At 43.4% G+C, this 123,955-nt stretch overlaps 3 protein-coding genes across 8 annotated transcripts; 2 read left to right on the top strand and 1 right to left on the bottom strand.

Annotated features, from left to right (window-relative positions):
- The first annotated feature begins 3,845 nt into the window (after window positions 1-3,845).
- CERS1 (ceramide synthase 1) lies at window positions 3,846-69,740 on the top strand. 2 transcript variants are annotated; one of them, XM_081959965.1, is made up of 7 exons: window positions 3,851-4,138; window positions 44,338-44,497; window positions 47,044-47,224; window positions 50,322-50,483; window positions 53,226-53,373; window positions 65,142-65,275; window positions 68,911-69,740. In XM_081959965.1, exons 1-7 carry the CDS (start codon window positions 3,917-3,919, stop codon window positions 68,951-68,953), a joined length of 1,050 nt encoding a protein of 349 aa, XP_081816091.1. In that variant the 5' UTR covers window positions 3,851-3,916; the 3' UTR covers window positions 68,954-69,740. The 2 variants fall into 2 exon arrangements, with proteins under 2 accessions (XP_081816092.1, XP_081816091.1); XM_081959966.1 differs by lacking the exon at window positions 65,142-65,275 and having other exon boundaries at window positions 3,846-4,138.
- A 10,294-nt stretch (window positions 69,741-80,034) lies between these two features.
- GDF1 (growth differentiation factor 1) lies at window positions 80,035-86,155 on the top strand. Its single transcript, XM_081955859.1, has 2 exons — window positions 80,035-80,486; window positions 82,827-86,155. The coding sequence occupies exons 1-2, from the start codon at window positions 80,213-80,215 to the stop codon at window positions 83,633-83,635; spliced, it is 1,083 nt and encodes a 360-aa protein (XP_081811985.1). The 5' UTR covers window positions 80,035-80,212; the 3' UTR covers window positions 83,636-86,155.
- Window positions 84,833-123,706, bottom strand: UPF1 (UPF1 RNA helicase and ATPase). Of its 5 annotated transcripts, none has more exons than XM_081955815.1 (24): window positions 123,005-123,706; window positions 115,954-116,096; window positions 113,521-113,610; window positions 111,283-111,450; window positions 110,958-111,138; window positions 110,243-110,404; window positions 108,286-108,370; window positions 108,058-108,156; window positions 107,545-107,662; window positions 107,290-107,449; window positions 107,068-107,186; window positions 106,203-106,367; window positions 105,678-105,792; window positions 104,833-104,976; window positions 103,434-103,647; window positions 102,906-103,023; window positions 101,292-101,448; window positions 100,475-100,617; window positions 99,089-99,263; window positions 94,081-94,162; window positions 93,550-93,726; window positions 91,875-92,092; window positions 90,588-90,712; window positions 84,833-87,363 (listed from the first exon to the last, which is right to left on the bottom strand). In XM_081955815.1, the coding sequence occupies exons 1-23, from the start codon at window positions 123,272-123,274 to the stop codon at window positions 90,596-90,598; spliced, it is 3,420 nt and encodes a 1,139-aa protein (XP_081811941.1). In that variant the 5' UTR covers window positions 123,275-123,706; the 3' UTR covers window positions 84,833-87,363; window positions 90,588-90,595. The 5 variants fall into 5 exon arrangements, with proteins under 5 accessions (XP_081811941.1, XP_081811940.1, XP_081811943.1 ...); XM_081955814.1 differs by having other exon boundaries at window positions 90,593-90,712; XM_081955817.1 differs by having other exon boundaries at window positions 90,593-90,712; window positions 93,565-93,726.
- Between the last annotated feature and the right edge of the window lie 249 nt (window positions 123,707-123,955).

Below are 123,955 nucleotides of genomic sequence, written 5' to 3'. Positions count from 1 at the left end.
AGTACCTGTATACTGATCCATGCATTCCTCCCCTCCATCGGGGCTAACCTTGAAAATGGCTTTGAGGTGCAGAACAACACATAAAGTGCACCGTTAAGCCAGAAAGTCTCAGGGAGACAAGCTGAGCGAGGGCTTTCTCTCTGCCCCACCTCCCTTGCCTGCAAAGCTGCCACCTCATTCTGCAAAGTGCAAATTGAGAAATAGGGCAAGCCAGATAGCCAAGCCAAACCAAAGTCCTTCTGTTGCACAGAATGGAATAGAATAGAATAGAATTCTTTATTGGCCAAGTGTGATTGGACACACAAGGAATTTGTTTTTGGCGCATCTGCTCTCAGTGTACATAAAGAAAAATAGAATATATTCATCAAGAATCATAAGATACAAGACTTAGTGATAGTCATAGGTTATTAGTAAGCAATCAAATTATATTAAGAAACAAAACAATATAAATTGTAAAGAACAAGCAACATGGTTATAGTCATAGGTGGGAAGAGATAGGTATCAGGAAGGATGAGAAGAAGAATAGTGATACAGTCTAAGTAAATAATTTGACAGTTGTGGGAATTAGTTGTTTAGCAGAGTGATGGCATTCGGGGGAGAAAAACTGTCCTTGTTTCTTATTGTTCTGGTGTGCAGAGCCCTATAGCGTCGTTTTGAGAGTAGAAGTTGAAACAACTTATGTCCAGGATGCGAAGGGTCTGTAAATATTTTCACGACCCTCTTTTTGACTCGTACAGTGTACAGGTCCTCAATGGAAGGCAGGTTGGTAGCAATTGTTTTTTTCTGCAGTTCTAATTATCCATTGAAGTCTGTCTCTGTCTTGTTTGGTTGCAGAGCCAAACCAGGCAGTTATGGAGGTGCAGATGACAGACTCAACAATTCCCCTGTAGAACAGAATCAGCAGCTCTTTGGGCAATTTGAGCTCTCTTGAGTTGGCGCAGGAAGAACATTCTTTGCATCATGGCTCTCTTCTCCTTTGTTGGCATTTAGTTAAAAAGGGGTGGGTGGACAAAAGATGGCATGGGAACTTAGTAGCCTGCCCCCCCCTCTCTTCCCCTGGCCTCTAAAGCAGGACTGGGGAGCAGGAGGAGGGGAACGTGAAGGGAGGGAGATATTTAAAACTTCCCCCACGCTTTTGTACCTGACTCACTTGCAGCATTTCTGAATGGCTCCATTGTCATGTTCTCTGGGTTGGTTTTGGGGGTGGGAGAGAGAGCCATGCTGTTCTGGGCGAGAATTGGCTGGTTGGTCCGAGGGTGAGGAATGAATGTTTCCTTTGTCTGCCCAGCCTCGGGCCCTTCGTTAAGGGCCTGCGAGCAATGAATGAAGTTTTAAAACCAGGGAAACAATGGGGACTTGGGCTGTCTTCTCTTCCTGCTGGGGTGATGGTGCAGGAGGCCAAAATTCCGCCTTGTTCGGGAAGGAGAGGTCTCCCGAAGCCGCAGGAAACAACCCAAAAGCGTTGGGTAGTTTTCCTCTGGATGAACAAGATGAAGAGAAGTGAAGGACCAGGGGAGACATGATAGCAGTCTTCCAATATTTGAGGGGCTGCCACAGAGAGGGGGGGACATCAAGCTATTTTCCAAAGCACCCAAAGGCCAGACAAGGAATAATGGATGGAAACTGACCAAGGAGAGATTCAACCTAGACATAAGGAGGAACTTTCTGACAGTGAGAACAATCAACCCATGGAAAAGAAGTTGCCTTCGGAAGTTGTAGGAGCTTCATCACTTTAGGCTTTCAAGAAGAGACTGGACTGCCATTTGTCAGGGATGGTGTAGGGTTCCCTGCTTGGGCGGAGGGTTGGACTAGATGACCTATAAGGTCCCTTGCAACTCTGTTAATCTGTTAAAATGACTTCATGCCCACAGCAACAAGTCACCAGTTTTACAGTTCATTCAAACAAATCAACTTGCGAATAACAACTTAAAGGATTGGTTTTGAGGATTCCGTTACAGCAGTGTTCTTCAAATGTGGCCACTTCTAAGATGTGTGGACTTCAATTCCCAGAATTCCCCATACTGTATGGCTGGTGGAATTCTGGGAGTTGAAATCCACATATGTTAAAACTGGAAAAACACTGCAATTAGACCTAAATGTGAATGGAATGTATAAAATGGCAAAGGTGTTGTTGTTGTTTTTGCTGCCTCCAACATAATTTACATGGAAGTTCATTAAATCAAGAGTTTACTGTAAAAAACGTTTGACAAAATAGGATAAAAACATACTGTTCTACCTTCCTGCCTTTTTGGTGGATTTCTTAAGCAATTTAAATCCTTCCAGGTGGGTTGTAAATTGCTGAACAGTATTGATGATGATGAATAGGATAACAAAGTAAAAGCTTTCCAAGTCTCCATATTAGGAACAGCCCACCTCATGCTATTCTGAAATATCTGGAAATTAAAACACACTTTTTGTGTTTTGTGAGGATTTATTCATCTAATCTACCATGAGAGTACAGGTAATCCTCAATTTACAACAGTTCATTTAGTGACTGTTTGAAGTTACAACGGCACTGAAAAAGTGACATGACCATTTTTCACACTTACGACCATGGCAGTATCCCTATGGTCACATGATTTATATTTGGATGCTTAACAGCTGGTTCACATTTATGACGGTTGCAGTGTCACAACAAGCAACGTCAATGGGGAAGCCAGATTCACTTAACAACCATGTTACTAAGTTAACAATTGCAGTGATTTACTTAATAACTGTGGCAAGAAAGGTGTAAAATGGGGCAAAAATGGGGCAAAACTTACTTAACAAATTTCTCACTTAAAGACTTCCAGTGTTGGGGCATTCACAACTTCTGGAGGCAAGCTGTTCCACTGATTAATTGTTCTCACTGTCAGGAAATTTCTCCTCAGTTCTAAGTTGCTTCTCTCCTTGATTAGTTTCCACCCATTGCTGCTTCTACCCAAACTATTGGAGAATAGTTTGACTCCCTCTTCTTTGTGGCAAGCCCTGAGATATTGGAACGCTGCTATCATGTCTCCCCTAGTCCTTCTTTCTATTAAACTAGACATACCCAGTTTCTGCAACCGTTCTTCATATGTTTTAGCCTCCAGTCCCCTAATCATCTTTGTTGCTCTTCTCTGAACTCTTTCTAGAGTCTCCACATCTTTTTTTTTTTACATCGTGGCGACCAAAATTGGATGCAGTATTCCAAGTGTGGCCTTACCAAGGCATTCTATTTTTCCCGAAGCTTAGTCGGACTCTTAAACTGAAGAGGGCAGTTAGCCAAACCCGAAGCGTCCTTCTTCCCCTCCCAGTTCACACGTCGCTCTACAATCAAAGTCTCCGGTAGGCAGGTTGGCTCGTACCTGAACCCCTCCGCAGGTTTCGCATCTCTCGGGAGGATTTCGGGGCCGGAGAGCGTCTTCCCACGAGAACGGAGTGGATTCCCCTGCAGCCGCTGGGCAATTGTGGGAGACCCAGGCAGAGCAGATCATCTAAATCCGATTTAATCGCGGATTTTCCTCTTGCGTTGGAGTTGAATTAGCAGCAGTCCGACGAAGGCATAAACGCGCATAAGGCAAGGCCGCCTTAAATCCAGGAGGATCTTGAGAAGGAACCGCGATCAGCCTCGCCGCTTGCAGGGGGCTGCGATCCACCCGCGCCTTTAACTCGCGAGTCTGCCCCGCCGGGGCTCTTTCGACAAGCGTGTTCCTCCAAAACGCAGGTGTTGCCGGGCGCCCTCTAGCGGTCGCACCCCTCGGGCGGCCAGGCGGGCTTCGCTTTTTTTCCGCTGGTTCAGGACCTGCGCTTGCGCAGAGCGGCCCCGCCGCTGTTTCCAGCTGCCAACAGCTGCTGCGGGACCGGCGCGCGCGCTGATGGGCGGCTGCAGCAGGAGGCAGCCTTGCACTTGCCGCTGGTGCTTGCGCGACGAAGCCGCGAGCGGCCGGGGAAAAGGATGCAGGCGGCCGAGCCTATGCCGAGCTACGAGCAGCTGGTGCGGCGGAGTTACCGGAGCCTAGTCGGGGCGCTGCGGAGCTGCACAGATTGCGGCTGGGAACTGTCCCTCCGGACGTGGGCCGAGAATGCCCAGTTGGCCTGGACGGAGGCGCTGCTTTTTCTTCTTTGCGCCGTCGGTTGGACTCTAGCGCGCAGCGCAGCCTCTCGCTACCTCTTTCGGGTTAGTGGAATCCAGATCGAGGAAGGCAGGCAGGAGGGGGGATTTTCTTTCTTGGGGGATGTTATCCGAAAAGCTCGCTGCATTACACTGCAATTTGCCTCGTTGTGTGTTTGTGTTGGGGCGGGTGGGGGGAAGGACACTGCAAGGGAGCCAAGTTGGTCCATGCTTGCAATAGCCCGGGGAATCATTTTATTGAATTGCCTTTTGGGGGGAGAAAAGGCTGCCTTGCCATTTTTTGGTTGTGTGTGTGTGTGTGTTGAAATCCGTCCCTGCACCATGTAAAGAGATCTCTTATTTTGGTTGCGAACGAAGCTGGGTTATTCACTGGGAGCCTAGGAATTGGGGGGTGGGTGGGTTGCGTATGTAGTGTGCGTATCTGTGTAATGCGTGCAGAGAACCGGGTAGCAAGGATATTGTGGGTCCTTGCGTTGTTTTTGCTCGGAGGGGGAGGAAATCGGCCTTTGCCGGCCGTGCACGCCCGCCTGTGAAGACGGGGCGAAATGAGGTTGGGGGGGGGGGAGGACAATCAAAATCGGCCGTGTCATTGCATTTCAAGATGGGGCGCGGGGGGGTGTATGTGGAGAGAGAAACCGAAAACTGCGGAGTGCGTGCGAGGCTGCGCAACGAGCCACCGGCTCGGCTTTGGCGAGAAAGAAATGGGCCGTTGGATTGCATTGGTGGTTTTTTCCCCCTCTCAGAATTGTGGGAAGGGGAGGCGGTGGGCCGAAATCCCAATTTTGCGCGGCCTGAGAAAGAAAGAAATGAACGTTAAGCGACCTGTCACTTTGTGCGTGTAAGCAAGAGAATGCCTTTTTGCGCATATATGGAATGGGCCCAACTGGTCACCGTGTTGTGTTGCTTTGGTAAAGTGGGAGAGGGCAGAGAAAGAATCAGAGGCCTTTTTGGGGGGGGGGGCAAGGTCTTGGATGCTGGTAGGTATGAAGTGCTGTATACCCTTCACTCAAAAGCCCTTAGCTTTCGGTCCAGATTTTAACAGATTAACAGTTGGAAGGGACCTTGTAGGTCATCTAGTCTAACCCTCTCCAAGCAAGAGACCCTACACCATTTCTGACAAATGGCAGTCCAGTCTCTTCCTTGAAAGCCTCCAGTGATGAAGCTCCCACAGCTTTCCAAAGGCAAACATTGGTTGCTTGTTCTCACTGTCAAAAAACTTCTCCATATTTCTATATTGAATCTCTCCTTGATCAGTTTCCATCCGTTAGTCCTTGTCTGCCCTTGGAAAATAGCGTGTCTCATTTGGTCAATTTAGCAATTAGGATTGAAATAAGCCATTTTTCTCCCAACCTCAATAAGTTCAAATTAAAGGTTAGGGTTCCCCTCGCACGTATGTGCTAGTAGTTCCTGACTCTAGGGGGCGGTGCTCATCTCTGTTTCAAAGCTGAAGAGCCAGCACTGTCCTCCGTGATGTCTCCGTGGTCATGTGGCTGGCATGACTAAGCGCCAAAGGAGCATGAAACACTTACCTTCCCACCAAAGGCGGTTCCTATTTTTCTACTTGCATTTTTACATGCTTTCGAACTGCTAGGTTGACAGAAGCTGGGACAAGTAATGGGGGCTTACTCTGTTAGGCGGTGCTAGGGATTCGAACCGCCGAACTGCCGACCTTTCTGATTGACAAGCTCAGCGTCTTAGCCACTGAGTCACCGTGTCCCTGTTCAAATTAATTGGGGTTTAATCTGTCGGGTGGGATTATTTAGAGCAGTGTTTTCAACCTTGGCAACTTTCAGGATGTGCAGACTTTAATTCCCAGAATCCCCCATCCAGCGTGAGGAAACCACTACTGTAGTCCAAACATTTTCCTTGGTCAATTTTAATCCAGATTTCCCTCTATACTTTAGAGGGGGAAAAAACATAAATCAGGAAATAGCAATACTGATTTAAAACGTCCTTGTAAAACTCCTAGTGTACAGAACTGGGACCTAAAAATGGTGACTGACAGGAATCAGAGAGTTTTGCTCAGGCCTGTTACAGTTTTTAGCAAGGCCAGCAGTAGTTTTAAGGTACCAGGCTAGAAACTGGGAGACATTTTTTGGGAAGGTGATCTGATCCAGGTGTCTCCAACCTTGGCAACTTTAAAACTTGTGGACTTCAACTCCCAGAATTCCTCAGCCTTTGCTGGCTGAGGAATTCTGGGAGTTGAAGTCCACAAGTCTTAAAAAGTTGCCAAGGTTGGAGACCCCTGATCTGATTCTTCATTGCAGAAGGCCTACCTCCTGAATGAGATGTGCTAGATCAGACAACCTTGATATTCAGGTAGTCCTCACTTAGTGACTGTTCAATGGTGACAAAAAAGAAACTTTGTAACAACCATCCTTGCGTTTACAACCTTCACAGGTCTGTAAAGCAAAGAGAAGCTGAAGCAAGATTGTAAACAGTTGTGGCTTCACTTTCAGACTGCTTTGTTTAAGGACCAAGTTGAGGGTCCTAGTTGTGGTCACTAAACAAGGCCAGCCTGTATCCCAGTTCAAATTTACTTGATCGTGAAAGCCACGGTTTCATGCTTGATTTTCTAGGTGGACATATAGAAAATAGATATATAAATTCATTTATTTGCTGCCTTTATTATTTCTACAAGTAAGGCAACAAATACATCCAATACACTTTTCTCCCCCTATTTTCCCAACGACATCCCTGTCAGGTGAGTTGGGCTGAGAAAGAGGGACTGGCTCAAGGACACCCAGCTGGTTTTCATGGCCAAGGTGGGACTTGAGCTTATGGCAGGGGTGTCCAAACTTGGGAACTTTAAGACTTGTGGACTTCAACTCCCAGAATTCCCCAGCCACCCATGCTGGCTGGGGAATTCTGGGAGCTGAAGTCCACAAGTCTTAAAGTTCCCAAGTTTGGACATCCCTGGCTTATGGTCTCTTGCTTTCTAGCCTGGTGCCTTAACCACTAGACCTTTAGCCTACAATCCCATTTTCGTACTCCCCACTATTCTAAATGGACTAATTAAACTAGTAATTAAAAGCAGCTATCCCAGCGGATGGAGGCAGCTAGTTGACCTTGGTTGAATTTAAAAGATTCATCAGGATTGGATTTCAGAGGACAGGAGACCACTAAGGAAACCCCAAGAGTATATTGTGTACATTGGTGGTAATGGTGGCCCCCATTGTTGCCAATTCCTCTCTCTCTTCCACACAAAACACACAAATACAATTATAGAATAGAATAACAGAGTAGGAAGGGGCCTTGGAGGTCTTTTAGTCCAACCCCCTCCTTAGGCAGGAAACCCTACACCACTTCAGACAAATGGTTATCCAACGTCTTCTTTAAAATTTCCACAGAAGTTGTGAGCACTCACAACTTCTGGAGGCAACTTCTGTTCCACTGATTAATTGTTCTAACTGTCAGGAAATTTCTCCTTAGTTCTAGGTTGCTTCTTTCCTTGATTAGTTTCTACCCATTGCTTCTTGTCCTGCCTTCAGGTGCTTTGGAGAATTATGGTTGATTCATCTTTTCTGATTCCCTTTAATAATAATTTCTTCATTGGAAAAGGTGGCAAAAGTCCAGAAGTGGGCTAATACCGATTCAGGCTGGTACCAATAGTTCTGACCAGTGACAGGAATCTGCCCCAGAGCTATAATTGCCGTGTGTTTGACGCCGCCCACATGCTCGCATTTTCAGTCTTGGGCAAACCGATTGTTACAGTATGTGATCTCTGCACAAGGCCGTGATTCTTTGCCTTCCCGAAACATAACAAAGTATGTGATGTATTCCTGCTGAGCATAAAGGCTGCTCTGAAGAAGAGCAGATGTGGAGAATTGGAGAAGAAGGTTGAGGGAAGCGAACGATTCTGGAGGATGACAAAGAGAAAATGCAGAGGAAACACCTAGTCAAATTCCCCCATCTTTCTATGGCGCCTGGCTGGGACTCGGCTCTTGGCCCAGGCAGAGAAGAGAACTGGTTCCTTAAGGTAGAAAACCTTGCTTAGTGGAAAGGAGGGAGCAGAGACTATAGAAGTATGGCATTTCTTACATGCCCACAACTAAGCCTGGAACATTTGTGTAGGAACGAGCCTCTAATTGCTGCTGTCGGATGTTGACCTTGGATAAACCCCTCCAGTCTGAACCTACAAGGAAGTTCTTGGGTTGGACCGCTGGAGCTCCTGGCCTCTGTTTTGGTTTTAGCCTCTGTCTCTAAATGGTTCAAGGCACTAGGGAGAATGAACGTCTCTGCATCTTAAAAACAAACAAACAGTGTTTGCTTTCTGTTCCTCAAAAGTCATCTATCCACAGAGGTGGCTGGTTCAGACCAGTTCAAGCAAACCGCTAGAAGAGATCGTGGGTAGGCTCCCCCACCTGCCCTGGCTGTATTTTTTGGAGTATAAGACTCACCTTTCTCCCCTCCCCCCCAAAAAAGGGTGAAGATGTGGGTGCGTCTTATACACTGAATACAGCATTTTTTGGCCTCCGGAAACCCCATCCCCTTCGCAAAATTGGATGTGCAGAGGGTTTGGGAGGCCTGCAAAGTGCTCCTGGGGGCTGGGGAGGGTAAAAATGAGCAAGTAACGCCCTCCCAGCCCCCAAGAGTACTCTAAAAGCCTCCTAAAGGCTATGCATGCCCTTTTTTGTCAAAAAATGGGGCCATTTTTGTGAAGAAATGGGAAATCCTTCAGGTAAATAGGAGGAAACTCTCCTGTTATCAGTGAAGAGACTTAGCTCCTCGCTGGATTATGGGTTAAAAAGAAAATTAGAAAAACTCTGCCCTAAAATACATGGACTATATGGTTCTTAAATTCAAACCAGTAGTTTGAATTCTAACTCGGTTCTCCCCCCCCCCCCAATGCATCTTGTGCAAGAAAACTGAGATTTTGGGGGAAAAAACAGTTTCACTTTTAAATGTCTGCAAAAGAGCCTGACACTAATTATTAGTGAGAGAACACAGGTAGCTTTTTCTTAACCTAGTTAAGGGAGAAAAACTGGAGACATAGCTTTCACTATTTGACACTGCGGACCCAGAGTAGAGGAAGTCTTATTAAGTGACTTATTCTTCACTTCCCTGAATTCGGTAGCCAGCATGGGGAATTCTGGGAGTCGAAGTCCATATATCTGAAAGTTCACATAGTTGAGAAACACTGGTCTATCGTTACTGCATGTTGCTGCCTTTCAGGTATGTTGAGCTACCAATCCCATTATTGTCAAGCACTATAGAGCAGGGGTGTTAAACTCAAGGCCTGGGAGCTGGAGCCGGCCTGTGGGGTGCTTAGATCTGACCTGCGATGCTGCCCTGGAAAGAGCAAGGAACCAGCCCGCGATAGCTCTGCCTTTGAAAATGGCTGCCCTCCCGAACTTCATTTTCACAAGCAGAGGATTGCCAGAAGCCGTTGCAGCAGGGGGTTTTCTGGATAACTTCAAATCAGAAAGGTTTCTTTGCAAATATTATTCTATTAGCCTATTCAACTTATTATTGGGCTCAAGAATTTAGGTGATATTATTGGAAGCAGAACCCAAATTCAGTGTCACCTAGCAGAGAAGCCTTTGCTGTGAGTGATTGGTTAAAATTTCTCTGATGTAATGGAAGAATAGACTTTTGAAAGCTTCTCCATGATCTTGGAAGGAATAAAGCAGATGAGAGTACTGTATTATATTGGTTTTTAAAAATAAAATATACATTTTTTTAAAAAAAGCCACCTCATTATTTGTTTCCCCATGCTGGCTGGTGAATGCTGGGAACAGAAGTGCACATATGCAAGAAAACCACCAAGCTTAAAGAGCGTCAAGGACCCCTCATTTCATCCCAAATATTCTCCATTAATTATACCTGTACATCTTGAGAAAATAATATGGGAGAACAGCTGTTGGAATGGTTCAAAAGACTTTACTTGGTCGATTTGAATCTAATTTCCCTAAATATACATTTAAAAAATAAAAATGGATAAGCAAATAGCAATCTATATACATAAAAATGGATGTGAGTGTTCCAGCATAAATCTGGGACGCCTCCAGCAATTCCAGTCAAACTTGGTATACAGATTACTTAGACAAATACTGTGGGAGTAAGACACCCCTAACATCCCTGAGGGTGTGTGTTCTGTTAAGATGCAGCCTGTTGTGCCTTTAATAGGCTGCATCTTCTACTGTACTGCCGTAAAATGGCTTCTTCTGTACACTGCAGTGGCGTTGCCATGGTAACGGCTTCACAGTACTCCACAAGAGGGCTCCCTCTGGTAAGGGGGAAAATCCAACATTATAAATTATGTTTGGTCTGGCCATTTCCCCCCCTATAAATAAATACCCGGGCAACACCGAATTATCGGCTAGTGTTTATTAAAAATAAACAAAACAGATTAAGCCACCAGGCTAGGAATCAGGAGGCAGTGTTTTAGTTCTGCCTTAGCTACAAAGCCAGCTGAGTGATTTTTGAGCCAGTCACTCTCACTCAACCCTAAGAAGGAGGCAATGGCAAAACGCTTCCAAAAAAAAAAAAAGAGAAAGAAACCCTTTCCCTAAAATATCACAGAGACTTCTTCAGGCAGTCTCCTAGAATCAGGAAACGGATTTGAAGACATGCACACACAAATCTAATGTCATGTATTTTTGGCAGTTGCTGGAAAGCAAACCCAGACACTCACAGGAAGGTGATCTGGGAATCTGATCCAACCCTACAGAATACCCAATTCAGAATAACAAAATAGCAGAGTTGGAAGGGACCTTGGAAGTCCCCTAGTCCAACTTCCTGCTCAAGCAGGCAACCCTATGCCATTTCATTTTTAAAAATATTTTTTATTTTAAATACAAATAATACAAACAGTACATATACATCTAAATACAAAAAATAAAAGGAAAAAATGCAAATATTACAGTGCATCCCCCAGAGACCATTCCCCACCTTATATTTTTTCTTCTATAATCTATAACAATTAAAATATATACAATATATTCCACTTGTGCCCTTATCCCCTCCAAAAGAACATATATTCTTGAGTAGATTTATTCCCTTTGCCCTCCGCCAACACTGTTTTTATAAAATCCCCCCATATTTCATATATGATAGCAGTGTTCCAATATCTCAGAGGTTGCCACAAAGAAGAGGGAGTCAAACTATTTTCCAAGGCACCTGAGGGTAGAACAAGAAGCAATGGGTGGAAACTAATCAAGGAGATAAGCAACTTAGAACTGAGGAGAAACTTCCTGACAGAACAATTAATCAGTGGAACAGCTTGCCTCCAGAAGTTGTGAATGCCCCTTTAAGAAGATGTTGGATAGCCATTTGACTGAAACGGTATAGGGTTTCCTGCCTAGGCAGGGGGTTGGACTAGAAGACCTCCAAGGTCCCTTCCAACTCTACTATTGTATTATTGTATTGTATTATTTCATTATAATTGTTTGCTTTAATCATCCTTTTTAAAAATTGAATTACTGTTGTTAATTTATCATTTGTTGCCATACTCTAAATTTCATTATACCACCCTATGCCATTTCCAATCTCTTCTTAAAAACTTCCAGTATTGGAGCATTCTCAACCTCTGGTGGCAAGTCGTTCCACTGATTAATTCTTCTAACTATCAGGACATTTCTCCTTAGTTCTAGGTTGCTTCTCTCCTTGATTAGCTTCCATCCATTGCTTCTTGTCCTGCCCTCAGGTGCTTTGGAGAATAACGTGACTCCCTCTTCTTTCTGGCAGTCGCTTAGATATTGGAAGATTGCTATTGTATCATAAATTCAGATACATTTGATCACCAAGCCTGAGTTTCCCAAATTGATTTGCAAAAGGAAAAATCCAGATTTATCTTTTTTTACTTTGCAGAGAAATATCGTTCCTGTTAGCCTATTCAATTTATTATCAGGCACAAGGACGTGGGCTGCATTATTGGAACCAGAACCCAAATTCCATCCAGCCTAGTTCGTGAGATTTGAAGCTTTTAAATAAATTATTTATGTGGTGGGAACGTTGAAAACTTTGGCTAACAGACAGAATAAAATATCACATTCAAAGAAACCACCCAAGTCGATGGAAATGGAAAGCTTTCTGTGGAGAATTTGGACCTGCAAAATTTCCAAGGTCACAGCTCTGCTTATATGGCCTTGAGAGAAAGCCGAAATCCTCATAGGTCACTTTCAGTATAATAAGATTACTGATGCTTGAAATAAAAGCTTTGGTATCATAGAGAAGAGCTGGCACTGAAGCTTCTGCCTCTGAATTATCACTTAAGCTCCTTTGATATCATGGAACAGTGGTCACTCACCGGTGATCCGCGAGAAAATGTTGGTAGTCTGCAGAAAAATCTTTGCATTTTTGCATTTTTTTATATTGCACTAAATCAGGGATGCTCAAGCTACAGCCCATGGGCCAAATACGTCCCACCAAAGCAATTACTCCCGCTTGCTGACGGGATAGGGTCCTTCAGGCACTTAGCTTGGCTGCCTTAGCTCCAGCCCTTCCCTCCCTCCCTCCCTTCCTGGGAGTCCAGGCGCTTCAGTAAGAAACTTCAGCCGGCCTCCTCAAAAGAGTTTGCAGGGGGGCAATCTAGCACCTGGACTGGCTACAAGACAAGCATTCATTTTTGGCCATATTTGGGATTCCTGGCTGCAATGGACAGCAAACCTAAGGATGACCCTGGGCGCTTCTCTCCGCTAACAAGCGGCCAAGCTAAGTGCCTGAAGGACCCCATTGCATCACTAATTCATATTAGTGGTCCACGGGATTTAAAATTACGAATTTAGTGGGCCCTGAGGTCCAAAAAGTTGGTGACCCCTGTCATAGAAGATATTTCATCAACCTCTTCAAAACCTCTGCCCTGCTTTTGGAAGAAAGGAAGCCTACATGTAGCCCTCGACTTATGATCACAATTGAGCCCAACATTATTATTTTTTAAATAATTTTTATTTTTATTTTTTATTTTCAAAACAGACACAACACATCCTTCGTTACATACTGTAGAAAGTGTATCGGTTACAAAAAGGCTTACGTGCATCTCTTCCACAGTCAACAAACATAATTCATATTAACTCAAGTATTTTAACTCAGATATTTATACATGTTACCATCATCATACCTCCATTTTCATTTGACTATAATTGTTTAAACATCCTTCATCATAAAATATACCAAGATTTAATACATAACCACATACTGGCATTTCATTTACTATTTTTAAAATCCTCCAATAACACTGAATCCTTATGTCCTATTCTAGCTAAACATCCATAATATTTAGTAACAAAATTTTTTCTAATCCTCCTTTACAAATCACTGTTTACAATTTACATCCAGTTTCCTTATGATGTACCCATACATATATATACTGTATATACGTTGTTATCATTATCCCTCCTTTATTTGACTATATCCCGTATCATAACATTTCCCCCCCAATAATCAAGACTTAATTGTATCTAATTTAGTTTTTTTTATTAACCTTTATATATAATCCAAAAGGATTTCTAATCTTCCTTTCATGGGTACCATTCAATAGTCATATCCCATTATTACTTATCATAACACTACACATTGTATACATTATTATCATTATCAATTATTTATTTAACTATATCTATTGTCACTAAATTTCACTAAGTTTAACTAGTTTTAAACTATACGCTTCCATCTATCAACCTGTATCTTTCCAGTAGCAAAACAATCTCATATCTTCTGCCATTTGTGGTGTCAGTCCTCTAATCATCTCCTTAATCAACTTTGTATGGACTCCTCTTAGCAACTCCTTGCTTATAAAATCTCTCATGTAATTTCGATGCCCTTCTTCTGTTTCCTTAATCAGCTTATCTTTGATTGTCAGTAGTGTTATCAATGATATTGCTAATAAAATTTCTCTCTTTAAAGCCATAAATTCTTTTGTTTTTTCTTCTTCTGTATCTTGCCATCTGGGGTAGATTTCCCCTCCATTTAATTCCTCTTTCAATATTCTACTCTTTCCATTTTCAGAGACAAGCCAATCACCATAAATATCAGCAATTTTAATTTCTTTATATTCATTTTCCTCTTTGATTTTTAGGATTTTAACCACCACTTTTTCCACTTGATAAACATCTTCAACTTCATCATCATATTTTGCTGTTAGATGCACTAAGTCTTCCAACTTCTCTATCCTCTCGTGTGTGTTTGATAATTTCTGTATTTCTGAGAATAACTTTTGCAGACTTAAAACTTCTTTCTTCTGTTGAAATTGTGCCATTATCTCCAGCTAACAAACACTGCTGCTCTAGCTTAGAAGGTTTTAACAAGATTAAGCATAGATTCACAATAACATTTCATTTTCACCTTTCTCTGGTTAAAGATATACTTCAAAGGGACACCTGTATGCTTTTCTTCTTATCACTCTCTATAAACAAGCAGTGAGACACTGAAGTGCCAAGCCAGGATAATCAGTGAGAAAAATAAAAGTGTTTCGTTTCCAATACACAAATATCCAGCCTCCGAGTAGCAGTGTTATTGTTGCAATGTTGCAATTTTCTTTGTTTCCTTTTGTATCTTTTTTGTATTTCAAGTTTAAAAAAAATCTGATTGAATGAGTTAGAAGAACACCCACAGTAATGAAAGAGGAGAATTTTAGTCCATAGGTTACAAAGAATACTAAAAGAAAAAAAATAGAAGAAAAAGTGATCCATTCGTTTTAAAAGGCTTGCATAAATTCCATTCGTGAAGATAGCATTTAAAAAGTAAGATAACCCACTGTCCAAAACCATTCCAAATTTAATTCCTCTGCTTATTTCTTCTGTTCTCCAATTTAAATTAATTTTAAGTTTTTTATAGGCAGTCTCTCTTAAAATGGTAAAAATTCTTCACCAGCTGGAAACACTTTCTCTTTCCGTATCCTTCCATTTTGGAGCCCTCCCGACTTCATCAGCCTAATGGCTGGATTTTTTGTCGCCGTCTTGAAGAACTTCTCTTGGATCGATCAGGGACTTTGCGATGTCCCTGAGATCAGCAAGACTTATTCTTCCTGTTCACCGTCTCTGTGGGACAGTTTAGGTCTGTTTGGACCATCCAGCGGCAAAAGTATCAACTGCGATCTCAGAGCATTGAGATCGCATGTCGTCTCGTCGCAACACTGGCTCCTCCTCTTCAGAGCCCAACATTTCTGTTGCTAAGTGAGGCATTGGTTAATTGAATTTTGCCCCATTTTACGATCTTCCTTTTCACCATTGTTAAGCGAATCACTGCCGTTTGATAAGTTAGTAACCTGTTTGTTAAGTGAATCTGGTTTCCCCATTGACTTCGCTTGTTAGACGGTCGCAAAAGTGGATCACATGATCCTGGGACACTGCAACCATCATAAATATGAACTGATTGCCAAGCATCTGAATTTTGATCACACGATTATGGAGATGCTGCAAAGGTCATAATTCTGAAAAATGGACGTAAGTCACATTTTCCAGTGATGTTGTAAATTTGAAAGGTCACTAAATGAACTGATGTAAGTCAAGGACTATCTGTATTCCACAATCTGTATGTGAGGACTATAACTATATTGGTGGGAAAGTGCAGGTAGCCCTCAATTTATGTTCACATCTGGGACCAGAATTTTAGTTGCTAAGAGAGACGGTTGCCAAATGAGTCATGTCTGATTTTACAATCTTTTAGCCCTGCTTGTTAATTGAATTACGGCAGTTGTTAAGTGAATCCTGCAGTCATTAAGAAAATCCAGCTTCCCTCATTGCATTTGCTTCTGAGAAGGTCGCGAATGGCTATCACATGACCCTAGGACACGGCAACATATGCTGGTCGCCAAGCATGCCAGTTTTAATCATGTAATTGTGAGGATGCTGTGATGGTTGTGAGTCATTTTTTTTCAGTGCCTTGAAACTTTAAAAGCTATCTAAATGAATGGTTGCAAGTCAAGGATCACCGTATTTTTAGAGTATAAGACGCACCGGAGTATAAGACGCACCAAGGTTTTGAAGAGGCAAATTAAAAAAAACAGGTTTTTGCACTCTGCAAACTTCCCAAAAACAGCTCATTTTTTTGCAAAAGCGGGCCTGTTTTTCCCCCCAAAAAAGGCCTGAATAGCCTTTAGGGGGCTTGCAGAGTGCTCCTGGGGGTTGCCCCCCAAAAAAACTAGCAAAAGACGGTCCGCTTTTTGCAAAAACGGGTCTGTTTTTGTCAAAAGAAATTGCATGCATAGCCTTTAGGAGGTTTATACAGTACTCCTGGGAGCTGGGGGGGCAAAATTGAGCAAAAAACGACCAGTTTTTCACTCATTTTTGCCCTCCACAGCCCCCAGGAGCTCTGAAATTCAGTGTATAAGACGCACCCTGATTTTCAGCCTCTTTTTTGAGGGAAAAAGGTGCATCTTATACTCAGAAAAATACGGTACATGTTGGTCAGAGATAGGTAAATGGCTATAAAATCAAATTCATGTGAAGGATGCCAATATTTTCCTAGATGCCCGGCTGTCAATGGATGACCATGTGACGGCCGTGGCAAGGGGGGCGTTTCACCAGGTTCGCCTGGTGCGCCAATTGCGTCCCCTATTGGACCGGAACGCCCTCCGCACAGTCACCCATGCACTTGTGACGTCCTGGCTGGACTACTGTAATGCTCTCTACATGGGGCTCCCCTTGAGATGCGCCCAAAGGCTGCAGTTGGTTCAGAATGCGGCCACGCGGGCAATTGTGGGAGTCTCTAGGTACTCCCACGTAACACCTCTCCTGCGTGGGCTGCACTGGCTACCTGTGGCTTTTCGGGTGCGTTTCAAGGTGTTGATTATCATCTTTAAAGCGCTCCATGGCACAGGACCTAGGTACTTGCGGGATCGTATCCTGCCCCATACATCCCTTCGGCCGATCCGCTCTCACAGAGAGGGACTCCTCTGGGTGCTGTCCACAAGGCAGTGCCAGCGGGTGGCACCCAGGAGTAGGGCCTTCTCTGTGATGGGCCCGACCCTCTGGAATGACCTCCCCCCGGACATCAGAACAACTACCGATCTCCGCTCCTTCCGTAAGAAGCTTAAAACCCACCTGTTTAGTTTAGCTGGCCTGGCCTAATCCCAGTTTAGTCCCTCAATTCTGCACTTTTAAATTTTTAGGGGTTGGTTTTAAGTTGGTTTTAATTTTTACCATCCTGTACAGCTTTAAGGTTTAATTTGATTTTAAGTGTATTTATTCTTTGTATATGATTTTTAATGTGGTGCCTGTACACTGCCCCGAGTCCCTTCAGGGAGAGGGGGCGGTCTATAAATCAAATAAAATTGAAAAATTGAAATTTGTTTGATGTATTTAACACTTTATTACAAATATCTGTGCAGTCCACATGTGGTTTTATACCACATCCCCTCTAGTTTTCTTACAGGTGGGATGAGTGTTTAGAGGACTAATTTTCTATGTTTTCCTGTCGTACCTTTTTTTCATTTTAAAAACCAAATCAAGTTTATCGCAACCATGATGGAGCTGGATTTGAAACCAGTCTAAGGCCTTAAAATGATGATTTTAAATAGATGTATAGAAGAGGAACTTTAAGAGAAGTAATTCCATATTGCATCCCGATAAACAAGAAGAGTAGCAATCCGTATCTTGTCGCTTATTTTAATTTATAAATATGGCAAGCAATACATTTTTTAAAATAAAAATCTATTTTGTTGTTGTTAGTTGCAAAGTTGTGTCTGACCCATCGCGACTCCATGGACAACATTCCTCCAGGCCTTCCTGTCCACTACCATTCCCCAAAGTCCATTTAAGCTCACACTGACTGCTTCGGTGACTCCATCCAGCCACCTCATTCTCTGTCGTCCCCTTCTTCTTTTGCCCTCAATTGTTCCCAGCATTCAGCTCTTCTCCAGTGAGTCCTTCCTTCTCATACTAGTGTTAAAAGATAGTACGCTTCTGACCTCATGTTTTAAGCGCAGCTGTGCCTAAGCACTAGAAACTTATCTCCCTTTGTAAAAACAAGTGTACTTTTTTCTAATTCCAAAAATATCCCTTTTTTGAGAACTGCAGATTTCTGACTTTATTTTTTTGTTTTTGTGGCTGGTTTGGTGAAGGTCGCCTTCCAGTTTTTGTGCAAAGGGATAAAGGATGCTGAGATGTCACCCTTTGCTTCCTTGCACTTTGTTTCCCTCCATCCTCTTAGTAATGAAAAAACAAGCATGCAGGTGTAGGAGGAGAGCTGGGTTAGTCTATGGGAGCAAAACGCCAGGAGTCTAGGAACATACCTTTTCCAAGGCGCCAATACCCAGAAGGACCGTTCTCAGTAATTTGCTAATTGCTGTTTTCGTTTTGCTCTCGCCTTTCTAGTAACTAATAGATCTTAGGCACTGAGTAAGCTAGACATGGATTTTTCTCTCTAACTCAGAGAAAGGAGCTGATGTCTCACTTGTAACAAGGGAGAGTTTGCAACAACAGCGTGAGCCCGTGGTTAACCCTTTTCCTGTAGCCATTTCAATTTGCTTTCTGCCTGTACCGCTTGCCAGAAATGGTAGCATTAAGAAAAGCCAAACTGTGTTTCAGAAACGACTTTGCAAGAACTAAGCAAGGCTAAAGCTCTGAGAAGCTTATGAGTCAGTAGGAAGAGAAATCACTTGACCTACCATTGGCCTCGCTCTGACCAGCTGGCCCTTGAGAATGACTGCTGTGGAGAATGGAGACTTTAAGGGCCCCAGATCGCTAAGGACGGGTTGCATACAAACATTTACGTTATCTCTGCAAAGGATCACCCAATCCTGAATGTATGTTCCATTCATTGGCACAGAAGGGAAATGCATCCGTTTGGAAGAAAATAAAATGTGCCCTCTGAAGAAAACATATTCCGTAAAAAATGGGCCATTCCAGTACGGGGCAAAGGATGCAAACACGTGCCCGTTTGCGTTCCAGCGTGTGTATTTTAAAGACGTCGTCATCGTAGGGAAGAGTTCTTCCTCTTTAAGAGTATCGGATGTCGATGCCCTGACTCTCCAGGGTTGAGGGTGTCAGGTATCAACCGTACTTGTGAAAGTCTAGGTTAAATAAGTTGTGGTGTGTCTTAAAGGGGATATCAAAGAAGGAAAAGTCCACATTTGGAGATTATCGTGTTTCTTTTTTTGAGGAACGGTCTGTCTCCCATAACATTTCTCCGTCTTCATTCAGTTCTGCAGGGTTGGCTGGTGTTCTGGATTCCTTCACCTAAACAATGTCGTTTTATTGGGGCTCTGGAAGCACACTTTCTCCTTGGCAGTGTTTGCCCTCTGCAATGAGGACCCTTCGGGGAGAGGGGGCGGTCTATAAATCTAATAAAACTTAAACTTCTCCAAACCTCCTGGGCAAGATCTAGATGGCCCCCTACTCTATTATTTATTTATTTATTATTTTATTTAGTTTTCAAATATGTAAAAGATAACAGGTATAAGTATAAACATCACCCAGGCCTTTGCCCCCGGCAGAATGATCCCCGTTGCTTCGTTCCACCTTGTCTGTCACCCCTTGCCCTCTTTCATTTGTTTTATTGCAATATTTCTTTATTCGTAGTCACTCGGAGTCAAACGGATCAAGATTATTAAATTATCATCATCGTCTTCTCTTTCTGATCAAATTCATGCCTACATCTGCTTTCCTGTTGTTGGTTTTTTTATGGACTTTGAGCCAAGAGCATGCCTGTGTGCTTTTTTTTTCTTTGGGGGGGGGTTCCGTTTCCATCCTGCAACGCTGTCTGCTTTTGGATCTTCCTTATTTTTAAAGTACAGAATTACTGACCTTTTGTCAGCTGAGCTCAAAGAAGGCTGCCCAGGATAGACAGAATCAGAGGTGGCCAAACCAAACCCTTATCAAAAGGAGTGTGATCAGAAAAGCCACAGCCAATAATATCAAAAAGCTGACAAGCTCAGAACTGTAACGATAAGCTGTACAGATTTTATTTGTTTTGTTTTGATTATTATTATATTATATCATATCATAACATATCGGTAAATTTGTATAGCCCTCCCATCTCACATCTAGCATAGCAGTAGCACATATAGCACTCCAGGGTGTTTTACAGCACTCTCTCTGGGCAATTTGCAATGTCAGCCTATTGTCCCCCAATAATCTGGCTTCTCATTTTACGGACCTCAGAAGGATAAAAGGCTGAGACAACCTTGAACCAGTCAGGATCGAACTCCTGGCTGTGGGGAGAGTTATCCTGCAATATTGTTGCTCAGAGCACCAACAATCCCTTATTTCAACCCTGAGACAAAAATATTCTCCTTTGTTGGTTTCATATGCTGAGTCAAATCATTCATTCATTCATTCATTCATTCATTCATTCATTCATTCATTCATTCTCTTGGAGACATTTTGTTATCCAACCTTTTCTTCCCTCTGGTTCCACACAAGAACCTTGTGTGGCCCAAAAATCTAAGAGGATAGTTGCTGGATCAGGTCCCACTTCCTATACTGGGTACCTAAAATGCTGTAGCTTTTTCCAGATGTGAATCTCCAGGCAAGCACTGAGCACTAACAGCCCTGGATAGAGTTTCTCCTCCATAATTTTGAATTGAGGCCATCTAAAGTAGTGACGGTTGCCATATCGTGACGCATAGAGCTTTCTCTTTACGAAGCTGTGTAGTCCCTTGTTGCTCCCAAATTGCCATCTCATACCAGAAGGGGTGAAAGGTTTTCAATCTGCACAGTACAAAATTCTTAGATTTTCCTGTACACCGCTTGGAGAGTCCAAGCAATGGGTTAATTCAGTCTGCTTGCCCTTAGGACTGAGGAACTATTTTTCCTTAAGCCACACCTCCTCCTGGTGTGCTCAATCCCCCAGAATTCTTCCTCAGTCAGCCCGTTTGGACGTATTTAGTTAGAGCTCTGAGCTAAATTGATCCTTTTTTTGGCTTGGACTCTCAAATTACGTTTAAAGTTTTTCTCTACTATTCCTCCAACATCGTGAGACGTTTCTCTCTTAAATTCTGCGACTTTCTTCAGTACAATCTGCACTTGAAGGCCAGGAGGTAAGCTGGAAGGTGGTGGGGGGTGCCCCTCAGCCGATCCTCTTGGGACGGCTTCGGAGGCCTGCCGCTTGTCGTTAAAACGGCGCGGCTGCAGCGGCGAGGTTCCTAACTCCCCAGGCCCCTCGTTTGTTATTTTCGTCGAAGTTTTTTCGCTCCCCGGCCTGCTAGAGGACCTCTGCCGCAGGGAGGAGTGGGCGATCGTCGCCATTGCGAGGCGCGTTCGCCCCTCGCTCTCCCTTAGCCCCACGCTGTTGCGGCGGCCATTTTTAGGCGCGAAAATAGCGCGCCCAGCCATGGCCGCCATTTTGCATCAGCCTCGTTGTTCAGGAGGCCGCTGGAGGTGGCAGGGCCTAGCAAGGGTTTCTCGGGCTAGGATCGCCACCTTCGCCTTTTGTCTATTTTTGCGAGCGGCGCTGGTTCCTGTGCCATTCCAACGGTCATCATACCGGCTCAGGGAGGAGGCCTTAAGTAAGCGCAGGCCTAAAGAATTTTTTCTATAGTCATTCTCCTCCCTGCTTCTCCTGCGGAGCCTTGCACCCCGGTGCAGGCCCCAATCCTACCCCTGGGCCTCCGACTGGTGTGAAACATGGGATGATTTTATAGTATTGATTCGATTAATTGTATATATGGCAATTTTAACGATCATTTCGTTTTGTTTCCCATTACAGCACCCAGTCTATATCTATCCTTCTGCCTTATCATAGCCTTGCTCCATCTCGTGTGGTCATTGACTATGGACCTGCCCAGTCCTCCCGATTCCCAAGACGCTAGGCCGAGCCTCTCGCAGGCCCCTAGCAAGGGTTCCTCCTCTTCGGGGAGTGGGGGTGCGGGCAAGAGTGGTGGGGGTAGCTCTGGGAAACAGCGTTCCAGAACCCCTTCGGTAGCTGAGGCCAAGGATGCTGAAAGGCGCCAGCGGGCCCTTGACAAGCAATTCGAGAAGGCCAGACGCCAGGCAGACAGGGTGCAGTCCCTTTCAGGAGCCCCTCTCTCCCGGGAAGATCTCCAGTCGGTCCTCGCCGAGGAGGTGGAATCCCAGGACCTATCCCCTAATAGGTCATTTGCAGAGCCGGCTTCCCCGGTCCCTTCCTGGGCCTGTGAACAGGTTCCTCCCCCTGGGGATGCTAGCATAGACGATATGCAGGGTGAGGCTTCACCCCCCCTAGTAGAGGGCTTGGATCCCGATTCTGACTCTGAGGAGTTATCGCCCCGCATGCAGGAGCTAATGGCCCGTGCCATTGCCAAGGGCATCACGGAGGCCATGAAATTTAAAAGTCCTACCGCAGCGGCCCCTAGGGGTCCCAAACCCGATCAGGCAGCTCCGCCCCCAAGCAAGCGTGCTCGCCATCCTTCCCTGGAATCCTCGGTGGTCAGCGAGGCCTCTGCCATTGAGGACCCTGACCCGGAGGTGCTAGGCCTCTCGGACGACGAGGACCTTCCCCCCGAAGCGCCCGCCTTTGCGGGTCTCTTCAAGCCCAGCCTTTTTAAATCGGTCCTTCACAAGGTCAAGGCTGCCACCAGGGTGGGGATCAAGCCCAAGCCGACCGCGCCGGCGGATGATGCCCCTCCGGCTAATCCCAATGCGGTCATGTTTGATGTGCCAGCGCCCCAGCAAGAGCTGGTTCCGGTCCCGGGGCTGTTCCTCGACTTAATCCAGCGCCAGTGGGCTCAGCCAGCCACGCAATCCTCTCCCAGTGGGGTAGATAGGAAGCTTTATACTATGGAGCCAGTGTTGGAGGACCTTCTGGCCCTTCCCACTGTCGACCCGCCCATCGCTGCGCTCACTTCCAACTCCTCGCTACCGGCCGACCTCCTGGAAGGCCTTAAGGCGGAGGACAAGAAGGCGGAAAAGGCGTGCCACAAGACCCATCTGGCGGCTGCCTGGGCCATCAGGGCCTCTTCTTCCGCCTCCTTTTTTAATAGGGCCTCTGTGATCTGGCTGCGCGAGCTCCTAAACAAGCTCCCGGCGGGAGACATCCGTCTCCACCAGGACGTGTCAAAAATAATCGCGGCCTCCCAGTATGCCGCTGACGCGTCCCTCAATGCCACCAAATTTGCCTCCAGGGCCCTCGGTTCTAACATAACTTCCCGTCGACTGATCTGGCTCCGACATTGGCAAGCGGACCAGAAAAACAAATGGAAACTGGCTTCCGCCCCTTTTAAGGGGTCCAAATTGTTTGGCGAGTCCCTGGATCCTCTCCTCATTGAGTCCAAGGACAAGAGGAAGATCCTACCCTCTTTAAATAAAAAGCAGGAACGTAAGGCCGCTCCCTACTCTAGGAGGCAGTCCTTTCGTGCCTCCGAGCCTTCCACCTCTGCCTCTTCCTTCTCTCCCTCTAATAGGTCCTTCGGCCAGCAGGGCGACAGGTCCCAAGACAGAGCGCCTTTTCGGGACAGAGGCAGGCAGCAGTTCGGCTTCCGCAAGTATAACCGCGGTGGGGCCTCCAACAGGCCGTTCCGTAAGTCAAAGTGACTGCCAGGGCTTGGCGCCCATCGGGGGTCGCCTCCAGCTGTTCGCCTCTCATTGGGCCCAGAACACCGAGGATGCTTGGGTTCTGCAGACAATCAGGGAAGGCCTCTCCCTAGAATTCCTGTCCCTTCCCCCTCGGACCTTCATCCGGTGCCCTGTCCCGTCCTGCCCCAGAAGAGGCAGCGTATGGACCAGGAAGTCCGTCATCTCCTGGACATCAGGGCCGTGGAACCAGTTCCCCAAGGCGAAGAGGGGAGGGGGTTTTACTCCATCCTCTTCCTGGTACCAAAGAACTCGGGGGGGTGGAGAGCCATCTTGGACCTCAAGAACCTCAACAGGCATATCGCCTACCGGAGGTTCAAGATGCAGTCTCTGCAGTCCATTCTGGCGGGGATTCGACAGGGAGATCTTCTCACATCTATAGATCTCAAAGAGGCATATCTCCACATCCCCATCCGTCCTCAGCACAGGAAGTTCCTGCGCTTCTTTTATGCGGGTCGCCACTTCCAGTACAAAGCTCTTCCATTCGGCCTCTCGTCCGCTCCTCGGACGTTTACCAAAGTGCTGGCGGTAGTGGCGGCTCAGCTAAGACGCAGGCCCATAAGGCTCCAGTGCTACCTGGACGACATCCTGATCCAGTCGTCGTCCAGGCAGCAGGCCCTTCGGGATCTCCAAACCACTATGAGATCCCTCAGAAACCACGGCTTCTCTCTAAATATAGAGAAGAGCCATCTCACCCCAACCAACAGACTTGTACACCTGGGGGCGGTGATAGATACCAACTTGTGCAGGGTTTTCCTTTCCCGAGACAGGTTGACCGGTCTAAGGTCCTTGACCCACAAGGTGTTGAGCTTGAGGCAGGCTCCAGTGGTCCTTCTGTCGCAGCTGCTGGGAAAAATGATCTCCTGCATTTCCATCGTGCCGTGGGCCCGCCTGCATTCCAGGGCTCTCCAGTGGCTGCTGCTGCCGCACCAGAGGGCATCCAGGAGCAACTCTACCAGGCCGATTCGAGTTCCCCCGGACGTGAAGAGGTCTCTCCGCTGGTGGGTGTCTCCGGCCATCCTCAAGGGCCACCTATTCAAGGAACCCGAGAGGTTGATCATCACCACAGACGCCAGCCTCTCCGGCTGGGGAGCTCACATGGGGTCCCTGGTTGTTCAGGGCAAGTGGTCCCAAGTGGAATCCAGCTACAGCATCAACCTGCTGGAACTGAGAGCTGCTCGCCTGGCCCTGCGCCATTTCAGCCGGCCCATCCATCGCCAACATGTGCTTCTGATGACGGACAATGTGGCCACCAAGGCCCACATCAACCGCCAGGGCGACACCAGATCCAGAGCACTGATGAGAGAGGCGGAGTCCCTGGGACGCTGGGCGGAGCGCCATCTGGAATCCCTTCGCTCCGACCATATCTCCGGAGTGGACAACACACAGGCCGACTGGCTGAGCAGGACGACCATAGATCCTGCGGAGTGGAAACTGGACCCTCGCCTGTTCCACCAGATGTCCGACAGATTCGGGACTCCGGCCGTAGACCTGTTTGCGTCAAGGGACAACAAGCAGCTCGACCGCTTCTACTCCCGGTTCTTCACCCCGGGGGCGGAGGGGACAGACGCACTGCGTTGCAAGTGGCCCCGCGAGCTACTGTATGCCTTCCCTCCCCTGCCTCTCCTTCCTCAATTCATCTCCAAAGTCATCGCAGAGGGAGCAGAGGTCCTTCTCGTGGCCCCGCATTGGCCCCGCAGGTTGTGGTTTGCCGACCTTGTCCACCTGTCGGTGTCTCCTCCGTGGCGCATTCCTCCGGACCAGATCTCCCTCAGCCAGGGGGCCGTGATTCACCCAGAGCCCCAGTGGCTCCAGTTGGCCGTCTGGCACTTGAGGGGGACCAACTGAAAGGCCAAGGCCTGTCGGAGGAGGTAGTGAACACCATTCAGGCGGCTAGACGCCCTTCAACCACTAGGATTTATGATGCGTCCTGGGCCGCCTTCGCCAAGTGGTGTGAGGAGCTGCTCATCGAGCCGACGACCGCGCCTGTTCCCAGAGTGCTTGACTTCCTTCAAGCGGGACTCAACAGGGGCCTGGCCCCGAACACCCTTCGACGCCAAGTGGCGGCTTTGTCTACTGTCTGGTCGGGCGACCACCTTTTGCCTCTCAGCAAAATCCCGAAGGTGCGTCTTTTCCTCAAGGGCGCTTCTAACCTTCGCCCTCCCACCGTTCATCGCTATCCTACTTGGCAGCTGTCCGTGGTCCTGCGGGCCCTCTCTGGCCCTCCATTCGAGCCTTTACGCACTACTTCTCTTCGATTCCTGACGCTGAAGACGGCCTTCTTGATTGCCATCACGTCAGCTCGCCGGATTTCGGAGCTGGCGGCTCTCTCTGTTCGCCAGGATCTGTGCGTCATCCACCCTGACAGGGTCATTTTGAGGCTGGACCCGACCTTTACCCCCAAAGTAAACTCATGGTTCCATAGAGCGCAAGACATTGTGTTGCCAAATTTTTGTCCTCATCCGTCGCATCCCAGAGAGCGATCCTGGCACAATCTTGATGTCAGGAGGGCCCTGAAGGTCTACATCGCTCGTACTGCGGAATTCAGGAAGTCAGAGGCTCTTTTCCTCTCCTTCCAGCCCGGTTCCCTAGGGAAGAAGGTCACTTCCTCCACAATTGGCAGGTGGCTTCGCGCTTGCATTGCGACTGCCTATAAAAGTCAATCCAAGGCCGTTCCGCGCGGCATCACTGCACACTCCACACGAAGTGCTGCTACCTCAGCGGCCTGGGCCACCCAGGCCTCGATCCTGGACATCTGCAGGGCCGCTACGTGGTCCTCTCCTTCTCCATTTGTGCGACACTATAAACTGGACATTTTCGCCTCGGCTGAGGCGTCTTTCGGCAGGCGTGTGCTCCAGGCGGTTGTGTCAGAGACCGAATCCCGGGAGCCTTCTTCTGCCCGCCCAGATGGACAATAACTTTGGTATGTCCCATTGCTTGGACTCTCCAAGCGGTGTACAGGAAAATGACCATTGGCTTACCTGAAGGGTCCTTTTCTGTACACCGCGGGAGAGTCCAACCCACCCTGGCTCTCAAGGCCGGGATTCGGGTTCCTCGTGTCAACAGTACATCATCTTGGACGCTTCGCTCCGTCCGCACGAACTGACTCCTTCAAAGAATTCTGGGGGATTGAGCACACCAGGAGGAGGTGTGGCTTAAGGAAAAATAGTTCCTCAGTCCTAAGGGCAAGCAGACTGAATTAACCCATTGCTTGGACTCTCCCGCGGTGTACAGAAAAGGACCCTTCAGGTAAGCCAATGGTCATTTTCCACTTCAAGGGTAGAAAACTTACTCAACTTCATGGATGTAACTAATAAACAGTGAGAAGACTCCCCCCCCCCAGATATGTCCTTAAAGCTCATATTTTGCCCAAGCTAAAAGTTGCAATCTCCTTGTACTAGAGCAGGGGTATCAAACTCAAGGCCTAGGGGCTGGATTCGGCTCTCAGGGTGCTTAAATCTGGCCTGTGGGGTCACCCTGGAACAGCGAAGGACCGGCCCGTGGTGACTGCCAGTGAAAATGAAGCTTGGGAGGGCTGTGCGTGACTCTCCCAAACTCTGTTTTCAGCTGTGACGGCCCTCTGCCACCAAAAATGGAGCTTGGAAAGGCCATAGGCCAGTGATGGCGAACCTATGTCACGCATGCCACAGGTGGCACACAGAGCCATTTGTCAGGGCACGCGAGGCGCTGCCCTGTCAGCTGGCCAGCGCACATGTACCCCCTGGCCAGCTGAGTTCACCCTTTTTTAAAGCCATTTTTCGCTCTCCCCAGGCTCCAGAGGCTTTATAGGAGACTGGGGAGGGCGAAAAGAGCCTCCCCCCCCTGGGGGGGCCCTCCGGAGGCTTCATGAGCTACCCTGAAGCCTCCGGAGTGCAAAAAAACAGCCCTATGGGCAAACTGGAAGTTTGGGAACGGACTTCCTGTTTGCTCGGAGGGTCATTTTGATTGCTCCCGAGGCTTCAGGAACGCCTCCTGAAGGTCCCTGAAGTCTTCAGAGCGCTTAAAACGACCCTGCTCAGAGGGCCGTTTTGACTGCTTCGGGAAGGTCCTTGAAGCCTCCGGGGGATGAGGGAGAGGCTGTTTTCGCCCTCCTAATGCTCTTATAAAGCCTCTGGAGCCTGGGGAGGGTGAAAAAAGCATGCAAAATGTGGGGGTCCCACCTGTAGTGCGTGCATGTGCACTGGGGGGGGGGTTTCGCGCATTGCATTATGGGTGCGGCACGCCTCCCCACGACCCCCCTGCGCTCCCCCCACTTATGGCACACGAGCCAAAAAAGGTTCGCCATCACTGCCATAGGCCCTCCCGAGCACCGTTTTCACTGGCACAGTGCTCGGGCCACCACAGGCGCCCCTGACACGAGTGACGTCAAGCTGGCCGTGCCTCCCCCCCGGCTACGCCCCCTGAGGTGAAACACAAACCTGATGCGGCCCTCAGTGAAATTGAGCTTGACACCCCTGTACTAAAGATTAGTTCTTAGTGACTGCCGGAATGGGGCCCTATAGGTTGCTCAGGTAATCCTTGTCTTACAACCATTCATTTGGCAATTGCTCAAAATTACAATAGCACTGAAAAAAGTGACTTGCAACCGCTCCTCACACTTGCAATTATTGTCGCATCCCCATGATTGCACTGTCCCGGTGCCACATAATCTGCCATCTGCCATCTTCCCAACTGGCTTCTGACAAGCATAGACAATTCACTTTAACAACCACATGATTCACTTACCAACTGGAGTGATTTGGTGAACAACCTTGGCACAAAAGCTCATAAAAACCAGGCATGACTCACTTACCAGCCGCTTTGATTAGCAATGGAAATTCTGATCCTAGTTGGGATCCTAAATCGAGGACTACCTGTATAGAAAGGATTTCCAGTGCCATCTGAGAAATGTTTCCCAAATCCCAGACTAACCTCCAATCCTGGGATCTCCTGGTGGTCTTTAAGTATTAAACAAATCTAACTTTGCTTTAAATCAACCTGGGGCTGCCACCTGATAAAACACTGGACTCCAAGAATGTCAATGTCAATGTGTCTTTCCTTCTCGAAGTGACAACTTGCAACATCTTGGATAAGTTTTGTACCTTCTCTTTTCTTTTTTTTTAAAACAAAGTTTTATTGGGTTTTTTTGATGTTTTACATAGGGAAAAGGTAAGGGAAAGGTTACAAATCTTGGCAGCTGCGAAATGCGGTAGGTGCACCCCCCCTCCAAACTCATAGTATACATTTGCATAAGATTCAATATTAAGTAGTAACATATAGTCAGTGTGGTAAATTCAATTGGTAATTTCGACCAGTTTATATCAGGTGAATTGTCTTACTCATTTGTGTGATCTGAGCTTTCTTGATGTCGCCCCATCTCCCCCTGCTGGCAGAGCTCCGGCCCCTCCCGTATCTTGTATGTCTGTTGAGGATTCTTCTGGTTTTTCTAGGAGTAGTTTGTTTTTCTCCATAAAGCCCTGTGCCTCTATGGGTGTATTTATTCTAACTCTTGTCTCCTCCCAGAATATTAACATACCTTCAGGCATCAACCATCTAAACCACACCCCCTTCTGGTATAATTTATTCACCAATTGCGAATAATGTTTTCTTTTTTCCCTTACTTTCTTGGGGATCTGTTTCAGAATGGTTATCTCCTTATTTTTGTATGTCAAGGCTTGCCCCCTTTCTGCATTCAGAATTTCATCTCTTGTGCTTTTCCTAAGAAATTTAATGTGTACCTCCCTGGGAACATTGTGTGTTCTAGCGTAAGCTGAGTTCACTCTATAGGCCAGGTCTATTTCCCACCCCATCTGTTGTTTCTCCTTCTGAATATACTCAGCCAAAATGTTTGTCATGATGTCCCTTATATTTTCATCATCTGTCTCCATCACATTTTGAAATCTAAGATAAAAAGACATTCTCTCAAACTCTATTTTCATTTGTTGGGTGTGTACCTTCTCTTTTCCAATGTCTCTAAGTGAGACATAAAATGGCTTGCAGGACATTTTGGGAAGTTGTTCAAGTGGGCAAGACTCTGAAAATGGGCAAGGAAGTTGAGAGATGTAGGCTGCACATGTTTTACATGTCAAATTAGTAATGAATCTGCAGAGGTTTCTAGTCCACAAGATTGTTTGCTAAGCTAAAAAGTGAATCTCCAAATTGAGTTTGATTCCTGGGGATTTGTTGAGTGTGTCCTGTTTTGTTTCCTCTGCAGTAATACAGAAATGTTTTCCCTTGGCCATCTCCTAAGATATTTCCTATTTTAGCCCAGAACTCTTAATCTCTTGGTGGTGTCCCATCCAAATATCGACCAAAGTTAGCACTCCATCTGCTGGTGAAGGGGTGGTACTCTCCATTCTCTGACCAGTCATACAGAAATGTTTCTGAGAAGGAGAAAAGAGTGAGTGTTCTGACCGAGGCTTCCCAATAGCATGAAGCAAACTCCTTGTCCCGGCAAAAAACCCTTTTATTAATTTACTGTAAATTCTGATCATTCACGGCCAGCAAAGTCTTTCAAGGGAAGATTTACAGTCACTGACCTTATCTGGCTTGGAGAGCTGCAGAACTTGGTAAGGAGCCTCGGAGAGTCACAGGCCAATTAAGCGAACTAATTTTCTCCTGCAAACTCCACTCCCCTTTCGATCCTGGGAGGAGCCATTCATCGTCCACCTGTGGCCTTACTACCAAGTCGACTCTTGTTCTTTAGCTGTTCCCTTCGTCTGGCAACTCTGTGCATGCACACACTGGGAACAGGCTCCAGCTGTTCTTCTGCCTCACTGATGTCCGAATCTGAAGGCAGCTGATAACTGTCAGATGGCCCTGGCCCCCTCTCTTCCTCCGACACAGAGCCCTCATCAGAGTCTTCCCCAGACTCCAGGACTGGCCCATATTCCTCCCCAACCTCTTCACTGTCCGAATCTGCTGCCAGCTCTGCTGGCCGCTAGCAGACCGCAACATGAGCAAAGACAAAAGACTTGGGTGCAGTTAGGTGTGAGATCCAACACTTCCTTGATTTGCCTCTGAAATGCAGAAAGAAGGTCTCTTAGCATGGGAGTGGGAAGCCATCTTGCTGCAATGGATGTCATTATTTCTCTCCACACACATTCTCCTACATGGTGCAGCTTCTTCAGAAATCTCACTCCCTTTAAATATAGGGTAGGGTTTCTCAAACTGGAATGACAGCAGTGGGTCTCCTTGGATGCCAGCCCACACCCGTTGCCATAGCAGCAGCACAGGAAGACCTCTGTTGCCATGGCAACCCGGACTGCAGTGGGAGAGGCAAGTTCCGATGCCTTCTTCCTTTGCAAGCAAGTGCAGAAATTTAAGGGGTGATAAGATTCTTGTGAATTGGAAACACCCTTTCTCTGCCATTTGAAGAATGCCAACTTTACAAATTTAACCCTTCTATACTCAATCTATCAGTTATGTTGAAAGGAAGGATAAGAAATACAAAAAATAACAAAATTTCAATAGAATTCAACATAAATTCAAAATAATTCAACAAAAGTTCCTTTCTTCCTTCCTCCCTCCCTCCCTCCCTCCCTCTCCCCCTCCCTCCCTCTCTCTCAAAACTGAAGAGACTTCTTGCCAAAATAAGCAAGATAGTTTAGCATTGGAAATGCAGTGAACAATTCGTTTGTTAGATTTATAGTAAGGTGACCAACTTTTTTACAATGAAAAGGAGGACAAAACAAGTTCTATTGTCCAAATACAGCCCTTCTTTTTTCAGCAGCTCAGGGTGTCAATTTACTTGCTCAAAATTGCCAAACTCACCCAGCGGTAGATGAATTTGCTTATCCGAGTAGAAAATTTTCTAAAGTTGGGGAAAAAAGGATGGAGACATTTGGGGGGAGGGAGGGAGTGCAAATATTGGTAGAAAAGTAATGAGTTCTTAAGCAAAGTCAATGTTTTGTTCAAAGAGCAAATGTCACAAAAGAGTGCATTTTTGCTTGCGTCATTATATAGACGTGAAAATTGTGTGTTGAGATTTTAGTACATGTAGCCCTGATTTATGAACATACTTGAGCCTGGAATTAAAGTTGTAGGTTATGGTGGTTGACAAGCATCAAGTGACGGTGCCTGATTTTACAACCTTCTTTGTGTTAAGTGAATGCCAGGGTCGTTATGCAAATGCATTGTCCACAATGGGCAAGTGGGGCTGGGGGTGGGAAAAAAAACACTTAAAACCAATCGTGATGTGACAGTGAGACCCTGCAAACAGCTGTAAATGCAAGCTGGTTGCCCAGCGCTGAAAATGCAATAACGTGACCGGAAGTGATGGGGATATTGACAGCTGTCAGAGCTTCAAAATTGAGTCATTTATTCCCTTTATCGGGGTCCATTGCAGCTGCCAAGGGTCACTAAGTGACTGGTCATTAAGCAGAAACTGCCTGAGTTGTAAAACTCAGTGGAACGCTTTTGGTTAAACAGGAAGTGAAGAGGATGATGAAGAATGAATGGACATTAAATGAATGTGGATGATGCAAGAGGGAGGAGAGAGGTGGTTTACCTCATAAAGCGAGAATGAATAAGGAATAGACGGACGAAGGGCATACATGTGCAGTAGCCCTCGTTCTATGACCACAATTGAGCCCAAAATTTCTTTTGCTAAGCAAAACAGTTGCTAAGTGAGTTGTGCCTCCTTTTACACAGTTGTTAAGTGAATTGTGCAGTCATTAAGCGAATGAGCAATTTCAACCATACTTGGTACACAGATGATTTACTTTCTGGAAACAAATACTGTGGAGGTAAGACATCCCGAGAAACTCTCGGGGGTGGTGCTGTTCTGTTAAGATACAGCCTGTTGTGTCTTAAAATGGCATCATCTGCATTGCCATAAAATGGCTTCTACTGTACAGCACAGTGGAGTTGCCATGATAACTTCACAATACTGCACAAGGGGGCTCCCTCTGCTAAAGGGAAAATCCAATATTAGAAATTATGTTTGGTCCGGACATTTTTCCCCTATAAAAAAATACCCGGGCAACGCCAGTGTGTGTGTGTGTGTGTGTGTGTGTGTGTATATAAAATATATCTTAATCGAGGGTTTGGGACACGCTGTTGCTTAGGACAAACTTTTGATAGAACTTTTTTAGACAATAGAAAAGAAGCTCTCAATTACATGTAGTTTCCTAATTAAAATCAGGCAGTAATTTTTGTGTGTCATTGAAGGGGAACATGAGGCAGAACCAGACATCTGGGCAATGCGCAAATATTTTTTTTTTAATTGTAAATGCCAACCATTGAGATCGTAACCGAATCCCGTTCACCTCCCTGCCCTAATTCCTGTCCTCTGATGGGGAGGGAATTTTGAAGGAGAAGTTCAGAGGATCCCATTTTAAATTTTATATCGTTCCAGCCTCTTTATGCAACGGATGAAGTGAGCTCCTGCTCATGAAGGCCGATGCCTTTATTTTAGTACATTTTATTAAACATTTTACAAAAAGTATAAAAAACTAACAGCTCAAACTAATAATAGCAGTTAGAGTTGTATATCACTCCATATTGCTTTAGAGCAGGGGTCTCCAACCTTGACCACTTTAAGACTTGTGGACTTCAACTCCCAGAGTTCCTCAGCCAGCAAATCAAAGCTGGCTGAGGAATTCTGGGAGTTGAAGTCCACAAATCTTAAAGTGGCCAAGGTTGGAGACCCCTGCTTTAGAGCACTCTCTAAGCCAGGGATATCAAACTCGTTACAGTCATGTGTGAAAACCATCAAGTCACTTTTTTCACTGCCATTGTAACTTCAAATGGTTGTAAGTTGAGGACTACCTTTACAAAAAAGAGGAGGGGGGTGAGAGACCCAGCATTTTCCATTTTTTTCCCTAATCATCAAAACCACAGCTCACAAGTGCATTTTTCCCCATTTCATGCAACAAGTCTGTAAGTCAACCATAAACATAGATATTTCACTCATCAAATTTGCAGATGACACCAAGCTGGCAGGAATAGCCAACACTCCAGAAGATAGGCTTAAGATACAGAAGGATCTTGACAAACTTGAACATTGGGCACTATCTAATAAAATGAAATTCAATGGCGAAAAGAGTAAGGTTCTACATTTAGGCAACAAAAATGGAATGCACAGGTACAGGTTAGGTGGTACCTTACTCAGTAGTAGTAACTGTGAAAGGGATCTTGGAGTCCTAGTGGACAGCCATTATTATTATTATTATTGTTATTGTTATTGTTATTGTTATTATTTATTAAATTTATAGACCGCCCCCTCTCCCCGAAGGGACTCGGGGCGGTGTACAGACAATACAATAAAAACAGTATACAAAATTAAATATTCTTAGATACCCCTAAAATCAAATTAAATACTAGGCTGTACAGTATGCTAAAAATTAAAACAACCTAAAAACCTACCCCTAAAAATTTAAAATACAGGCTAGAGGGACTAAAACTACAGTTAGGCCAGGCCAGCTAAGTTGAACAGGTGGGTCTTAAGCTTCTTACGGAAGGAGCGGAGATCGGTGGTTATTCTAATATCGGGGGGTAGGTCATTCCAGAGGGTCGGGCCCATCACAGAGAAGGCCCTACTCCTGGGCGTCGCCCGCTGGCACTGCCTAGTGGACGGCACCCGGAGGAGTCCCTCCCTGTGAGAGCGAATCGGCCAGCAGTGTGCAGCAGCTGCCAAAAAAGCCAACACAGTTCTAGGCTGCATCAACAGAGGGATAGAATCAAGATCACGTGAAGTGTTAATACCACTTTATAATGCCTTGGTAAGGCCACACTTGGAATATTGCATTCAGTTCTGGTCGCCACGATGTAAAAAAGATGTGTAGACTCTAGAAAGAGTGCAGAGAAGAGCAACAAAGATGATTAGGGGACTGGAGACTAAAACATATGAAGAACGGTTGCAGGAACTGGGTATGTTTAGCTTAAGACAAAGAAGGACTAGGGGAGACATGACAGCCTTGTTCCAATATCTCAGAGGTTGCCACAAAGAAGAGGGAATCAAACTATTCTCCAAGGCACCTGAGGGTAAAACAAGAAGCAATGGGTGGAAACTAATCAAGGAGAGAAGCAACTTAGAACTGAGGAGAAGCTTTCTGACAGTTAGAACAATTAATCAGTGGAACAGCTTGCCTCCAGAAGTTGTGAATGCCCCAACACTGGAAGTCTTTAAGAAGATGTTGGATAGCCATTTGCCTGAAATGGTATAGGGTTTCCTGCCTAGGCAGGGGGTTGGACTAGAAGACCTCCAAGGTCCCTTCCAACTCTGCTATTGTATTGTATTGTATATCATTTCCCCCCTCCAATCAGAGAAGTTAGGAAAAGGGGAAGAGAAGCATTGGCTTCCGACTACTTTTGGTGCAGTAGAATAATATAAAGCTTCAACTTTGTCCTTTTCTACGATAATATATACGACGCATTTGTCAAATCAGCAAAACCCAAAATCAAAGTTTCATATTTTTTTCCCACCTCAAGTATAAAGTCCTAAAGCGGTTTCCAGTTAGCAACAACAGTAATCGTGTTTTTTTTCTTTAATAAAAGCACTCGAATTAGCACTGTTTAGCTACGTTCTTGTAGCAGGGGACAGGGTCAATTTTATTTAAATCACTAGTAAAAAGGCTTGTTTTAAAGCAACTTGATTTAAATCCTAATGTTTAAAGAGCAACTGTCATCTCTGTCCCGCAACAGCTCCTCTCCTATGACCCGCTGGTTGAATCACCGACAGTCCCATTCACTTTATTTTTTTTTACAAGTAATTTTTTATTAAACTTTTTACAAAACAAAACATTAAAAAACCAAATTCAACATCCGTTCTTCCCATTCGTAAGACATCGGTATATCGCATTTTGTTTATCATCTTACATACTTTCAATTTGTTTTACATTTACAATTTGCTCTTTACATTTATAATTCCTACGACCTAATAGTTACATGTATAAATATTCTACTTTCATTCGTTATTCCTATTCTGTAACCACTGATACCACTTATCCCATACTGTATAATATTCTTTATCTTCTTTATGTTGCAGTTTAAAAGTTAATTTGATCATTTCCGCGCAGTCCATTATATTTTTAATTTATCATGTTTTCGGAGGGTATGCTGCCTAATCTCTAATTTTGGGTGTATGTTATTCTTGCTGCTGTCCCATTCACTTTAATGGGGCAGCTGGTGATTCGGCAGTGACACAACAAGATGAGGGACCTGGCGGGCAGCAAGTGAGTGGATGCCCGCTAACAGCTGCTGCCACGATGGATCTGCAATGGCAGGTGCTCTTTAATATTATATTTATAAGCTGCTTAGAAGGTTTCACTTTCATTTTTACTGCTTGCCCTTCCTCCTCACACTTAGAACCTGGTGGTATGGATGGATGCATTTCTCTTCAAACAATCATACAGTTTGTAGTGTACGTAGAATTGCAAAACGATGGGATAAAGGAATATTCCTGAACTTTGTTTTATGATTTATCTCATGGTTACTGGGAAATTGTGTGAATACATCAATGCGCAGTGCATGTTATCTCAGCTTGCAGAGCTTGGATTCATTGAATTGGTTTACCAAAAAATGTCAGTATTGCAGGATATACAGCCTCATGCTACATAACTAAGCTCCATTTCATGCTGCATAAACTAAATTATTAATGTATCATAAATAGAAAATTAGATAGATTTTTACTCCAAAAAGCACTTTTTTAAAATAAATTTGATAAAAATATGATTTAAATTTTAAAAAATCGATTTAAAAAATAAATAAATCAATTTTTATCCACCCTGGCCGAGGAGCAATTCTGTTTCAGACGGATGCAGCCTGTGGATGTATCAGCAAAACCTGAATGAACTCAGCCAAGAATTGCCATGAACTCAGACCAGGTTGTGGTCATTCCTGTGCTTAGCAGCTGGGATCTTAATATAGCCTTGCAATACGGAGCCAGGCTGGGAAATCGCTGAGCTGCTTTTTTAAAATTTCCTGCTCCTCAGGTTTCACTCTCAGCTACCAGCTCTGTAAACATTTTCATTTTGTTTCAGGAGATGAGTTGACAAGAAAGGAGGACTAGATATTGGGGTGAACTGGAAGGAGGGCAAATCGTGAATCAAAGTAAACCCTCAAATGTTTATTTTCCTTAGGCTGGCAAAAATGATATGATTGTTTATCTAGTAGGCTGAGATAATGTACATTGGAAAAAGCAGTCACAGACACACAGACACAGACACACACACACACACACACAGAGACACACACACACACACGGAGCTCCTCAAACAATTTCAATCAAACTTGGTACACAGATGACTTACTCTCTGGAAAAAAAATACTGTGGAAGTAAGACACCCCTAACACCCCTCGGTGTGTGTATGTGTGTGTGTGTGTGTGTTCCAGCATAACTCTGGAACGCCTGGGCCGCTGAAATGAAATGAATTCTATCTATAGTGTCAAATCACAGTACTTTTGACAGTGATAGTGTACATTTTGGATTCAAGTTCCGTTAAGATACGGCCTGTTGTGCCTTAAAATGACTTCTACTGTACAGCAAAGTGGAGTTGCAATAATAATGGGTTCACAGTACTCCTCAAGGGGGCTCTGTATATATGCATACTTCACAGTACCGTTGGTGGCAAACCAACGTGACTCCCAGGAGTCTTCCACGGTCATATATGTGAGTCGGTTGCCAAACATTTGAATTTTGATCATGTAACCAGAGGGGATGCTGCAAGGGTGATGAGTGTGAAAAATGGACATGTTACTTTTTTCAGGGCCATTGTAACTTCGAGTGGTCACTAGATGAATGGTTGTAACTTGAGGATTTACCTGTACCATAAAAGCAGTGAAAGTAAATCATCAATTACAGCCCTCCCACTCCAAAAATACTTTAGGGCAGTGATGGCGAACCTTTTTCAGCACGGAACGGAAGAACCTTTCGTGTGCCCACCCCCATAATTTAATGCCCCATCCATGCAGTGCCCCCTGCGCATGTGCGTGTGAAACCCCCCCTCCCACTGCCCTGTGCATGCGTGCATGGCTTTCTTGGAGCCTGGGGAGGATGAAAATGGCTTCCCCCACTCCCCGGAGGCCCTCCGGAGGCTGGAAACGGCCCGTTTTCCAACTTCCGGTAGGCCCTCCCCAGTCTCCAGAGGCATTCTAAGAGCCTGGGGAGGGAGAAAACGGTCTCCCTCCCCAGGGGCTTTCCGGAGGCCAGAAATGGCCAGTTTTCTGACTTCTGGTAGATCTGGTAGGTCTGTATTTTGCCCTCCCCAAGCTCCAGAGGCTTTCTAGGAGTCTGGGGAGGGTGAAAAACAGCCCAACATGCAAACTAGAAGTTTGGAAACGGACTTCCGGGTTGCCCGTTGGGCCATTTTTCTCCCTCCGGAGGCTTCCCTGAAGTCTTTGGAGGGTGCAAAACAGCCCAATGTGCAAACTGGAAGTCCGTTCCCGAACGGCAGAAAATCAAGGCTGAAAAGCAGCCGACAGTGCGCGTGCCCTTAGAAATGGCTCCGTGTGCCATATGTTCGCCACCTCGGTTTTAGGGTGATTAGTTCATCAGGGAGCTTTGTGGCAAAACATGTTTCGAACCTCTTGGTCCAATTTCAGCATTCTGGACTCCAGCAATTTCAGAGATGTTTTAAGGCACCAGGGGTTTCCTGCAGCAAATGTCTTTTTTATATTTTCTCACTTATCTAATATTCCAAGCTGGCATTCCAATTTAATTCTGCGGACTCGGCATAACAAATGAAGCAGAGGGGTAGGGCTTCCATTAGCAATGACGTCAAGGACGCTGCCTGGTGGCTGCCAGAAAGCCAGTTCAGTGGTTAAATAAAACATGAAAACTAGCTAAATCAGAGAGATGGGTGACATTAAACGAAAGAGAATTGTCTGTAAGAGTTTTGGTACGAAGTTTCAGAATTATAGTGTTGGAAGGGACCATGGAGGTCTTCTAGTCCAACCCACTGCTTAGGAAACCCTAAACCATTTCAGACAAAGCTGCCCAATCTCTTCTTAAAACCTTCCAGTGTTGGAGCATTCACAACTTCTGGAGGCAAGTTGTGTCACTGATTAATTGTTCTCACTGTTAGGAAATTTCTCCTTAGTTCTAAGTTGCTTTTCTCCTTGATTAGTTTCTACCCATTGCTTCTTGTCCTGCCTTCATGTGCTTTGGAGAATAGCTTGACTTCCTTTTCTTTGGGGCAGCCTCTGAGATATTGGAACAATGCTATCATGTCTCCCCCAGTCCTTCTTTTCATCAAACTAGACATACCCAGTTCCAGAAACCATTCTTTATATGTTTTACCTGCCAGTCCCCTAATCACCTTTGTTGCTCTTCTCTGCACTCGTTCTAGAATCTTTTTTACATCGTGGTGACCAAATCTCACAGTTACTACTATGGAGCTAGGTACCACCTATAGTATACCCATACATTTGGGTTTTCTTGCCTAAATGCCTGCATTCTCTTCTGTATATAAGTAGTTCTCCACTTACAACACAATTGGAACTGGAATTTCTGCTGCTAAGCAAGATGGTTGTTAAGTGAGTCAAAGTAAACCCTCTGTTAAGTGATTTTGCAATCAGTTTTGCTCTGATTGCTAAGGAGTTCACTGCAGCTGTTAAGAGAATCATGTGGTGGGTAAGCAAATCCATTCCCCACCCACCCCCACCCCCACCAAACCAGTGAACTTAAGTTGTCGGACTCCGGCTGGGAAGGTTACAAATAGTGAACCCAGGAGGCTGCAACTGTCATAAACTCATGCCAGTTGCCAAGAGCTTGAATTTTGATAACACCTCTTTATGGGGATGCTGCAGGAGTTGTAAGTGTGAGGACCAATTATAAGTCACTTTTTTTCTGTGCTGTTGTAATTTCCAACAGTCACTAATTACTATATCTTTTTGTAAGGATAAGATTGCAGGTAGTCCTCAACTTACAACAGTTCACTTAGTGACCGTTCAAAGTTACAACGGCACTAAAAATGTGACTTATGGCCAGGGCCGGATTTAGATGAAAAGAGGCCCTAGGCTATTCCACTTATGGGGCCCTTTCACCTCCCATTTTTAAGTTTATAAATTACATGAGAGATAATAAAATACATCATTACTGTGATATATATCAATATATTAAATGAAACATGTTGTAATTGGTACTAACCTTTATAAAAAATGTGGCACGGATAAATAAAAGGCCTCTCTTGATCTTGAGGCCCTAGGCTGAAGCCTAGTTAGCCTATAGGAAAATCCGGCCCTGCTTATGGCCATTTTTCAGTTATGACCTTCATGGCCATCCCCATGATGTGTGATCAAAATTCAGACACATGGCTACCGGTTCATATTTATGACCGTGGCTGTGTGCCCAACACCATGTGATCCCCTTTTGCAACCTTCTGACAAGCAAAAGTCAATGGGGAAGCCCGATTGACTTAACAACCCGGGTGACTCACTTATCAACTGCAGTGATTCATTTAACAACTGGGGCAAGCAAACTGGGGCAAAACTCACTTAACACATGTCTTTATTAACCATGGAAATTTTGGGCTCCATTAGGGTCATAAGTTGAGGACTACCTGTACCTTGCGAGGGGTCCTTGGTGCTCTTTGAGCTTCCGCTTTTCTTGCAGAGGTTTCACCAGCACTGATGATGTTACCTACCTGGGTAATGAAATGTCTGCAAGATGCTCAGAGGGCACCACGGATCCCTCATGCCAACCCTGAGCTACGAATATTCTCCTTCATTAGTAATATTGCTGTAGTTTTGCAGTGCTGTTAGCTGCCTGGCGCTCATCCAATGGAAACGTCCAAAGGTTTTCGTTTGAGGCTGGCTTCTCTAAGAGGAGCTTTTGGAAGAACACAGCAATAAATGCAGTAGCACATTGCAGTAAAATCAGCATGTCTCAAGCTTTTGTGTGTGAATTCTCCCTCCCCCCCTTTTTTTTGGCTAGTGCTAGCAGAATCATGAAGCGTAAAATGACGTCTAAGGATTCTGTCTGCACTAGCAAAAAAACTCCCCCAAAACCAGATTCTGCATGCACAAGGCAACTCATACCAATTTTACAGCATCTGCGGGGTGGGGGGTTTCCCAAAGAAAGCAACTATTTCTGGTAGCTACCTTGTTTCCTCAAAAATAAGACTTCCCCGGATAATAAGCCCAATCAGGCTTTTGAGCCCATGCACTAAAATAAGCCCCCCCCCAAATAAGCCCTCCATGAAAATATTGCAACGCAGCAGCAGCCATGAGCTGACCACGCTTGCTGCCTCCTGCACCTCAATAATAATAAGACCTCCCTTAAAATAAGGCCAAGTGCTAATTTCGGGAGTCAAAAGAAAATAAGGCCCTGTCTTATTTTCGGGGAAACACGGTGTATGAAAGGCTGAGTGCCAAAGAATGGAGGCCTTTGAACTCTGGTGCTGGAGAAGATTCCTGCGAGTCCCTAGTACTGCAAGGGGATCAAACTGGTCAGTTCTAGACGAGATCAACTCTGACTGCTCTTTAGAAGCCCAGATCCTGAAGAGGAAACTCAAGTACTTTGGCCACCTGATGAGAAGGAAGGACTCACTGGAGAAGAGTCTCATGCTGGGAACGATGGAGGACAAAAGAAGAAGGGGACGACAGATGCTGCCTCCTGAGCGCAGGCTATGCGCTGTGGCCCACCAGCAGAACTGGTAGCAGAGTCAAACAGCGAGGAGGTTGGGGAGGAACCTGGGCCAGTCCTGGAGTCTGGGGAAGGCTCTGATGAGGGCTCTGTGTCGGAGGCAGAGAGGGGCCAGCGCCGTATGCCAGTTATCAGCCTTCAGAGTCATTTGTGTCAACATGTCTCTCTTATTAAATTGGAACTTTAAGGATAGTTTTGCCTTGGACTCTGATTTAATTCTGCATGATATTTGGAATGCTGACAGCAAATGACAAATTCACCATCTCAGTTGTTTTGGCCCGCAAGTGGCCAGCAGAGCTGGCAGCAGATTCAGACAGTGAGGAGGTTGGGGAGGAACCTGGGCCAGTCCTGGAGTCTGGGAAAGGCTCTGAGGAGGGCTCTGTGTTAGAGGCAGAGAGGGGCGCAGGGCTGTATACCAGTTATCAGCTGCCTTTGGAGTCAGACATCAGTCAGGCAGACGAATAGCTGGAGGCTGTTCCCAGTGTGCGCATGCGCAGAGTTGCCAGACGAAGGGAACAGCTAAAGAACAGGGGTCGACTTGGGAGTAAGGCCAGACAATGAATGGCCCCTTCTAGAGGAAATAAAAGAGGAGCAAAAGAAGAGTGGAGTTTGCAGGAGACAATTAGTTTGCTTAATTGGTACGTGAGTCTCCGAGGCTCCTTGCCAATGTGTGTGGAGTATGTTTGTGGAGAGAAATAATGACATCCATTGCAGCAAGATGGCTTCCCCCTCCCATGCTGAGAGACCTTCTTTCTGCATTTCAGAGGCAAATCAAGGAAGTGTTGGATTTCATACCTAACTACACCCAAGTCTTTTCTCTTTGCTCATATTGTGGTCTGCTAGTGGCCAGCAGAGCTGGCAGCAGATTCAGACAGTGAGGAGGTTGGGGAGGAATATGGGCCAGTCCTGGAGTCTGGGAAAGGCTCTGATGAGGGCTCTGTGTCGGAGGCAGAGATGGGGCCAGAGCCGTATGCCAGTTATCAGCTGCCTTCAGAGTCATTTGTGTCAACATGTCTCTCTTATTAAATTGGAACTTTAAGGATAGTTTTGCCTTGGACTCTGATTTAATTCTGCATGATATTTGGAATGCTGACAGCAAATGACAAATTCACCATCTCAGTTGTTTTGGCCCGCAAGTGGCCAGCAAAGCTGGCAGCAGATTCAGACAGTGAGGAGGTTGGGGAGGAACCTGGGCCAGTCCTGGAGTCTGGGAAAGGCTCTGAGGAGGGCTCTGTGTTAGAGGCAGAGAGGGGCGCAGGGCCATATGCCTGTTATCAGCTGCCTTCAGAGTCATACATCAGTGAGGCAGACGAAAAGCTGGAGCCTGTTCCCAGTGTGTGCATGTGCAGAGTTGCCAGATGAAGGGAACAGCTAAAGGACAGGGGTCGACTTGGGAGTAAGGCCAGACAATGAATGACCCCTTCTAGAAGAAATAAAAGAGGAGCGAAAGGGGAGGGGAGTTTGCAGGAGACAATTAGTTTGCTTAATTGGTATGTGAGTCTCTGAGGCTCCTTGCCAAGTTCTGCAGATTTCCGCCTGTCAGCTCTCCAAGCCAGAGAAGGTCTGTGACTGTAAATCCTCCCTTGAAAGACTTTGCTGGATGTAAATGAGGAGAATTCATAGTAAATTAATAAAAGGGTTTTTTGTCGAGACAAGGAGTTTGCTTCATGCTCTTGGGAAGCCTCGGTCAGAACACTATGTTCAATAAGGGAGCATCTTTCCTGTTAAATATATCTGTGGCAGTGTCGCACGAATGCATTGCTTATATTCAGCACAGATATTCCAGTGGAGTCCCTGATATTCTGTGAGATTGGTTGGTTGCTGATGATGCTACCCTATAGATAGTCTCTGATTTACTACAGTTTCATTTAGTGACCGTTCAAACTTAACAGCACTGAAAACGGTGCCATTTTTCATATGACCATTTTTCACACTTATGACTCTCTCATGGTCTCCTGATCCAAATTCAGACGCTTGGCAACTGACTCATATTTATGATGGTTGCAGTGTCCCCGGTGTGTGTGTGTGTGTGTCACCTTTTGTGACCTTTTGACAAGCAGTGTCAAGGAGGAAGCCATATTCACTTTACGACCGTGTTGCTAACTAAACAACTGCAGTGATTCAATTAACAACTGTGGTAAGAAAAATAGTAAAGTGAGGCACAGCTCACTTCACAATTGTCTCACTTTGCAACAATAACTTTGGGCTCAATTGTGGTCGTAAATCGAGGAGTTGCTGTAATTAGATCATGAAACATCTGCAGGCAAACAGCTGTGAGAGCACCAAGGATCCTACAGTTCAACCCGAGCTACAGGGATTCTTTTCTACTGGGACAATATACAATACAATACAATAGCAGAGTTGGAAGGGACTTTGGAGGTCTTCTAGTCCAACCCCCTGCCTAGGCAGGAAACCCTATACCGTTTCAGACAAATAGCGATCCAACATCTTCTTAAAGACTTCCAGTGTTGGGGCATTCACAACTTCTGGAGACAACTTCTGTTCCACTGATTAATTGTTCTGTCAGGAAGTTTCTCCTCAGTTCTAAGTTGCTTCTCTCCTTGATTAGTTTCCACCCATTGCTTCTTGTTCTACCCTCGGGTGCCTGGGAGAATAGTTTGACTCCCTCTTCTTTGTGGCAACCCCTGAGATATTGGAACACTGCTATCCTGTCTCCCCTAGTCCTTCTTTTCATTAAACTAGACATATCCAGTTCCTGCAACTGTTCTTCATATGTGTATATGACATATATTCTTTTTATTATTGCTATTATTACTGTATGATATACAGGTAGACTTTGACCTCCAATTCGTTTAGTGACAGCTCGAAGTTACAGTGGCACTGAAAAGAGTGGCACATGGCCATTTTTCACACGCGTGACCATGGTCACATGGTCAAAATTTGGATGCTTGACCGACGGCGTGTATTTTTGATAGTTGCCGTATCCTAAGCTCATGGGTTCTCCTTTTGTAAACTTCTGACAAGCAAAACCAATAGGAAAGCCAGATCCACTTAACAACAACGGTGTTACTAACTGCAGGAATTCATTTAACAAAAGTAAAATGGGGCAAAACTCAGCAACTGTCTTGCTTAACAACAGAAATGTGGGCTCCGTTGTGGTCGTCAATCGAGGACAACCTGTATCCACAGATAACACTCGGGTGAGAGCCAATAGAAGCCCCCAGTTGTAAACGAAGAGTTGAAGATCAGAGATCAACCAGTTCCACGGATCTTTTTCTCTCTTTTAGCCCATCGCTGAGCGATGTCAGTTACCTCCCAAGGATGCTGCTAAGATGCCCGAAAGTGCCTGGAAGCTCTCTTTCTACAGCATCTCCTGGTTGTATGGCACTTACTTGCTCTTCATTGCTGGATACCCATTTTTCCATGATCCACCGTCTGTCTTTTATGGTATGGTAAGCATTGTGGCCATATTGGGGGGTGGGATAGGTGGGAAAGCTGTTGTTTAGAGTAGCAGTGTCCAACCTTGGCAACTTTTAAGACTTGTGGACTTCAACTCCCAGAATTCCTCAGCCAGCATGGCTGGCTGGGGAATTCTGGGAGTTAAAGTCCACAAAGAGCCTGGCTGGGGAATTCTGGGAGTTGAAGTCCACTAATAGCCTGGCTGGGGAATTCTGGGAGTTGAAGTCCATAAATAGCCTGGCTGGGGAATTCTGGGAGTTGAAGTCCATAAATAGCCTGGCTGGGGAATTCTGGGAGTTAAAGTCCACAAAACTTAAACGTTCCAAGGTTGGACACCCCTGATTTGGGGAATGTTTGATGTTGGATCATTTATATTTGGTAAGTTAGTGTCTAATTCTGCCTCTGCAGTTTGAAAGGAGTCCTCATCTATATATATAAAAGCCAAATACCACTCCCTCATCACAAAATCTCCAGAATTATAAAGCCTACAAATTCAGCATGTATGTTCCTCTTGGCTTCTAGGTGTTCGCTAAGAAAGGACTTTTCGAAATGAATATCAGATCATCAGTATTTCTTATACAGTATTATATTAACACATGTCGATGCTAAGGAGTTAGATGTTCTACTCCCCCTCCCCACCTGAAAGGAACTCTGTTCCAACTGCCAGTTGCCTTATATGGGTGTGGCCAGCGCGTGACTCATCCGGCCTGGCCACATCACATGGTTTTTTAGCGAAGCACAGGTATCCAGCTAGTATATAATGTCATCCGGGAATTTGGAAGGAGACCCTGTCATGTAGCCTCAAAACCTTGTTTGTTTCATCTGACATGCTTCCGGGCTTAATTGGGGGAGTGGGAATGGGGGAGAGAGCATCCATAGAAACCAGTTCCTCTCTTTCAGGAGAGCTCTTTCAATTTGGAGGCTTTACACCAGAATGTTTTTGTAGCAGAAACAAAATTATTAAGAGATTTGTAATTTAGTCTTCACATTTTGAAAGTGAAGTTGTGCCTAGACAGGGTGCCTGATGTCTTTTAACTGTAAGCTACTAAAGGTTTGCAGAGATAAAAATTAGATATACGGATCCCTTTTACAAAGGCATTTTTTTTTCAGGTTGAATGCTGCTCTTTTACTTAAGAGTAGACAAGGAGAGTTAATAGGGTTTTTATGTGAGCTACCTTCCAGAAGTGTTAGATTTCCAGTGAGATGAGGTTGCTTAGTTGAGCAGGATGGGATTTGTAGTGCAGGTTAGAAGTATTTCATAGAATAACAGAGTTGGCAGGGACCTGGGAGGTCTTCTAGTCCAACCCGCTGCTTAGGCAGGAAGCCCTACACCACTTCAGACGAATAGCTATCCAACGTCTTAAAAACTTCCAGTGTTGGAGCATTCACAACTTCTGGAGGCAAGTTTTTCCACTGATTAATTGTTCTAACAGGAAATTTCTCCTTAGTTTTAAGCTGCTTCTCTCCTTGATTAGTTTCCACCCATTGCTTCTTGTCCTGCCCTCAGGGGCTTTGGAGAATTGCTTGGCTCCCTCTTCTTTGTGGCAGCCCCTGAGTGGCTTTTTAGTCTGAAAGGAATGAAACCAACAGTTCTTTCTTGAGGAAATCTCTATTTATTTAGTGTAGCTGTTTGATAAATAAATGAATGAAGTGGCCATAAGCGATGCAACACGGCTGCATTTACATCCGCCTGCAATGTCCCACGGCCACATGACTGTATTTTATAGCGGTTTTGCTAAAAGCCAGCACTTGCTTTTGATTTTTGGCAAACGTGGGCCGAAATTAATGAATGAAAATAAGTTATTTTACGCAAGGAAACTTTTTTTTATTTTAAAAACACAAACAATACAAACAGTACATATACAACTTGAGTACAAAAAAGAAAGACAAAAGAAAAAGGGGGGAAAAACACACATTACACAAGAAAATTGTAATAATAAGCTTAGGTATTAATAGACTAAGCGTATTGGTCGTAAGTCGAGGACTGCCTATACCTACTTTTGCAAACGAACGTTTCTCTTAAGCTAAACATACCCAGTTCCTGCAACCGTTCTTCATGTTTTAGTCTCCAGTCCCCTAATCATCTTTGTTGCTCTTCTCTGCACTCTTTCTAGAGTCTCCACATCTTTTTTACATCGTGGCGACCAGAACTGAATGCAGTATTCCAAGTGTGGCCTTACCAAGGCATTATAAAGTGGTATTAACATGTCACATGATCTTGATTCTATCCCTCTGTTTATGCAGCCTAGAACTGTGTTGGCTTTTTTGGCAGCTGCTGCACACTGCTGGCTCCTATTTAAATGGTTGCCCACCAGGACTCCAAGATCCCTTTCACAGTTACTACTGTTGAGCACGGTACCACCTATACTGTACCTGTGCATTCCGTTTTTGTTGCCTAAATGTAGAACCTTACTCTTTTCACTATTGAATATCATTTTATTAGATAGTGCCCAATGTTCAAGTTATTCTGAGCATTTTGGATGCTACAGGTGTGTTGAGCTCACCTTCTCTTCTTTTTCTGCCTGGCTTTCCAGATTGGGAAAAGGGAACGCAAGTGCCACTGGATATTGCACTCGCCTACCTAACACAAGGCAGTTTTTATGCCCATTCTATCTATGCCACCCTTTACATGGATGCCTGGCGCAAGGACTCGGTCGTGATGCTTATTCACCATGTGGTCACCCTGGCCCTCATCGGCTTCTCCTATGTTTTCAGGTAATTTTCAAGGCTTTGTGCCGTCCCACCGTTGGCTGCTCTGCTGCCAACTGACTGTCCTCATTGGCTGAGCTTTTGTGACGTCACAGTTATGCTCACACTACAGGTAGTCCTCGACTTACGACCACAATGAAGCCCCAAATCTTTCCAAAATAGAAGCCAGTTGTCAAGTGTCCAGATTTTAACCACGTGCCCCGTGGGAATGCTGCAACGATCCTCAATGTGAAAAAGAGTTATAAGTCACTTTTTTCCAGTACAGGTAGTCCTCAACTTCACGACAGCTTGTTTAGTGAACGCTCAAAGTTACAACGGTACTGAAAAAGCCATGACTTGCAACCGTTTTTCAGTTATGACCTTTGCAGGATCCTCATGCTCACGTGGTCAGAATTCAGATGTTTGGCAACCGGTTCATATTTACGAGGGTTGCAATGTCCCGGGGTCACATGATCCCCTTTTGCGACCTTCTGACAAGCAAAGTCCATGGGGAAGCCGGATTCACTTAGTGAGCAGGTTGCTAACTTATCAACTGCGGTGACTCACTTAACAACTATGGCAAGAAAAGTCGTAAAATGGGGCAAAACTCACCAAATGTCTCACTTAACAACAGAAAACCTGGGCTCAATTGTGGACATAGGTCGAGGGACTACCTGTAACGTTGTAATTTTGAATGATCACTCAACGAATGGTTGTAAGTCGAGGATTATGTGTAGAGGGCAGATCAGGGGTGAAATCCTCCTGGTTTGGCCCAGTTCAGCCGAACCGGCAGGGACGATTTGCATCAATTCTCCAAGCCGGTCGCAAAAATCTCTGGTGGTCCTGCCCACGGCCGCCTGGTCACCCAGTTGCCGCTCACCTCTTCCTGCTGCTTGCTCGGCCCTTCCGGTTGCTTGGCCAGCTCACCCAATCCAAACGTTTCTCCTTCCATTCACAGCAGAGCTGCTGCAGCCTGTCTCTTTAAGGTAGACCCAGGGAGGGGGCTGGGGGGGGCATAAAGGGAGCAGCAGCTCCGCTGTGAACTGTGGGAGAAACGTTCGGATTGTCTCTGCTGCATTTAATATTAAATTCTGTGGCAGAAAGAATCCGAATATTTTTCCCTCCGTTCACAGCAGAGCTGCTGCAGCCTGTCCCTTTAAGGTACTTCGACCCCCAGGAGGGAGGGGGTCGGGGGGAACCATAAAGGGAGCAGCAGATCTTCTGTGAATGGAGGGAAAAATGTTCAGAGTGTCTCTGCCACAGAATTTAAATGCAGCAGAGACAGTCCAAACGTTTCTCCCTCCATTCACAGCAGAGCTTCTGTAGCCTGTCCCTTTAAGATACTTCGACCCCGGGAGGGAGGGGAACAGGGGGGGACGACGACAAGGAAAGGGAGCAGCAGCTCTTCTATGAATGGAGGGGGAAAGGTTCAGAGTATTTCTGCCACAGAATTTAATGTTAAATGCAGCAGAGACAATCCGAACGTTTCTCCCTCCATTCACAACAGAACTTCTGCAGCCTGTCTCTTTAAGATACTTCGACCTCTGGAGGAAGGGGGGACCATAAAGGGAGCAGCAGCTGCACCATGAATGGACTTATACAAACATTTTTTCCTACAGGGTTCTGATGATGGTGGGGGCATGTGACTTGAGTGGGTATGGCCATGAGTGACATCGAGTTGACCACTCAGTCACAGGACTCCACCACCAAGTCACGCCCACAGTACTGGTAGTAAAAAAAAAATGAATTTCACCACTGGGGCAGATACTCCAGCCCCCCCCCCATTATTTAAATAAGTTTGTAGTTCAGAGATCAGTGGAATCGTCCATGTGTGATAGCAACAGCATTTCTATAGGGCCGTGATGTTGAACCTATGGTATGTGTGCCCGAAGTGGCATGCTGAGCCCGTGCGGTGTCGCCTGTTCCTCTTCCAGGTTTTTGGCATGCATACCCACACAACAATCAGCTGGCCATGCGTGTGACAGTGCCGGAAACTGGAAGAGCTGGTCTTCCATTTTCTGGCGTGAGCATGCACACCGGCCAGTTGATCGGCGTGCATGCTTGCGCGCCAGAAACCGAAAGACTAGCTGGCCAGTGCGCATGTGTGTGCCGGAAACTGGTAGTTCCCGGGCAGCTCCTCTTCCAGGTTGTGGCCCTGAAAAGCGCACACATGCACTCCCTTTTTGGCACTCGGTGCCGAAAAGGTTCACCATCACTGCTAGAGGACATTCTCTCATTTTGTAACCAGGAATGATAATCCTCAGTTTATGACATTAATTGAGCCTGGAATTACAGTTGTAGGTCATGCTCGTCTTTTAAGCAGGTTACCACATGACTCCCAATTTTGCGACCGCTTGTTGCATTGGTCATTAAGCAAAAACCATGGTTGTTAAACAAACCTACTGAATTTAATGGGCATTTGTTTTTGCAGCAAACCAAAAGTAGACATGACCAGTTGTAAGTTGAGTGTCAGCGTTCCAGATATCATGCAGAATTAAATCAGAGTCCAAGGCAAAACTATCCTTATAGTTCCAATTTAATAAGACAGACATGTTGGCACAAACTGTGGAATCCCAAATCTAAAAGCTTCCTGGGATTCCACCCAGTTGAAAGTTCATGATCTTATCCCCACACCCATAAATCCATCACATGGTCCAATCTTCTTCGGCCACGCTGGCATCTCCACCCAGCTGGTTCCGGTCAGGTGCAGAGGTGAGGAAACAAAAAATGACCTTGGGCTTCTAGAAAGGAATGACAACAATACATTCCACAATTCCACTCCTTTCTATTCCCCCTCCCAATTACTACACTAATGAAACAGCATAGGAAAATAAGAGAGAGTGTGGCAGGCCAAAGATCCTAAAAAGGAATATAACTGCAGGCCTGACATTGAGTATATAACTCTCCTACTCGCTGATGCCAAGTCTAGCATGTCCAGTACTGTAACAAGCCTCTGTATTGTTCTGTTTTAAAACCTCCTGTCCAATTAAGATGCACTGACGTGATTTTTGTCTGGATTGTTGGAGGAAGGAAAAATGACAGGCCTCTCGCATCTGCGGCCTGCTGAATTGAAACGCTTGGGCCTTTTCCATGGATAATAATGGCGCTTTTCTCTTCCTCACAGATACCACAACATAGGGATTCTTGTGCTCTTCCTTCATGACTTTAGTGACATCCAGCTGGAGTTTACCAAACTCAACGTTTACTTCAAGTACCGGGGCGGCATTTACCACCGTTTAAACGACACCTTTTCCAATGTCGGCTGCGTCTCCTTCAGCGTTAGTTGGTGAGTCTGTAGTGTAGCCTTTATTGCAATGGTTTCGGCTCCCGTAGCAACCGGTACACTGCACCACAGGCACGCACGCTGCGCGTGCGTGCACATCCACCACCTGCGATGCTCCAGCTGCTCAGCAGAGCATCGCGCAGGCACCGTACGCTGCGCGCGCGTGCATAGATCACCCGTTTCCTTCAAATACAGGTAAGGAACAAGGGCGGGCAGGCGGGCCCTCCAAAGCACCGTTCTGGTATGGTGGCTGCTGCTTCCGGCAGGCACTAGTACGCGCGAAACAGAGCGTACTGCCTGCAACCCACCACTGCTTCATTGTCATTGTACATCATGTGTACAACGAAATTGAGTCTGGTCCTGAGATCTAACGGGACCCAGCCTAGAAAAGAAACTGGAGGGAATATTATGAATTATTGCAGGTAGTCCTTGATTTACAGCCACAATTCAGCCCAAGATTTCTATTGCTAGGCAAGAGAGTTATTAAGTGAGTTTTGCCCCATTTTACCTCCTGTCTCGCCACAGTTGTTAAGTGAATCACTGAAGTTGTTAATTGAATCTGGCTTCCCTGTTGACTTTGCCTGTCAAAAGGTTGCAAAAGCGGATCACAGGACACTGCAACCATCATAAATATATGCTAATTGCCAAGCATCTGAATTTTGATCCCATGACCATGGGGATGTTACAATGGTTGTAAAAGTGAAAAACTGCCACGAGTCAGTTTTTGTGGCAGCTATGAACGGTCACTAAATGAATGGTTATAAGTCGAGGACTACCTGTATTTGGCTGTTGCTCCAGTTGAATCTTCTGTAGAACATGGTGGCCCTGTCTTCAACTCCTTTTAAGATAGGCTGCTCTTAAGGAAAAAGCTTTCTGGTAGCTGCAATTGTCACCAATCTTAATTCTGTCAAAGCTCAAACCTGCTTGTGAATGTTTGGGGAGAAGAATATGGCAGCCACAGAAGTGACAGTGCAAAAACGGTGAATGATAATAAGAATATTAAGCCCAGTAAACAGAGAAAGCATGAGAAGGAAGCTCAGAATGGACTCACCATAATTTACTGAGGTATACAGTAAGGAGGGGGCATGATGGCTTTACAGTTAAAACAGTGGGCTTATTGGCTGGAAAGTTGACCACCCAGGTTCAAGACCCAAGCACTGCGCAACATGGTGAGCTCCTGTTCCTTGCCCCAGCTGCTGCCCATCTAACAATTTGAAAGCATGCAAATGTGAATAGATAAATAGGTACCACTTTGGTGGGAAGATGCGAGTAGATAAATATGGGCCACTTCGGTGGGAATATGTGATAAATAGGTACCACTTCGGTGCAAGTAGATAAATAGGTACCACTTTGGTGGGAAGATGTGAGTAGATAAATACGTGCCACTTCGATGGGAAGATGCGAGTAGATAAATAGGCACCACTTTGGTGGGAAGATGCGAGTAGATAAATACGTACCACTTCGGTGGGAAGATATGAGTAGATAAATATGTACCATTTCGGTGGGAAGATAACAGCATTCCATGCACTTCGGCATAGACATGCCATAAGACCACAGAAGCATCTTCCAACAATGCTGGCTCCCTGGGTTAAGAAATGGAGATGACCACTGCCCCCTGGAATCAGACACGACTGGACAAGGGAAACTGTTACCTTTACCATTGCAGTAAGGAAATAAAGGAAAATAGGCTTTTCTGATTGAGGTCAGCCCTTCCAGTAAGGTGAGGTCAGGTCAGGAAATCCTGACTCCTTAAGTTCAGCTTGTGGGATGTTTGGAGCAACCTACGAGCCCTCTCAATGAATAGCAATCAGAGAAAAACTAAAATTAAAATGTCCATCATTTAAACCAGGGTTCTCCAACCTTGGCAACTTGAAGACTTGTGGACTTCAGTTCATGGCTGGCTGGGAATTCTGGGAGTTGAAGTCCACAAGTCTTGGTAGGATACGCCTGGTTTAAATCTCTGTTTGAATGTTACAGCTTTCTTCTTAAATTTGGCAAACCACTGTGTATTTTGGTGCACTTTTTTCCTTTCAACTGAATAGAACTTGGACTCCTATCACTTTGGCAGGCTTTATCTGCAAGATTGCTTATTTTAACTACAGTGTTTTCCCTGAAAATAAGACAGGTGTTATATTAATTTTTTCTCCAAAAGGTGCATTAGGGCTTATTTTCTGGTTAGGTTTTATTTTGGGGGAAAATACGGTTGTCAGGCTTCCGAAAGATGCCCTAATTGATTCATGAATCTTGAGCCAAGTTTCAAAAGAAAACTAGTCATTTATTAGGAGCACCATTTGACGACCTTATTGCAGTCAGTTCTGAGCCTCATTTGAATTATAGCTGCACTTTACCCCTGTTTCTTCCCTCCCCTCAGTCTGTGTCATAAATCACATTCCCCAATGAGGGGCACCGCTCCAAAACCTGCAATAATTTGAGATCCGACTCTAGAAAAAACTATGCGTGGAATGCACCTCTTTCTTTATCATAGCAACTTTATGAGTTGACAATGGTTCTAAACGGACAATGGTACTAAATGCATCCCTCTGGCTGACAATCTTAACTGGGGCTTGTTTGGGGGGTAGGGCTTATATTATGAGCATCCTGAAAGATCATGCTAGGACTTATTTTCTGGTTGGGTCTGATTTTGGGGGAAACGGGGTAGCAACTGACCATCCTAGGCATATGTGCAGAGAGGTCCCTCCTACCCTGGTCTAAATTTGCTTCTGCTGCTTTGCTGTCCTTTTTCAGGTTCTGGTTCCGCTTGTACTGGTTCCCCTTGAAGGTGCTTTATGCGACCTGCCACACCAGCCTCCAAACTGTCCCCAATATCCCATTTTATTTCTTCTTCAACGTGCTGCTGTTTATCCTCATGCTGATGAATATCTATTGGTTCTTGGTAAGTAAAGGGCTCCTGTCAGAAGCTAGTGCAGCTTTTCACCGGCTCCATACCAACCACTGTGAAGTAAAGGTAGTTCTTGACTTATCACCATTCATTTAATGACCATTCAAAGACAACGGCATTAAAAAAAGTGACTTAGGACAAGTTCTCACACATGACTGTTGCAGCAACATCCCCACAGTTATGTGATCAAACTTTGGGTTCTTGGAAACTGATATTCTGACCTAGGCTTCCCCAGCAGCATGAAGCTGAGTCCTCGTACCAATAAACCCCTTTTATTTAATTTACAATAAATTCCTCTCCAGCAAGTCCCAGCCCACAGTCTTTCAAGATAGTTCACAATTGGAGAAGGAGGAGCTGACGTTGCGACGACCCGACATGCAATCTTGGAGCTCCAAGATCGCAGTCGATACTTTTGCCACTGGATGGTCCTTTTGGACCTAAACCATCCCGAAGAGATGGTGACAGGGAAGAGTACGTCGTGTTGATCTCAGGGACATCGCAAAGTCCCTGACTGATCCAGGAGAATCTCTTTTTGCCAACCACAGAAGTGCAGCCATTGAAGCTGCTGAAATTGGGACAGCTCCGGAACGGGAGGAAAATGGAAAGAGAAAGTGTGTCCATCTGGTGAGGAAATCATATTATTATAAAAGAGACTACCCCCAAAAAAATTAAAGCTAAATTAAATTTGAAAACAGAAGAGAACAAGCGGCAAAATTAAGCTACATTAGCCGGTGTGTTATCCTTTTTTAAAATTATCTTTTACGGATGGAACTTTTGCAAAAGTTTCCTATTCTTTAAATTGAATGGATTAGTTTTTCTTCTTTTACTTTTTATATTCTTTTTTTATACCTATGGATTAAAATCTTTTTCTTTAATTTTATAATGCTGGATTGGATGGGGTTTTTTTTTTGCTCCATTTAAGATTTTTTTCCTTTAAGCCTGGAATACAAAGAAGATATAAAATGAATACAAAGAGGGCTGTAATAACAGAGGGAAAGAAAGTAACACTGCTACTTGGAGGCTGGAGGCTTGGAAATACTGTTTTTTCTTTTTTCTCTTTGATCATTTGATTTTGCATTTCAAGGTTCTTCAGAGAGTGATAGAAGAGCATGGGTTGTTTATACAGGTGCTCTTCGGGAGCTTTATTGGCAGCTGGAGTGGAGTGAAAACAAAGCCTTGTCTTGAAAGATTATAAATGAACTTGCTTTAAATTTAATAAAAAGTTTTGAATACCGGAGTGGCAGTGTTTACAAGTTGGAAGAATGGCACAACATGAAAAAGAAACCTTAACATTGCAAAAGATTATGTTTGAAATTCAAAAATTATTAGAAGTAATAGAAAATTGAAAGAGATTGGAGAACATAGATTGTAGAACAGTAAAATTTGATGGAAAAATTGAGGATGTTCATCAAATGAAGAAAGTGGAGGTCAGAGTTCTAAAAACCAAAGGAAAAAATAAACAAAGAGACAAGAAAATTGTTGATACTGACAGTGAACTGAGCGTGGTTGGAAATGGAAAGACTGAAATATGGAAAGGGAAGATAGATGGACTGGAGCGCTACCCCAGATTTCAAAGTATAGAAGAAGAAAAGAGAGAATAATTGATGGAACTAAGGAGAGAAATCTTGTCAGAAGCACTAGTTATAACCAAAGATAAGCTAATCGAGGAAGCAGATGGAGGGTTTCTAGCTTATACAAGATATGCAATAAGCAATAAGTTGCAAAGAGAAGTTCATACAAAACTTACTAAGGAAATAACCAGAATACTAATGCCACAAATGGCAAGAGACATAAGACTGCCCTATTACTGGAAAGACACAGGTTGATGTAATGAAAGCTTATAATAAAAAAATTAAGTCAAATTTAGTTAAATTTAGAGCATTATGTATAAAATGAAGTGATAATGGATATAGTTAAATAATTGATTGATAATGATAATGCATATATATGTATTGGTTTGATAAGAGGAAATTTGATATAAATTGCAAATGGTGACTATGAAAGGTGGTTTAGAAACTCTGTTCTTAAATATAACCAATTTTTATTTAGAACATGTTATAAAGATGTAATGTTACTAGATGATATTGAGAAGAGCTAATGGAATGCCATTATGTGGTTTTGCTTTAAATCTGGAATATTTTATATAAAAGTATGTAAAAACAATTATAGTCAAATGAAGGTTGAGGTATGATTAATATATATACATACATTTGATTTAAAATATATGATTTGATATAAATTGTAGGTGATGACCGTGGAGGGATGCACAGAAGTTTTTGTAACCAATCGACACACTTTCTACAACTTGTAATGGAAGATGGTTTTGTGTTTTGTCTGTTTATTCAAAAATAAAAAAAATCTTTATATAAAAAAGAGATAGTTCACAATTAATGACATTTAGCGGGTTTGGAGAGTGGCCAGGCTGATATCTTTCAGAGGCCGCAATACTTGGCAAGAATGCGGGAATGAACTAATTGTCTCCTGCAAACTCCACTCCCCTTTCGCTCCTCTTTTATTCCCTATGGAAGGGGCCATTCACCATCCACCTGTGGCCTTATTCCCAAGTCGACCCCTGTTCTTTAGCTGTTTCCTTTGTCTGGCAACTGCGCATGCGCACCCTGGGAACAGGCTCCAGCTGTTCCTCTGCTTCATTGATGTCCGACTCTGAAGGCAGCTGATAACTGGCAAATGGCCCAGGCCCCCTCTCTGCCTCCGACACAGGACCCTCATCAGAGCCTTCCCCAGACTCCAGGACAGGCCTATGTTCTTCCCCAACCCTCTCATTGTCCGAATCTGCTGCCAGCTCTGCTGGCCATTTGCGGGCCAAAACAACTGAGATGGTGAATTTGTCATTTGCTGTCAGTGTTCCAAATATCATGCAGAATTAAATCAGAGTCCAAGGCAGAGCTATCCTTAAAGTTCTAATTTAATAAGATAGACATGTTGGCACAAACTGTGGAATCCCAAATCTAAAAGCTTCCTGGGATTCCACCCAGTTGAAAGTTCATGATCTTATCCCCACACCCAAAAATCCATCAAATGGCCCAATCTTCTTCGGCCACACTGGCATCTCCACCCAGCTAGTTCCGGTCAGGTGCAGAGGTGCGGAGACAAAAGATGACCTTGGGCTTCTAGAAAAGAATGACAACAACACATTCTACAATTCTACTCCTTTCTATTCCCCCTCCCAATTACCCCACTAATGAAACAGTATAATGAAATAGAGAGTATGGCAGGCCAAAGATCCTAAAAAGGTATACAACTGACAGGCAGTCTCTCTTCCGAAGAAAAAAGTTTCCGGAAAAGACAATAACATAAAAGTTAACATAACAAAATTAACCACCTCTTTCCCCCACTCCCGGGGGGGGGGAGACCCTTTGGCTTATCGGGAAACTTCTCATGGAATTGTTTTACTAACCTATCCACTTTTAGGTCCCAACTTTTTACCCAAGTGGCTTCGGACAAAGGGTACCCCTTCCAATGCACTAAATACTGTAAGCGACCTCTATACAGCCTGGAGTCTAAGATTTTTTTCACCTCATAATGTGTTTCCCCTTCTATCACTACAGGAGGTGGGGGAGCTTGGGTGGACGTCTTATGCTGGACCCAATTACTGGTTTCAACAAGCTACAATGAAATACTGGGTAAATTTTCCCTAGAATTCTGGGTAGACTGAGTCGAACTGTAACTGAGTTAATTATCTTGTCTATCGGGAATGGACCTAGAAATTTTGCCCCCAATTTCTTACTAGGCATTCTTAATCTGATGTATTTGGTAGATACAAAAACTTTGTCCCCCACACAAAAGGGGGGTTGGAGCGAGCGGTGTTTATCATCTTGCTAGTACACGTAACACTGGATGTATTGTTCTACCATCACATTGGCCCTCTCTGCTGCACCGTTCATGCTGGGATGAAATGTTGAGCTCTTGTGTGGACCCAATGGATCTCAGGAACTCTCTCCAGAACTTGGCGGTGAACTGAACTCCACGGTCTGAAATGACCCTTTTTGGTACCCCATGCAGGCGATAAATGTGTTTCACAAACAGTTTCACTAATTTCTTTGCGGACGGCAACCCTGAGCAAGTGATGAAATTCGCCTGCTTGGAAAACAAATCAACCATCCAAATCACTTTATTCCCGCTACTATCTGGGAGCTCGACGATAAAGTCCATTGCTATCTCCCATGATCGGCTAGGGCTGGCCACTCGTAGTTTAACATCATGGCTTTGCTGTAGGACTTCCAGCCTCAATCCTGCAAGGACATACAGTTTGGACCCCTTCCAGGCTAAGCCACCACTCATCGTTAGGATGTCCTTGTTATTGTTGAACCACGGGTCTGCCGGGAGTGCTGCTTTGAACTCTGTCGTCAGCTTGTCCTGACATCGGGTGGTGACCTGGGCCACCTGTTAGTGGGAGGAAGAAATGATGGGTTGAACAACTTCTTCCTTCTTACTGTCGTACTGCGGTTTTCTCGACAAAGCATCCACCAACAAGTTCTTCCCTATAGGGATGTGTTTAATTACAAATTTAAACCTTTGGAAGTATTGTGCCCAGCGAACTTGTTTGGGGGATATCCTTCTATGGGCTTTGAGAGTTTCGAGGTTTTTATGATCAGTCCAGACCTTGAACAGCATATACCCTCTTCCAGGAGATGTCTCCAGGTGAGCATGCTCCACCTGATCGCAAATGCTTCTTTCTCCCAAATGGCCCACCTCCTTTCAGTAGTGGTGAGTTTCTTGGAGATGTAAGCGCACGGCAAGAGGTGGCCCTCTCTATTCTTTTGTAGTAGCACTGCAGCTATTGCTACATCACTGGCATCCATCTGGTTATGAATGGTCGCTTTGGGTCAGGGTGTTGTAGTATGGGCTCTCAGGCAAAGAGCTGCTTTAATTTCTCAAAGGCTTTTTGACAGTCCATTGTCCATTTCAGGGGTTGGTTTGCTTTGGCTTCGTTGGGGAAGGCCCTGTTTTTAATAGCTCAGTCAATGGGAGGGCAATTTCTGCAAATGTCGGAATGAACTGCCTGTAGAAATTGGCAAATCCAAGGAAGCTTTGTAGTTGTCTGCGAGTGCTTGGAGGTTTCCAGTCTAACACAGCTTTCACTTTTCCTGGATCCATTTCTATCCCTCGTTGGAGATGCGATAACCCAAGGAATCTAGTGAGGTCTTGTAAAACTCACACTTCAACAACTTTGCATATAGCTTGGCAGCCAAGTTTTTTCAGGACTTGCCGTACCAGCTTCATGTGTTTTTCTAGGGTTTCAGAGAAGATCAAGATGTCATCTAGATAAACGAGCACTCCGCAGTACAGGTGGTTATGTAGCACCTCATTTATGTATTGCATGAAGACTGCGGGTGCTCCTTGTAGCCCAAATGGCATGTACTGAAAACTGTACTGTACTGAAAACTGCCAAGGGGGGGTATTAAAAACGGTCTTCCACTCATCTCCCTCTCTGATCCGTATGTGGTAATATGCCCCTCTCAAGTCCAGCTTGGTGAAGACCGCTTTTAATACCAGTTTTGGCAGTTTTCAGTATTGAAAACTGACGTTTGCATCCTTTTCTAGGGAGCTTCTGACAAGCAAAGTCAATGCTGGAATGCTTCACTTAACAACTATGGTGATTCACTTAACAACCATGGCTCAATTATGGCCGTAGGTCGAGGACTACCTATAGTGGGGAAGGTGCCTGATTAGGACTGGGGAGACTCCAGTTTGAGCTCCCTTCAGCCAGGGAAGCTCCTGAGGGAATTGGAGCCTGTTCTCTTCCTCTCAGCCCAGCCTACTTCAGAGGAGTTGCTGTAAGAAAAAGCAAGAGGGAGTGATGTATATACTAATTTGATTCCCCCAAATAAAGAAGATTGCGTGGTTTTATATATCGCCCCTTTCTAAAGATTGAGTGATTTACAAGCAGAAAATGCAATAAGATGCAATAACACTCAGAAACATCGATCAAAAAAGGCATCTACGCTGATAAATCCAGGTTAGCAAAGTTAGAATCCCAAAGAAAACGTCACCGCTAAACATGCAGAAATTCGGCCCAACAAAATCACTTTATCCATTGTGTGGAAGGTTAATAGCAAAGGAAACAAGTCCATCTTTAGTTCCAGGACTTTGGGGCCACTATTGAGAATAGCTGCTATAAAGTCTGTACTCCTTACACTCAGGGATGGTATTTACTTACCTTCCCTACCGGTTGGCAAATGTGAGTGCATGCACCTCTGCGCATGCGCTAAGCCTTCTGCGCATATGCTTTTGGCTAAAAAAGGGCCTAAATGGGATGCCATAGAGCCGGGGAGGGTGGACAGGGCCACCCGCGATTTTTGCTACCAGTTCAGGCAAACCAGTCCGAACCGGCTGAATACCACCTCTGCTTACACCCTCTTGGTGCTGCGATCCTACACATCTGCTGAACTCCAATAATAATAATAATAATAATAATAATAATAATAATAATAATAATAATAATAATAATAATAATAATAATAATAGCAGTAGCAATAATAATAATAATAATAATAATAATAATAATAATAATAATAATAATAATAATAATAATAATAATAATAATAATGCAGACTCTGCAAAGAAGTTGATGAAACTGTTGACCACATACTCAGCTGCTGTAAAAAAATCGTGCAGACTGATTATAAATTGCGGCACAATTCAGTAGCACAAATGATCCACTGGAATTTGTGCAAAAATTATAATATTAAAACAACAACAAACTGGTGGGAACATAAGCCTGAAAAAGTCACCAAAAATCAGATGGTCAAGATCCTGTGGGATTTTCGTATACAAACAGACAAAATACTAGCGCATAACACACCAGACATCACACTGGTTGAGAAAAATAAGGTTACAATCATAGACATCGCAATACCAGGTGATAGCAGGGTTGAGGAGAAGGAACATGAAAAAGTCGCGAAATACCAGGACTTAAAAATTGAAATCCAACGATTATGGCACAAACCAGTAGTGGTAATTCCAGTGGTAATCGGCACACTGGGTGCTATTCCAAAAGCACTGGAATTACATTTAAAACAGTTAAAACTTGACAAAATCACCATCAGTCAAATGCAAAAAGCTGCACTGCTTGGATCTGCACGTATATTACGAAAATACGTTACGACGTCCTAGGCCCCTGGGTGGGGCCCGACTAGTAATCAATGCCAAATCCGGGGAATCAACTGGCCGCTGTGATACAATCGTATAATAATAATAATAATAATAATAATAATAATAATAATAATAATAATAATAATAATAATAATAATAATAATAATAATAATAATAATAATAATAATAATAATAATAATAATAATAATAATAATAATATGCAACTGTGGAAGGAACAACACCCGGAAAGTGACATAATTGAACAAAGATTAATGGATCAAAGGCGCTTCATCATCCGTAATAAAGTTTTCACACAAGCGGAAATGCAACATCTAGAAATATTGGCTAAAAAGAAAACAAGTGATGATGAACAAGCTGAAGAAATTGGTCCAACACCTGAACAAATTGACCAGCCAGTGGAAGAAACAAACATACAGGACGAAGACCCTCCTGGGCAACAACCTAAAAGTGTAGAGCTAAGTGATCTAGCAAAAATGCTGAAAGAAAAAATTGAAAACCACATCAAAGAAAATGTAGAAAGAAAAATACTACCTATCATTCGCGAAGGGCATAGCAAACGAGTGAAAGATCTGTCAACTGCCTTGAACAACATTTTAACTTCCATTCCATCCAGCACACTATATGAAACCAACCAATTAATGTATAGCACAGTCGCCGTTATAACTGCAGAAGTAGGTTACAAAATGCCAAAAAAGAAACCCACTGGAACACCAAAGTGGAAAATTCGACTTGAAAATAAAAATTAAAAACTACGAGGGGATATCAGCAATCTGAAGTTCTTAAAAGAAGGAAAACTAAAGAACAAAAAGCTGAAAAATAGTTTACACAAAAAATATAACCAGTAGGAAAAAACAGTAACGGAAATTATGGAAGAACTAAAACAATGTGCAATAGCAATAGCAAGGAAAATTGAAAGATACGAAGGATGAATAAAACAATATCGTGAAAATGTCCAGTTCAGAGGAAACCAATAACTCTTCTACCGATCCCTTGATGAAAATAGAATCCAAACTAATATTCACCCATGTAAAGAAAAAACTTTGAACTTTTGGAAAGAATGTGGGAAAACCCAGTGGAACATCACTGCCTCCTGGATCAAAGATATTCAACAACAAACAACACAAAACAAGATGGAAAATATTGTAATAAAAACTGACATGGTGGAAAAACAAGCAAAGAAGGTCAAGAACTGGAGTGTACCTGGCCTGGATGAGCTGCATGGATACTGGCTAAAACACCTGACAAGCCTCCATCATCGCATGGCCACTCAATTTGATCAAATGCTCAAAATGCAACAAGCGAAGAATGGTTAACAGCTGGCCGAAAATACTTGATAATGAAAGATCCAGAAAAAGGCACAGAACCAAGTAATTATCGTCCAATTTCTTGTCTGCCAACAACGTTCAAACTTTTTACAAGGATACTGGCAAATACAGTATTCAATCATCTGATGGAAAACAGTTTGTATCCAGTAGAACAAAAAGGAAATTATAAAAAATCAAGAGGAAGAAAAGATCAGCTGCTCATAGACAAAATGGTACTAAAAAATGCAAAACAAAGAAAAACAAATTTAAATATGGCATGGATTGATTACAAGAAGCCATTTGACTCATTACCCCACAGCTGGATTAACACCTGTCCGGAAAACTTTGGAATCAGCAAAAATATCTGTACATTTTTGAAAGCAAATATGCAAAAATGGAAAACAGTTCTAACAGCAAATAGGGAGAACATTGGTGAAGTCAACATCAGACAAGGAATCTTCCATGGGGATTCACTTTCACCACTATTGTTCAACATTGCATTAATTCCACTGACAATAATCCTAAGAAACACAAAACTGGGATACCAAATCTCAAGCCAACATGACAAGATAAACCATCTACTATACATGGATGACTTAAAAATGTATGCGAAAAGCCCCTCTGAACTTAAATCAATACTCAACACAGTTCAACTGTTCAGCAGTGACATCAAAATGAACTTTGGGCTTGAAAAATGTGCTATATTATCCATGCAGCGAGGAAAAATGGAAAAAAAACAAAGAATAGAACTGGGGAATGGAAATATAGTGAAAGCATTAGCAAAGGATGATGATTACAAGTACCTAGGCATATTGGAAGCAGATAACATCTTGAATAGAAAAGTCAAAGCGTCAACGCAAAAGGAATACATTAGGAGGGTCCACCAAATATTAAAATCAAAGCTGAATGCTGGAAACATAATTAAAGCCATTAATACATGGGCAGTTCCAGTGATACGCTACTCAGCTGGAATCATCAACTGGACTCTGAATGAACTGGAAAACCTGGACTGGAAAACACGCAAACTTTTGAATATGTACCACGCTTTACATCCACGAAGTGACATCGACAGGTTGTACCTGCCAAGAAAAATAGGGGGCAGGGGGCTATTGCAAATCCATCAAACTGTAGAAGAAGAAAAACGAAGTTTGAATGATTATGTGAACCAAACTACAGAAAAATTGCTGCAGGCTGTGAAAACGGAGAACAGCATAAAAACAACAGAAACAAAGACAGAATATAAGGAAAAACAGCTGGATGACAGATTAAATAGATGGAAAACCAAAGCTTTGCATGGACAGCACTTGAAAAACATTGAAGGAAAATGTGATGACAACTTGACATGGACATGGCTTAAGATGGGAACTATCAAGAAAGAAACGGAAAGCTTAATACTGGCCGCTCAAGAACAAGCACTACAAACTAATGCCCTGAAAGCGAAGATACAAAAACCCACTGACAACCCAAACTGCACAATAACAAAGTCGAAACTGTTTCACATTTAATATGTGAATGCAGCAAAATTGCACAAACTGATTACAAAGCTAGACATGACCGACTTGGTTAGGACTCAAGCTGTTGAGCTACCAATCAGCCCCAAAGGCTGTGAATCTCACCAAAGATTAACCAATAATAATAATAATGATATTAACTTGCATGCTACCCAACTCTCAGTGATTCAGGGTGGCTCACAAGACTGAACGAAGAAATTACAATGTGAAATTAACAAGAAATACGTAAATATTGGCAAACATGACCATTTCCCTCCCTTCTCTACAGCCCCGGTGAAGATCCAGTGGCTTCTTGGCTTTTCTAAATGGCAGCAGGGGCGGGGGGGGGGGGGAGATTAGATTTTGGCAGGAATCTCTTTCCTGTGAGTAGGCGCTGCCAGAGAAGCCATGCTTCCAGGGTCCTGAGAGAGAGAGAGCCTGTGGTTGTGCATGCGTGTGTGTAGTATAGTCCTAGTAAATATAATTGTGCTCTTTTCATGGGCCTTTTACAGGCAGTTCTTGACCTGTGACCACAATTTGAGCCCAAGATTTCCGTTGTTAAACAAGACAGTTCCTAAGAGAGTTTTGCCCCATTGTACGACCTTTCTTGCCATAGTTACTAAGTGAATCGCTGCAGTTCTTCGGTTAATAACCTGGTTGTTAAATGCATCTGGCTTCCCCTTTGACTTGGCTCATCAAGAGGGTCGCAAAAGGTGATCACACAATCCCGGGATGCTGCCACCGTCATAAATATGAACCAGTTGCCGGGCATCCAAAGTTTATTCGTGTGACCGTGGGGATGTTGCCACGATCATCAGTGTGAGAAATGGTCACGTCCCTTTTTCAAGTGCCATTGTAACTTTGAATGGTCACTAAATGAATGGTTGCAAGTTGAGGACTATCCGTAGCCAGTTGTTATTTCTGGATTGTTTTACATTCACACAGTTTTGCATAGAACTACTGTTCCCGCTACTGTTGGGCTGCGGTGGCTCAGTGGACTAAGACACACACGTTAGGTGTGTGTCTTACCTTAGATCAAATGTTCTCCTGCAGCAGACTGATTCTAAATGCCCAGATCACACATTATCCTCACATCAGCCTTGGGAGGTAGGCTAGGTGTTGTAGCCCAGCAGGATCCGGTTCAGCTGATGCTGGACTCAGATAGTGAGGGGACATTTGAGTCTGCCCTGGACGATGTGGAAGACCCTGTGCAGGTTGCAGATTCAGAGCAGGGACCAGAGGGGCTGGGTGGCCACCAGGAGGCGCCTGAGGCATGGAGCAGTGGGGAAGATCAAAGGCAGTCAGTTCCTGATGCGAGAGTAAGATGGGCTGAGAAACGAAAGCAGCAGCTTCGTAGGCAGGCTCACAGACGATAATTAGCACAGGTGGTTGTAGATTGGCCTCTCCCAAGAGAGCTTATAGGTGAGGCGTTGGGAGGGGACATTTGCAGGAAACAACCGTTCGAAATTAGCAGTGAAGAAAGTCGATGTCTTAGAGCTACATGTGAATATCTGGTTTGTTTTTCGTGTATTCTGATTTATCTGGGCCTTCGGCCAAAAGGTTTGTCATCTGCAATTAAACAGTGGCAACCAGCCAAGCCTATGTTTTGGCTTGTTCCCAGGCGTGGAGAGGGGGGTCAGAACAGCTAGGCTAAGAGAGAATCCTAAATCCTTCCATACCATTGAATGTAGACCTGAATCTGAGCATGGAGATATCCCCCATGTGCTAAGTTGACCCAGTAGGCTGATGAAGCAGGTAAAAGGCCAAAAAATATGATGGGAAAATCTGTGATCCAGGCAAAACTGATTGGTTTCTCCTCTTCTCTCGGCAGTACATCGTTGTTTTTGTGGCCAAAGTTTTGCTGGGACAAGTGCAGGAAGTGAAGGACGTACGGGAATACGATACTGATGCTGCTTCTAAGAAGACAGGCAAGGAGCTTCATCTCCACAACTCTTGGAAGGAAGGGTAAGGACGCCTGGAAGCGATGGGATTCTCTTCTTTCTTTCCCTCCGTGTCAGGGTTCCAAATAGCATCCAAAAGTAAATCAGAGTCCAAGGCAAAGTATTGCTCAAAGTTCCAATTTATTAAGAGAGTCATGTTGGCACATCTGGGAAAACCTGAATCTGAAAGCTTCCCAGTTTCCCTCACCCAGTTGAAAGTTCAAGATCTTGCCCCCACACCCACAAGTCCACCACATGGTTCAATCTTCCACTGCCATGCTGGCAGTTCCACACATCCAGTTCTGGTCAGGTGCAGAGGTGCGAAGACAAAGGATGACCTTGGCTTTCTAGAAAGAATTTTGTTATGGCTACATCGCATCTCACTCCTACAATCCCCCCCCCCATTTTCCCACAATAGAAAATGCATAGTAGAATAATAGAAAGTGTGGCAGGCCGAAGATCCAAAAGAAAAGATGGCTGACACTCAGTTTCTTCCTCCTAACAACGGCCAGTTGGTTGCTTCTGAGTGGCATACAAAAACAGCTTAAATTACAATTTGAATCCTGTGATTCTGTTGTGTCCCACCAGCAGAGCTGGTGGCAGACTCAAACAGCAAGGAGGTTGGAGAACAACATGGGCCAGTCCTGGAGTGGGGGGAAGGCTCTGATGAGGGCTCTGCGTCAGAGGCAGAGATGTGGTCAGGGCCATCCATTAGTTATCAGCTGCCTTCGGAGTCAGAGATCAGTGGGGCAGAAGAACAGCTGGAGCCTGTTCCCGATGTGCGCATGCGCAGAGTTGCTAGGAGAAGGGAGCAGCTAAGGAACAAGGGCCGACTCGGGAGTAAAAGCACAGGTGGGCAGAGAATGACCCTCCCATAGGGAATAAAGAGAAGCAAACAGAATGTTAGAGTTTGCAGGAGACAATTAGTTTGCTTAATTAGTGTGAAGATTTGTTCGTGACTCTCAAGACTCGTTGCCAAGTATTTTCTTGTACACCTTTGCGTTTGGAAGATATCGGCCTGGCAGCTCTCCAAGCCTGATAAGGTCTGTGGTTGTAAATTCACCCTTGAAAGATTTTTTGCTGGATGTGAATGAGAGGAATTTACATTAACTTAACAAAAAGGGGTTTTGTTGGGACAAGGAGTCTGCTTCGTGATTTTTGTGATGCCTAGGTCAGAACAGATACCAAATACTTTTCCAATTCCTCCAAATAATTCCCTTTGCATCACCCAGGTCCAATACAACTAAAATTTCTCCAAAATAGACTGCAAGTACGCTACGTTCTGCATGGAAAGAAGAAATAGGGAGGAATAGCGAGTCTATAGATTGATGGAGACCATAAAAAGCATCCCTTCCATTGTTAATTATGGAATCTAGCTCTGGCCAGTTCAGTTTTTTGGGGAGTAGTGTTTCTCAACCTCTGTAGCTTTAAGACTGACTGGGGAATTCTGGGAATTGAAGTCCACATAGCTTTGAAGATGCTGAGGCTGAGAAACACTTGACTTGAGAGCAATGGACTTGTTCTGACCTAGGCTTCTCCAGCAGCACGAAGCTGAATCCTCGTCCCGATAAATCCTTTTTATTTAATTTACAGTTTCCTCTCCAGCAAAATTTCCTCTCCCAGAGTCTTTCAAAATAGGTCACAATTACCGACCTTTATCAGGTCTGGAGAGTGGCCAAGCCTTTAGGCACCGCAATACTTGGCAAGAATGCAGGAATAAATTAATTGTCTCCTGCAAACTCCACTCCCCTTTCGCTCCTTTTATTCCCTATGGAATAAACCTTCCACCTGTGGCCTTATTCCTGGGATCGGCCCTTGTTCCTTAGCTGTTCCCTTTGTCTGGCAACTCTGTGCATGCGCACACTGGGAACAGGCTCCAGCTGTTCATCTGCCTCACTGACTCCGAAGGCAGCTAATAACTGTCAAGACGGCCTGGTTCCCTCTCTGCCTCTGACACAGAGCCCTCATCAGAGCCTTCCCCAGACTCCAGGACTGGCCCAGGTTCCTCCCCAACCTCCTCGCTGTTTGACTCTGCTGCTGCTCTGCTCTGCGGGCCACAACAGGACTTAACAACCTTTTAAATTCTACCCTCCTGAGGTGAAGACCAAGAATAGTATCCGTTTCAAGTCCCTTTCGTCTTTCACTTTCTCAAGGAGGCACTTCGTAGGAAACGGCCCGCAAATTTCTTTTAGAGCTGCTGCAAATTATGGAACAGATTAAGGGGGAAGAAAATGCTATCCCCAGATCTTATTCGGAAAGTACATTTAAATAATAACAATAATAATAATAATAATATTTAAAAGTACTATACACAACCTCACAGAGTTAAAAACCGCTGCTTCAATTTCATTCTGCAGTAAATGGGGGGAACCAGTCATTGGGTCTTTTAGGTTAAGCGGGAAAGCTTAAAAGCAATATGACCAGAAATCTCTGAGAGTGACTTAAGCCAGCAAAAGTCAGGGTTGCAGAAGGGAGTGGAGAATTGGGCAACGAAGAGGATATTAAGCCCATGTAGGAGAAATGCCAAAGGGTGGAGAAATCCTGTCACTCAGGGCCAAAGACTCCGCCCTCTTACACTTTTCCTGAATGCCAGAATGATGTTCGTTGACAGCTATCTCAGGATTGATCCACAACATATTGGACATTCCTTGGATTGTAGCCTTATGTATCTCAAGCATGGACCTCAGACACTTATTTATGAATTACTAGCCGATAACCCGGCGTTGCCCAGGTATTTATTTATAGGGGGCAAATATCCGGACCAAACATAATTTCTAATGTTAAATTTTTTCCCTTACCCTTGTGGAGTACTGTGAAGACGTTACCATGACAACTCCACTGTGCTGTACAGTAGAAGCCATTTTACGGCAGTACAGTATAAGTCATTTTAAGGCACAACAGGCTGTATCTTAACAGAACACCACCACCCCACCCGAGGGGTGTTAGGAGTCTTTTACCCCCACAATATTTTTCTCCAGAGAGCACTCCCTTCTGTTCCGTTCATGTTAGTAGGGACTTTCCTTATCCCTCCATCTGCTGCCTTCAAGAGGTTCTGAATCCAAGGAGTCCCACATCCCGGTCACCTATTTTATAGATCACAGTGGATCATCAAGAAATCAGTTGCCCTTCCCTATTAGCCCCAGTTCCTACATTAATATACCCTCCGTTATTAAGCAGGTTACAAATCAGCTACGGTTTATCCATCCATTCCAACCAATTGTAAGAAATGAAAATAGACCTTGATTTTAAAAAATACTCAATTATATACTTATGGCTAGATATGTACAGCTATGCCATACTGGTAGTCCTCAACTCATGACTCCAGTTGAGCCCAAAATTCCTGTTGCTAAACAAGACAATTGTTAAGTGAGCTTTGTCCCATATTATGACCTTTTCCTGCCAGTTGTTAAATGAATCACTGCAGTTAAATAACACTTAAGATTCACTTAACAGTTATTAACAACCACGTTGCTTAGCGACTGAACGTTTTGGTTCCAAAGGAGGTCATAAGTCAAGGACTACTCGTATGAGAGGCGATTCCAGGGCCATGCCCACTCATCTGCATAGCCATGCCCGAGGCCAATGGTCAGAAGGCACGACCGAATAGTAAAAGCTGATTTTTCCTCCCCCACTAGTTGTTCTTTCGTTTCTCCTCCGCAGAAATCACCTGAAGAACGGCATCGTGAAAGACAAGCGGTTATAGAGGCGCTCGCAGGACCACAGAGCCGAATTCTGGAGAAACCCACAAGGAACTATTCATTCAAACTCCAGCCTGTTCATGGGTGAACTGAAGAAAATAAGAGCTGCCACACTATTCCACCCAGAGTTGACAACCAAGTTCTAATTGGGGAGCGATTTACAAATTTTCTTTTTTTAAAAAAACCCCTCTGGAGTTGGATTTCAAGCTGGATTTCCGTTAGCAGTGATGGAAACTAGGAGGAGGAGGAGGAGGAGGAGGTCCATGAGGCATCGTTTAGCTGAGTCAGGTTGGAGCAGGGCATTAACACACACACACACACACAAATAGCTGCTTCCATCCTCTGGTGCATCAGTGGCGCCTAGTAAGAAAAGTTTCCCATCAGGATAGAGGGATGAGGAACTGTCAAGTTTTCTGTGGCTTCTGCGCGGCAGGGCCTTCTCTGTGGTGGCCCCAAGAAGGCAGAACTGGTTTTCCCCCCCCTTGGTTCAGGACTCCTGATTGGTTGAAGAGGAGGAGGCGGGGGCAGAAATCCCTTCAGGATCTCCAGGTGGCAAAAAGCAATGATAGAAGAAGCACATGTGCGAATCGATGAATTTTCAGCCTTGCAAGTTGGGGTTGGAAAGGAGTATCCCACAATGCCCTGCAGCACTTTTTACCCCTGTTCCTTTTTTTAAACCATATTTGTTTTTCCCCCCTGCCCTTTGTCCTGGTTGGGAGAGGAAAAAGGCGGCGGTAGTGTTTTGTCTTAACTGCGTGTATTGGAGAAGTTGTATATAAAATAAGGCTTGGATTCACAAAATGATGTTTTCTGAATTGTTCTTTGAAAACAGGTTTTTTTCCCTCTTTTGTTTATCTAGCAATATTTATAGTTACACTATACACTGATAACCTGGTGTTGCCCAGGTATTTATTTATAGGGAGAAAATGTCCGGACCAAACACAATTTCTAATGTTGGATTTTCCCCCTTACCAGAGGGAACCCCCCCCCTTGTGGAGTTCGTGAAGCAATTACACTGTACAGTAGAAGCCATTTTAAGGCACAACAGGCTGTATCTTAACAGAACACCCCCCCCCCCCAAAGAGTTTTAGGGGTGTCTTACCCCCACAATATTTGTTTCCAGGGAGTAAGTCATCTGTATACCAAGTTTGGTTGGAATTGCTCAAGGCGTTCCAGAGTTATGCTGGAACAAGAAATTGCAAGCAAGCAGACCTGGAACCTCATTGCTGGGTGATTTTTCCTTGGTGCCATTTAAATGGTTGGATTGGTTTATTTTAACCATGCTGGCTGAGGAATTCTGGGAGTTGAAGTCCACACATCTTAAACCATGCCTTGGTAAGGCCACATTTGGAATACTGCATTCAGTTTTGGTCACCACGATGTAGAAAAGATGTGGAGAGTCTAAAAAGAGTGCAGAGAAGAGCAACGAAGATGATTAGGGGACTGGAGGCTAAAACATATGAAGAACGGTTGCAGGAACTGGGTATGTCTAGTTTAATTAAAAGAAGGACTAGGGGAGACATGATAGCAGTCTTCCAATATCTCAGGGGTTGCCCCAAAGAAGAGGGAATCGAACTATTTTCCAAGGCACCTGAGGGTAGAACAAGAAGCAATGGGTGGAAACTAATCAAGGAGAGAAGCAACCTAGAACTGAGGAGAAATTTCCTGACAGTGAGAACAATTAATCAGTGGAACAGCTTGCCTCCAGAAGTTGTGAATGCCCCAACACTGGAAGTCTTTAAGATGATGTTGGATAGCCATTTGTCTGAAACGGTATAGGGTTTCCTGCCTAGGTAGGGGGTTGGACTAGAAGACCTCCAAGGTCCCTTCCAATTCTGCTATTGCATTGTGTTATTGTATGTTTACTCACAGCCATTCAATTTCAGGTGCCAGTCTTTCTCTTAAGTTTCTTACCCATTATAGTACTGCTAATAGGTTGAAATCGTAGAATGTTAGCGTTATCTTGGGAAAAGTGAGGAGAGAAAATTCAGTAAATTTTTGGAATGTTTCCAAAGGTTATAACAACTGCACATCTCAACAGACAGTATTTGCACCAACAACAGATGGTACAGTCAAAACTGCACATCTCAACAGACAGTATTTGCATATTACTCATTCAATTCACATGCTATCCCAAAAACGCTTTTTCCAAAAGGCAACTAGACTTCTTGGTTTTTTTTTACTTCTCATCCAAGATGTTTCTTCAGTTCTGAAGTTTTTAATTGAAGAAGTGAAACATTTTCAAAGAAAAAAAACACCTCAAAGATGTCCAGTTGTTTTTGGGAAAAAGCACATTTGGAACCACCATGAACTGGATGATTGAGAATCTCCACAGATATTGTTGTTGTTAGTTGAGAAGTTGTGACCCCATGGACAACGTTCCTCCAGGCCTTCCTATCCTCCACCATCCTCGAGTCCATTTAAGCTCACGCCTACTGCTTCGGTGACTCCATCCATCCCCCTCATTCTCTGCCGTCCCCTTCTTCTTCTTTTGCCCTCCATCTTTCCCAGCATGAGGCTCTTCTCCAGGGAGTCCTTCCTTCTCATTAGGGGGCCAAAGTATTTGAGTTTCCTCTTCAGGATCTGGCCTTCCAAAGAGCAGTCAGGGTTGATCTCCTCTAGGACTGACCGGTTGGATTGCCTTGCAGTCCAAGGGACTCGCAGGAATCTTCTCCAGCACCATAGTTCAAAGGCCTCCATTCTTTGGCACTCAGCCTTTCTTATGGTCCAACCTTCACAGCCATATGTTGCAACCGGGAAAACCGTAGCCTTGACTATACGCACTTTTGTTGGCAGGAGGGGATGTCTCTGCTTTTTAGTATTTTTAAAAAACATTTTTTTAGTTTTTGCCCTAGCTTTCCTCCCCAGAAGCAAGCGTCTTTTAATTTCTTGGCTGCAGTCTCCATCTGCGGTGACCTTGGAACCCAGGAAAATAAAATCTGCCACTACCTCCATTTCTTCCCCATCTAGTTGCCAGGAATTGAGAGGGCCGGATGCCACGATCTTAATGTTGAGTTTCAAGCCAACTTTTTTTCACTCTCCTTCTCTATAAACATAGATGATTCATATCATAGGTTTTTTTTTTAAAGGAGTTCAAGGAAAATTACATGGGGGAGGGGCTCCTTTTTATCCCCACAACAGTTTTGAGAGGTAGAGTGTGTTGAATGTTAATACAATAATACAATAGTAGAGTTGGAAGGGACCTTGGAGGTCTTCTAGTCCAACACCCTGCCTAGGCAGGAAACCCTATACCGTTTCAGACAAATAGCTATCCAACATCTTCTTAAAGACTTCCAGTGTTGGGGCATTCGCAACTTCTGGAGGCAAGCTGTTCCACTGATTAATTGTTCTAACTGTCAGGAAGTTTCTCCTCAGTTCTAAGTTGCTTCTCTCCTTGATTAGTTTCCACCCATTGCTTCTTGTTCTACCCTCAGGTGCCTTGGAGAATAGTTTGACTCCCTCTTCTTTGTGGCAACCTCTGAGATATTGGAACAATGCTATCATGTCTCCCCTAGTCCTTCTTTCTCTTAAGCTAAACATACCCAGTTCCTGCAACCGTTCTTCATATGTTTTAGTCTCCAGTCCCCTAATCATCTTTGTTGCTCTTCTCTGCACTCTTTCTAGACTCTCCACATCTTTTTTACATCGTGGCGACCAGAACTGAATGCAGTATTCCAAGTGTGGCCTTACCAAGGCATTATAAAGTGGTATTAACACTTCACGTGATTTTGATTCTATCCCTCTGTTGATGCAGCCTAGAACTGTGTTGGCTTTTTTGGCAGCTGCTGCACACTGCTGGCTCATATTTAAATGGTAGGTCCACTAGGACTCCAAGATCCCTTTCACAGTTACTACTACTTAGCAAGGTGCCACCTATACTGTACCTGTGCATTTCGTTTTACTTGCCTAAATGTAGAACCTTACTCTTTTCACCATTGAATTTCATTTTATTAGATAGTGCCCAATGTTCAAGTTTGTCAAGATCCTTCTGTATCTTAAGCCTATCTTCTGGAGTGTTGGCTATTCCTGTCAGCTTGGTGTCATCTGCAAATTTGATGAGTTCCCCATTTATTCCCTCGTCCAAATCATTGATGAAGATGTTGAAGAGTACTGGGCCTAAAACAGAGCCTTGGGGTACTCCACTGCATACTTCCCTCCATGTAGATGCAGTTCCATTGAGGACTTACACGTTGAGTGCGGTTGGTCAGCCAGTTACGAAGTTACGAATGTGTTGCTTTAATCTTCTGTACTTGAGAAGGATTTGAATCTAGATGATCCCACTGCCATGTTTCCCACTACATCTGATTGACTGAGAAGGTGGGACTGTCCCAAAGTCAGCCAATGAACACCTGTGGCTGGAGGGGGGGGGGATTCAACCTGGATCTCCTCCTTTCTAGCATCCCAGAGAAATTTTGTCCTGCTCTGCTTTATCTTCACGTCGGCCCTGTGAAGTTGCCCAAAGAGTTTTATGCCCAAACACAGATTTTTCAAAGCATTCTTAGTTTCTCCAATATATCACTTAACTTTGTGGATTAATAAGAACAGCTGTTAAGCCCACAGAACTGGTATCCCTCCACAACCAACCAAAAATACTGGTGCAGCTGGCTGCAACTACACTTGGGGGGGAAGGAGAGAACGGCATCAGGGCTCCAAGGCCAGAGGTTGACAGGAAGATGTTCTTTGGGTGAGACTTCCACAGGATGGGGAAAAAAATCCTGACTTTGATGTCTGCAAAAATTAGGCGAGGTAGATTAGATGAAAAGGGGTGGAGTAGCAGCAAATTTGCAATCTGTAAGATTAGGATCACAAAGGGCTTTGAAGTGCATAACTAGAACATTTTTTTTGCATGAGAACTGGTTGCATCAGGGGGATGTGAAAATTCACTGCACCCACCCACCCACCCCCCAAAAAGGAGGGGGGGCAAAATGGCATTTCCTTAGACATGAAGGTGGGCAATTCCTTTCAGAGGCTGTGAGGTTGATCAGGAAAGATGGTGGAGGTGTAAATTGCAATCTGTCCTCAACCATAGAGAAATACTGCCTCCCTCCTACTCCAACTTAACTCACGGGATAATTGTGAGGGAAAAATGGAGGATGAGGTACAACATTCCCTTGCTTGAAATCTTGAACTAAATGACATCTAATCAAGTTTCTGAAAGCTAATGGCCAGTTTTAGCAACCATTTGCAGGCAGAGCGATGTTTACAGATAGTCCTCGACTTACAACAATTCGTTTAGTGACCGTTCAAACTTAGGATGGCATTGAAAAAAATGACTCGTGACCTTTTTTCACACAGCCATTGCAGCATCCCCATGACCGTGTGATCAAAATTCAGACCCTTGGCAACTGTTTCATATTTACGACGGTTGCAGTGTCCTGAGGTCATGGGATCAACTGTTACAACCTTCTGACAAGCAAAGTCAACGGGGAAGTCAAAGTCATTTAACAACCATATTACTAACTGAACAACTGCAATGATCCACTTAACAACTGTGGCAAGAAGAAAGGTCTTAATTTGGGGCAAAGTTCACTTAACAAATGCCTCACTTAACAACAGAAATGTTGGCCTCAATTATTTTGAGGACTACTTGTAATTTCTTTTAGGAAGACGGAGAGGGGGGGATGATGATTAGCTTGCCAGATGAGACTGGAGACTTGATTTTTCTCTGGTTTGAGGGTGATCCATTTTTAGAGATTAGTGTTCATTTTTCATGATCTTAAGCCTTTGAAGAAAAAAAATATAGCTGGAAGCAATACTGCAAGAGTTATAATGCAGTCTTGGATTACCACTCCCTACCATAAGGCTGGTCATTATTTAATACAATAGTAGAGTTGGAAGGGACCTTGGAGGTCTTCTAGTCCAACCCCCTGCCTAGGCAGGAAATCCTATACCGTTTCAGACAAATGGCTATCCAACATCTTCTTAAAGACTTCCAGTGTTGGGGCATTCACAACTTCTGAAGGCAACTTCTATTCCACTCATTAATTGTTCTAACTGTCAGGAAATTTCTCCTCAGTTCTAAGTTGCTTCTCTCCTTGATTAGTTTCCACCCATTGCTTCTTGTTTCTACCCTCAGGTGCCTTGGAGAATAGTTTGACTCCCTCTTCTTTGTGGCAACCCCTGAGATATTGGAACACTGCTATCATGTCTCCCCTAGTCCTTCTTTCTCTTAAGCTAAACATACCCAGTTCCTGCAACCGTTCTTCATATGTTTTAGCCTCCAGTCCCCTCATCATCTTTGTTGCTCTTCTCTGCACTCTTTCTAGAGTCTCCACATCTTTTTTACATCATGGTGACCAGAACTGAATGCAGTATTCCAAGTGTGGCCTTACCAAGGCATTATAAAGTGGTATTAACACTTCACGTGATCTTGATTCTATCCCTCTGTTGATACAGCCTAATTAAATTAAATTTAATTAATTTAATTTAATTTAATTTAATTATATACCGACCATTTCACTGTTTGGGGGAACTCTGGACAGCTTACAGTTTTAAAAAGAGAAATATAAAAATCAGGAGTGCTGTGGGTTAAACCTTCTTTATGTTAATGCCTCTGGTGTTTCTTCAGCAAAAGCTAAATGAAGGCAGGCAGAAGGAGAGGTCTTTGTAATGCAAATAGACGTAACTTCCCCTTCAGGCAAGTTCAGGGTTTTAAAGAAGCTACTAAGGTTGTTGCAGGAAAAAGAAGAAGAAAGACCTCTTGGAAAGATAGTAATATATCTAGTCAATCAATCAATGTTCATGGCATCACATATTTCACAAGAGTTTAGTTCACAAAATCCTTCCAGGGTGGCTGTATTTGAATAAGTCTCTGCAAGATCCCTGCAGCTTTCTTATCAAGCATTGTCCTTTCTTCATCTTTTTCGTAACACTGATCTCCTCAGCCACAACTGTACATATGTAATTATTCCTTCCTCTGGATGATGTTCTATCTAAATGCTCTGCGATTTGCAAACACTTAATCCAATCAGCATTATTGAGGTGTGAAGTTTCCACAAGATCCTATCCCTCCAGGGTCCTCAATGTGACCTTCTCCTATTTAATCCCTTTTTTAAGATTATCTGAAGGAAAGATAAAGTGGGAAGCCAGCAAAAGCTGTAAAGTAAAAACAGCTTCAAGCACACTCTGCATTTCTAAAGTGCTTCAAAGTTGTTCAAAAAGTTCCATCAGGATTTTAAGGGCTTTATTTTCAGACAAGTCACTGGACCCAGGTTTATTTATTTTTCGCTCACCTTATTTTTACAGGTAACCCAAGGTAGCAAACATACCTAGTATTCCTTCCTCCTTCCATTTTCCCCATAACCCTGAGAGGTTGTTTGGGCTAAGAAGGTGACTGGTTTAAAGTCACCCAGCCGGCTTTTATGCCTAAGGTGGGGCTAACAGTTTCCAAATTTCAGGTCTGGTGATTTAATCACTAGGCGAAACTCTTCACAGAATGCACTGGCCAAGATATTTAAAAAAATTAATACACTTAAGTCCCAACTAGGATGCAAGACTTGGCTTTAGCCTTGGTGCATTATTGTCAGGTCTATGGAGATGGACTATGGTCCAATCATCTGGACTATGGTTTTTTCCCCCCTATGAACATGTTTCGCTTCTCTTCTGAGTTGAAGAAGCTCCTTGAATGAGAAGTGAAACATTTTCAAAGAAAAAAACCCAAGGGAGTCTAGTTTCCATTTGGAAAAAGCATCTTTGGGACGACCAGACCTGGATGGTTGAGAATAGACATAATAAAGATAAAGGTTCCCCTCACACATATGTGCTAGTCGTTCTAGACTCTAGGGGCCGGTGCTCATCTCTGTTTCAAAGCCAGCCAGTGCTGTCCAAAGACATCTCCTTGGTCACGTAGCCGGCATGACAAAACAACGAAGGCGCATGGAACGCTGTTACCTTCCCACCAAAGGTGGTTCCTATTTTTCTACTTGCATTTTTTATGTGCTTTTGAACTGAGAGGTTGGCAGAAGCTGGGACAAGTAACGGGAGCTCACTCCATTACGCGGTGCTAGGGATTCGAACTGCCGACTTTTCTGATTGACAAGCTCAGCGTCTTAGCTACTGAGTCCAATTAGTCAGTGGAATGGCTTTCCACTAGAACTTGTAGGTGCTACAATACTGGAGATTTTTAAGAAGAGCATGGACAGAGCTTTGTTTGAAATTGTATACTGTATAGGGGGCAGTGATGGCGAACCTATAGCACGCGTGCCACAGGTGGCACACGGAGCCATTTGTCAGGGCATGCAAGCTGCTGCCCTGTCAGCTGGCCAGCACGCATGTGCGCGCTGGCCAGCTGAGTTCACCCTTTTTTAAAGCTATTTTTCGCCCTCCCCAGGCTCCAGAGGCTTTATAGGAGCCTGGGGAGGGTGAAAAGAGCATCTCCCCACCCCCCCCGGAGGCTTCAGGAACTTCCCTGAAGCCTCCGGAGCGCAAAAAAACAGAGCACAAAAAACCGGCCCTACAGGCAAACCGGAAGTTCGGGAACGGACTTCCTGTTTGCTCGGACGGTCGTTTTGAGCGCTCCAGAGGCTTCAGGGAAGCCTCTTGAAGATCCCTGAAGCCTTCGGAGCGCTTAAAACGACCCTCCGAGCAAACTGGAAGTCACTTCTGGTTTGCTCGGAGGGTCGTTTTGACTGCTTCGAAGGCTTCAGGGAAGCCTCCTGAAGGTCCTCGAAGCCTCCGGAGGGCTTCCGGGGAGGCGGGGGGAGGCTGTTTTCACCCTCCTTATGCTCCTATAAAGCCTCTGGAGCCTGGGGAGGGCGAAAAAAGTATGCAAAAATGGGGGAGTGGTCCCGCCTGTAGTGCGTGCATGCGCACTGGGGTGGTCGCGCATTGCATTATGGGTGCGGCACGTCTGCAAATGACCCCCCCCTGCGCTCCCCCCACTTATGGCACGCGAGCCAAAAAAGGTTTGCCATTGCTGGCATAGGGTTTTCTGTTGGGAGCAGGGGGCTGGACTAGACATAATACACCAAGGTTAATTGCAAGCCTCGCATCCTGGTCACAAGGTTAATTGCAAGCCTTGCTTTCATAAGTGAATGGGTGACCACCAGAGTCCGAGCCAACCCTCTTTTTATACAATACAATAGTAGAATTGGAAGGGACCTTGGAGGTCTTCTAGTCCAACCCCCTGCCTAGGCAGGAAACCCTATACCGTTCCAGACAAATGGCTATCCAACATCTTCTTAAAGACTTCCAGTGTTGGGGCATTCGCAACTTCTGGAGGCAACTTCTGTTCCACTGATTAATTGTTCTCACTGTCAGGAAGTTTCTCCTCAGTTCTAAGTTGCTTCTCTCCTTGATTCGTTTCCACTCATTGCTTCTTGTTCTGTCCACAGGTGCCTTGGAGAATAGCTTGACTCCCTCTTCTTTGTGGCAACCCCTGAGATATTGGAACACTGCTATCATGTCTCCCCTAGTCCTTCTTTCTCTTAAGCTAGACATACCCAGTTCCTATAACTGTTCTTCATATGTTTTAGTCTCCAGTCCCCTAATCATCTTTGTTGCTCTTCTCTGCACTCTTTCTAGAGTCTCCACATCTTTTTTACATCGTAGCGACCAGAACTGAATGCAGTATTCCAAGTGTGGCCTTACCAAGGCATTATAAAGTGGTATTAACACTTCACGTGATCTTGATTCTATCCCTCTGTTGATGCAGCCTAGAACTGTGTTGGCTTTTTTGGCAGCTGCTGCACACTGCTGGCTCATATTTAAATGGTTGTCCACTAGAACTCCAAGATCCCTCTCACAGTTACTACTATTGAGCACGGTACCACCTATACTGTACCTGTGCATTCTGTTTTTGTTGCCTAAATGTAGAACCTTACTCTTTTCACCATTGAATTTCATTTTATTAGATAGTGCCCAATGTTCAAGTTTGTCAAGATCCTTCTGTATCTTAAGCCTATCTTCTGGAGTGTTGGCTATTCCTGCCAGCTTGGTGTCATCTGCAAATTTGATGAGTTCCCCATTTATTCCCTCATCCAAATCATTGATGAAGATGTTGAAGAGTACTGGGCCTAAAACAGAGCCTTGGGGTACTCCACTGCATACTTCCCTCCATGTAGATGCAGTTCCATTGAGGACTACACGTTGAGTGCGGTTGGTCAGCCAGTTACGAATCCATCTGGTGGTGATGCTGTCTAACCCACATTCTTCTACTTTATCTAGTAGTAGGTTATGGTCTACCTTATCAAAAGCCTTACTGAAGTCCAAGTAAACTATATCAACGGCATTCTTCTGGTCCACTAATTTTGTCACATTATCAAAGAATGCCAAGGAAAGGACACATGTGGTGTCAGCACATAGCCAAGGGCCAAGCTCTGTGGGAAGTATTTTTTTTAAATAAGCACTATGATTGATGGGTTAATGGTGGATTAATCTAGGTTGTTTTTCCTTGATTAGTTACCATCCATTGCTTCTTGTTCTGAAGGCAGAGCAAGACACCATGGGTGGAACCTAAACAAGGAGAGAATCAACCTAAAACTAAGGAGAAATTTCCCCGATAGGGAGAACAATTTATCAGCGGAATGGCTTTCCACTAGGATTTGTAGGTGCTACAATACTGAAGGTTTTTAAGAAGCGCTTGGACAGAGCTTTGTTTGAAATTGCATACTATATAGCAGTGGTCACCAACTGGTGGCCTATGGACCACACTGGTGGTTTGAGAGAGAAAATTTTGGTGGCCCGCAGCAAAAGTATTTGCATTTTATAGCACTAAATATACCATTTATCTTCTTTAAAAATTCATATCAGTGGTCCGCAGGATTTAAAATTATGAATGTAGTGGTCCCTGAGGTCTAAAAGTTGGTGACCCCTTGCTGTATAGTGTGTCTTGTTGGAGCAGGGGGCTGGACTAGAAGACCTCCAAGGTCCCTTCCAACTCTGATATTCTAACCCCCACCTCCATAGATTTGAGGTTTTGTGTTTTTTAAAACATTGGTAGCTGTTGGCGGCTTGTGGCCTTGAGGGCCTCAGAGGAAGCCAGCCCCACTTTCCCTTCCCCCATCTTACCTGAAAGCCATCCCTGCTGGGGAGGGAGGCCTGCCCATACATGCCTCAGGGACTGTTCTGCCCCTCCCCAGAGACCCTTCGGCGGTGGGGGGAGGAGGGGGTCCACCTCCAATGCTTAAAAGGCTGGATCTCTCCCCCCCCCTCACTTTCTCAGATCGCCTTCCTTCCACTCTCCAGGAAGGTCCTTCCCTGCCCAGGAGCCCAGCGCGCCTCGGCCTTTCCTCTCCAAGCCGACGCCATCGTCCTCGCCTTCCCCCATGGGAACTCTGGGCCTGGGAGTCCTGTTGGGGCTCGGGGTGCTGCTCTGGATCTTCCCGGGGGTAGGGGCGGCTTTGCACCCTCAGGAAACGGTGCTCCTGAGATCCCTGGGGCTGAAAGCCAGGCCCAGCCCCAAGTCGCCTGCTCCGGTGCCGCCCTGGCTGTGGAAGATGTTCCAGGCAAGAAGCGAGGCGCCCAAGGAGTCCCGCAACCCGTGTTGGGTGGAGGAATTCCAAGTCCCTGGAAACGTCATTCGAGTTTTCCCCGACCAAGGTAAGCTCAGGGGGGGAACCGGGATGGGAGGCGATTGTAAAAGGTGCGAGCGCGCGTTAAATCCTCACTCCCAGCCGGGCCTTTTTTTTTTTCTTTAATCCAAAGAGTAGCGCTGGAGCGCGCGCGCAATGCGCTTGGTTGCAAACGCGGCACGTGGGGATCTGCTTTCTGACCTCGTGGAATCCCCGAATCTGTGGGCGGATCACCCAGAAACTGACCCAGGGGAACCCCTGAGTACGAGCACTGCGACTTGCAATCAACCGCTTGATTCTTTCCTTACGGAGGTTTAGGGGGAACCCAGGCGCGCGCTTGCAGAAAAAAAGCGCCTTATTTATTACCTTTGCGCGCTTCCCGGTTTTTTTCTTCTCCCGTACTGCAACTTTTGCAAGCGCTTGACTCCCCCCCCCCCTTTCTCGGGTTTTATTTTAGAGGGAGCCCAGGCGCGTTTGCAGAAAGAGAGCTCCTTGTTGATTAAATTTACATGCCTCCCTTTTTTTTTTGTCCCTTGTTACCCTGAGTACGAGCACTGCGCCTTGCAACCGCTTCATCTTAACTTTCTGAAGTTTTAGAGGGAGCCCAGGCACGTTTGCAGAAAAATAGCGCCTTATTTATTAAATTTGCATGCCGCCCGGTTTTTTCTCCTCCTCTTTCTGGACTCCGGGTGGCTAGTTCTTCCTTTTCTTCGCGGGGATTTGCGCTTCCTTATCTCAGCTTTCCAGTTCCCCCCAAAAATGCCACGTGAAATCCATGAAATTTGGGGAAATCAATGCCCAGCGAAATATTAACGGTCAGTTGTCCTTATCAATGGCATGGCTATGCAGCTCGGCTATTCCTATTGGGTTGGGGCAGTTACGTTTCCAATCAAGTTGGCGGGTAGGAAGAAATGATTGGATTTGGAAAAGTTTTCCTTTGGAACGTGCGTACTTGGGTTTGCAACGTGTGTGGGAAGCTGAAGGAAGCGGCCGAGGCATTTGTAACAAAAATGGGCGATTGTTTTTAAAAGAATTAACACAGAGGAAAAATAAGGCGGGAAGTCGTGGGTGGGTGGGTGGAAGCAGTCACAGAAAAACCCACAATATATTTCTGTAGGTGACACAAGTATACCTTGGGATACAATTGAACTGCTAATATTTGAGCCGTTTTAGTTAACAAGGAGAAAATGGGGAGGGGGAAGGAAAATTAAATTAATCCACATTTCAAATTAGTCTTCTAAATGAGGATTCCTACCAATAAGATTTTTTTTTAAACTGTACTTGGGAGATGCAATATTTCCATTCCTCCAATGTTATCACTTTGAGATCCCAAAGAGTAAAAATTCTCAAACCATCTCCCTGCCTCTTATTTCATTCCTTGCCATTTTTTTTAAAAAAAATCACTTTTAACGTTAATATCTACAATTTTAATGTTTTATCATGTTGCTTTTATTTGGTGGTAAGCCCATTGAGTCACCTCTAGGCGAGATTGGTAGCATATAAATTTAATAAAAACATAAATAAAAATGTAACAAAGGAATAAAATTCACTTTATGAAGGGTAAAGTTGTAGCTTTAAGAAGGTACATTTCTAATTGCTGCTAAACACAGCTCCTGAAATCTGCATTAGGGCAGCCCTAATTAATCCAATTAATGGATTAAAAGAAAAATGCTCAGCCAGAGTAGTTTTCAAATTGGCTGGATTTCCTTTATTTTTTTCCTTTTTTCTTGCATCTGGCCAACGAAATTCTCATTTCATGAGTTTCCCGTGTTGTGGAATGTGCATCCAACTTTTTCCAGAGAAAGACCAAACCAAATTCAAACCCATTGCTTGACTGAATGACCTTGGTGACTATAGAGATTAGGTCATAATAGAGGAACAAGGACAAACTTGAGTTTTTTCTAAGAAAAGTTAAATCAACATACAAGTAGCCCTCGACTTCCAACAGCTCAATTAGGGGCCATTCAAAGTTACAATGGCACTTTCTGAGTTTCCTGTTGCTTTTTTCATCGCCGTTGTAGCTGCAAATGGTAGCTAACCCAACAAGTTACCTTGAGTTAAGATGGGTGGCTTATACATTTTATAAATAAAATTAATGAGGCAGTCACTAAACAGGTATATTTACAAGGGATCTCTTCCACCTCTGTTTTTCAGAATGACTTTGCCTCTCTGTGGTAGGCTGGGATAGAAGACTGATTAAAAATGTTAAGATGCTAAAAATAAATCAAAGTCTTTCAGTCCTAAATGTTTAGTTAGGGGCATTGTTGTTTGTCTAATGGTTGCTCCCTTCTCCCCTTACCCCAAATGCTTTCTGTCTGGTGACATTCTGATAACCCTAAAGTGCTTTTGATTTCTACACCCATTCTAGGACAATTGATCCACCGAGAAGAACCTGAGAGTTGGATATGTTTACAAAAACGGCTATATTTTAATTTCTCTGCCCTGGAGGAAGGGGAGCAGTTGACCCTGGCCCAGCTGGAGATTCAGTTCAGCCACAACCAGTACCAGGGTTCCAGCTCCGTTCATCCCTTCGAGTTAAGCCTCTACCGGGCTCCCCAGATGACCTTGCGTGGGATGTCCGCCCATACTTACAGCCGCCAACTCCTGATGGAGCAATCCTTCGTCCACCTGCGCAAGTCCTTTGCCTTCAACCTGACCGAGCTGGCGAAGGAATGGCAGACTCCATCCAAGAACTTGGGCTTGCTCCTTGAAATTAGCCTCCCAGCGTCACCCGAGAGAAGCTTATGCTCCAAGCTCCATTCCATGCTCAGCACCTCCCTGTTGGTGGTTTCTCTCACTCCTGGGCAGTGCAAAAGCCCCAGGAAAAGGCGCAGCGCTTACTACAGGCCAGTCTCTGCCAGCAACATTTGCAAACCCCGCCGGTTGTATATCAGCTTCACCGAAGTCGGTTGGGAGAATTGGATCATTGCTCCACAGGGTTACCTGGCCAACTACTGCCTCGGTGAGTGCCCTTTTCCCCTGACCGAGGAACTCAACAGCACCAACCATGCCATCTTGCAAACCATTGTGCATTCTCTGGACCCCGCCGGGACCCCTCAGCCTTGCTGTGTCCCCGTCCGCCTTTCCCCAATCTCTGTTCTGTATTATGACAACAACGATAACGTGGTGTTGAGACATTATGAGGACATGGTGGTGGATGAATGCGGCTGTCGGTGAGATGGTTCACCAGATTCTCCTTGGTTAGTTGCTGTTTCATCAACCTCTTCCTGCTGTATCTTTAGTTGAGCCACCAGATGTTCAGTTTTGGTCATCTAGTTCATAATCTCCTTATGAGTGGCTAGAAGAGCCACGTAGTTGAGGGGCCTTAAAGTGGGATGCAAAATGCTTTTGCCCAAAATTGCTGGAGTTGTGTACAATTTATGGGGAGGCCATGTCTTACAATTTATCACATACCATTTATTTTTAGATGCAAGTTAAATAATTTGTTAATTATTCCTAGGATCAAAGTCATCAGAATTGGTTGTACAAAAGTAATATATTCTTTTAAATCGCTGTACGGTTGATTTTAAAATTTCTTTATCAATGATCTTGGTTATTAAATAAACAAAAACTGAAGCTTGTGTTATTTAGGATTGTCCTTCAAACCAAATTCCATCAAATTTGCTTGCGTGGGAATGCTTGATTTCTAAAACAAGACCAAACACTGCTTATCAAAAGAAACCAAAGGCTTAATAAATTGGTGTACAGTGCAGCTGATAAGACTTTTTTCTATGTGATTTTTCTATGTGGGACACACCCTTAGTATTTGATATTTGCATTATTTCTGCAAATGCAGATGCTGCCATCTAGGGCTTTTGCTGTATGCATTTTTTAAAGCTAGCAGCCATCATAATTGGATTATATGAAAATTCTGAAATGTTCATGCTAGGTGTGGAGGGCCACTAAGAAATGTAGAGTACGTGTTTTTGGGGATTCTGAAACTTCACCTTTTACTGACTACTAAATGCATACTGGAGAGACTGCAGACAGGACTGGATTTTAAAATTGTGATATAAAATGAAGCATGGCGTGTGCTGCAGTTGTCCCTAGTTAACAAAAAGTTAGGGGTGGCCAATGACTCCAGTTAAAAACACAAATTATTCCTGCATATACATTTGATGCAGATTAAAGTAGTGCACAATACTGTGTAAGAAATTCCAAGAGGAAAACTTCCTTCGCTCCCGAGTGCTGGTTGCAGGAATATGGTATGCTCTTGTTAAATAACCTTTCTTAAGAGGGGGATCGGCAAAAGCCAATACAATCTTAAAAATTACAAATGAATGTCTCTGTGTGAACTGTTCTGACTGAAAGGCTCCTTGTAGGTTTATTGCTACACATCTTAACAACTAAGCATCAGAATTTTGAGTCCCCAGGCACAGAATGCAAGCGTTTTTTATTAATTTGATGAGAAACAGATTTTAAAACAAACTTGAGACAGAAAAAAAAATCAGCACCCCGCTAGCACTGATGTTCTGGTGGGGTTTTGCACTGAAACTCAGCATTTTATAATCGCTACAAAGGTGGCGGGGTGGGGGGGTCAACACAAAGAGGCAAGCATTGCTACCTAAGTGAAATGTGAAGAGGGAAGGGGAAGGAGGTGAGGAAGACAATGGAAGGACGAGGGAGCTACATTTACTCAGTGGATTGCATTGCACAGAGGTTTAGCGCTTAAGTCTAGCTCAAAAATCTACACAGCCACACAGCGAAGGGGATGGCAGAAGAAAAGAAATTAACAAGCAGTTCTCCAACAGTCTGAATAAAGATTCCACATTTCAGGCAGGAAGGTGGCCTGTCTCCCTTTCCCAGACAGATGGTAGAAGTCTAAACTCTGGAGACATTTTCAATTAATAAGAACAATTGCAGATTTTCAATTCATGTGTTCCCCCCTTCCAGAACCTGCAATATAAAGCAAGGCCCAGTGAATGCTAAACAGGCAAAAGAAGCCAGATAGGCTTTCTTGCATAACGGTATTGAGGGTTTTTTTTTTTTTGGGGGGGGGGGGCAGGGCAGAAGGGCAAAAGTGGGAATGAACATTATACAAAATGTCCAATCTTTTAAAATAAAAAGGTGGTGGTTCTAAAGTTCATTCGTGTAAAACTAGGGGGGTGGGGGAATTCCTCAACATATACAAAAAGTTAAAATGGACGCTTATAGCCCTTTAGTTGGAAAAGAAAGCTAAATTAATTCTGTTTTTTGTTTTTAAATCGCACAACTGGGCAGTTGGTCAAAACTGTCTCGGATAAAGGAACCCCACCTTTGGTGGCAAGAAAAATCAAACCAATCATAGGCTAAACAGGCCAGCGGTCTCAATATTTTTAATGCAGAGATGCATGCTTTTCTGCTGTGAGCCAGGGTGACTTTTTTGTGGGTGTCTTTTCTTTCATTCTTCATAAATTGCCCCTTTTTTTCCAGTTGGGATTTGAAATGATAAAATCAGACTGAGGGTCCTGCACCTTCACGTAGTCTCCAGCTTCGTTTAAACTTCTGATGCTCATTCTGCAGCTGAACGTCAAGAAAAACAAAATACCCTCCATGCCAAAGATAGATTTTTGCCCCAGAGTGGCCACCCTTTAAAATATCTGCCTGCTCTTCCTCCCCAAACTATCTCAATATATCATCAGAGAAGCTTTACTTCAAAACCAATATAATCCCCTGTTTCCACTACAGTTTTCCCAATGTCGGCAGCAACTAATAAAATTTTAAAAAGCAGATCAATCCCAGCGTTCTTCCTTCTCAGGGGCCAAAGGGCACACGCTCCTCCTCTCCCTTTTGTAAAGCAGATACCTTAAACCAACAGCTCAGAGAAGAGCCCAGGCAGGAACCAATTAAAACTTGACAAACACCGTTCTGATTTCTCCACTGCACTGGCAGGATACATCGGGTTCCTTGCAAAGATACGCCTCTCCCCCAAGAAGAAGAAGAGTTTGATTGACTGAAATCACACACAAGAGATTGGTATTCCTACTTGCGTTAAAACGTACAGATATAGATAATATATATGTATCTTTTATGGTTTCGTTTGTTCTTTTTTTTTAAGCATCTCAAAACAAGGATTTTCCTCCAGGTCCACTACTAAATTTCAGAGACAAACTTCTAAAAAAAAATTATCCAGTGCTTCTTTGAATTTCTTTTAAAAGAAAAAAAGAATCACCCCATCATCTTGCTATTCGGACTGTGGGTGAAGCCGCACAAGGCTCAAAGCCAGATCTTGGACAGCAAAACCCACATCATCTCAGAGTCGAGTACCAGTCACAGCTGGCTTCCCCACAAGCTTCAGGACGTTTTCTCTTGGATGGTGTGCTTGTTCCTATAAAGGCCAACAAGGTCTTCCTGCCTTCCTTCCTTCTTTCTTTCTTTCTTTCTTTCCTTTCTTTCTTTCCTTCTCTTGAAAACAAAAAACCTGGAGAGATTGGTACATGAACAACTCTGAGATGGGGTTTTTTCCTCTTCCCCACCTGTTCTAACTGTGAAACCCTGCTTGCAATACGAACGAACGGAATGAAATGATTCTTCTAAGACCCTTCCTCTCTTTCTCAGTGGGTGTGTTGGTGGCAGGGGAGGGGACAGGGAACTTCGCTGGCCACTCAGTTCTTCCAGGGCGAATTAGTTCTCCCTCCCAGTGAGGTGCCAGTTGGTCCTCCGGTGCTTCTCTTCCCATCTCCGGTCAGTCTCCTTGCCTCAGTGAGCTAGCAGTGGGCTCTCTTCTTTCTCTTTCGCTCTCTCGCTCTTCTTTCTCCTCCTCTCCGTTGGTTTCTCTCTTTTTATCCCTCTCTCTCCTGTTGCTCTCACAGAGTCGCTTCAGTTTTAGCAGTGGAAAACAGGTATCCATTTTATTTTATTTTTATTACCCTGAATAAATTGCTGTTGAACTAAGCTCCACATAAGCTTAGCTCTTCTCCTTCAACCTAAAGGAAAGACAAAGAGGTCATTAACATTGCAAGGGTTGGGTTAAATTTCTGAAAACTTTCTTCATCAAAAACAGTTCAATGAATTGAGCATAGCCGATCCATAATAATATATTATCACTGCCATAACAATGCCCAGAGCCATAACGGGCTGGGACAGCCTATAAATGTTATCAATGAATTAGTAAAACTACAGTTAAATTTTAAAAACCAAGAAAACAGTGCCAATGCTTCCAAAGTAACACTTTCTCATATTCATCTTACTCAGATTTTCTTCAAGAGGCCCAAACATACCCAGAAGCAAATCATAAACTAAGCTGTTAGTAGAATGTCTGTTTTCACAGTTGTAAAGAACTGGGCCCTTTACACAATAGGTAAAGGTAAAGGTTCCCCTCGCACATACAGTACTGTGCAAAGGTTTTAGGCAGGTGTGAAAAAATGCTGTAAACAATGCTTTCAGAAATATAAATGACGATTGTTTATTTCTGTCAATTTTCAAAATGCAAAGTGAGCGAACAAAAGAAAAATCTAAATCAAATCAATATTTGGTGTGACCTCCCTTTGCCTTCAAAACAGCAGCAATTCTTCTGGGTACACTTGCACGCAGTTTTTGAAGGAACTCGGCTGGTAGGTTGTTCCAAACATCTTGGAGAGCTAACCACAGATCTTCTGTGGATGTAGGTTTTCTCACATCCTTCTGTCTCTTCATGTAATCCCAGACACACTCGATGATGTTGAGATCAGGGATCTGTGGGGCCATGCCATCACTTCCAGTACTTCTTGTTCTTCTTTACGCTGAAGATAGTTCTTAATGACTTTGGCTGTATGTTTGGGGTCATTGTCCTGCTGCAGAATAAATTTGGGGCCAATCAATCAAACGCCTCCCTGATGGTATTGCATGATGGATACGTATCTGCCTGTATTTCTCAGCATTGAGAACACCATTAATCCTGACTAAATCTCCAACTCCATTTGCAGAAATGCAGCCCCAAACGTTCAAGCAACCTCCACCATGCTTCACTGTTGCCTGCAGACACTCATTATTGTACCGCTTTCCAGCCCTTTGACGAACAAACTGCCTTCTGCTACAGCCAAATATTTCCAATTTTGACTCATCAGTCCAGAGCACCTGCTGCCATTTTTCTGCACCCCACTTCCTATATTTTCATGTATACTTTAGTCGCTTGGCCTTGTTCCCACGTTGGAGGTTTGGCTTTTTGGCTGCAACTCTTCCATGAAGACCACTTCTGGCCAGACTTCTCTGGACAGTAGATGAGTGTACCTGGGTCCCACTGGTTTCTGCCAGTTCTGAGCTGATGGCACTGCTGGACACCTTCCGATTTTGAAGGGCAATAAGCTTGATGTGTCTTTCATCTGCTGCACTAAGTTTCCTTGGCCGACCACTGCGTCTACGATCCTCAATGTTGCCCGTTTCTTTGTGCTTCTTCAAAAGAGCTTGAACAGCACAACTTGAAACCCCAGTCTGCTTTGAAATCTTTGTCTGGGAGAGACCTTGTTGATGCAGTATAATTACCTTGTGTCTTGTTGCTGTGCTCAATCTTGCCATAACATGAAATTGTCTTTCACAACCTCACCTTGGTAGCAGAGTTTGGCTGTTCCTCACCCAGTTTTAAGCCTCCTACACAGCTGTTTCTGTTTCAGTTCATGACTGGGTTTCAGCCTATGTGTGACATTGATGATCATTAGCACCTGTTTGATATCATTGGGTGATCATACACCTGACTATAATCCTACAAAATCCCTGACTTTGTGCAAGTGTACCTATGAAAATTGCTGCTGTTTTGAAGGCAAAGGGTGGTCACACCAAATATTGATTTGATTTAGATTTTTTTGTTCGCTCACTTTGCATTTTGAAAATTGACAGAAACAATCATTATTTATATTTCTGAAAGCATTCTTTGTTTACAGCATTTTTTCACGCCTGCCTAAAACTTTTGTACAGTACTGTATGTGCTAGTCATTCCCAACTCTAGGGGGCGCTACTTATCTCCTTTTCAAAGCCGAAGAGCCAGCACTTTCCGAAGACTTCTTCGTGGTTATGTGGCCAGCATGACTAAACACCAAAGATGCATGGAATGCTGTTACCTTCCCACCAAAGGTGGTCCCTATTTTTCTAATTACATTTTACATGCTTTCAAACTGCTAGGTTGGCAGAAGCTGGGACAAGTAACGGGAGCTCACTCCGTTACGCGGAGCTAGGGATTTAAACTGTCAACCATTCTGATCAACTACCTCAGCATCTTAGCCACTGAGCCTTATTTTACACAATTTAAAAAACCCAAAATGATAGAAACAATTGATATGTGTGTCTTGCCTCTTCTTGCATTTAATATGGAGAAAGAAACTGCCTTTCATCCTGACAATTCCATTCAGATAGCCTGATCAACGGCCATTGTTTAAATGCCCATCTATTAAGGTTTTCAATGTTTCAAAGTTGGTCTATTGATTTATGTCAGCTCATTAGCTGTCCAACTCCAATGGAATATATGTCGTGGTACGCCTCGTATGAAATGCTTCATTTGATTAGACATAAATTTACCCATTCAAATTTCACAGGGGATTCCCAAGCAGAGACTTAAGAGACAGAGAAAAACATTGGTTTTTTTCAAATCTCAAAAACATGATAAAAGCAAGGTGTTTTTCTCAGCAGAACCTAATCTCGAGGTTGCATTGCATCTGAAGAAAAAAATGGGGAATGTAATTTTGTGATCATGGAACTTTTTCCTAAGTTGGGGACTAAAACTCAAAGGGAATTGGAAACTAATCAAGGAGCGAACCAGCCTAGAACTAAGGAAAAATTTCTCAACAGTTAGAATAATTAAATGACTTCCCTCCAGAAGTTGTGGGTGCTCCATCACGGGAGATTTTTTTAAAAAGTTTGAACAATCATTTGTCTGAAATGGTATAGGGTTTCGTGCCTGAACAAGGGGTTGGGCTAGAAGACCTCCAAGGTCCCTTCCATCTCTGTTATTCTGTTATAGCCCTCAGCCTCTTTCTGTCTCCCTCCCGTAGATGAATGTTATTAGCACTTTCAAAGCTACAAATTAAGTTAGCAATCTTAAATAAGCAAGAAGAAGCAAAACAATCCAAGAACACCTATTTACAGACTCCTCTCATGTATGGGAGGCTTGATTACTCAGAGCAGCTGAGAAGGCAAGAGATACTGGTGAGACTATCAAGCTATTTTTTACCCCTTAAAGCACCTTACATTCTAATACTGTGACAGCCCCGTCACTCCATGTTGATATGCGCGTTCCCCCTGGTAAGTTGAATCCTGCGACAGGGCCACGTCAATCTGAGATTTAAACTCATCACCAAGGTAACTATCCTGAAGAGAGAAAAAAGAACACAATTTTAAATGAGCATTTTTTTCATCCAGAAAGATCTACTGTGCTATATGAGGTGTGAGATACTGATAAAACTACTACACTATATCCCAAGTCTGGTACAATGCAACCGTTTTACAGAAAGAATGAGGAAACAAGCAACTCAAGAGTCATTCAAGATAAAAAACTGTTGAGTAAATTTCTCAAATAAAAGATTGGTCAGAGGTGGTTCTTAAAACACTAGTCACAAGACAATTTAAGGCAGTCTTCCCAATCATGTACTCTTCAGGTGTCAGGTTCACAACAACTAGCATTAATGGGGGGCAAATAGTCTTAACGCATCTTGCTTACAACAGGTAGCAAAAGATGTTTGGTCTTTAGAGGAAACCTCTCTTGGATCTTAAACCAAGAAGATTGTGCTACCACTTACAGTATGTATTTTTTGGAGTATAAGATGCTCCAGAGTATAAGATGCACCTTAGTTTGTGGGGAACGAAATAAGAAAAAAAAATCTGCCTCTGCCTACCAGCATTCATGGTATTCAGCTGGCTAGCTTCCTGACTTGGAACACATGTTAACAAGGTCAGCCAATAGGCATAGCAACTAAGTCAGCCAATGAGGGCTATTTGGACTCTGAAACAGTATTTGCCATGTGGGTAACAAGGAGACAGGAAGGAGCCTGGCTTAGCTGAGAACAGAAAGTGAAACTGCTTGTGTTTTGCTTGCATTTACTGCTACCTTGGAAAAGCTGTTTTTGGTATTGTATTGTATATTATTATTTTGAATCCTGCTTGCTTGTGTGTGCTTTCTGAATGTGATTGCGGTTGCAAACTCTGACCGGCCAGGTAAGCTTCAAACTTATTGCAGCCTGATTCAGCACAGCTGATTAGCGGGTGCATCGGACTGCAGGAATACCCCCAATCAGCTGTTCCAGGCTGCAGGGATTGCCACAGACCATCGCTGCCTCCATGCCTCATGTTTTTGGCCGTGTGGTGTGTGTGTGTGTGTGTGTGTACACATTCGGTGTATAAGACACACCCAAATTTTCACCCTCTTTTTTTGGGGAAAAAGGTGTGTCTTATACTCTGAAAAATACCGAACATCTCTGTAGAATTTACTCAGAAGCCCTTCCCCAAGCAGCACCTGAGAAGCAAAAGTTGTTACCTGTGACAATTCTGGCTGGGAGAGGCCAGGCTGGCTCATCTGCGAGGGTTGGCTCATGGAGATGTAACCCTGAGTCAAGGGGCCCTGAGAGAAAGGCTGGGAGACCACATCTTGGCTGGCCTGGCTGTTGGGGAGGTTGGACTGGCTGGCTCCCGGAATCCCAAAACGATTCTTCTGTCGCCCACCACGGCCAGTTTTGCCTTTCAGGTTTCCACGTCCTGCAAGGGCAACCAAATCTCAATACGGGCAGTCCTCGACTTACTACCATAGCTGAGCCCCGTATTTCTGTTGCTAAGTGAGATATTTGGCTAACTGAGTTTTGCCCCATTTTGCGACCTTTCTTGCCACAGATGTTAAGTGAATCACTGCAGTGGATAAGTTAGGTTTGCAAAAAGTGATCACATGGACCCCGGGACACTGCAACCGTCATAAATGTGAGTCAGTTGCCAAGCATCTGAATTTTGATCAGGCGACCATGAGGATGCTGCAACGGTCATTAGTGTGAAAAACGGTCGTAAGCCACTTTTTCCACTGCCGTTGCTAACCTCAAATGGTCACTAAACGAACTGCCATAAGTAAAGGGTTGCCTGTACATAAACAGACACATGACTTTGTTTGGCAAGACTGGACTCCAAATAGGGAGATATAGATGGAATCTACATCTGGATAGTTCACATTCTACGTGCATGAAACTGCTAAACATATAATGTGAAGGAAAACTTAATCATGCTACAACAGACCTGGGCACATCTGGCTCTTTGACTGTCCCTGGCCATCCCGCGTGGATCGCTTTTATTTTGAAGGCAACCATTTTTAAAAAAAAAACATGTGTGTGTGTGTGTGCGTGTGTGTGCGCATGCCTATGCACCTTCATAGGCCTATTGGCTCAGCCCTCCACAGCAGATTCAGTTTGGGAAAATTGCCTAGAAACTCCCAACTAAAAATCTACCTTTCCAGCTAAAAAGTTACATACAAAGCTCTTAAGCAGAATATGTTGCTGAGTGTTAACTTTCCTCCAACACACAGCAATTTCAAGGCCAATTGTCAGCGATAATTTTATTTCTCTGTTTGACAAAAATACGAAAAGGAGTTGCTTTCTGGTTCTGAAGTAAGCAAGATCAGAACAAGTCAGATGCACAGAAATTTAAGGGTCAGCTTCCTTTACAAGGGCTGCTGATGCAGCACGATGCAACCTTGGGAGTAAACCTCCTTCAATGACCATGTATTTTATTTCATATATATCACACTGTTCTATTACTTCTGGAGGGCATCAGAGTTGTGATGCCCTTCAATGATTTATAGCAGAGGTATCCAATGTTGGGAACTTTAAGACTGGTGGACTTCAACTCCCAGAATTCCCCAGCCAGCAAGGTTGGACACCTCACTTATGGTCTTTACTTGTCTTTTCTTATATTTTTGTTCTGTACTTTTTCTTGTAAATGGATACTGCTGAGAATTCAGAGATTGTGGTGGAATGAAAAAAAAATCAGTCAATTGATCAATACATACATGTGTACTGAACATGATGCACACGAATCTAGAGACATGCTATTTAATGACATCTGCCAGAGGCTGCAAATTACAATCTTTGCTCTCTCCCTCTGCTGCCATTCCCCCGCCCCCCCCCTGCCACAAACACATTCCCTTGGTGGACACGTAACAAAATAATTTGCACCTGCAAACATCCCACCTGCAGCTGGACCATTGGCCTGTCCGAAGTACCCTGGTGGTGGCATGGGAGGCATGACCAAGTTGAATGGAATAGGAATATTCATGGTGGTGACATGACTGGGCCCAGCACTGATCATCCCAATCTGATCGTGTGTTTGGAAATACATGTTGGATGGCCGGCCTGAGAACGTGCAGAGAAAGATGTTGAGTAGTTTTAAGATAAGATAGCTACTGTAATATGTTTCTTCCCCCCCCCCCCCGCTCTTTTTCTTCTAGCACAAAATGGGATAAAGGAATTATTTGCCTCCTAACTTTTGATTTGGAATGGCATATGGAAAATCCAGAGTGTGTATCCCACCGAATCTACTGGCCAAAGGCGAGTTGCTCTTGGCAAGCAACCCCACTAAATAAACTAACAAATCAGAACAATTAACCACAGAAGGCGGAATATGACTAGTTTAGGAGTTTAGCTATTTTGTGCCTAAGAGCCAATATATCACTTATCTGGCTTACAGAAAGTCTTAACATCTCTTACCTTGGCTGCTGCGATCATAAACTGATCCAGGGATAATAGCTTCACGGGCATCATACATAGCAGTTGTCATAAACCGGGCTCCCTAAAACAGAATGCAAATTAAATGTACGAAGAGGAAACAAAAACTATTTTTGTTCTGTCACAAACGTCTGGAATAGCTACAGAGAGAGAATGTCTTGCCTCTAGGTGAGATGGGCGGCATATAAGTCTAATAAATAAACAAACAAACTTTCCTTACAGGATTGTTGAATACATACATTTACAATGTGCTGCTATACAGCTTTCCTCCCAGTTCTGCAAAGGGCTAGAGTTTTGCTAGAAAAGATACATGGGGGATGCCCCCAAAGTTGCTGCTGGATGCTGCTTTATGTAAGATGACTCACGATCTGAATCAGCTTAAAGCAGATGTTTAGTTAATTTACTGATTATATGGGTGGAGTGACTAACTTATCATATAACAGAAATGGAAGGCGTTCTCCAAGCCACCGAGTCCAAATTCATCTGTCTGAATATGTGGAGTCCTCGGTGCTCTCTGAGCTTGGTTGTTTGCAGATGTTTCATTACCCAACTAGATAACATAATCAATGCTACTGAGTGGAGGTGTGGGTTTACTCCCTGTTTATATATAGTAGCTTGTCCTACCAATGTTGTTAGGGGTGGGGTTTTCTTCCTGGTAGTTCCTTCATTAAGGCAGTTTTTTGCTTGATTTTTTTTCCTGGTGTTAATATCCATTTATCTGAGTATTCGCTGATGGACAGGATGTTCTCTGGTGTTTTTGTTTTGTTCTTAGTGTTATTGTCTTTTGAATGGCATATAAATGTGACTTATCTCTAAGTGTCTATTGATTTGTCTGAATGGCAAACTTCCTGAATTCCTTAGCATTTTTGCATTCAGCTTGGTCTAGGATGCTTATAGTTTCCCAGTTGAATCTGTTCATGTGGAATTTTCATCCTATCTTCTGACAGTATTCTGCTGCTCTTCTGCCTGCATACATAGAAGATGTGACAGTCCTTACTATATCATAGATGATCTTCTTCTTGGGCTACTGGGTCTTTTGATTTACTAAAGATGTTGTCAATGGCTATCGCTGGTTTGCATGCTATGGTGATGCCATCTGTTTGTAACAGTCTGTTAGTTATTTCTGAGATGCTTTTGATCTATTGTCGTGTTATTCTTTTCACATCTTGTGTTAGTTTTGCTGTTCTGGGCTGAGTGATCAAGAAGAAAATAGTATCCTAATCAAGGAACTAGTAAGGAGGAAATTACACCTCCCCAACATGCAAAAATTTAATCCTGAGCTACATATATTCTATTTCTTGTAAAATGTTTCTTAGATAAAAAGTCTAATTTTAACTTTCTACTTAAGTAATCATGGAAGTTTCTCTTTCAAAATTAATGTTTCCGTATGGTAATGATGGCTCAACCTTGGTGTCTTTTAAGATGTCTGGACTTCAACTCCCAGAATTCCCCAGCCAGAATTCCGGGAGTTGAAGTCCACATATCTTGAAGTAGCTAGGGTTGACAAACACTGCCCTAGAATACAATTCATCCAAGCCTGGAGATTTAAACTTATTCAAAGAAAACAATCACGGCTTGTTTCTTTCCATCCAATGTTCAAGCCTAGTCCTTGATCTCACTTTTCATAAATGCTTGTGGTGGCTGTTGCTATATTGTTTTCCTCTCCCCTTTATTTTGAACATATAGTATTTCAAAAATCTCTTCAGGTTGTCCTTGGCACCTTTTGCCAATCTCAGCTAATTCTGAATTTTAGCTTACTTGAAACAACTTTGACTCTTCCAGGAAACTTAACAAGCATTCTTGCTGGTAACTTGTCCTTCTATTTTTTCTTGTAAGATCTTCACAAAGCTTTTTGCATAGCCACATTTCTACTTTCAGTTGTCCCCCCCCCCTCATTGGAATTCTCATTGTCATTGTGTAATTATATTCCTTTATAATAGGGTCTTCATCCCAAGTTGAGTCTTTTCCCACTTCATGAAATCCTGCGACTGGTTATGGGAAGCTTTAATAATCCTTAAAATATATTAAATAGTTATTTTTTCCCACTTTTCCTATTATTTTCATTTCAGTGAAGTCTTCTAATTGAGTTAGAATCAGATCCAGATTAGCGTACCCACTTGATTTCTCCTAAATTGCTATTCACGTTTGTTTGAAAAATCTGTTTTTTTTTAAAAAAAAGGAGAATACTACCTAGATCTTCTCCTTAGTATGGTGTGTATAAATTAATATTAATAGCAGACTGACTTATATTTGCTTCTTGTTGTAGCCCAGATATTCCCAATATCCCTACTTGCTTGGATTTCTGAGCAAGACTGGTTATTTTAACATACATTCCAATTCTGTCTTTCTACTTCAGTAAACTGCATTCTTCACTGCCATATTCCACTTGGAGAATTCAATCTACCTAATAAGCAATCTCTATTTTTCACTGAGCATTTTGGAAAGCCTCATTAAAATTGTGTGTCTTTCTAACATTTGCAAGTTTTATCCAAGTTCCTTATTTCAAGACTTTCACCTTCAAGCCGTGCCAGTTAGTTTAAAATCTTCTCAATCAAGTTCACTGTGCTTCAAGCTGATCAATTTTGATTTGAATGGTGTGACCCAACTTCTACCACAGGGTCTCCCTAACTTGACAACTTTTAAGACTGGGGAATTCTGGGAATTGAAGTCCATGTGTCTTTCAGTTGCCATCTTTGGGAAACCCTCTTTTATCAGCTGCCTAGCTAGTCATTCATTTGCAAATATTCCCTTTCTGGTTCTCTTCCAGGGACGATAAGAGGAGGCGGCAACCCATGCTTCCAGGTTCTTGAGCGTCCATCTTCAGAGTTCTAGCAGGAGCACTGCGCGTCTCACATGGATTAAGGCAGTGTTTCTCAAACTTGGCGACTTTAAGTCCTGTGGACTTCAACTCCCAGAATCCCCCAGCCAGCATAGCTGGCTGGGGAATTCTGGGAGTTGAAGTCCACAGGACTTAAAGTCGCCAAGTTTGAGAAACACTGGATTAAGGGGATTAAGAGGAAGGGATAACGGTCAGCAGACTTGATGAGCTTTGGAGGTTGTCACATGCCTGGAGTCACATGCCTGGAGTCACATGCCATGCGTGTCACATGCCTGGAGTCTGCTTTTGGCACACAGAAGATTATGAAACATGCCTATGCTTATTTCTAGCACTGGTGAGGTGGTATAAAAGCAAATACTATCAGTGCAGTATTAATGGTGAGCTTTAGGTTGTCTGTACCCTCTTTTGTATGCCCTTGTACAGGTGGTCCTTGACTTACAACAGTTCATTTAGTGACATCAGTGAAAAAGTGACATGATCATTTTTCACACTTACGACCATTGCAGCATGCTCATAGTCACATGATTTACATTCGGATGTTTGGCAACAGGTTCATATTTATGACGGTTGCAGTGTCCCAGGATCACATGATCCCCTTTTGCAACCTTCTGACAAACAAATCAATGGGGAAGCCAGACTCACCTAACAATCATGTTACTAACGGGCAAAACTCACTTAACAAATGTCTCACTTAGCAATATAAATTTTGGACTCAATTGTGCTCAAGGACTACCTATATCTCATGGTGCATTTCAAAATACACAAACGTGCATGTTGCTTTGGAGGGATTTTTGCTGAATTTTACGTTTGACTGCTCTCCTGTCACCTGATACTAAGCAATACGCATGAGTTTTGTTCATTAACTGCATGGCCTAAGGACACCACCACAAGATAGGTATCATCCTTCACATTTGATCTGGGGCTCAGTGACTTGCAGTCCATGGTACTGTTAGCAAAGGTAAAGATTACCTCATGTTAATCCTAAACTCTGATGATTATATCCATTCAAGCTTCTTGAAATCTCTCTTCCTTTTCTCTTGTTTTTTTCTCAAGGCTTGATTGTATTTATTGATTTAGAAAATTTTCACAACTATTATTGGATGAGGACTGCTAATTCTTTTTTTTTTTTGGTCAGTGAATTATCACTCTTAATAATCTTATTTAACTTTATTATCACTTTTCCCTTTTTTTGCCTCTATTTCTCCAGCATACTAACCAACTTTTATAAACAGGTAGGCCTCACTTTCCAAACACGCAATCAGTGACCGTTTAAAATCACAACAGCACTGAAAAAAGACATACAACCAGTCCTCTAAATTGCGGCTATCAAAACTTTCTGTGGTTACAAGATTGGGATTCAGTAGCTTGGCAACTGGGACATATTTATAACAGCTGCAGTGTCCCACAGCTATATGATTGCCATTTGTGACCTTCATAGCTTGCCTCCAACAGCCAAAGTCAAAGGTAAAGCCAGTAGAAAGTCACAATTCATGGTCATGTGACATTGTACTTAATCATCATAGGTGATTCTCTAATGACCAAAGCCAGAACTGCTGTCATAAGTCAGGCATGGTCATATGACTTTTCATTTTATGATGAGTCACTTAGTGAAAGAGTTGCCAGTCTCAATTGTGGCCAATAAGTGAGGACTACCTATATTCTTAAGCCTAAAAAAAACAAACTGTCACTTTCACTTGTTTGCTCTCATTTTTAAAATCAGAAAAAGTACAGGTTGAAATTATTTTTTTGTGTTAAAATTTAACATTATTCCAGATGTTCACCGTCCAGTTTTTACTTTCATAATGAGCTCATATGAGCTCCTCACTTTCAGTGAAGTTGTATCATCCATACAACAGCCGTGTATGGATTCCTACTTTGATTCCAGCTATCATCTTTTTCTACCCAAACTTTCTTATAATAAATGCACTACACAGGAAAAATAAACACAAAGGTAGTATTGTCTTAATCATTTTCTCCAAAGTCAGTTCTTAAAGCCATTTATTCTTTATTGTAGGGGGCCTCTAGAATAAAACAGGTAGCCCTCGACTTACAAACACAATTGAGCCCCAAATTTCTGTTGCTAAATGAGACATACATTTATTTATTTTTTGCAATAAGCTCAAAAAGAAGATTGCTCTGCATGAAACTTACTGGATTGATAGTGTTGACCAGTTTTCGGGGCTTGCTGAACTGCATGAGGCTCTCACGGAGATTGTTCAATGGTCCCTCCACCAGGACCTTTTGCTCCTTGTAGTAGTTCAGAAGGTGATTCCAGAGAGGTTGCTTGGAGAGTGCCTTTGGATTCCCAACAATAATGACCCCATATCTAAAAAGACAACAGTAAGATACTATGAAGGGTTATTTGCTTACCAACTCATTCACACTTCAAGTTACTTGTTGTTAATGTTGTTGAAAGGATGACCTACTCTTGAATATTGCCCATTTTACTTCCTTTAAGTCAGGCAGCTTAATAACTACAGAGATATGGAAATATCATATATGGAAATGCCTTCAGGACCTTCCTTGCCTGGGCCTTCCAAAAATATCACCTAAGCTGATTTTAATCTAATGGTAGTATTGTTTCTCCTACTTTTAGTATGATTTTGTTATTTTTATAGGCCTATCATACTATTTTCTTTGGTATTTGATTTAGATTTATTCAGCACTGTAGCTTTAACACTACAGCTTGTACCTGGCTTGCAACCATTCGTTTAATGACCATTCAAAGTTACAGCGGCACTAAAAAACAAAGTGACTTAGGACAGTTTTTCATACTTTCAAACTTGCAGCATCCCCATAGTCACATGATCAAAATCTGGATGCCTGACAACTGGCTTATATTTATGATGGCTGCAGTGTTGCAGAGTTATGCAATCACCTTTTGCAATCTTCTGACAAGCCAAGCCAATGGGGAAACTGAATTCATTTAATAACCGTGTGACTAAGTTAACAACAGTGTTTTTACTTAACAACTCTGGCAAAAAAAGGTTGTAAAATGGAGCAAAATTCACACTACCTTGCTTAGCAATATAAATTTGGGGTTCAACCGCTGTCATAAATTTTATCATTTTAAACCAGTTTTTATATTTGTAATTGTCAAATGTTTGTGTGTTTTATCTTGTTGTAAGCCATTCAGCGTTGCCTTGAATTGTGAGCTGGACGGCAAACAAATTTGATAAGTAAAAACCACAAGCATGTCTTATACATTTAACCCATAAACAATCGAGAAAACAAAATAAATATCACACACATTCTTGTCTTTTTATCTTTGATTTTGCAAATAACTCTCAAGATTGCTTAGCTAAATGTATTTAAAATGAACATGAGGTGAAATAAATAATACATTTGGAGTTCAAAAAATTTGGTAGAGCTCCAATTCATAGCTGCCTGAGCCAGTGAACTTTTTTTTTTCAACTTGAAAAATATCTTTTCAGATTGAAAAGCGTTTTCCCCCCCAATTTAGCTCCATCCAAAATGGGTAATTAAGAGATTCTGAAAGCAGAGATTCTATCTTGGATGATTCTGTGAAGTCCAAACCTTGCTCTTGTGAGAGCCACATTGAGACGCCGGGGATCATTCAGGAAACCAATGCCTTGATGCTCGTTGGCTCTAACACAGGAGAGGATAATGAAGTCCTTCTCTCGCCCTTGGAAAGCATCAACACTAGCGATTTCAACTTCCTGTAAAAGGGGGGAGGGGAAGAAGAGAGAAAGACTTCTCAAAGCAAATTTCTCATTCTCCCACATTTCAGTAATGCTATAGAACAGTGTTTTTCAACCTTGGCCACTTGAAGATGTCTGGACTTCAACTCCCAGAATTCCCCAGCCAGCATTCGCTGGCTGGGGAATTCTGGGAGTTGAAGTTCAGACATCTTCAAGTGGCCAAGGTTGAAAAACACTGCTATAGAATACTGTTTTTATACATTGCATGAATACGGAACAGCTCTTCAGGATTCTAACTTTGAGATTCAGTATTTCAAAACACGCCGGAATCCCTGAAATAATTTTATTTCATTTTTGGGGGCGGGGGAAAGTGAGTTCACCCGCACATTACAAAATGTTTTATTTCAATCAATAAACCTGAAATGGAGGGGAGGGACAGGTTTTCTCTCACTGGATGAAATACAAGCCTCTCTCCAAAGCAAATAAGAATTACAGACTTAAATAGTTATCTTTTCTAGGTGGAAGTTAAACTACATACGTTTTTTTTTTCTTTTTAAAGTTCCTAACTATGCCACTTCAAGTAAAACATTTGTAAATACAGTATACACGCTTTGAAACCAATGCAAAGACCAAGTGGGTTTCTGCAAACCTGGGAATACAAAGAATCAAGAAAGAAAAGCATAACTGACTACCTGATAAAGCTTGGTATGCAAAGACCCACTAAACTGCATGTACTGCACCAAATATGAACGCTGGCCCTCATAGGGGGTGATGATACCGATCTGATCTGGCTTCGCACCAGCCTTCAGTAGCTTTGTGGTTATTTTCTCCACATTGGCTGCCTCTGTTCTGTAAGATAAGGGAGGAGAGGAAAGAAGAGTCAACGCAATTTCTTATCTAAGCTCGTATAAAGTTTGCATGTTTATTCAAATATTGCAAAGGGTTTTCCCAAATATTAAAATGAGGAAGGGACAAGATTTTATTTATTACATTTTCCCTCACTTTTATTACTTTGTAAGTAATTCAAGGTAGCGGACATATCTTTCCTCCTATTTTCCCCAGAACAACCCTGTGAGGTAAGATGGGATAATGCCCCAACACTGGAAGTCTTTAAGAAGATGTTGGATAGACATCTGTCTGAAACAGTATAGGGTTTCCTGCCTAGGCAGGGGGTTGGACTAGAAGACCTCCAAGGTCCCTTCCAACTCTACTATTGTATTGTATTGTAAGAGAGAGGAACAGGTCCAAACTCATTGGCTTTCATGCCTAAAATAGGATGAGCCTCAGTGGCGCAGTGGTTAGAGTGCAGTACTGCAGGCAACTTCTGGAGACTGCTGGCTGCCTGCAATTTGGCAGTTCGAATCAAGCTAGGCTCAAGGTTGACTTGGCCTTCCATCCTTCTGAAGTGGGTAAAAAGAGGACCCAGATTGTTGGGGGCAATTGAACGACTCTGTAAACTGCTTAGAGCGCTCCATGGCACAGGACCTAGATATTTGCGGGATCGCATCCTGCCCCATACATCCCTTCGGCCGATCCGCTCTCAGAGAGGGACTCCTCCGGGTGCCGTCCACTAGGCAGTGCCAGCGGGCGACGGCCAGGAGCAGGGCCTTCTCTGTGATGGGCCCCACCCTCTGGAATGACCTCCCCCCCGATATCAGAAAAACCACCGATCTCTGCTCCTTCCGTAAGAAGCTTAAAACCCACCTGTTCAATTTAGCCGGCCTGGCCTAATCCCAGCTTAGTCCCTCAAGTCTGTATTTTAAATTTTTAGGGGTGGGTTTTAGGTTGTTTCTAATTTTTATCACTTTGTACAGCCTATTGTTTAATTCGATTTTATGGGAATTTAAGGGTATTTATTTTTGTATACGGTTTTTTAACGAGATATCTGTACACTGCCCCGAGTCCCTTCGGGGAGAGGGGGCGGTCTATAAATCAAATAAATCAAATCAAATCAGAGAGGGCTGTAAAGCACTGTGAGGCGGTATATAAGTCTAAGTGCTATTGCTATTAAAATACAAATTCTCCTGCCCAAGGTTACCCAGCCAGCTTTCATAGCTAAGGCAGGACTAGAACTCAAGAGTCTCCTGGCCTCTAGTCCAACATCTTAACCATGAGACCAAACTGGCTCTTACCGTTAATAATGTTAATCTCTATCTACTGACTTAATCACATTCTCCTGTTTTATGAATAGAGGGACTGTATTAACTTTAAAAAGAGAGATGCCCTGCATGGCCTACCAAGAGATCAACCGAACCTCTGCCTTCTTTCTCATACATTGGTTGCCATTGATCTTTCTTTTTTTTTACCTGTTCAAATAAGAAGTGCCAGAACTTGCAATTTCTTCTTGTCCTTGGGTCACGTAGAAAAACATGGGCTTGTCTGGCTGAGGCCATTGGAAGTCAAACCCCTTCTTCACACGGTCTGCTGCAGGAAAGATGGGACTCATTCATCAGTATAAAGGTCTTCAGTGAATCCTATTTCATTTGATTAAAATGGAGGTTTTTCAATCTCAAAGAAGCATCAACCCCCTCCCCTCCCCCCCAATAATCAACTGTATCCTAAGGTCAATACCAGCGTTTCTCAACTGTGGGAACTTTTAAGAGGGATGAACTTTAACTCCCAGCATTCCCCAGCCAGCATAGCTGGCTGGGGAATGCTGGGAATTGAAGTCCATCCCTCTTAAAAGTTCCCACAGTTGAGAAATGTAGGTAAATACAATTGACAGAAATGCTTCTTGGATACTAAAGCCTGCCCTATACTCATAAATTCCCTGAAATCTAAATCCCCTCTGCACACGTATCCAAACAAAAAACAACAACAACAACACCATTTACCTGCAGTGACACCATTCTGAAGTGACCCTTCGTAAAAGATGTTGGAAGGAAAAGCACTCAGGGCTGGGTGCATGCGGTACTGGACTTGCAGGCGAATGGGACGAATGCCCAACACCACCAGTCGCTCAAAGAGGGACTGCGACAGACCTGCTTTAGCTGCCTTCTTGCACATTACGACAGGGCCGAGCTGGCAATGATCGCCCACCAGGATCAACTAAGAAAAAAAAAGGGAGATCCGGTCAATGCACGCACACGCCTGCCCTCTGCAGAAAGCCTAGATACTGAGTATCAGGGGACAATCGCAAGGCAAGGAACGAAAGCAGCTTCGAACGATCCATGTTTCCAAGCGGTAACGAGGAAATGGAGGAGCGTTTTCTTTTCATCTGCCTTTGATTTACAGGTGGTCCTCGGCTTACGTCCACAAGTGAGACCAGAATTCCCGCAGTTAAGCAAGTCACAGCCGATCTGATGACTTTTCGGTTACAGTGTTAGGCAAATCACTGCAGGTGTTAAGCGAATCATTCAGCTGTTTCAGCAAAATCTGGCTTCTCCCCATCGACTTTGCTTGTTGGAAGGCCGCAAATGGGGTCACATGACCATGGGACACTGCAACTGTCAGTTGCCAAATTTCGATCATATGATCCTGGAGGTGACTTGTAAGTGCGAGGACCAGAAATGTCACTTTTTCCCCATGCTATTGTAATTTTGAACTGTCACTAAATGAATGGTTGTAACTCGAGGATTAATGCCTCAGCCATTGAATGGGTGGCCTTCACTTATGCCTGTTTAATCTCCTGACATAGAAATCCAGAGTCACCTTATTGCAGAGATGGGCAGCATATAAATTTAATAAATAATTTAAAAAAATAAAGCTACTTATTCTTCTTCTCCAACAACCATATCAGTTCTACCATAGCCTTTGGTTTTCTTCTCCCCTCTCCATCCAGTTTCATACTGTTTTTCAGACTTCATCAATTGCCTCATTCTGGATTCCCCTTTCCTCAAGCAGCACACCAAATTTTAATATAGACAGAAATTTGAAAACACAACAATTTAGTATTTGCATGTGGGCAATTGCGCAATGTGCCTCCGTATCTAAAATCTCCATTTCAAACAATCTGAATTCTCTTCCTGAAGCTTCATGCAGGCCCCTCCATTTAAAAAAAAACCACACCCATAACCAACCTGCTCATACAAACAAAACTCAGAAAGAAAAATACTTAAATAAAAAATGGAATTTCCAAATGTTTATTTACTTATTCCTTTATTAAAGTTCTTCATTGCCCATCTCCCTCATAAATGGGCTCTGGGAGGTACACAATTTATTCAATGAAATTAAACTTTAAAAACTGAATCATTTAAGATTTAATATTTTAATGTATTTTTTTAAGCAGCCTACCTGTTTTGCCCCAAGAACAACAGGCACCATACACTCTGGCTCAGTGGCCTGTGTGCTTTCATCAATCAAAATGGAACGGAATTGCATTTTAGCAAGTCTTGGGTCGCCAGCTCCAACACATGTGCAGCAAATGACATCTGCATTCTAAGGGCGATAAAACAGCAGAGTTTCAGGATTGTTGAAAATATGGCATACTGCTACTACCAACTGCTCCCAATTCTCTATACAAGTGATGGCTAACCTTTTTGTCCTCACGTGCCCTACACCCATAATGCAATGCACCCCACCCCTCTGCGCATGTGCACATTATACTCCTGCACATGTGCCCCCCCCGCACCCTGTTTTGGGTGTAGTAGGTCTCCCTGAAGTCTCCTGGGACCAAAACAAACGGGACACGGGGGGGGGGGGAGGGGGGACACCGCACCTCCCCCTCCCCCATGTATGTGTGACCCCCGCCCCACACGTTTGTGCGACACCCCCGCGCACATATACGCGCATCTCCCAGGCGCAGAGACCCAAAAATCAGCTGGCCAGCAGTGGAGCTGAACTGGGCGATGGCTCAGGTGCCTGCAGAGAGGACCCTGCATGCCACCTGTGGCATAAGTGCCATAGGTTCGCCATCACGGCTCTATACTAAGCTATGATACGGCTTCCTTGCATTGCGTGCTGTACCCGTCAGGATTTCATTGCTGAAGAGTGTTTGGATATAGGATCACTCTTTGTTTTTGCTGCCCTGAAGATCAACTAGGACACAGCTTACCTACCTGCATCAGAGGAATCTTGAGCACAGAGTATCAAGTCCTGTGAGGAACCAGGACAGCAGCTAAGTACAAGGAAATGATTACCATTAGCAATTCCCGCTCAGCTGTTCGTTTAAGTGCTCGGTAGCGCTTCTCATCAGCGGATGACAGTTCTCCAGTCTCATCTTTCAGTTGCTGTAGTTTCTGGAGCTCTGGCATGCTGAGAAACAAAATACGCACTACTTAGGATGCTGTAAGGGCAGGAAATGTTACAAGTATCCTCGTTTCATCAAGTTGCATCCTGCTTTTAAGGTATCACAATTCAAAGGCAACAAGAATGAACACTGAGGCGTTAGCCGCAACAGGAAAAAAGGCAGTACTTAAGACAAAAAATAAATGTAAACTTCGGTCTCAAAGCTAATCTGCAGACACAAAGAAATTCTTTCCTTTTCATAAACTCAACCCTAGAGCAAAGAACTCTTAGCAGAATACCTAAAGCTTAAGAGCTGTGGAAAATATGAAAATATGATCCATCAGATACTACACTTGATCTTAGCCAAAAGTCCAAGAAGCAAATGAATGAATGTAAGAATAAAAATACCGGCAAGACCATTTCCAGTAACGTCTTACCTATCCATATTCCTGATCTGGTTATGCAGTGCTAAGAAAGAGACAGGTGAATCAATGGCCTCACGGCTCTTTGCACACAGGCGCACCACCTTCAGCCCCGTCTGATGTATTTTTTCAGTCAGCTGGTCCACAGCAATGTTACTTGGGGCACAAACCAGCACAGGCCTTTGAAAACAGCGTGAAACTATGATTAGGTGAAAAACTGAGAGCAAACAATTCCATCCAACCAAAACATTCTCCTTTTTTATTACATTTGGGTAGCGTTTGCAAAAATATGATTTTAATGCAAATAAAGGGCTAACAGAGATTACAAAAACAGATCTGCCAATATTAGATTTTTATCTTGCCTTTATTACTTTATAAATAATTCAAGGCAGCATGTATGTATTCTTGTACATAATACTTCCTCCTCCTCCTATTTTTCTCACAACCACTACCCTGTGAGGTGGGCTGAGCGAGAGAAAGTGGCCCAAAGTCACCCAGCCAACATTCATGCCTAAAATGGGACCAGAACTCACAATTTCCTGATTTGTAGGCCAGCCCCTTAGCCACTACACCAAAGTGGCCCTTATTAAGGACAGCACAAGCGTCCACAATCAAGATTAACAGATTCATGGTTGAGTGAAAAAAGCAACTACACTTAGCCCATCTCTGACCTCCTAACAGTTGCTAGCATCTGGACAGAAGTATTTAGACTTTTTGAAAGTTTTGGTAGGGTGTCGCAGATGGCAGCTGCATGGTCAAAGTCCCATCTCCTTTTACAAGTGTCACATCCACATTCCAATGCACAGATCTTTAATCATAAGATTACAGTAAATCCATTCTGCCCTCTGGGTTGTGAACTAGTGTGTCCTTTCTCTCTTACCCATTCCCTTGCCTTGCCAGGTGATACACAATTGTGGCTGATGTCACAGTCTTGCCTGTGCCAGGGGGCCCCTGAATAAGACTCAAGGGACGCTGCAAAACAGTCTTCACTGCATACACCTGACAATAAAAGGAAAGAAGACTGTGAAGTCAAACAGGTTATAAACCCAACACCTGAAACTCTTAATTCCAATTCCTGGGTTTGCTGTGGAACAGGACAAACCTGAGAATGGTTGAGATCTGGAAGTCCTTGTGCTGTGAAGCGCTTTGGCAACTGGCATTTAATTATAACATCTTCCACCTCATGACCCAGAAGTTTGTGATAGATGTAGCCAGAAACTGATGTTTCATCCACAGCAAATGTTTTTAGGGCGCTCTGCATTCTGAAAAAGAGAGGCACAAGTGTACACTTTGACCGTCTCACCCTCCCCCCCAAAAGCAAAATCAAGAGCTGCTCCCTAAATAAAACTGCACCAACCTATCAAAGGATGTCGATTTCCATACAAAATCCACTTGGAAATTGTGAATCACTTCCACAGGAGCACCAACGCTACTTCTCAACTCAATTGCAATTTCATCACCGTAATCTACAAAAGCTTGTTAAGCAGTAATTTCAGAAAAATACTAGGCACTAGGTGCCTTCTCATTGCTGCACATAGACTGATGCATAACTTTACATATTTTATTTATTTTATTTTATTTATTATTTACGTGAAGGCTCATAGTATATTACTAGAATCTACAACCACTATTAATGGCCTGGGAAGATAACCAGGCAGAGAATTATAGGTAAGTTGAATGTTAACAGAGGCAAAACCCAAAAGTTAATTTAATTTAATTTTTTGTATGACCATCAAGTTCTAAGACAGTGCAGGGAAAAAGACACTTGTCATTCACAATTCTACTACAAAAATCTGGCAGTCGATCCATTTGCCAACTAGTACATTCTCATTCTGCATCTTCCTCCACCTTGTGAAATTAAAAAGGATACTATCAGGAACTTTAATCACATGGCCAATTCCTTTCCACAATGGGGCCAAGTCCCCTTTGTATCTCAGGCAGATCTCATCCCCTTGCATCAAACGCATATCTGAGGAGACAGTAAATAACTTTGAATATTTTTTGAAGATAGCACTGTATGTGGTATCATCTGCCCACTGATTTTTATTAACCCAATCCACTTCTTTAAATGTATTGATATTGCTAATTCCAGTCTGACCTGAATCAGTTTTTGGCAGGGTGAAGTAGGCAATCCTTTTCTTGTTCAAACCAAGATCCCATCTCACAGTAATGTTGTCTTGAGTCTAAAATAAAGAAAGATTCATTCTTTATTTTTTTATTCTTTAACTAGAACCAAAGCTAATATGGCCTTTTGTCTCTTATTTTATTCCAGTGAATGGATCACATATAAACAGATTTGTAATCTTCTTTGCTGACTTTTTTTAGAAATATGCTCACTTCAATGCTTGCTGGAAGATTTAAAATACATTGGTAAGAACAATATTAAGATTAATCTGATTAATCCAGTGGAGCTGCTTCTCATTCATAGATAACTGCTCTTTTCCTAGTCACCGTCTAGTTGTCTTCTTCTCATTTGATTATGTGCAAACGCACGGAATCCATATGCAGCTTTAGAACTATCAGACTGCCCACTTCTAATCTATTAATAGCCCACCTTTTTGCCAGATTATATTTGCTGCAATGCCTGTTGCTTTCTACTGAAGAACAATACATGCATATAGCAGATCACTCTGTCTGTACTCAGAGACTTTAAAATAGAACAGAATACAAATTAAATAATTCGGGGGGGAAATTATCTTCAAGGAATACAGAACAAGTCTCTCAACAAAGCACTTATCAAAAGCAGCTCAACTATAACAAAAACAACCTGTAAAAAATATATGTATTCATGATGCTGAAATGAACATGTAACCATTTACAATGCCCAGTGCAAGCAGGTAAGGTTGCATTACAGAAGCTGACATTTCCATCTGTCAAGATACAAGCTTAACCTGCTTGTCTTACAGTGAAAGCTATGGCTTTCTCAGCAGTAATGCATGGCTGTGAGAGTTGGACCATAAGGAAGGCTGAGCACAAAGAATTTAGGCTTTCAAATTATGGTATGGAGAAGACTCTTGAGAGTCCCTTGGACTGCAAGGAGTTCAAATTAGTCAATCCTAAAGAAAACCAACCCTGACCGTCCTTTGGAAAGAGTTGAAGCTCAGATACTCTGGCCACCAAATGAGAAGAGAGGATTCATTGGAAAAGACCTGTATGTTGGGAAAGATGGAAGGCAAAAGGAGAAGGGGACAGCAGAAGAGGAGATGGTTAGATAGTGTCATCGATGCAATGAACATGAATTTGGGCAAACTCGGAAGAAAGGACAGGGGAGGCTGGCATTCTATGATCCATGGGTCTTGCATGGTATGGGAGCAGCTCTGCAGCGGACAAAAAAGCTCTACAGAGAAGCATTAAAACTGCCCAGAATATCACCGGGCTCCAGCTACCAATCCTGGATGACATCTTCGCATCTCGCTGATTGAGAAAGTTGCATAACATTCTCAGGGACTCTTCCCATCCTGCATATAATCTTTTTAGACTGTTGCCTTCTGGCAGAAGATACAGAACAATTAAAACTAGGACCACACGTCTTCTGAATAGCTTTTATCCCAGAGCTATAATTGCACTCAACAATGAACTAATGGGCCACCATCAGTGAGCTATTGGACAGCACTACTTGGTCTCTTGTGTGGATGCTTGGGTGGTTTAGGGGCGGGGAAGTTTTTTGGTGGGTGGGGGTGTGTTTGGGGATTGTTATGTGTGTTGGGCCTGGTCTCTGGGTGTTATGTGAATTTCGTTATATGTGTAAACTGCGTATATACGTACAATGACAATAAAGTAAAGTAAAGAGTCAGACATAACTTAGCAACTGATCAAATCCTCTGCTTAAAAATTATATCAGACAAACATAGTAGTAACTACCCAACACAAACACTCAATGATTAATGGAACTATGGATATGGTGCTTCAAAATATTTATATCAATTATATTTCAAATGCCTTCCAAACTTAATCTTTCAGAAGCTTACTCTCACCACCCACCCACCCCCAAGCATACTGTTCAGGGTCACCAATCTAAACTATTTCAAGGGGCTGCTTCCTTTTATCCATTTTACCTGAGATTCCTTCAATTTTTTGTCATAATCTGCTTCAAGCTTGACCAGAGGACCAAAGATGTTCTGGTATTGATAAGCATCTTCATATCTAAGGAGGACGTGCTGTGGCTCTTCATCAACCCCAGGTTTTTCCAGGTCCTCCAAAGTGGCAGATGGGTTCTCCTGCAATCACAGACAACAGGACGCTAAACCCAACTTCTCCAGCTGGTTTATGGGAATCCTTCTAAGATGAGGGAACTAAATACTAGGAATATCTTATCACATACGTTAAATCACAAAACAATGAAATGCGAAGCATGCCCATTTAAATTACTAAATGTAAGGATATTTCAAATAACAACAGGCCATATCCACCTTTGACCAAAATCACCCAGAAATCCTAATTATATACTATGGGAAAGAATATTGTTGTGCAGATTGTGCAAATTCTGCTCAATTTGCAGAATTCCTCTTTTGCTGATTAGGATGAAGGCATGAATCTAGACAAAAGCTTCAAACTCCCCAACAACTGCTCTTCTTATTCAACCGCCTTGCTGGTTTTAGTATTCAAAACTTTAAGAGCATTCTTCACAGTCCAAAATCTTGATTTAAAAAGAAACCAAGGATACTCAGGAAGCTGAATTCTGAACCCAGTATTATCTGTCTACCTGTCCCAAATACATCTGCTTTAGCTCCCATTTTCTCTCCACGCACAGCCTGAATCTCTCAAACACACCTTCCACAGTTCTTCTAGTTTATTAATTTGCTGAGCTGTGATCTGCCGGGCCCTCAGTTGTTCCTGTTCTGAAGGAATTTTGACTAGCCAGGAAAGGAAGCAGCGATCCTGAATCAAAGGCTGCCACTGTGAGCTGTCCCAATTGATGTCCTTTAAGCTGCTCTGGCTGGCACAAGGCTGCCTGCACAATCAGGATATGAGAGACATATATTAGACAAACACAAATAGTATTACTCAATTAAAAACTACATTAAAATATATACTTAATAGTTTCTTGTGATCATCATTCAAATAATTTATTTCTAAAAAGCAAACATTCTCTTACCTGCACAACAAAACAACCACGGAGTCAGCTTTGGCCGGGATGAAGCCAAGAAGAAACACATTACGGCAGCCACAATTGTAGCATTCCAAGACGGTCTCGCCCAGAGGACCATCCTTATGAAGAGTAACTTCTTTGCACTTGGCTCTCACAAGATGGTTCACGATGTGACTGGCAAAAGACAGAAACATTGCAAAAACAATGATTGCACAAAAGTTTCCTTTGAAATGTTAGCAGAAAACTCCTTATTTATATTGGAAAAACAAAATGAAGTGCAATTCAGACCTCCTGCTTAAACAGGGGCCTCTATGCCATTTCAGACAAACGGCTGTCCAGTATCTTCTTAAAAGCCTTCAGTGATGGAGCACCCTCAACTTTTGAAGGCAAGCCATTCCACTGACTAATTGTGCTGTTAGGAAATTTCTACTTAGTTCTAGGTTGCTTCTCTCCTTGATTAGTATCCATTGTTTCCCATCTTGCCTTCTGGTACTTTGGGAAATAGGTTGAAACACACACACCCCTTTGTGGCAGCCTCTCCAATATTGGAAGATTGCTATCATGGCACCTCTAGTCCTTCTTTTCACTAGACTTTCTTCCTTTCACTAGAATTCAAGTAAAGAGGATATTTATTTTATATCCCGTCTTTGTTATTTTTACAAATTAACTGGGTAACAGAAGGAACAACGTGAAGGTCTTACTGAACTTCCTGAGAGACAGTCATGTTCTAGTCCTGCCTTACCCATGAAAGCCAGCTGAGTGACTTTTGGCCAATAGCTCTCTCTCAGACCAACCACTTCACAGGGTTGCTATTGTGGGGAAATAGGAGGAGGAAGGAGTATAGTGGATGTTCAACACCTTGAGTTATTTATAAAAGTAATGAGGGAATATAAACAAATAATATGTGGCAAGTGAAGCCTTCCAGAGATATACTTTTCCTCAGGTGCTTATGTACTACCACCATTCAAGTTAGGTTATTTAACAGAATTTAATTGCAAATGCCTTTGGAAGTAGTGCTTAATGCAATTAGCTCAGCTGTTCATGGAAAACTGGCAGCTAAACCGTGTGACACTAATACAGTATCCATTGCATTGGTTGTTGATGTATCTTCAGACCCAATTCAAAGTGCAGTTTTTGATCTTTAGAACCATAACTGCCTGGACCCCAGCTTACTCAGGACAACTACATCTGTGTCAAGAGTCTTGCTCTTAAGAACCTTCACAAAGGCCCTACTAATGAAGAGTGCTAGTGCCAGCAATTTGATAAGTGTTGAAAAAAGGGGCTTTTCAGTACAATTCCCATGCTCTAGTATAAATTGGTATGCCCCCCCCCATCTCTGCAAACTTTCAACAGCAGCAAAACCTATTTGCTTTGTTGTTTCTTGACTACTACATGATACATATAGTCCATTAAGTTGTTAATTTTAACTTGATTCACAACACAGGTAGCCTTGATCACAATTGGGTCTGGAATTTCCATTACTAAATGAGGCAATTGTTAAGGGAGTCATGCCCAATTTTACCACCATTTTGCTCTGGTCATTAAATGAATCAGTTATTAAGTCCACCCAACTCCCCCCCCCCTAGATTTGCTTGTCAGAAGCCAGCTGGGAAGGTCACAAATAGCAACCTGACCCAACATGTTGCAACTGTCATAAATATATGCCAGTTGCCAAGTGCTCAAATTTTGATCAAGTGACCATGGGAACAACGCAATGGTTACAAGGGCAATGAGCAGTCATGTTGTTTTTTTCAATGCCACTGTAACTTCAAACAGTTGCTAAATGAATGATCATAGGTCAAGGACTACCTGTATTTAAATCAAATACTATTCATTACTGATTCCTACTGCTATTGTTATTTCTCTATATTGTATTCATAATACATTAAGGGATTATATTTTATGCCATACTTTTGTGTACATAATAGAAAACACCCTTATGGGGACTTAGCTCTAACAAGTGTGCCCTACTAAAATGTTGGTAAAGTTTAAGCCACTTTGTAGAAAGCATTTTGGAGAGACTGAATTTTTGCAGAAACTGTCCCATAATAATTCAACAATAGAGTACAAGTACTTATATTCAACAGGGACCTAGGATCAATTGGCGCAAGTTCTCCCTCAAGATTTTAGATAGTTGCTAACAGCGAAAGTGGATCAATTATTTGAATTAGCACCTGAAAACTTTCTATGTTCATACATTTAACAGAAGTGAATTATGTTCTCTTTGTGAATGTGAATATTTACCTGCCAGAGGTATTCCCACGTCCATTGCAGAACCACTTCTTGCTGGTGTTACAATAGACCACGCAAGCTGGATCATGGATGCCACAATAGCTAAGGAAAACATAGAGGGACCATAGCTGGAAATCAATTCTTCTTCAAGGAAAGGAAATCAATGACACTCACCCATACAAACTGATTAAGGAATTACAAAGACTACTAGATCATCGTTTCTGAAAGCTAGCAGAAGCATTATTAACGTTCTGGACATTATACTATCCACAACATGCCCTCTGTGGCAATAAAGCCCCTTGTGATCAATGCCAAACATCATAGCATAGCATCAGTGGTGGGTTGCAGGCAGTACGCTCTGGTGTGCGCATACCGGAGACAGCCCGGAGCACCGGATACTGTTCCGGTACGGTGCTCCATAGGGCCCACCTGCCCGTCCGAGCTCCTTACTGGTGTTTAAAGGCTTCTGTGCTTCTGCGCAGGCACATACAGCATCTGTGTGACGCTCTGTGGAGCAGCTGGAGTGTCGCAGAGCATTGCACAGGCGCTAAGATGCGTGCACACACGCTGCGCATGTCCATGAGGACGCTATTGGCCCCGGAGCGGGATTTCAAACCCACCACTGCATAGCATACTTTATTGGCTAAGTGTGATTGGACACACAAGGAATTTGTCTTTGGTAAATAAGCTCTCACTGTACATAAAAATATATTCATCAAGAATCATAAGATAAAACATTTAGTGATAGTCATAGGATACTAAAAAAAAATCAAATCATACTAGGAAACTAAAAAAAACAATATAAATCGTAAAGGTACAAGCAACAGGGTTATAGTTGTAAGTAGGAGGAGATAGGTAATAGGAAGGATGAGAAGAAGAATAGTAATACAGTCAACATAAGCACTGCAGCTTAAAAAGTATGTTCAGACATTCAAAATGCATTGTTAGAGAATACTACTTATTCAGCTAAACACTGCAGAGTATGGCATAACCAAACCAATTTAATCTTCCGAGCTTCAGAAAAACAGAATAATAGAGTGGGAAGGGACTTTGAAGGTCTTTTAGTCCAACCTTCTGCTCAAGCAGAAAACTATACCATTTCAGACAAATGGTTGTCCAATCTCTTCCTAAAAATCTCCAGTGTTAGAGCACCCACAACCTCTGGAGGCAGTAAAGCATAAATGCAATAATCTTAGAGAGCCAGAAGCAAGGTGTTAGAAAATGATCTGATGCACTAAGGCAGTGATGGCGAACCTGTGGCATGCGGAGCCATTTGTCAGGGCACGCGAGGCTCTGCCCTGTCAGCTGGCCAGCTGAGTTCACCCTTTTTTAAAGCCACTTTTTGCCCTCCCCAGGCTCCAGAAGCTTTATAGGAGCCTGGGGAGGGCGAAAAGAGCCTCCCCCCCCCAGAGGCCCTCAGGCGGCTTCATGAGCTTCCCTGAAGCCTCCGGAGCGCAAAAAACCAGCCCTACGGGCAAACCGGAACTTCAGGAACGGACTTCTGGTTTGCTCGGAGGTTCGTTTTGACTGCTTCGGAGGCTTCAGGGAAGCGTCCTGAAGGTCCCTGAAGCCTTCAGAGCACTCAAAAGGACCCCCCGAGCAAACCAGAAGTCACTTCCGGTTTGCTCGGAGGGTCGTTTTGACTGCTCTGGAGATTCAGCGAAGCGTCCTGAAGGTCCCTGAAGCCTCCAGAGCACTCAAAAGGACCCTCCGAGCAAACCAGAAGTCACTTCCGGTTTGCTCGGAGGGTCGTTTTGACTGCTCCGGAGGCTTCAGGGAAGCCTCCTGAAGCTCCCTGAAGCCTCCAGAGGGCTTCCGGGAGGGGCGGGGGAGGCTGTTTTCACCCTCCCCGGGCTCCTATAAAGCCTCTGGAGCATTGGGAGAGCAAAAAAAGCATGCAAAAAATGAGGGGTTGCGCCTGTAGTGCGCGCATGTGCACTGGGGGTGGTCGCGCATTGCATTATGGGTGTGGCACACCCGCACACGACCCCCCTGCGCTCCCCCCACTTATGGCACGTGAGCCAAAAAAGGTTCACCATCACTGCACTAAGGCATCTTAAAGGGTCTGATACAAAACTACATAAAACATAGAATAAGAGCATTTAGGTTCAAGAAAAGGCAACAGCAATCCCATCTGAATAAAGGACTGGACCTCATACAAGATCATTAATTTTAATATAACCTAACCGGAAACTACTGTAACTCCTTTAATCGACTGATAAAAACCATTTTCTCAATCCCAACATACATGCGCAGGTTCTATGCGAGGGCATAAATATATCCCAGAAGCCTAAGGAGAGAGTCACTAGATACGGGTTCTAGGTTATGATGGCAAAATGGCATGGGAAATGAAAAAGTAAATCACTCACTAGCCACAGGGAGAAAGCTTCCCCAATGTGTTAAACTGATGCCCTGTTCTCATAACACCAGGCTCTACTATCTCACCTGCAAGCATGTACAGGCAGGTCCTTGGTGTAATAAGTGTCTTCCTCGTCTTCTTCAAAATTGAGCTCCGCAAGCAGTTGGCTGGTTTTAGGCACATTATCATCCACTGCCCCATTCTGGAGGATGCCATCTGGTCCATTTACCTGGAGTTAAAACAAAACAAAACGTAATATATGCAACTGTAATTTATTTTTTAACAAAGCAAGTCATACAGGCATTTTTTAAAAAAAAGGATACATCATACATCAACGCCAATTTACAAGCATGTGTACAGAATCTTGAATTATATTCAATAAACATTATGATATGCTATTTTTTAAACAGAAGTGAGAAAAAAGTTTTCTGAACAGTAGCAACATTTGGTTCTGATTACTGCCCCTTTGTTGTATTTCCTCTTCTATCAGCAGTTTCAAATCATACCTTTTCTTAAAGTATCCACAATACACTTTAAGAACTATGCCACTAAAAGAAAAACAGTCTCTTCGGGCTTCTATCCTCTTCTAAAATCACAGAAAGAGACTTCACCAGGTTCTTCTTTAAAGGTTCTACATTTAGGCAACAAAAATGGAATGCACAGGTACAGTATAGGTGATACCTTGCTCAGTAGTAGTAACTGTGAAAGAGGATCTTGGAGTCCTAATGGACAACCATTTAAATATGAGCCAGCAGTGTGCAGCAGCTGCCAAAAAAGCCAACACAGTCCTAGGCTGCATCAACAGAGGGATAGAATCAAGATCACGTGAAGTGTTAATACCACTTTATAATGCCTTGGTAAGGCCACACTTGGAATACTGCATTCAGTTCTGGTCGCCACGATGTAAAAAAGATGTGGAGACTCTAGAAAGAGTGCAGAGAAGAGCAACAAAGAGGATTAGGGGACTGGAGACTAAAACATATGAAGAACGGTTGCAGGAACTGGGTATGTTTAGCTTAAGAGAAAGAAGGACTAGGGGAGACATGATAGCATTGTTCCAATATCTCAGGGGTTGCCACAAAGAAGAGGGAGTCAAACTATTCTCCAAAGCACCTGAGGGTAGAACAAGAAGCAATGGGTGGAAACTAATCAAGGAGAGAAGCAACTTAGAACTGAGGAGAAATTTCCTGACAGTGAGAACAATTAATCAGTGGAACAGCTTGCCTCCAGAAGTTGTGAATGCCCCAACACTGGAAGTCTTTAAGAAGATGTTGGATAGCTATTTGTCTGAAACGGTATAGGGTTTCCTGCCTAGGCAGGGGGTTGGACTAGAAGACCTCCAAGGTCCCTTCCAACTCTACTATTGTATTGTAATTCTATTGCTTTGATCTACCCCAGTCACAAGGCTATCTAGAAAGCCCCAATTCACAAGTTTCCTAAGCAATGATGTAGCATCACTGAAAATTTTGAAACCCCACCATAGATTTTATGAGACTGGAAAAATTTTGCCTGCTAAACAAGCATGGGAACATCTGCAATTGTTTAAACATTTGTCTGGTATAAATTTTTTTGTCTGGTAAGTCAGAGTTAACAGAACTGAAACAATGACTAAAGTGCTAACAATATTGACTTATTCTTCCCAAATTCTTTATTCCACCTCTCACCCCAGTGCATGAAGGTTAGCCCTTGGGAAAGGCCCTGATTTAGGAACCCTAATCTTGCTGGTGCATAATAATGATTTCCTTCGGAAACTCTCAAGGTAAGTGGCTCTACCAATGTTTCATATATTCTTCAATGAGAAATTTGATTTCTGCTTTCATCTCTTATACAGTAAGTCATTCTTATTCAATGTGTGGGTGGTCTTGGAAGTCAAATAAATACTAGCTATCACTAATGACAAAAGGAGGAATCTCATTGTTATTTATTTACATGCATACATATTTAGTTACATCTTCAATAAGAGATTGGGTCAGATCTTTTAAAGGATTATAGCCTTAGAGAATACTATATTTCAAGAGGCTAATAAAGGAATAATTATCAAAACAAATAACCACTAGAATTATAGGAGGGGGAGAGAATGTGAGGCCAACATTTGCCATCCTTAATGCCAAAGACTCTCCATATTTATCTATCATTTAAAAAATTAAACAAGTGTTAGCATCAGCTTTGTGGTAAAATATCCCTAGGTACCACATAGGCTATATAAGTATTAATTTTAAAAAGTGATGGTTATCAATCTTGTTTGGAAATACCAATTAGATGAAGTTACACTAAGGTGTGCAGGATCAAATCTACATATATTCATTAATGGCCTTGCAAACCATTTAAATATGTTCTTCAAAAAAAAAAAGCCAGAAAAACTTCAGCACTGCACAGTATTATTTTAAGAATCAAGGCCGCAGCAGCAGTACCAAATTACATGAACTTAAATATCATTTTACTTTATTACATATGCAACTCCAGTCCCCCCATTAAACTTTCTAATACCTTCCCCAAGAAACATGATGATTTTTTAAAACCAGCATGGGCTACCGTTGGTCCATAACATTATGCACCATAACATTATTGCGCAATAATGTTTTTTTACAAAGCTTTTCCAGTTCAGTAAAATATTGTGAAGAAAATCAATAATAATAAATGGCTGTCAAAACAAATATATTATGTAGATCTGGCAGTTTCAAAGTGTAATCAATGTCTTTAAGTTAGGAGAAAAACATGTCATTATGAATAAAACTACAATAGAGTTAGAGAATAGTAATTCCTACAAGTTAATACTGCAACTTAACATATGTTTACTTAGGGGAAAAAATCGAACTATCTTCTAAATAAATATGTTCCTCAAACACCTACAGCATATGAAGTTTCCAAAAGAAGCAAGACAAAACAGTTTATAGAGCAACCTATTATTGCTCCTTGGGCAGGCAAGCTAAGAAGGGACAGCACCACAAAACTCAGGTACAAGATCAGATATATGGAGACAACGGATGATCCAGAAGAGATTCAGAATGGCAATGGATGATCTCAGTTTCTAGCAACTGCAATAGCTACAAGTCTGCAGGCACAAAACCAAATTGAAATATTGTAGAAAACAAATGATACTTTACTAGTTTACTAGGTAATTCAAAATTATGTCTCAAGCCCATCCAATCTTTAGTCATAAGAGACAGTAATCTGACAAATCCATTTTGAGGAACACAAATGTAAGCATATGTAACTATAATTTCCATATGTAATTTACATAAGCAAACTATAATTACACGCATGCGAAAGCAAAAAAATTGCTCAAACATGGGGCTCACTCTTTCCCTTCCATACAAATAAGAAAAATAAACTAAAATCTAGTTTTTTGGTGAGCAGGCTGCCAATGTGCTGCTGTATATTTGATGAACACTTTTTGGTGATCATAGACTGCGAGTTAACATTTTTGGATAGTATATTAAGAAACATGGTGGACAGGGTATTCTGGAATTTTTCTTTCATTTTTTGGATTACCAATATAATTAAGCCTATTTTAAGATTCATATTACAGATCTTTGTCTAAATTTCTTGTCAAAATAGTAGAGTAGCCCATGTTGAATTGGGCTCTTCAAATCACAAAAAAGGATTTAGTATCACAGATTGCCTATTTCCTTCATGATGAACAGTAGGCTATAAAAACTGCCTGCTTCCCCCCATCTGTTTGAGAAAGCCATAATTATCTTTAAAACAAATTTTCTAATCTTATGTAAAGCTAAATAAAGACTCTTCTAACTTGAAAACCAATTTATTTTTCCCTGTTATGTTAGGTAAGGAGAGTGAAGAGCAATATTAGAGTTCTGAGGATATCTTCTTGTTCATATACATAATATTGCAGTTTTGTATTATATGCAATTCAGGGTAATATTTCAGTTTAAAATAAGAACGTTTTGTAAAAATATTGCCCCCATGATTTTTAAAGGATTATATCTCTCAGATGCCTTAGCCTACACAGCTAATTGATCAAAACCATTCCTTAAAGCCTCAGCATCTGAAGTGACCTACACCAACCTACCCATAACCATGAATATTAACCTATTAGTATAAGAAAGCCACTGAAGTAGTTATTTACTTGATTTTCCAGTAGTGAAAAATTCTGAAGAAGATCAAAAGACATGTTGACATAATATGTTGAATAGAAAGCTGTGCGCCTAAGTATTTTACTTGCAGGGTTTTCCATTCACATTTTTTTATGAGCCAGCAAATATAACAATATATTTAATTCTTTCCATGTTAAGGGAGAGTACACACAGAATTACTATCTGTTACTTATACAGATGTAGTACAGAAAATAGTAGAAGTTTTAAATTTCTGAATCTTGCAAACAGCTGTTGCTAGGTAAATCAAACATCAGTATGTTTATTACTCTAACATAACCAGATTCTAATTTTTAAAAATTATTTCAAGATTATCCATAACCGATTCCTAACTTAGTCTGGAGTACTCATATTGAAAAATACTGGAAAAGATAGACCGAAGGCTTTCAAAAGCAGAAATAATCCAATTCTCATTCTTTACAGAAATATTTTTCCCCAAAAGGATCTTTGAGAAAATCACTTTCCCAGAATGAATGACTGAAAAATTACTTAAATGCAAATATATTTCCCATTCCAAATGTCCTGACAGCCCAGGCATGGGAATCTCCTAATTGCATATTCAGCTATTCTGTAAGTAGATGGAGATTTTAAGATTGTGATGGGAAACTTGCTCAGATCAACACCAGAAGTCATAAGTATTGTGACTATATGTACCTTCATCCAATTCACAGAGCTAACACTTTTGTTTTGGTAGGAAGCAACACAGAAACTAAGCAGCGATAGGTTTGGTTAGCATCTCTCAGTCCTCTAGGGCAAGCCTCGGAAATAAAACAAACATCCTGGAAGAAAGCAATGACAAGCCACTTCTGTATGGCTGCCAAAAAAACTATTTAATGAAGACAAAGGTGATTTTCCTTTTAACAGGAAACAGTACAACACCACCATGTCTTGTGTTGCTAACACTTTAAAAATATACCTTTCATCATTAGCCAACCTGAAGACCCTTTTTATTAATATAGCAACACTTTCCACAAACAGCATACAACTGCTTTAAGTTTATGATGGATTTCAATAGTGAAATTGAGTTGAGAAAGAAAATAACCAAGAGTAAGGAAAAAGAATATGCTACATATATTCTCTTCTTGACCCTGATGTCCCCTCCCCTACACATTTCAAAACCCTCTTCTGGGGAATTAAGCAAGCATACTATGTTTTGAATGCCATTCCTATTTTATTCCTATATGGGAATAAAATCTGGCGAAGAAAATGAGGCAATATTCTGCATTACAGCAATGAAACTACAGAACAGAAAATTCTTAGAAAGGCACCACAAACCTATGGCATATCCAGAAAACTCACATCTGTACTAAATGGAATTCTATCCTTACAGACATATTCGCAAAACTTCAAATGACTTGTCCAGAACAAGATGATTAAACCACCTAAAGGAATTACATTAGAGAAAACCTGACCTAAGATGCAAAACTGAGTACTACACTCTACTGTTAAGCAGAACAAAGGACAAAAATGCAAATTAAAAACCATCTCTTTAACAAGGTGGCATTTCCTTGGAAAAGGTGTTAATTATACATGTACACACCTTGCCCCCCAGTTGAGGCCTCACCCAATTACTCAGAAGTTAAAGTACTATCGTATGCTGTTCTAGCCACAATTAATACCTATGATGGAACACCTTATCCTTAATTGAGAGATAAATCCTCCCCTAATCTATAAAGAGCTTCTGTGGGTACATATTCTACTACCACTTGTCTAAAATTATATTTTTCTCCTTTTAAAAAAATTTGGTCAACCCAAGGCAGCAGGCACACTTTATACTCCTATTTTCTTTACCATGATAAAATACTTTTATCACAATACATATACATTTTTCCATTTTCCAAGTATATACACAATCCCCAGTTGTGTTTTTACTGCTTTAAGCACTAAACGTTTAGAGTTTAAATCCAGATCTCACATTCTGTCGCAAAGATGATTCAACAAGTTATCTTTACAAGAACTCTTTAAAAGGCCATGCAAGAAAATCACAGAAACTGAGAATTTTCCAATCACTTTCTTGGAAACCACTATGCAAATTCAATGCCTCACTGACTTCAATGCAGTCTTCTGTCAAACAGGTGTACACAATGCTACTTTAAAGTGTACAAAGAAGGTACCAGTTAATAACAGCTTGAAGACAAATGATTTACACACCAGCTTGAAATCAAACTTAGTTGCCACTAAGACTCATCGAAAAGCCATTATAATTCTAGCATCTAACCAAACAATTCCAGCCAATTTTCTCTCACTACTAAGCTTTGCCTCTTAATCAGGAAAATGAGGTTTTTTTAAATTTTTATTTAGCAACTTCCGCAGCCTGAAACAGTTTGAAAGTCACTGGCGCAGTAAACAGGTTCAAGGTATCATTGGGCCCTTTTCTTTTGATAAAAGTCATAGTTACCCAACTGAAACACGTAAGATAGGCGGTAACTGGCAAACACACATAAACATACACATATCGGAAAGCAATTCATTACTTTCACACTTAATGATATCATGCATAGGCATTATAATTCTGTAATGCACATTGCCCGCATCTGTCACCATCCTACACTTTGAGCAACAAAATATAAAAAATCAGAGGTTTTATCGGGACGAGGAGTCTGCTTCATGATCTTGGGAAGTCTAGAACAGAAGTATTAGTCTGACATGGCAGAGTTCCCTGCTTGAGCAGAGGGTTGGACTAGAAGACCTCCAAAGTCCCTTTCCAGCTCTGTTATTCTGTAAATGTACATACGAGGAATATATCTCTGGCGTATTCTTTTCAATAAGCATTAAGGCTAAAGTTACAGGCTTTCCTACTAAGCCCTGGGGCAATTTTTAAACAAGCCTAGAATCCAAGCTTATAGAAGCAACTCAACCTCTTTGCCTCTCCCACTCGGGACCTGCAAGCTGCCCTTTTATCCCGCGCCAAGTGCCACACATACAAGACGTGGACTTTAAAAGTTAGCCTCCCACTCGTTCCTTCCCCCCCCCGCTCTTCCCCGCCTGGCGGTTCTAACTCTCCCTCACCCTTCGCGGGCCTCACCTGGGCGTCCAGCTGCCCCGGAGCAACGACGGAAGGCGCCCCCCCGGCGCCCACTCCGACGCCACCCCCCGGGAGTCCCGGGGTCCCCGGCGCGACGACGCCTCCTCCGCTCCCGGAACCTCCTCCGGGCGGCGTTTGAGTCTGGCTGGGCAAGGTGAAGTCGGTGAACTCGAACTCGGAGCCTTGCGTGTCAGCGCCCAGCAGCTCGGCCTCCTCGGTGTCGAGGAAAGTCAACGTCTGCGAACTGGGCCCGTAGGCTTCCACGCTCATGATGGCGGCGGCGGCTGTTCCAGGTCTTCCCCGGCCCTTCTTATCTCTTTTCCCCTCACGGAGGAGGAGGAGACGGCGGCGACCGGGTTGGCAACGGCGAGCTTGGCGGGTTTCCTTCTTTTTCTTGAGGCCCCGTCAGAACGAGCGCGAGGCTTATTACCTTAGCCGCGTTCTGCGCCTGCGCAGAACTTTAGGCCTCAACTGTCGACCCGAGCCAGACTCTCTAACAACGGATGAGCCAATGAGCAGGCGGCTGACCGTACGCCCGAGAGCCGCGAGCCGAGATGAGAGAAGGGAAAAAGATTACCCCCCCTTCCTTAGTGCGCACGCGTCTTGCGCTCCGCGCGCCTGCGCCAACTCAAACTGGCTGAGAAGGCTGGCGAGCACAGCAGAAAAAGGAGGTTTTGAGAGGTGGCAGCCGCGCAGGTAGAAGCAGCGGAACGAGGGGGGAAGGGAGCGACACGCTCTTTTATAGCTCCGCCCCGGCGCGTTGACGCACATGTCGACTCGCCAATCAAACTCTCACTGGGAGAAAAGGCGGTGTCTCAGGTGGCCAATCAGAACAGAATTCGAGAGTCAAGAAAAGCGGGGTGAAGGTAGAAGATCGATCCACGCGGAAAAGGGAGAAAGGCGGGAGAATACGCACCGACTAGCCAATTAGAACGCGCGGACCCAAGAAGC

The sequence above is a fragment of the Natrix helvetica genome, assembly GCF_964273705.1.
Source record: "Natrix helvetica genome assembly, chromosome: 1".
In the NCBI taxonomy this organism is placed as follows: domain Eukaryota; kingdom Metazoa; phylum Chordata; class Lepidosauria; order Squamata; family Natricidae; genus Natrix; species Natrix helvetica.
Note: the sequence above shows the minus strand (reverse complement) of the source record. Positions and strands in the feature narration are given on the sequence as shown.

Coding starts and splice junctions, on each gene's coding strand:
- UPF1 (XM_081955815.1), bottom strand. CDS start 123,274: ATGAGCGTGGAAGCCTACGGGCCCAGTTCGCAGACGTTGACTTTCCTC. Junction 108,157..108,285: donor CCTGCCAAAAACTGATTCAG/GTCAGACTGGAA, acceptor CTGTCTCCTCAG/ATATGCGTTTGATGCAAGGG. Junction 103,024..103,433: donor TCAGAATGGTGTCACTGCAG/GTAAATGGTGTT, acceptor TCTTTCCTGCAG/CAGACCGTGTGAAGAAGGGG.
- CERS1 (XM_081959965.1), top strand. CDS start 3,917: ATGCAGGCGGCCGAGCCTATGCCGAGCTACGAGCAGCTGGTGCGGCGG. Junction 50,484..53,225: donor GTCTCCTTCAGCGTTAGTTG/GTGAGTCTGTAG, acceptor GTCCTTTTTCAG/GTTCTGGTTCCGCTTGTACT. Junction 65,276..68,910: donor CACAACTCTTGGAAGGAAGG/GTAAGGACGCCT, acceptor TCTCCTCCGCAG/AAATCACCTGAAGAACGGCA.
- GDF1 (XM_081955859.1), top strand. CDS start 80,213: ATGGGAACTCTGGGCCTGGGAGTCCTGTTGGGGCTCGGGGTGCTGCTC. Junction 80,487..82,826: donor TCGAGTTTTCCCCGACCAAG/GTAAGCTCAGGG, acceptor CACCCATTCTAG/GACAATTGATCCACCGAGAA.